Source organism: Neolamprologus brichardi, chromosome 15 (genome assembly GCF_056152115.1).
Source record: "Neolamprologus brichardi isolate AB-2024 chromosome 15, ASM5615211v1, whole genome shotgun sequence".
Classification (NCBI taxonomy): Eukaryota; Metazoa; Chordata; class Actinopteri; order Cichliformes; family Cichlidae; genus Neolamprologus; species Neolamprologus brichardi.
In genome coordinates, this window is record NC_142118.1 from 4,183,286 (window position 1) to 4,300,499 (window position 117,214).

Consider the following 117,214-nt stretch of genomic DNA (forward strand, 5'->3'; position numbering starts at 1 on the left):
ATACAGTCCAGCACACAAGCACAGCCCAAACATAACCATCACAATCCAACTCCCTGAATTCTACTGTTGTGTTTTTTCATTTTTCTTTTTTTTTTTTACAGTGTGTGCGCACTCTGTAGCCTCAAATTAAATCTGCCTTGGCTCTCACTTTTGCTTTTTCACTCACACAGTGCACATTTTGTCGTGTTGTTTGTGCGCTGTGGAATGTCAGCACTGGTATTTTCAGTCGTGTGGAGGAGTCTGCCCATAGCAGAACAAACACAGCCCAAAAGTCGGCGCAGTGTTTTGTTTGCTGAGCCCATCACCTTTCAGCAGGCTTTTGCACGTCACCTTCTTCTCTGGCAACCTAATGTGGGAATTTAATTTGTTACTGGAAGAACCCCTGGCTACTAGGCATGCCATAGTCTAGCAACATCTGACACCTTGACTGAATAACACAAACTGCACTGGAGTAAAAAGTCAACCAGTATCAGCTGAAAGTAGATCAGATAGTCTTGTTTCTGCAATGACTGTTTGACCTTTTGTTATTTCAGCGATGCAGCATGTGTTCATCCTCTTGATTACAGATGTCAACCACTGATGACATGTAGAAACAGTTCATCTATTTTTCTACCCAGTCTTCATTCTGACAAAGCCTCCTGTCACATCATAAACCACAAATACTGAAGTGCCCTTCGTATTTACCCTTGACTATACCACAAACCAGAATCTGCTTAACTCTTTACTGTGCTACACAGGAACAATGATAGTGCGACTTAGACATAACCACCACGATTGCTTAAGCTATTCTTTTATCATTTTTTGGAAAGCGGCCTCTATAAACAGAAAACATTTATATAGGTCTTCTAGGCTGACTGAAACCTTCATTTAGATACGCCTTAAACAACAAATGTGCTTGCAAGCTCAAAGTGTAAAATGCATATATGTCTTCTCATTATTTTCCACAAAGTAATCAGTTTCTCATTAAACTCCACCCCCCCCCCCCCCCCCATGCTAATACTTTACACAATATTAATATCTATGCAAATACCTTTAATTCCCATCAGCCTGCAGTTGCAGATTATCACAAATGCAGATGTTTTGTGTATTGTAAGGACCTGTTGTATGAAAACGGCGATCTGTAGCATATAGTATATATGGTAGGAAAGCAACCAGAACCAGGTGAACACAGTGTTCCAGGTCAGAGCTAAAGCCTCCACAGCGCTGCACACAGAGAGCAGCATGAGTCACCGGAACAGAGAGATTGCTAGCTTGCAGAATTCATTAAGACAAATGTAATGGATTTCCTCTGGAAGGAATAAAAAAACCTTGGCAGCTGCAGAACAGCACCCCAGTGAATCCTCAAGTAGGTTTCCATCCACCTTTGGAATGGCAGCATTTTGCAACCCTGCAGATGATATATGTTTGGTCTGACTGTAAATGAATTAGCTTAAGTCCTTCAGCATGCTGGCCTGTTTTACCTCGGTACTGGTATTCCCTCTGCAGCACTAAACTATTACACTATATACAGTCCATGATATTATACAGGGAAATTATTTGATATCATAGAAGGCTGCCACGTGATACTAGCGACCAGAAAGCGAGCTACATTATAAATTACAGGCACTCCAGAAAACTGTCCAGCCCTAAAAGACTGCAGACTGTACATAATGCATTACCACAAAGTGCTTTTTAACCCAACACAAGCGGCGTATAGCGCGTTGCTGTCCTACTGTGCCTTGCTGCCACCATGTGGGTGCTAGGAGTAATGTTTTCATAAGCATTATCTTCTATCGCGATTAAGAGTTACGGTAACACGGGGACTTGGCTGTCATTGTTCTGTAAGCAGTTTATTTCACTCAAAATAAAGGCAGTTGCAGTAACATGAAAACTGCAGCATCCTATTGATTAAGCAATGGACAGTATTTTGGCGCAAAGGTAAACCGATATAAAGTGCTATCTAGCTAAATTAGCACAACAGTAGTCACGGGTGAACAAACGTTCGAACACCGTCTAGTTTTAGATAAGGTCCTGCGCTTATAGTCAATAACCCGACACAAAACGACCCAGAAACAGCAGCTGTACTCAGCAAATCACGATTTTAAACGCGACTGCAAAATAAAGACTGATCCCAAATCAGTCTAAACGGCACCGGATGTCGGCAAAGTAAAGAGACAAGTGGCGTTTTCGTGAGTGACTTGTTCCAGGAAGTGCTCTCCGCCGAGTAGAGCATTTCTGAAGGGCTGCCATTTTACCGAGTTTACGGTAAGAAAACTTGCTTCGTTTCGCTGTGTATATTGCTGGCTGCTACACTGCGTGCAGCGTGTCGTACTACGATGTTGTGTTACCAAAGAAACACACATTAGTTACATACGAAGTGCTAATTTTTTTCTAGCTAACCTAGCTTGTTTGCCACAGTGCATGTGACGCTGCTGTTAGCATTTGCTGTCAGTGAGTGGCATCGAGACAAAACCACAAACGTGTTACATTTAAACCACTTTAAGTAATTATATGTACGTTTTTCTGACATCGGGGTCATTTTAAGGAACTCGCTGAGCATTTACTGCCCTCTAGTTAATTATTAACTGCCATTTCCCTATTATTGTGTTCATCTCATTTCCTAATAGACTAAATGTCACTTTAACTGCTGTAAAGTTAGCCTCTTCTAACGATGGCTCAAGCTAATGTGGATTTAAGCCGGTATAGTCTTTTCATAGCACATACACAAATGTCAGTGCTGAGTAACAAACACAGCCAATTACAGCTCAAGTTTTTCTCAGGTGCCCGAGTGAATGATGGGGAGCAAAGCGGTCCAGCTTACCTCAGGCTCGCATCATGAGCACATTCTGGCTTCTCTGCATGACCTGAGGCTGCAAGGTCAGCTGAGTGACGTCACCGTGCAGGTGGACTATGAGGGAGATGTGGAGGAGTTTCATGCCCACCAGGTGATGCTTGCTGCATCCAGTGGCTACTTCAAGAAAATTCTGCTGTCTCCGGACGCATCTCGTGATAAACTGTCTCTCTCAAATATGCACTCGGAGGATTTCTCTGCATTTCTGGAATTTGTGTACACCGGTAAAGTTGAAGTTGCCAGAGACAGGATAGGTAATGTTCAAGCAGCGGCAGAGTTTTTGGACTGTGATGATCTGCTGAAGGTTTGCGGTGAAGCCATAAGCACAGAAATAATACAAAAGCCCACAAAGAAAAGCTCAAAAGTTGTGGCTCCAGATGATGTGCATGGTGCTCAAAAAGAAGAAAAGGCAAACAGGAAGAGGCATTGTAGAAGCTTGCTGGTTAAGCAGCAGCTGTCTCCACATAGGCAGAAGACAGTGACAGAAGTCACTTCAAAAAGATTCAAGGCAAAGAAAACAGTGAAGGATGAAAAAAGGCGGGGAAGAAAGACACAGGCGAAACTGTCTGGCAGTAAGGTGCAACAGAGAGGCGTTTGTACTAAAATAGTGCCTTTAAACATCAAAAATCAAACTATTGATAAAGATGGAGAGGAGGATGAGAGCAGGACTGAAGATAAATCTGAGCCAGAGAAAGAAAAAGCCAAAGAAGACGAGTGTTTACTGGGAGACCCTGCCTCTGATGGGGATGACTGGGAATGTGAGGACGATGCGCAGAGTAAGGATTCTGGAGACCCGTTGTTTTTACCACCCGGAGAGGAGCAGGAGGAGGAGGATGAGGAGGAACAATCCAAGCAGACTTTAAAACAATCATCCAAGGCCCAGTTCCAGTGCAACAAGTGCCAGCGGACTTTCCACTATGAGAAGAGCTACTTAAAGCATATCAGGTAACATGATAATAATGCTTTAGCTCTAATATAGCTGGAATTATGTACTGCAACGTACAGTATGTGCATTATATCATAATGTACATGGTATATATTTTTAAATAATGCTGCAACTTGTTGGTGTCTTGGTGAGTACGTACCATGGCGTGAAAGCAGATGTGGTTTATCGCTGTGAGACCTGCTCGCAGACCTTTGCAAACCGCAGCAATCTGAAGATCCATGAAAAGCACGTTCACAGTAACGAGAGGCTCTTTGTCTGCGAATCCTGCAACAAGACCTTTAAGCGAAAGAAGGACGTCGTCCGCCATCAAAGACAGGTGAGGACCGGTAGAATTTCTAACAGACATATTAATGTTATTTTAATAATGTGGAGTTTCTGTCGCGGCTGCTTAGGTCCATGAACGCAATCTGAGACACATCTGTCCCGAATGCGGGAAATCACTCAGCTCCAAAACTGCCCTGTTGTTGCACGAGAGGACGCACACAGGCACAAAACCCTTTGAGTGTACTGACTGCAGGGCCAGATTTACCCAGAACTCTGCCCTCAAGATGCACCGCAGGTACGGAGATGGTTAAATAAAGCCTCGGGGTAGGGGTGGGCCTGCAAAAGCAAGAAATTGACCGAAAGCTTTTAATCGTGGGAGAGTATTAAGGGTGTCATTTGAGTTATTCTCTTTATAGTGAATCCTTTGATATTAGCATCCCGCTACTTAGTCATGAAATGCATCACCAACAGTATGCTAAATTAATAGCTCAGACCAGGCATCTTTATATATAGACTACTTTCACCAGAAACAGCTGGAATATCAGGCTGAAGGTGCTGCCATTAATTGGAGATCAGGCACGAGAGCCTCCTTTGTTTACTTTACCGTCAAAGAACAACTGGACTGTTTTTTTTAATGGCAGTTCTGTGTGTTCATGTTTATGTAGTGTATGTGTAAGTAGATGATGAGGTTTTAACCTTTGTGTTTACACATGTGTAGGACTCACACAGGAGAGAAGCCATTTGCATGTGATGAGTGTGATGCGCGGTTCACTCAGAAGCACATGCTGGCCTACCATAAGAGATCGCACACAGGTAAAACCATAATTGAACATTAATAACTAATCAGATTTGAGCATTGTCATCAAGAGCATGTTTCATCTTGTCATTTCTTTGCGTTTCTGTGCTTTGGTCATTTTTGGCATTACGGACCTGAATGAAGAGAAAAAGAAAGTTTTCACATGACTTTATGCAGTATGTTAAAAACTAAATACACCCCATGATTGAGTCGCTTGTAAACCATCTTTAGCGGCAATAACTTGAAGGAATTGAGCTCTGCGTGACTTTATCTGTCTTTCATTGTGTTGTGGAGGAATTTTGGCCCTCTCTTCTTTGCAGTGTTGTTTCAGTTCACTGAAATTTGCTGGCATTTATTTATGCACAGCTCTCGTACACTCCTACCACAGCATTTGCGTCAGGTTGCGGTCTGGACTTGGGGCCATTGCAGCAACTTGATTCTTTTAATTTAAAGTCATTCTGTTGGAGATTTGCCGCTGTGCCTGGGATCGTTATCCTGTCCTGCATGACCCACTTTCAGCCAGCTGTTATCTGTCAGACAGATGGCCTCACATTTGACTCTAGAATACTTTGGCATACAGAGGAGGTCAACTCAATGACTGCAAGTTGTCAAGGTCCTGTGACTGCAAAACATCACTCCTCCACCATCGTGCTGGAAAGTCAGTATTGTTTGTTTGTTTTTTGCCAAATGTGCCACTGTGCATTATGGCCAAATATATCAATTTGTCACCTGGTCTGTCCAAAGGAAATTGTCCCAAAAGTCTCGTGGTTTGGTAAGATCCAACTTTCCAAACCTAAGTTGTGCTGTCCTGTTCTTTTTTCCCCTCTTAACGCCCAATAAACTTTAAAATTTAACATGCTACCCGAGCACTGTAGAGTCCTGGGTTTTTTGCATTGCATCTGAGCATTGCACGATTTGAGTTTGAGTTCAGTTTGTTTGCACATCCAGACCAGCAAACTACTAGGGGTGGGGGAAAAAATCGATACTGTGTAGTATCGTGATATTTTGTTTGCTAATAATGTATCGATACAGGGACAGCAGAAATCGATATTTTGTTACAAAAAGGTTTTTGTGCTCTGACTTCAGAGCATGTTGATCCTTTTTCTGAGCAAGAATCCTGACATTCCTTCACTGTCCAAATGTGTTTAACTTTTTTTTGGCAGGAATAAACATGACAGTTTACTTATTTTAATTTAAGACATGTTTTATTTTAATTAAGTTTAAAACTTTTTTTATTTGATGTAAAATTATATTTTGTTTTAATTTACTTTCAAATTCTTCAGTTGCTGAATGAGCTGCATAGTTTTCATAAACTGCATAGTTCAGAATAGCTATAATTGTACCAGATGGTTGCGTTCAGTTAAGTTGGACTAGACTGTAATACAAACCGTTCAGTTTGTCAACAATAAAACTGAAATGAGAGAAAGACTGAGTGCGAGACTTTATTAGATAAAATGAATATTGCTAAAGTTTACCTTTATGTACAGAATCTGAATATCGCAAAATATTTTAAAAAATTGCAATAATATCGTATCGTGCGTTAAGTATTGTGATAATATCGTATCGTGGGATGTATGGTGATTCCCACCTCTACAAACTACCAAAACATCTGCTTTTATAGAGGTGCTCACGCTTGCGGATGATCAACGAATTAAGTACATTTGATTAGCAGCACCTGGCATTAGCATTAATGGCTGTTTTCTGATTAATGAAGTGTTAGGAGGTTTTTAAAAAATACCCTCATTAAAATATCTTAAAACAGCTAATCATCTGAGGATGCTTCGTGGGGATGTGTTACAGTTTTTATCCTCTGCGCCTATAGTTTCTCCCTTAAAGCTCATTGGAGATTATTTTTTTGGTCTATCTCCACAAACAGTATTTCTTAAAGGAAAAAGTCCTGAAGTGTGAGCACACTAAAAACAAAACTATCTACACATACAAGACCATAACTTTTTGTTCTCTCGTGTTAGGAGAGAAGCCATTCATGTGCGAAGCCTGTGGGAAAAGCTTTGCATCTAAAGAATACCTGAGACACCACTCAAACATCCACACAGGCTCCAGACCATATAAGTGTGAAACCTGCGGTAGAGGCTTCGCTCAGAGGAATTCTCTCCACCAGCATTTAAAAATACATACAGGTAAAATGTAGATGTCGTTTTTCATTTAATAGTTATATTACATTGAATTTATAGGTGATTTTTCATTAATCTCTTCCTCACTATTTTTTATATTTTCTTGTTTCTTTGGTGGTTGTCAGGCGAGCGTCCGTACAGCTGTAAAGACTGTGACAAGCAGTTCACTCAGCTCAACGCACTGCAGAGGCATCAGCGTATTCACACAGGAGAGAAGCCCTACATGTGCGGCCTCTGCAAACGCACATTTACAGACAAGTCCACCCTACGCAGGCACACTACGGTGAGCAATACTTCTCTTAGAAAAAGTCGTTTCACCTACACGGGTACAGAGTTTGTTTAACTTGTATTGTGGCAGGAGCTGAAGTTCCCGTATTTAGAAAAAAAAGACACATAAGCTGATGATTTTTGGATTTTTTTGTACAGTGATTGTAGATCTTAAAAAACAGAAAAAAGAAAGAAACCTGCACTGACTGCTGCAGAAATAACATCGGATTCTTTGACCTTCAGATTCATGACTCAGATGCTCCGTGGAAGACCTACCTGGTGGTGCTGGAGGGAAACGTGGAGGAAAAGAAGCCCAGATCTCCCACTAAGATAAAGACAGAAGAAGCAGGACCAGGAGAGCATAAGAGCACGCCCAGGAAAAGTGCTACAACTGCTGCTGGCGATGCTCCTGATGCTGCTGTTAAAACCCACACCGACTCCATTGTGATTCCATCTGAGCCAGTCAGCGTTCCTGCTGAGTGGCTGACCAGTCACGGAGCCATCGCTCTGGTCAGCCACAGCACTATCGGCGGGATCACTGTTATCCACACGGATGTCACACCAGGGACTCAGATCCAGCCCATCGTAGCCACTGACAATACAGGGACCAGTGTCATTTCTATAGATGGGTCAGCCATCCCTGTTCCCTTCCCTTTACCAGTGTCAATGGCTCACTCTGTCCCCATGTCCTCTGAAGCGCCCTCTACTTCTCTGTCTGTACCCACTCTCTCAGTTCCTGTTTCTGAGGGGTTTTTAGCATCAGTCTCACAGATCCCAGGAGTTTCGACATCATCTGTGCTGGAAGCTGCAGCTTCGCAAACTATTTTGGCTCCAGTTTCAGACTCTAAAGCCGCTTCAGATACTGAACCTCCGGACCCCAACATTCAGACTGTGGTTATTGGTGAGAATAATTGTGGGAGAAAACAGCCAGTATCCAAAGTGAAGAACAAGAAAGGACTAAACTGAGACCTCAAAATAAGATGTGTGTAGGGGGTGAATGTAAATAGTTTATTTTACTGGCTTCACTGACAGTTTCAGCTGTCTCAAATCAAATCATGCTACCTTATGTGTATTCTTTGGGTTTTTCACGATTATAATTATCTGAGTTCTGGTGTTTTAGGAATAGCGTTAGCACTTTTTGTTTGGCATTTCAACATCACACTGTTACAGAGGTGAAGCTAAAGTTTAATCTGACACGAATCCCAGTGAATACAAATGAACTGAAGATTTTAATCAATTACACATGTTCAAAAACATGTTTTAGAATATTTTACAACACTTTTGTATTAATTACAGAGAAACGCTCTGCATGTAAAATACTGCAGCTGTGAAACAGCAGCAACGAACTTTTGATCATTTAATCTAACTGTGAACAAAATTGCTTAAATCCTTCAAAATCCTGGCACTTGTCTCTGTTTGAAATTGTCCCTCAGCTGCTAGTACGCACAGCTAAGGCATCAATTTCAAAAATATGTCACCTTCTTGTTATCGCATTCACAAAATATTCAGAAAACTTAACCTCTGACCTTGAGGTCACTGAGAATAAAACCAGTCTGAGATTTTTATTAGATACACTTTTGTGTTATTTTGAGAATCCTACGTTGCCTTGATCTCGAGTTATCACATTCACAAAGTTCGGTGTCCACTTGCCTGCCTGACGACAATCAGCCTTTTACAACAGAGGGGTAAAAAACTATTTAACAGAAAACCTTGGATAAGAAAAACTACAGTTTAAGTTTTTTTTAAATAGAAAACAAAATGCTATCATTTACATGTAAAACTTTGGCCTCATCTGTCATGTGTGTGTCATCATGACAGAGTACAAATAGTATTAAAGCTAAGCTAACCTGCTTGAGGTAACACCAAAGGCAACAACAGTATGGGATATAATGCCTTTATTAATTTCCATTTGCACAAGCATACTGATCAAATCCACAGCCCACTGTTATCCCACCTGGGAGCAGCTGGGTACACGGGGCAACTGACCCTTTAGTAAACACTTTGGTCTGGCTAACAATAGTGAAAGTACACAACACTGAACTATACACAATGACATGCTTAGCGACTGGCCATTTGCAAGGTTTACAGTGCAGTAGTAAACCTTCAATGATACGTTTACAGCACATTATGAGTGACTAATGATGCTCATCAGCACAGGATTACAGCCCTGGGTATAAGAAGTAAGGAGATCTGTGTCAGTGCTTTTCATTCAACAGTACAAACTCTAAATCGCAGCTTCAAACATTCAAAGTATCATTAAGTTGACAAATCCTAACGTAATCATAAACAGCAGTAATAAAATTACCTATAAATGTATAACAGTCTACACTTAGTGCATATCATTACCCTCCCTGTGGTGATAAAATGGAAGCTAAATAAGAGTTTGTGGATGTAATAAATTAATTTTGTTTTAAGATCTTTCTGTTTCCATCTCAACAACACAAGCTAAGATAATGGTACATTCTTTAAATTCATACAAAGCATGAGAAACATTACATAATCTGTTTAAATATACAATAAACTAGATTTAAAAAAGGAGAGAAAGAAGCTGCATATGACTAGTAAACAATAACTGTACAAAACATGCAATATTTCTTATCAGTACTAACTTCAAAACAGTATACACTGCTCTGAAATCCCCCAGGACAGATTTCAAGAGAAAAATGTATGCAGCAATCCTCTAGACAGAGGTGAGGGCGAGAGGATTTACATTCTGACCAGATTCAGACACGCTGAAACAAAGACAGTGCTCTGAAAGAACAGCAAGTGAGCAGTGAAATATTGAAAAATCATCAGTGGACACTCCTCTCCGGACGCTATACACAGTGAGGGGAGTGTAAGGGTGTGTGTTTGTTTGTGTGTTTGAAAGCATGCGTGATAAACTTTCCCTCCGTGCTGCGTTTCTACCCCGGGGTGTCTTTCATTTCAGATCCCCTTCATCGCCCTGGATGGTCTTTTTGATGCGCAGCAGGAGGGTTGTGTGCCACTGGTCCAGACGTGAGATTGAGTCAAACTCCTTTACCTGCATCAGGCAGACAAGGGCACACACAATTAGGGCTGCCACAAACCATTATTTTGATATTCGACTAGTCATCGATTATTTTTGCGATTAGTCGACTAATCAGATCATGTATCCACTGGACATAAAGCGTACAGATTATTGCACCAGCAGCATCTGCTCTTATATAACTATCATTAGCTTACAGCTTTAAGTGTTTAAGGTATGTGCTAACTAAAAATAAAGACAAGATGATTGTTTATTAAATTTTAATGAAATTTGCAGATTGTTTCGGTGAAGTTTAATAAACTCTTGCTATCTAAAATATAACGGGACACCGGAGTATATTCTCGACCATTTCACACTTCTGATAATCAGTTGTCTGCTTGATGTTTATTCAGTGTGTAAAAACTATAACTTTAATCTCAGCCAAACCGATTTACTCAGGAACAAATAAAATACTAAAAAAAATCCAAACAATAACATTTTTATCTATTTTATAAGTTATCTAAGTGACTTGTATATGTTTAACCTGAGTAGCGAAAGACGGCGGTGGGTTTGAAAACGATTTGCCGGGAGTCCGGTGTTCTCACGGGCTCTAGTTAGCCTAGCCCCTGGCTAGCTATCGAGCTAGCCAGGGGCTACAGAACAGACGTCTCCGAAAACGTCGGAGCGCTTTTGAAAATATGTGGTGTCTTGATAAACTGAGCAGATATTTGAGGTTTATACAGTAACATTCTCGCCTGAAAATATATTAAACGTTTATTTTGTGACCCAGAAAGAATAATAAGAGTAATATTAAAACTAACTAGCTGCCGCCATTGTTGGAAACTGAGCAGGGCTGCGCTATGAATTCTGGGACAGAGCTACTTCTTCTTCGGGGTTTAACGACAGCTGGCATCCTTGTACATGCAGTGCTGCCATCTTCTGTTTCAGTCCGTTATTACACTCTTAAATCCTACTACTTATTCATGCTTCTTTTGTGATCTTACAAAGCTTCAAACGACGCGTGGACTATTAAATCAGTCGTCGACGATTTTGATAGCTTTGCATCACCAGCATTCTATCAAAAGTGGTGCATTTTCACAAACAAGATCCTTTTTAGATGGTCCTTTATGTAAAAGGCTGTACTCCAAAAATAACCATGGTGCCTACCTATTGGTTTGTGGATGCCTGTTTTGAAGCCTTGACTGACCATATTTGTACAACTACAGGAGCGCCAGGTTATCATTTAACTTTAACAAGCTTAGAGTCAAGTAGTTAATTCAGTTCAATTCAATTCAATTTATTTATATAGCACCAAAAGCACAACAACTGTCGCCTCAAGCCGCTTTATATTCTAAGGTAAAGACTAGGGATGGACCGATCCAATATTACGCGTCTGATACTGACCTAAATTACTGGATCGGCTATCGGAGAGAAATAAAAAATGTAATCCGATCCATTAACTATCACAAAAGCACCTCACAAAACTTGCGACATGGCGTAACCTAGCTCATGACCTTAGCACGTCAGAGCTGTATGCGTCATTTAGAGCATTTGGAGCCTCGCTACCAAACCGGCATTTCATCTCCGAGAAAAGCAAGTGTGTAAGTTCATCTCTAAATGTTTTAAAGCATTCCTGCATTAAGCTTAACAACCGATATATGGAGCGACTGCCTCTTCTTCTCCCCCCCTCCCTCTCCAGCGGATAAACAACAGCAGCACGTTTAAACTTGATAAGCTGTTGTTAGAATGTATTTAATATTACTTTCTACACCAGGATCCTTTTCTACGTAGCTGACAGCTGGTAACTGTGCAGGGGCGAGTCTAGCAAAGTTTAGCCAGGGGGGGCAGGTAGGGCATTAACAGGGAAAATTCTGTTGAAGAAAAATATTGAATCTTTTTAATTATTGTAGAAAAATAATTGATTTCTGTGCATTTGTTTTACACATACATTAAATTAAAGTTGATTACATCGATTAAGCATCATGAGGCGGAGGGTGGGGGGTGGTTCCCCATATTTTTTTGTTGGCAATCCCATTAGTTAGGTTGTTTAATATTTCCGCCAAGTACTCTTTAAAATACCAGAATAGAGATGATGGTGCAGGTTTAAGTTTATTAGACTGATAAGGTATAATAGAATAGCTTTAGTGTTTTGTTTTTTTAAACTTGAGTATGAACTTATACAAAATGCAGCAAAATATATAAAAAAAACAGTTTTATTGATTCTAAAATACACTATATCGGATTCATATTGGTATCGGCAGATATCCAAATTTATCGGTATCGGACATTAAAAAGTGGCATCGTTCCATCTCTAGTAAAGACCCTACAATAAAACAGAGAAACCCCCAACAACCAAATTGATCCCACTTGAGCAAGTACTTGCCGACAGCGGGAAGGAAAAACTCCCTTTAAACAGGAAGAAGTTAGCAAACTATAACCACAGAATGTATGGATATGCTACACAAACACAGCTACATGCTAAGTAGTGCTTAGTAACTAACTACTAGGATATCACTTACATAAACTGCACAACAAACTGTACATTGGTCAGACAGCTGCATGGTTGAAAAGTCAGCTCAGTGAGTTGAAGCCTGAAGACTTATGGCCTAGTTGGAACCGAGGTCACATAAAGCGAAGCAGCCCTTATAATTAAGCCTTAATATTAATTTACAGGGAAGGTTAAAAAAGATTCCTCTGTACAGTTGTAAAAAGCATTAAAATTAACCCAGGGACCAAAACAATTTTTATACCAGGCTGTAATTATGGTTATTCCTCCAGTACAGTCATGCGTTTTAATATAGGAGTCCGTGGGGACCGACTCATTTTTGGAACCAACCTCAAGTGTCTATTTCAGGATTGGCTTAATTTTTCAGCCCCAAAGGTTTACACTTGGTTTATTCAAACTTCTGGCACGAGGACGCTTTTCGCTCTGTGACTCCGAGTTAATTTTAAACTGTCTTTTATGAGTTTAGCTGTTATGATTACCAGGCTGCACTATACACTACACTTTGCAACACATTCACATACAAAGTCCATGGAGAATTGCAGAGTTCCAGCCTTCAGCTTCCTTGAATAAAAATTTAACTAAACTACAAGTTGAAACAGTTGCAAGCTGACGCCTACACTCTCCAAACGCTTTATTAAAAAAGAAGAAGAAGAGAGTTTTCAGTGTATACAAGACTTACTGCCTCTGTGAAAGCATCGCTGTTCTGCTCCTCGTGAGCCTCAAGGAGTTTCTGTTAAAACAAAGAGATGTAGGTCACTCATAGAAACTGAATAGATTAAGGGAAGAAAGTAAGCCGCCATCCAGCTACCTTCAACAACTTGCATTCTCTGGAGTCGGAAAAAGCCGGGAACATCTCCTCATACTTCTCAACAGCGATCTACGGAGAGGCAAAGTTAAAATTCTTCCAGAATTCATCATCCCAGATCCTGAGAGTCACTCACGAAGGCGTAAACTCACCTTAGCGTTGAGCTCGTCAACGATGAAGTGACAAAGAGAAGCTTTGAAGAAATACTCCTTGGCGCTGTATTTCAGCAGCGGGTTGTCCATCGTGTTGGCTCCAACCTGGATATAAATCCATATCATTCAACATTTATCAGAAATGTCAAAACTGAGTTAGGAGCCTCATGCACAAATACAAAGCAGAGCACTGTAGACACACCTGCTCGTAGATCTCGATAGCCTTCTGGTACTGCTCCAACTGAGCGCAGTAAGCTCCCACTTTCAGCAGACACTTGTTGGCGGAACTAAGGACAGTGTGTAAACAGTACACAGTGAATCTAATGCAACCTGTATAACCATGAGGGCTGTTTGCAACCAGTGTTGCACAGTTCTCAAAAAGTGCTATGCTAAGGCTACGTCCACACGTACCCGGGTATTTTTGAAAACGCAGATTTTTCTATGCGTTTGCACCTTTCGTCCACACGTAAACGGCGTTTTTGGTCACTGAAAACGGAGTTATTTAAAAACTACGGCTAGGGTGGATATTTTTGAAAACTCCTTTTTTGCATTTACGTGTGGACTAGAAAAACGGAGAAAACGCAGCGTCAAAGGTGGGCGCATTTATTTGACGTCACACTGTGCGCCACGTTATTGTTTCGGTGAAATGAATTTCTACAATACTGTTACTGTTAATTGTACTCTCTGCAGTGTTTAAATGCTTACATATACACACACAGTTACTGTCCCTCCACACATACGACTCGGTTCTGCTTCAATGCCCCAGCTTTGTTTACTTTTTCCCACCGAGGATTCTAGACTTCTGATTGGCCAACATTTCTGCACGGTTAGGAATATAGCGCCACCTGCTGCTTTGGCATGTTCCTAGCAGCGTTTTCTTTCATTTCTGCCTTTATGTGTGGACGGGATTATTTTTTAAAACGAAAATGGAAAATCTCCGTTTTCAAAAATACCCGTGTACGTGTGGACATAGCCTAAATTAGTTTCGAATGCTGATTTATTAATAACGAGTGCGTCCATGAAGTGAAGCCAATGCCACAGTTTTGTGCAGCTCAGCCCACCTGGATAAGATTTGTTATTGGTTAGAGATTATTTAACACCTGCTGCTATTTTTAAACTAATACTGTTTCTGCTTTAATGACTATCCTCTTTCTACTTGTGTAATGGATTGGACTATTGAACAAAGACTTCAGTAAACAGCTATGTGAGAGTAATCAATGCTTAACGCCAGTCAGCCACAACATTACAATCACAGACCGATGGAGGTGAATAACACTTGATCTTGTTTTGCTTGAATGTTCATGCAAAAAACAAGTATCTTAACAATCTTACTGCACCAGCTGGCAATGTCAGCTAAAGGGGAAGAAAAAACTGCAGTTCCTCTAGTTCTCTATTTTATTAGTATGTTGCTTTGCACTTATCAGAAGATATCTGTCTGTGTGTTGCACCTGCACAATGTTTAGATGTAGCTTGCTAACAAAGCTTGCTAGGAGTAGCTGGTAACTTAGCACACCACCCTTTTTGTCCATAAAACTAACATAGCAGCGGCAAAAATGTAACAAACCCATCACCGATGGTCGAAGTCTCACAGCTATGTCCACTTTCTTATATAGAGTCGATGCTGCAATACCTTCTGCAGCAACCAACATCCCTTTAGTGGCTCATGATAAAACAACCGACCCATCTTCTAAACCAGCGGTGTGACACGTGAAGCCCACGAGCCTGAAATGGTCTTGCAAAGACTCAAAAACTGGATATCTTTGGAAAATGTGAAGGAGGGCATAGATTTTAAACTTATATCTGTACTTTCATGAATTTTACAATGTTTCCTAATAATAAAGACTTCCCCCATACACATTCATACTACAGTAATAAAGTAACAGATAAGCAATTAAAAGACAAAAAGTTTCCTTTTTTATAAGTTGAAAGAAAAGAAAAGAAAATATAGCTTTTTCTATTATTTTATACATTCATTTCTCACAATTGAAGCTCAAAGAGTCATGCTGACACACTTCCTTATTGCGAAGAAAAACTGGGACACATTAGAGAGATTGCACTTCTTTTTCTTGCATTAAGATATTTCAACGATTAAATGTGCAGTTAATGTACATACGATGTAAGATGAGTTTGAAATTCCTGTTCTAAACTCAGCTAGTTCTCAATCTAGCTGGACATCAATCCAAGAAGGATTTAACCCTCAACCTGTCAGCATCCCAGCACCAGACACTAGAGAACATCTCCAGAAGCCTGTGTCCATACCCTGATGGGTTAGTGCTGTGCTGAAGTTGTGAGGTTACTTATTTAATATTGGGCTGGTGGTTTAATGTTGTGGCCGACTATTGTAGACCTTTACAGCTTCGATGAGGGTGCACACATATCTCTGAAACCTGAAATTACTTTTTGCTTTAATTTCTGAACTCAGAGCTGAAAAACAAAAAACAAAAAAAAAACCAATGACTGACAAAATCCAATATTTTACACTAGTAAAGGGAACAGTACCTGTTCGACTCTTCTCCTTTGTAGTAGTCTGCTGCTTGTTCATAATGTGCAATCGCCTTTACAGAAGACAAAGCAACAAAAAGCCCTTATATTTATATTTTCAATGTCCCTTGAAGAAAATTTGCACCATAATTAGTTTTAACAGTAGTTGGTAGTATAATCAGATTACATGACACCATTACCTTTTCAATATCAACTAGTTCAGACTCGTATATCTCTGCAATACTGATGTGATGTTTGGCTGCGATGGTAAATCTTCCCTGAAGGACAAAGAAAGGGGGAAAAAATCATTACACACTGGATCTATCCAGACAGATGCCTCTCAAGTCAATGAAAGGTTCCACTCTGAGTGCTGAGAGGGGAGGTTAAGTAGCAGCCTGTGGGGCTCCATCTACAAGACATTTAAAAATCACCCTCTTTAAAGGAACATGAAGAAAAACAACAAGAAAAAGGCAAATTGGAGAACAACATTCAATAAACACAACATGGGCAGTGGATATGTTGATACTGGCAGAGGCAGTCTGCTACAGCACAGATGTGTATGAGGGCCTTCGGTTATCCAGGTGATGGGACTTCTAGTACAGTCTTGGAAAAAACAAAACTACAAGTCACAATCAGACACTATAAAAATCTTACCATGTCTGTGTATATATCGATGGCAGCATTTAAACACTTGATTGCCTCTTTTAGCAGCATTAAGGGAAGAGGAGGGAACAGTTAGACATCATGTAAGCTTTCTCACACTTTCTCTTGCACAGCATCGTGTTGCACATCGGTATACACGGGATGTTCTTTCAGCGGGGTGAAATGGTGTGAGTCATACAATTATCTAACACGCTTTTCATAAAAGAGATTTCTTACCTCTTACTTATAAAGGTAAAATATAAAAATACTGGTAAACACACCTGTGGTATCAGTTTTAAAATCCTATGTAACCTTGTTCTCGGGTTATCACATTCACAAGACTTTCAGAAAACTTGATCTCTGAACTTGACCTCAAGCTCAAGGTCACCGGGATTCAAACTCGTCCCGGGTTTTTAGGAGATGCAGCTATGGTATGACTTTGAAGCTCAAGGTGACGACAGTACCCCACATCAAGAAAGAGAGTGACATCAGTCACAGGTAAATAGCATGCAGCTCAAAGAAACAATCTTACACAACACGGTGAACAAGCTGCTTAACATGCCAACATCAAAGTCACAGCAGGCTGACAGTGAAACCTATGGAAGCTTTTGTTTCCACTACTGGCAGAAGAAATTGCAGGCTATTTTCTCAAACCTTTGAGTTAGTAAGATTAAATTTCAAGTTAGCTCTGCCAATCAAGAAGCTCAGTGAATGACACCTTTTCCTTGTTACCTGGAAACAGGTGGCAGATGGTACAGACACATGCACACGCAAAATTGGACAGTGATAGCATCATTGAGCTACCAGTGTACATCAAACATGAACATATTGCAGTTGTGCTGAAAACAATGCCAGGCGATTCAGCTAGCAACACAAAAACTTCATTTGTAATTCATTTGGCTTTCATGTAGCACCTTCACAGAGCTTCCTTAATGACAGCGTCAACTTATATATTTAAGTTATTTTCTCAAAAATTTGACTTATAACTCAAACGTTTGTGATACGTAACCTGAAATTATTATTTATTTTTTTGTGGAACGAAGCTTCCATAGAAACCTTGCAGCCTAAAGCTCAGTCTAATGCATGATCAATAATCCAGTCAAGAAAAAGATGATTTTGCTCATGTGAATGCAGCATTCTCAGTGAGAGAAATAGTTCGTCACCCACTGAAAAAGCCATTGGGATGAGTGATTACTGAAAACGCTGCATCCAGATTAACAGAATCTGCTTTCTGGGCTCCACAATCAACACTTCATTCATTTATACAGTTGGAATATAAAGAGTATTAGATGTGATTAGCAGCCTGGTCTTACCATTAGGGTCAGACTTCTTGTAAGCATTTCCAGCATCGATGAAACTGGTGGCACAGTCGTGTTTGTTCTGCAGCTGCATATGGAGACGTGCAGCCTTGCAAAATGCATTTCCAGCACCTGGAGACGAGGGAGATGCCAAACTGTTACACACACACATACTGCACACTTTGGATTTAGCTGACACCCTTAATTATGCGCATAACTTGAACCCAATTTAAGTGTGGCACTTTCAAACTTTGCAGTTACAGCACCCAAAAAAAATTAATAAATAAAAACTTGTTCAAGAGAGCAGCAAAAGTGAGTGGAAAATTTTAAGGTGTGGATGTCATAAGCAATAATCAGTTCATCGCACCGCTCCAGTTCTTGGCCATCTTGAACATGTTGGCTGCTCTGCAGTACATCTCACATGCCTCTTCCACTTTGTGATGTCCCCTAAAAAAATATATTCATATGAGGAGAAAAACAAGAACACAGTTTTGAATTTAGTGCAAATGTTCATTGCATTTAGTTTATGAAGAGGACGATCATGCCGAGCTATATGTAAAGACACATTATTGTTCGATTTTCCACTAAGATGCAATGATTGGCTTGGCTAAATAAATCTTCTACACAGGCACTATAGAGCTCAATTCCTTTTGACAGCCAGCAGACCCCTGGGAGCTCCCTGTAGTCGTAATCATACTCTGGCCATTCAATCATGGCAGACGATTACATCATCGCCTGGGCGGCAACAGAATTAGCAATATGAAGCCTGGCAATGGTTATCCTGGATAAGAACTGCAGAGTAGTAACATCTGGGGCTCATCTGTGCAGAGGTTCAGAGAAAAACACCCCCCGAGTCACATGGGGCTATCGTCGAAGGCTTTTTGCATTAAGAGTCTAAACAAACAATATTTTTTATTAATTATTGGATAGAATATACACACGTTTGCAAGATTTAAATAAGGTAATGCTGATCTCTTCTGGGGTCACTGACAGTGGCAAAAGATTTGAATAGAGCTTCTGTAATGACGACCATTGGGAAAGCAAGACGCATGAATACAGGTACAGATATAAAAGAGGAACGTTTATTTCGTTAGAATTGGTCAGATAAACCAGAGGGTGTGAGTTAGGAGCTTCCTAATCAAAATACACTTCCTCCAAGCGTCCTCCATAGTTTATGTACAGCATGAATCTAATGACAGCATCTGCCATTGCTATAGTTATGGGGATTAACCAGGGTGTTGGTCACAGCTGAAGGCAACCATTAACTGTAGTTAATGCAATAAATTCACTCCTCTGCGGATTACATCAGGATTAGATGATGTGCTGCTGCTGGTGATTTAACTCTGATTACGTTGTTTTCTAATTTTTTTAAGTCCTTTTTATTTTGGGAGGTATTTAATTAAGAAACATGATCCAGGACTTGCCATTAAACTGATTTAATAGAAATAAACAGTTCAGTGACATTAATGAACTTACCAGTACACTGTATGTGTAAGCTGACATAACAGGCAGTATTAAACAAAGGAAAGACTTACAGCTATAGTAAATAAATTAGATATTTTAAGCTTGCTAAAACAGTCTGCTGCGTAGCCTCAAGGCCAGCGCTAAGTCTAGCAGGAGGTCGTGATCTGCTGGCTTGTTTACAAACCTAAAAACAGCTAAGTTAGCTAACTGCCTCGCAGGGACGATTGGACTGCATGTCATCTTCCTCTACGTTAACAATCAGCTAAACTTCTAGAACATTTAGCCTGTTCACATACGGACACCTCAGCTAGCTAACTGAAAGCAAGTGTGAATGGAAACAGGCTCCGTGCCAACTTTGCCGCTGACACTAAACGCTTGCTAGCTGTTGTTCTTTGGTGCAGTGCTGTCTTACCCTCCAAACATCCCTCCCAAAAAAGAACCAGACGACTTGACTTTTTTGTCAGCGTCGGCCATAAGCTGAATAGCTTCCTTCTCTTTCCCAGAGTTGTCCATTTCTTGTCTGTAGTTGGGGGAGGAAAAACAAGCTAACAGTTAAGCAAAAAACACCCGCAGAGGATTCAAGTGTGTACAGTAAGGATTACAGTCGATGGGGTTTATTTAGCGTAGGCGTGCACAGCTAGTGGCTTAGGTGAGTGCCGTGGCATCACGGGAGTTGGAGTGCTTTACGCTCCAAACTCAGCAAGAGTCGAGGCAAAAAAGAACTACAACTCCCAGCCAGATATGAGCAAATTTTCTTATGTCCGTGTTACGTAATAGCTTGTACCAAATTACAAAATAAATGTTGAATATTCGGCTTATTTTTTTCTTATTTCTTTTTTCTGCAGCATTTAATTATTTTTAAAACATATAGTTTAATAATAAATAAAATATTTTTGTCTGAATTTAGAAACACAACAATTAGTGTCCTTTGTGTTTCTGTACAGCAGAGGGCGCCAAAGCAGTGCAACTGACTAATTATACTATAAACATTTTGACTTTCCTAATTATTCATTTTGCTAAATGAAGCTCAAACAACTTTTTGTTGCTGTTGTTATTTCGACAAAAACTTCAAATTGCTTACATTATACTGTGCGTGTGTGCAGTTATGTCCTTTTTTAACTAAATTAAACTGTAGAGGGAAACGTGCATTTGGAAAATCTAATTCATTTTATGGGTTCAGCAAAACAATGCCATTGGGTACAATTAGACTTTGACTCTATTCTCCTGGTGAATGGAAATTCTCAATAAGGGCTTAAAAACAAACTGTCGTAACATGTGACCGTACATAGCCCCCTAGCTCAGCTGCTCTAACATTTATAAACTGTTAAGATTTCTAAAAGGTATGTGAGAAAGACACTATTGTGATCGTCCTATTTCTGTATTCAATCCTTCTAAGTCGTACAACAAGGCTCTCATTCAGAGCTGGTCAAACAGTAGGTTACAAATGATAATGCTTGTCATTTACATGATACAATACGTAATTACTTAAATATTAATTGTAACCAATTATGTAACAACAGTGAGTGTCTACAGCCATCTGCAAATGACGGTGGAGGCTCTGTCATGGTTTGTCATGGTTCATTTCAGCCAGTGGTGTTGGGGATCTTGTAAAAATTGAAGGAATTATGAACAGAAAAAAGTACACCAGCCTTTGATTGGCCGGGGCTTCAGTTTTCAGCATGAAATTCCAAACTCACTACCAATGCAGTAAAATATCTGGATAGAAAAACACATACTGGACCTTAACATTACTGAAGCCGTGTGGGATCATTTCGACAGAGATCATCCAAAGAAGCCTGGGGAAATATTCCTGCAGACTACTTAAAGAAATGACCAGAAAGCTTCCCTAAGAGATCTGATGAAGAATAAAGGTGGTCAAACCAAATACAGACTTTCAACTTTGTTGGAACTCTGCAAATTCCTTTCCCTTATGTACTCTATTTTCAAGGATATTTGTACATTTTCATAAATTGCTGCCCCTATTTCCTGTTTCCGTAGCAACATATAAAGAAACGAGGCTCTATCAAGGCTTAAGCACAGTGCTGTAGGCTATATCTGTGGATCAAAGTCTGCATACAGCAGCAACTTGTATGTCAAGCAAGAGTGGGAAAACAGCTGGTGCCCGCATATTTCAAATGCTTACAAGAGCAGAAGTCAGTGTGGTAAGCACTGTTTGCTGTCCCTATATTATCTGGATATGTCTGACTCTCATTAAGTATAAAATTTGTATATTAGATATATTATTAGTTGTTAATATGTTGTCTTTATATTTTATATTACAGAATAACACTTTAAGCTGTAATCTGATGTAAGGGAATTTCTATTTCTAGAGCCTGAAAAATGCTGACATACCACAGACAAACAGCATATCATCTGCAAAGTGTTTTGTCCCGGGTATGATGAAAAAGAAGTCCCTTTTTTTTCCTGAAAGATTATGGTGTCATTGCAAAGTTTGTCCAGCAGGATGCGCTCCAGCTCTGTTGTTTACAATTCTGCACCGTTTGCAACATAATGATGATATGGAAGGACTTTAAGGACATGGGTGGTGTCCTTAAAGCACAAGAGAATAGAAACAACTTTATTGTTTGTCACAAAGCAGCGGAGAGAAAAGTCATCTGTGACACCGCTCTAAATAGAAACAAGTAACACAAACACTGATAAAGGGCATCAGAGTTAAACATCAGTCTGTAATAATATAAGGATATAACATCATTTAAAAAAAATTATTTAAAATATTTACAGCTGAAGGATAAATGATCCTCTGTTGACCTTTGTCTTAGCCAAGGGGACTCGATTATGCCAGCCTGATGGTAACAGCACTGATGGAGATGATGCAAGGGGGTTCTGTGTGGTCAAAATGGCCTTCCTAGTAAGTGACCCAATGCCACTCACTCAGACAGTGGTGTTTGAACAGAACCTGTTATCTCACCAGCCTGTTTGGTAATCAGAGTGAGGCTGTACCAGGATGAAATCAGAGTCAGTGACAGGCTTTAAACCAGCCTTGCTGACATAAAATCTCCTGAGTATCCTCAGTATTTATGGTCCTCGTTGAGTCTTTTTGTGCAGAGAGGTCTGAAGAGTCCAGGCTACGTTGGTGGAAAACTGACAAACAGTGAACGTATCAGTATGTCTTGAACTTAACTCCATATAAAGAGCAACTCCCTGGAAATGGCATTTGTCATGACCTCACAAGAGTCTGTTTACTTTGACCTTTTAATGTATTGCACTAAGAACAGCTCTCTTATCTGCATTTAATGTTTGTTTTACTAGTCTGGTTGCATCTGTAACAAGCAACCTGGTAATCGAAACTCTAATCTAAAAAGCAGAAGCAATAAAGACATTACTACATGAGTCAACTTAGTTTTTGCGTCAAGAAAAATTTCATGCATTTTGCAATTGTTTACATGGTTTACCAATATTCTGAAAAGGTACTCGTACTATAATCATAATTTTAAACCAGTTTCTAATAACACAATATGGCTTAAATGAGAAAATACATTAAAAGCCATGTGTACAGTCAAGATATAGATAAGATATGGCAACAGTGAAGCTGCTACGGAACACAATTACTGATTAATTTTGATATTGAACAGTTCAGGCCACTCGTTTGTTGACTTTTATGATTCACCTTCTACAGTAGGAACTTTCAAGGGAAAACCAGTGAAGGGTAATTACACACTGGCTGAACACTTCAACTACAGTTTACAGCTTTGTAACAGTGACTCAGTCATATTGCAGTGCAGCTTTGGTACAATGAAAATGCAGATCCATTAAAATCAAAAGATCAAATGGAAATTCTTAGTTAGACTGTGACTATTATGAAAATGTGAAACATTAAGTTTCTTGGAAAAACAAAAGTCAAAGAAACCATCGTATCCATCTGTTGTTGTTGTTTTTTTTATCTATTTATATTGAACTGGTAGTTATATTACATCTTAGACCCTTTTCATTCTTTCAGTTGTACAGATACACAGACGTTACATGCAGCAATCATCAGTCTTTGTGGTTAAAAATTGTGCGATAACACAGATTTACACACTTCTAAAAAGGGTAATATCCACCAGAAATGAGCCTGCCACCCAAAAACCATCATTGGTGTTGTGAATTCCAATAATATATTCACAGTATGGAAGTGTGTGCATCTCAACTCAAGTCTATTGTAATCAATGGTGATTGAGGTATTGGTAATGTTCAAATAAAAAGGCAAACATAAGCATTTTCCCCCTTTAAGGCTGTGGTATAAATGTGCACTGCAAATAAATACAGTTTCCCATTTAACCTCAAATCAAGTACAAAGGAGAAAAAAAGTAATCAAAAAAAACAGTACATCCAGTGTGCTGTATCCAAAATAATAATGGCTACTTATTACCAAGTCAATAAACAGAAGTTTGAAGGCATCATAAAGAGGATCAGAGTGGTATGGTAACCTCTAAACATCATCATAGTATGCAAAATAAACCCAGCAACTGACTAATTTGTGAGAAAAAAATTCAAAATTATTACTTATTGATATTTAGGATCCATAAATCATGGCTACACGCACATAAGAACACCACATGCATTTTGCATTCAATAGAACAGATGTAACATTGGTTTCAGCTTAACCTCGTTTCCAGCATGATGAAAACCTCTGTGCAGACTGCTCTTATACAAACAGGCCGGCGTCTGTCAGAGAAAAACGAAAAGCATTTGTGGCTGCTTTCACCTTTTGGCTAAACATACACGTGTTCAACAGAAAGTAAACAATAAAACTTCACTGAAGCTAAACGACAGTCTGCAAAAACCTGCTAATGACTGGAGTGGAGTGAAGGTGGTCTGAGTGGTTTTAGTGATATAAACCTTCTAGAGTCATCCATTTCTACCATGGTCCTCTTGAGTTTGTCTGTGTAGCAACAGTACAGAGAAAGGTAGAGTTTTAGGGATATTTATGAGGAGCTGAGACCTGAGTCTGACTCGATGTTTCCAGCACGGTCCTTTGAGGCAATGCATGGTGCCAGGGAGCAGGGAATGGAGTAGCAGGAACAAGATGAGCTCTTTAGGGTCTCTGTAATAACCTCCTGCAGGGAGTGTTGTTCCTCTATCTGGAAGATGTTTGGCTGTTCTATTGAGTCCTCACCAATACTAGTTGTGGGGGGAAAAAAGAAAAAGAAAAGACATGCTAGCAGTTAGATCAGTGACAGTATCGAGTACACGATATGCTGGTATTATGGCACAAACACAATCAATGGCACAGAACAATCCACAGACAAAAGTACTAACAAACCTTTAGTTTATCTATTCCTCACATAAGTTTAATAACAATCTCCACCAAGCAACAGAAAATACTGTTCTGCTCTAAACCATCAAGAAGAGTCAGAATTTTACAGAAATTCACATTCATTTTTTCCATGCACCCACATTAATACAATCAGCAGGATTTGTTGCATTCATTTGGGTCAGGGAAATGATTGCACTGGTGACCATTCTGCGAGTGAGAAGCTGCCTTTTTCTGCAAACATTTTAGATCCCATTAATCTTTGAAGACCCCAGTTTTTGTTTTTGAACCTGCTGGGTATGTTACATACCAGTGGCTTATAAGGTATTCCTTCCAATATGAAGTAGATGTTGTTGTGAATGGGCAATACATACATTAAAAACTGGATGGCTCACTTTCTGAACCAAAGCAGATTAGGTCAAGTATGAACAAAAGCATCTATGATCCCTTTTGTAGGACACAATCATTATCGACATGTCTGTGTAAGTATGTGCACTCAAAGGAAGTCAGATATGAGACTCCAATAACAATGAAAACATCACATATTGAGCGATGTAAGTCTAACAACCTTTTATGAAAGATGCTGTTAAATAGGTTCACAAAATAAAGACAGAGGGTTCAGTGCAATCAGCCCTTTTGTACATAGAGAGTTGTAGTAAAGGCAGATCATCCACAAGCCCCATAAGTGCAAAAACAAAACAAAAAAAACAAACAAAAAAAGAACATATTTGTGAAGAATAATGCTATTATACCCGACAAAGTACCTTTGTGAGCTATTTAAAACTACACAGTGAGTATGCATGCTTTAATAGGTGGCTTAGTGTTAAGCAACATTCATATTTTAGCACTACGCGAATAAGATTAAAACTAGGTGTTAAAGTAGTTCATACACAAGCCAACGCCTCTAGAGGTGCCGTCTCATGCACCAAACAAACCATTTGCTCTTGCTGCCACCGTGTACAGTTTAAAATGAAGCACGTAATAAGGAGGCCTTTCAAAGCATACCCAAACAATACAGGCATTATTAAAAAGGAAGTGAAGCCGCTTTCAGCTAACGAAACTAGGAAATGATGAACATGGCAGTTGACCAATCAAAACAACTTTGATTATTACAATTACATTTTAGAAAAATGCAAAGCATTAACTAGACCACTGCTACCTGAACATTAAGTGGAATATGGAAGGAAAAGATGATAAGTCAACCGTCTTGCATCATTGTCGAGAACATCCTTTTGTTCTTTCGGCTTTTAATGAGTGAGATTCATTCAAGCTTTATTTTTAAAGGGGCAAAAACAAGCCAAGGAGTGTTCAGAGGGGAAATAAACAAAAACACAGCCAGAAACCAGAGAGACATTACGGGGATCTGGAGAACTTGAGTCTAAATATGGAATCAAGCTTTCAGAAATTCTGTAAGAAAGAAGCACAGTTATAACAACAACAACTACTTGGAGAGGTCAACTGGTTTGTGATGGGTTGAAACAGGTGTTAAAACACAAACTAGAGTGTGCGCGGCTGTTGTCTTTTCTGCAGGGGTTTGCAGAAATCTGGGGGAAAGTGCTAACAGGAATGTAGAGTCACTGTCATTGTACAGTCAGACATGGAACTGAAACTGATAACAAACAGGCTCTGCTGACCACGCAGCTTTGCGAAAGACCAGAGAAAACCCTGTCACCCTGCCTACAGCTCCAGCCAAGCTTTATGTAACAGCACTGGCACATTGTGTGCATTCATTTTACACTCACAAATTAGTCAATGAATACTCAAAGCTTTTGTGTCAAAAGCTACGCCAGTACCAAATAATTAAAATGTGTCCCGGCACTGAATTATATAACTCTGGAAACCTGAAAAAGAAGCCGGAAAACAGCTCAGTATTGTACTCCGTAATAAGAAAAGGACCTTGAAATGCAATAATCCCTGATAAAGCTGAAAGGCCTCTGAAATACCCTACAGTCTCAGCCAGAGCAGAAACACAACAGAGTGTGGAGTACAAAGTGATATTTAATATTTAGCAAGCAGGTGTTTCAGATACTTTGTGTGTACTTTACTATATTATCAGTGTTGGTTTCTTTACTGTAGAAGTTAGTAGCTCATTTAGTGAGTTACAATTCACAGATAGCATATTTGTAGAGTGGATAAAATAATGATTTTGTTCCTTTCTAGGTGATGATTAAAAGGAGCTTCCTTTTAATCAAGACTTTCAAGTCTTCACATTAACCAACTAGTATCAATTAAACATTATACAAGATGTAACTTGTACTGCCACTGCGACAATGTTAATGATACGATGGCACTCGTAGATATGAGCATATCACCCCAGTTTTATATTCACTTCATTGGCTGCCCGTGCATTTTAGGATCCATTTTAAGCTGCTTTTATTTCTTTTTAAATGTTTGTCCAATGCTGCCCCTCTGTACCTCTCTGAGCTTCTTCATCCATACATACCTTCCCGGTCCCTCAGGTCGGCAGACCAGCTCCTCCTGAGTGTGCCCAGGACTAATCGTAAGCTCAGAGGGGATTGGGCGTTTGATGTGGCAGCACCAAAATTGTGGAATGAGTTGCCTTTACATGTTAGACAGGCACCTTCCTTATCTGTTTTTAAATCACGTCTTAAAACACATTTATTTACCTTGGCTTTTAGCACAGCAGGACTTGTTGATGTCTCTTAATATGTTTTCTTATTAATTAGATTATTTTTAATTTTAAGATATTTTATATGTAATTTAAACTGTTTCCTCTCTGTTTTATATTTGTAGCACTTTGGTCAACATTGCTGGATGTAAAGTGCGTTATAAATAAAGATGCTATGCTATGCTACATTAGTAGGTGGCAGGTGTAGATAACATACACAGCATGTACCAAAACAGCTCTAAATGCAAACTCAGACTCTGCAATACAAGTCACGTGTGTATATCTGTGTGAACATACAGATATATAACATATCTGTTAATCATTTATGTGCAGAGCACTGCCAAATGAGTCAGCCCCGAAACAACACAACAGTAACATAATATTCCTGAAACTTAATAAACCGCAAAGCAAAATGCTCGGAAAGGAATTCACTGGTCTCCTATTAGAGGACAATTGGACCGAGGAAATACTGTGACTCGGCTGACACGTAAAGCAAGCCTAACGATGTGAATCCTATAAGTCTGACAAGTAACATAATCACAAGCTCCAAGAGAACATAATGACAACAAAGTGAGGAGCCCACAGGCACCAAGTGTGATAACCAACAGTTAAAAATAACTAATTTGGTTTTATCGGGTTTCAGAAACTCTGCTTGGAAAACTCACAAAAAAGAAAGAAAAACAAAAACACACCCAAACACAAGATTTTGTTTCTGTCACTTGTACTTTTGTCCAGTAAGATTACACTTGTGTAGTTTCTCGTCTCAAATTACATAACCGAGTAGTGCAAATATAGCAGTGTGCAATAATTAACAGGAGAATACACTAACTTCAACACAGGCCAACTAAAGAGGAGACAAGTCCTTCCTTATTGCTTCTTACCTTGAACCTTGAAATAGTCTATGCAACAATAAATTAACGTGGCAGCCACAGATAAGCAAGGTTAACGCAGCCTACCTGTCATAGATGAGCCCGTCGATTCCCTGCTCTCTCAGCTTCCTTCTGGTTTCGTGATCATTGTTGTCATCCCCCCAGCTGAATACCACTAAGCCTTTAGACTGGGCATCCCCAATGTAGCTAAGGTACTTTAACAGCTCTTCTGTGTGGGCGCTGATTCCCTGGAAAACGACAGTCATATATAGATTAGATTAAATGCAGTCCATCCTAAAAAATAAGTAAATAAATACCATCTTACATAAAATGTTGAGGATGAATCACTAAAGTACTCTCAGCCCTTCGGACTGAAACATTCAAGATGACTAACTATACACAACATATTCAGTAGCACTTATAAAAAGAACATTACACTGAAAACCTGAAGACTAATCATTGTAGTAAAGCACGCGGTTGTATCTCACCAGAATATTTTCACTCTGGGCGAAGCTCATGGCAATTTTAGTGGACTGGCACCGGATGTCCATCATCTCAGGATACTTGTCTGAAATTCCCTGAGTGAGGAAGAGGATGGGGTACTTGTTCTGCTTATGACGCACCCTGAAGGACAAGCACAAACAGATATCACAAACTGCTGGAAAGCACCTATTAATAACTAAATGCTGGAAGGGCAACATCTGTTCATGAGTTTAATCTAGTAAGAGAATAGGAGAATCAAGCAGCTAAACATCCAGAGCCATGCTTTACTATGAGACTGAACTACCTAAAGGTGCCCTAACAAAGAGATTTTTCAGCAACAACTTATTTAAAGCAACTCTTGTAAAAATACTATCTGAGGAATTTCAAGAAAAAAAAATTATTTCTACTGAATATACACTTTATCCATCCCCATATAAGTGTTTGGCATTTGTGAATACCACACCGTTTATCTCAAGAGTGTTAGCATGTGCCCCTTTTAATCCTTTTGCACTCACATGGTGCAGATGTCGGGGTCAAAACAGGAGAACACGATGCGTCTTTTTCCACCTTTCTGCAGAACGTCTGTCAGGATGATGTCCAAAAAGGTGTTCATGTTGAAGTAAGATGATAAGTTTCCATCCCATGACCCGTCCTGTCAATACAAAGCATCACCAACAACGTCAGGTTACTTTGACAATGACAGTCTTGAACTTTTGACTTTACTTCTGAATATTAACCTTCATCTGGAAGATCCACTTGAGCTCAATATTGAAGCCGACGTTTTCAGGAACAGCTTGGAAGATCTGTAGAGAGGTACAGAGCAAAATCCTTTATTACACTGTGACATAAAAATCAGACTAAGAGGAAGAGAAGAAGATGGTTCAGTCAAATTATGTCATTTACCTGTGAGAGCGAGGGGAATGGCTGATGCTCATCAATTTCATCTTCATCATCCAGCAAATCTGAGCAAACGAAAACAGATTACTCTACATTGTACGAGTTATCTTCAACATTCAACATATCTTTACAAGATGATGTACAAAACAAGCTTGGATGTCATCTACAGTGTACAAAACAACAAATCATTGCTTAAATAAAATAACTTATCTTAAACACCTCATGCAACAAAACAAAATCTCTATAAAGATGACAACATCATAACCAAGCCATTTTACTCTTTGAACCAAGGTCTTAGCATGATCATGTGAGTATTGAATGAATAAATAAATAAATAAATGCACACCTTTGTGATCGTTTACTTTCATTGCAGTGACATGAGCCAGCTGTGAAAAACAAAAACAAAAACATATAAACAAACCAAAAATACAAATACAAACTAATTAAAAACAACCCCGCCCCAAAAACTTTTCATTAACATCCTTCACCAAGTTTCACAGTTTTAAAGAAACTGATCAGAGTGTAAAATGTAATCAATTCCACCAAAATTCGAGCTGGTAGATTTTTTTTCCTGCAGTCTTACTAAATGATTGTTAGGTAACAATCTGACCTCTGCATCAGTGCAGGGGACCATGATGTTTCTTGCATGATCAATAAAGCAGTCAATAGGACTTTTTTTTTTTTTTTAAACTCGCTCTTTCCCCCTGTTACCGTTTTAGGCAAACAGGTGGGTAAATGTAGTGTTGGTTCAAATGTGATACTATGAATATCTATACACATCAGAAAAAAAGGAGCTTTTCACTATGATCTACTCCACTGAGCATTTGATTTTATTCTGGTGTTGACAACAGAAGCAGAGGAAAGGCAGGCATCCATCCATCATCTGTAAGAAGTTTTGCAGACTTTCTTTTGTTCTACAGCTGTTATAACTGTTAGGAAAGATATGCTTTGATGACCTTTGACCTTTCTGTGCAGAGGTATAGCTCAGGAATTATAGGTCAAGCTGTCTGATTGATGACATTCCTAAGCTGACACAATCGTGACAGACAGATTTAACTTGAACAGCATTATTACCTTCAAAAGCTGCAGCTGGTCATATGTCAGGTCTTTGACTGGCACCTCAATGAGTTCCAGGTTCTTGTCATTTTTCTGTTGAGTGTGAGACAAAATATTAGCACGACATGGGACTCGTGCTCATTTTAGAAAAACTGATCATGCAGTGCTACTATGAATTTCTCTCATTAGCTCTGAGGAGCCAGTTACAATCATAGTTTACCTTCTTAGTGGATATGCAGCAAGTCAGGTCATGGTATACAATAGGAACAGCATCCTTGGAGAGGTGAACATCGAACTCCACAAAGGCTACGCCCTGTGAATACAGGAAGAAAACAAATTTAGTAGATGCAATAGCAGGGCAGTAGTACTGACTCATGCAATAATCTTCTTGGTGACTTACATGCTTAGCAGCACTTTTAAACGAGGCTATTGTGTTTTCTCTGATTCTGTGGTGCCTGTTAAACACAAAATATCCACAAGATCACATAAAATATTCCATGATGGATGTCAATGGTTATATCATCATGTCAAAATGTGTGATGAACCATATTTGAAAACAATCTGAATATTATCTGAAGACAAACACAAAGCAGCAAATGTTTAATTTTAAGTCGGGTAGTAGGGAAAGATCATCACTCACTTGGCTGCATGGGTGCTGCCTGCTCCCCTGTGACCCACATCCAAAGTACCTCTCTTTTTCCAGTACTTGGTGTATGAAGAGCTCATGTCACACTGCAGTCCCTGGATGGGTCGGATTACCAGGTAATCCACTAAAATGAATTAATAAGTTAACATCTTTGTACATTCACAGTATGCATAAATTCTGGCAAACATGTAAAAGGAAGCTCAAGCTGGTCATAAATGTATGTAGATTTTGTATCTCATTTTGTCATAAATAAATATTTGAGGGGGGGGGGGAAGGAGGAAAACTTACCTCTTACTTTTCCAATGGTCTGCCTGAAATTTCGTCCCATTATGGGAAGAGTGACTACTCCAATATCATTGCCACTCTCCAAAAATGAAGAAGAGAGGAGGCAGGCAGTGCCCACATGTCCTGGATGGATGTCCCCCTGGACTACATGCTCACTCAGATCCTCCTGTTAACAAAGACACTGGATTACTACAACACAACTCAATTTACCTAAATAAACACCAGCTGTGCTGCTTTCCCTTCCTTTCACCATCAATTACCAGATGTACAGAATTATTAGGGACAGTGATCCCAGGAGGATTACCTCAAAGAACTCAAATGTGAGCTCAAGGTTATCTGGGTCCATGGTGTGAATACTGTACTCAGTCCACTGGGAAAGCTCCAGAGCATAGCCACACTCAGGCTGCGAGTGGCGTGACTTATAGCCATTGGCACTAATCATACTGATTTCCAGAGTGGTGGTCATCTTGTGCCAAGATGAAGGACTGAGCTCGTTTTCTTCCTCATCGTCTTCCTCTTCCTCAAAGCCCTCTAATGTCAACTTGATCCTGCATAAACAGGTACAACAGTTCAGATAAAACCACATTCAAACACACTGTAAAGACACTTTGCATCAAATGATAAAGCTTATAATTTCAGCTGTCGTTTATAGATACTTATGCAGGACTTCTTGAACTCAGGTGAAAGATCGATCAGGTAACGCCTGCACATTAACGATCTGTGCCCTGTTACTTTCTCTAGCTGGTTTTAAATTTAGCCTCTGTGAAATCAATACCTGAAGCGAGACTTCTTGAATTTCTTCTTAGTGATGGACACTGGAGCCTTCTTAGAATGGTGCAGACGTAAGCGAATTTCTGTCTGACATGTCAGCCACCCAGAGTCAACACAGTTTATCCCATCTGCAGAAAAAGAAGACACAGACAGGAAGCATGTGATCAGACTTCACATCCACTCTGTGTCTCATGAATGCTGACCACAGAACTGGTGATGGCTATAACATTTGAAGAAAGGAACTATAATGTAATTAAAAATCTATGTGCAGTTATTGCACTTTGTTATTGTGTGCTTTTTGGGCATTTTTAATTCCAACTTACTGTGAAATCCAAACTGTCCATCATTAATATTCTGGTGTGTTGCTGCAGTAAAGGAGAAGAGAATTAAAAATGGGACAAAGGGATCTCATGGAGACAAAGGTTGAAGTCAAATCAAACCAGAGCATTCGAGAATTTTCCAAACTGATCTGTAATAAATATCATTTTAAATCTTATTTTAACTTGTCACTTAGAATAAACAAGTTTTGGCCTACATTGGTTTGCTCTGACTTGTCTCAACATCAGAAGAATTGACTTAGCAATCAAATCAATTTTCCCCAGAACAAAATTTAACTACAACACTTAGTATGAGCAAAGCATTGATATTACTTTAGTGCAATGCTTATGAAGCAGAAATCAAAGAAAGCAGTACTTCTAAAAAAAAATCTGGATTATTGTACATCTTTTTCGCCAAATATCTCCCCAAAGCATACGCACAGCATCAAAAAGGCAAAAAGCTCCAGGCAGACATGGTTTAAAGAGGAAACACTGCAGCCAGGTGGAAATGGCAATTCAGGCGTGAGTGTTATCCAAAACAACAAAACCCTCAGTAGGATAAGCCTGAACAGACTCTACACTGGTGTTTACAGGTAACTGTTAGAATAGAGAATGGGGGGTTTAAAGGGGGTTGAGTATGACACACTTAATCAATCCCAACCAAACCTTGAACAGTTTTCTGTTGGTCTATACCTGTGGGGCTCATCGTGCGGGGGCGATGATGGGTCTCCCACATATTGACTATCACTTGACAGGGACCACCTGCACTCTGCAATTCCAATGTTTGGTACAATGTTAGGGTTTTCAAATCAGACACATTAACCTACTTTTCCGTCTGGTCTCAAAGCTGTCTTTGGACCAGACCGTGAGAAAGGAATTAGAGCCAGCATAGTCTCCGATCCCCAGAAAGGGCAGTCAGCCACCATGGATTGAAATCTGAAAAGTGGATTTGTTAGTGACGTAAAAAAAGGAAACATTTCTTCGTTTATGTTATCTTCTTTCAACTAAGTAACAGTCACAACAGCAACAACATGTATATACCAATACATTTTTAGAGGAAAAACCTCCCTAGAAGACTCAATGGCTGTCAGTTCACCACCTAGTTAAAGACATCTTGTCATTTATTTAAAATCTTTTTTTTTTGCCTGTTAGGACTTTTTAAACACAATAATATTAGTAACTTGAGTTGAAGTGTGATAAAACAAAAACAAAGAACCAAAAAAAACAACAAACATACTTCATAAAATGGGAGCTGTTCTTAAATTAAACCAGTAAAGCATCAAGTGTGAGCTTGCAGAGATTACTCTGTTATCTACATAGCATATTGTCAAAAACACAGTACAAACACATTATAAAATCAGGTTAAATCATCCTCACACAAAGAGCGCTCCACCTGCTTTAGAAAAAGCATAAAAACACACTCTATGTTTAGGCTAAGCAAAGTCAACAAAAACTATAGCAAAGCATACACAGTGGGTGTTTTTTCCTTCCAAGGAATTTTGATCTCTGCTCTCTCAGTTTGTTTTCTATGCCTATTTTCACACACGAGGCTTAGAGGCGCAATGAAGGCCCACTGCTAGATTAGAGGAGGCCACCTGGGCAGTTTTTCTGTGGCTGGCCAACACTGACAGATGTTTCTGAGAATGTAAACACAGACGTACAGGCAGTCACACAGCGTTTGTGTAGATACCATCTTAAACCAGGGTAACTGATATGCTTTCTAATATTTATTCTCACAAATTGGTATAAACTGTTGAGGTTTACAATGACTTTTGCTATATGGAAGAACTTCAGGGATTTTTTTTCCTCTTTTTTCCTGCTGATGAGCTGAAAATGACATCAATAGAAAAAAAATACTAAGTCTCAAAGAATCGCACACACCACAATGACCCACAAAACTTGTTTCAAAACAAACAATAGCTAGTCTAGTCTATTCAGTGGATCTTTTATGACTACGGGGGAATTAATCTTTCACATGGGGGACAATAAAATAATGAAAAGCAGCTCACCTTGGACTCTAGAAAGAAGCCTTTGAAATAGCGGTACTGGGTAACAACACCTTTAGGCACAGTGACTGTTGTAGTCCACATGCATCTACGGAAAGAAAACCCACACAGCTTACTTTTTTATTCTGACAAGGTAATTATAAATGACACTTGGCCACAAACTGTAAGGGGGGGGGGGGGGGGGGGGAGCAACCTGTATATAAGTATTTACAATATACACAAAAAAGTTTAACTTACTCATCACCACCAACAGGATGAAGAGTCACAGCTTTTTGGTGGCTCCAGCTTCCCAAGGCTTCACAGCTACCAACAACAGCAAATACCTCACCTATGGAAAATCCAAACAAGCCATGAACCCGATGAAACCTTATGAGAAAAAAATGAATGGGGCATGGCTACAAACTGAAACAAAGTCATCAGACTTCTGATACAAGTATCGTGGAGAAAATAGGTCACACCAAGTTTATCAGACATACCTGGGGATGTCTCTCCCCTGATTGCCAAAGTCACCTCACAGGTCTCCATTGTTTACACGGGAACAAACAGAAAATAGGTGACGCAAACAAGCTGTAAGATAATAACCATGAATTAGTTTGTGCAATTCTAAACTACAAATACAACTCATACAATTAAAGCTAGAAAACATGCAGAGCACAGGACTGTTCAAAGTGAGGCCACAGTCTGCTAAAAACTTGCGACATTATCAAAATTACATTATCTAAGAAGTAATAGTAATGCAATTTATCTCATTAGCAACAGTTAGCGCGTTAACTCCACGTAAAATGCACATTAATCTAGCTTATGTGTTAACAGAAATTGTGTCACAAAAACATCGTTAAAAATCCGAAAAGTAGGAAAATACAAACAGAAGCGACTACCTTTCTAAGTCTTGGCACCTCTGTATCGGCTCCTGACACCCACGCGTAAGGAGAGCCCGCGGAAAACACACTTCGCCTATCCCGCTGACAGCTGTCGGTCTAAGCGAAAGCTAATCTGAACAGCCGATCCAACAACACCCATCTCTGTGCAGAGAAACAAGCACCAGATAGACAGGAAGCTTTACCTCAAGAGAAAACAAAACACTCACTGAAAATATAACCCTGTTCTGACAGAAACCTTGCAAAACCCCTAAAGACACAACTAAGTGTTGATTTACTAAGAATTAACTGACTGACATGAAAGCTTCACCATTGTTTAACGGATTTAGCAAACATCCGGAACGCGTGCGTTAAATGACCAGAAGTCACATACGACTTCCGGGATATATTTTTAAAAGTAAAACTACAGACCGAACGTCAACGAAATTATATCCAGAAGAACTTTGGTAAAGTCCTCCTGGATATATACATATCCATTTCTTTAGATTACACAAAATTAAGATACAACTTTTTTTAATATATGCTACTAAAACCTGTTGTGTACTTTTTCCATCTCATTGTCCAATATGATGGCTTTACCTGTGTTGAGGTTGTGAGATAGCTAAAAGAACCAGAACGAAATTTATCATGATCATTGTGTTTTAATTTTTTTTATATGTTTGGTGTACCGCTGGATTAACATTTTCACCTTTTTTTTATTATAATGAAAAAATGCATTTTAAGACATGTTGTAAAACAGTGACAAATGTAAAGAAACTTTAAGACTATTGTATTGGAACACAGAATGTAGAGAAAATAACATACAAAACTAATCAGCAATGTTTTCAATATTAGCATTTGCATCGAAAACATTTGGACATTGTATTAAAAATTCACTTTTATTTTGTTATCATTTTCTCTTCTTGTATTTGGCTTCCGGTGACTACTTGGGGAAGCCGGTTCATACCGCCCTGCACCGGATCTGAGGCGCGTCAACTATGCCGCATTCGCGTACTTTTCAGAAACACGGCAATTATATGAGGTATACCGGCAGAAAAACCTCGACCCTCGCCCACGTCGACTGCAGTAAAATATATTTCTGAAAATGTCTCAAATGAAATCGCTTTTCTCACGAGGTCTTTTTTAAAATAGTATTTACAATCAAATGTACTCAGAAATAATATAAACTTATAAAAATACACTGCAGAAAATCTTAAGCGTAGGAGCTTCTGAGAAGTCCACAATGCCACATCAACTGACTTTCTTAAGTTTGCTGCAATGCACCGGCAAACTAAAATATGTACAACAATGACAACGCATAGAAAAAAAGTGTTGAGAAGTATCAACATACCATCAGCTGAAATCGATAAACCTGAGCATTTTCTTTGAAAATATGAGTTGCTTTTTAGACGAGGACGAAGTGCTCCGCTATTAAATAGGAGGAGACGTATGGGACAATTGCGTCATGAATCCGCCTTCTTGACTATTGAGAAAACAGATGTCCCACAAGTTGGCAATGATTTCCAAAACACACAGAGAGAAACAAATAGTCGTGTCTTTGGCAAGTCCTTTTCTACGAAAGCGTGAATTGCATAACTGAAATGCAAATATGTGATAGCATATTTGCATTTCTCGACGTCCTTGGGTCAAGAGCAGATGATCATTTTTCACTGTTTGGGCAGTCTGGGACAGGGAGGGATCAGATGATGTGGCCTTTTAAACTCACCCTCTCAGACGTATGCACTGGAGAGTGTAACCTTACTTTAAACACTGCATGGGCATTATAATTAAAACGCAAACTTTTATATAAACAAATTGTAGAAAGCAGTTAATTATATTTCTGAAACGCCCATCCACTACTGTACTAAATGGACTTAATGGTGTGATGCATTTTAAAGCAGGGTTGTCTTCACTGAGACTGGATGAACATTAGAAGTCTTACTACATGGTCAGACACTAATAGCCTATTACTGAAATAACTATAAATACGATCCGATGCAGATGCTCTATTTTACTGTAGAGTATGTGGAAAAGGGTGTAACTACTGCAGTGTGTCAAGGGTTAAATGATAAATGCGAAGTAGGTTTGTACAACTGTGAAAATGTTTCACTATTATTATTTTCAGCACCCAGATCCGAACAAAGTTTTTATAATATAAGGAAGGAAGATCTGGTTTCCAAATTAGGATGTATGAGACGTATTTGTAAATCATGTCATCGAACAATTAACTACGAGACTTAATAATCAATGCCAAAATTTAGCCTGAAGCACCCTCTCGTGTTCAAATTAAGGTAACACACCATGCAACAGTAAGAAAACGCTGCAGTCTCAATCAGATCAGAAAATATATTGTCAGAACGAAAAGCGTCCTTATAAGTGCGATCCTGACATTCAGTCAGAGATAAAGGTGTATGTAAAGCACTTATGTACTTCAGCCATGTGTGTTTAAAACCAGACACTAAATAAATATGAACCTTCTAGAGGGGCTAACTGGGATTGTATGGATCGACTATATCAAAAAGAGGTTTGAGAGGGAAAGTGAAATGAGCAGCTCACGAAGACCCGATGAAAGAGTAAAGGAAACAGAAATCATAATGAGTATAAAGTGACTGCAGCACAATGAATATTTCAGGGTATTTCTCACCATTCAACAGTCTGCTTGTTATAAATCACCATACAGTGGGGCAAAAAAGTATTTAGTCAGCCACCGATTGTGCAAGTTCCCCCACTTAAAATGATGACAGAGGTCAGTAATTTGCACCAGAGGTACACTTCAACTGTGAGAGACAGAATGTGAAAAAAAAATCCATGAATTCACGTGGTAGGATTTGTAAAGAATTTATTCGTAAATCAGGGTGGAAAATAAGTATTTGGTCACCTCAAACAAGGAAAATCCCTGGCTCTCACAGACCTGTAACGTCTTCTGTAAGAAGCTTTTCTGTCCCCCACTCGTTACCTGTATGAATGGCACCTGTTTGACCTCATCATCTGTATAAAAGACACCTGTCCACAGCCTCAACCAGTCAGACTCCAAACTCCGCCATGGCCAAGACCAAAGAGCTTTCGAAGGACACCAGGAAAAGAATTGTAGACCTGCACCAGACTGGGAAGAGTGAATCTACAATAGGCAAGCAGCTTGGTGTGAAAAAATCAACTGTGGGAGCAATCATCAGAAAATGGAAGACATACAAGACCACTGATAATCTCCCTCGATCTGGGGCTCCACGCAAAATCTCATCCCGTGGGGTCAAAATGATCATGAGAACGGTGAGTAAAGATCCCAGAACCACACGGGGGGACCTGGTGAATGACCTGCAGAGAGCTGGGACCAAAGTAACAAAGGTCACCATCAGTAACACACTACAACGGCAGGGAATCAAATCCCGCAGTGCCAGACGTGTTCCGCTGCTGAAGCCAGTGCATGTCCAGGCCCGTCTGAAGTTTGCCAGAGAGCACATGGATGATACAGCAGAGGATTGGGAGAATGTCATGTGGTCAGATGAAACCAAAGTAGAACTTTTTGGTATAAACTCAACTCGTCGAGTTTGGAGGAAGAAGAATACTGAGTTGCATCCCAAGAACACCATACCTACTGTGAAGCATGGGGGTGGAAACATCATGCTATGGGGCTGTTTTTCTGCCAAGGGGACAGGACGACTGATCCGTGTTAAGGACAGAATGAATGGGGCCAAGTATCGTGAGATTTTGAGCCAAAACCTCCTTCCATCAGTGAGAACTTTGAAGATGAAACGAGGCTGGGTCTTCCAACATGACAATGATCCAAAACACACCGCCCGGGCAACAAAGGAGTGGCTCCGTAAGAAGCATTTGAAAGTCCTGGAGTGGCCTAGCCAGTCTCCAGACCTCAACCCCATAGAAAATCTGTGGCGGGAGTTGAAAGTCCGTGTTGCTCGGCGACAGCCCCAAAACATCACTGCTCTTGAGAAGATCTGCATGGAGGAATGGGCCAAAATACCAGCTACTGTGTGTGCAAACCTGGTAAAGACCTATAGTAAACGTTTGACCTCTGTTATTGCCAACAAAGGTTATGTTACAAAGTATTGAGTTGTATTTTTGTTATTGACCAAATACTTATTTTCCACCCTGATTTACGAATAAATTCTTTACAAATCCTACCATGTGAATTCATGGATTTTTTTTTCACATTCTGTCTCTCACAGTTGAAGTGTACCTCTGGTGCAAATTACTGACCTCTGTCATCATTTTAAGTGGGGGAACTTGCACAATCGGTGGCTGACTAAATACTTTTTTGCCCCACTGTATACTTCCTGGTGCTGTATGCTTATTCATTTACATGTGTTTTGTTTTGTAAGCAGGCATTAACAGAAGTCTTCTGGCCAAAGACTGGAGCTCAGTCACTAGGAATTATTAAGGATGCCAAATCAACAGAAAAATCAGTGTGGATTTTAATTTTATAATCTTGCAATATTTCTGCTTCATTTCTGTGTTTCAAAATAACGTAAAACCCAAATTTAAAAAAACAAACAAACATAGGAAATATGTCACATGTTTAAACTAAGACATTTTACTATGTCATGAAAAATGTTAGCTCATTTTTTAAAAGGTTTGGATGGGTAAGTAAGTGGTACTACAAAGAATCCGCTTCGGGAACATTTTGTAACTCGGTTAACTCGTAACAGGTCAGTAACATGATTGGGAGTAAAAGGTTTCTCAGAAGTAAAAATGGGCAGAGGTTCACCAGTCTGCAGAAAACTGTCTACAAAGTGTAGAAATCATTTCAGAATAATGTTCCTAAATATAAAGTACTGAAAATTTGAATCAAAAACAGAGTCAAGTCATTAATATCAAAGCATGGGCTCAGAAACACTTCCAGAAATCACTGTCTTGGAACGCAGTTCATCGTGGCATGCACAGTCGCAGGTTAAAGCTCTATTGTGTGAAGAAGAAGCCGTACTATATGTGAACATGATTCAGAAATGCTGCTCTCTTCACCGGCTCAAAGATGTTTTAAAATGGACTGAGACAAAGTGGAAGAATCTTCTGTGGTCATAAAAAAATCTGAGGTTTTAATTTATTTTGTAAAATACCTAAAACCTGCCGGATGAAGATCTAGATCTAGGATCTAGATGAAGTCCTTTTCAGGGAAGGCTTTGCATATTTCAGCAAGACAATGCTAAACTGTGTACTGTCTTGTCCTAGGTCATTCTCTTAGGATCTTAAAGCAAGTTAGGGGTCCTTTGTGCCTTCCAGACCTATCCATTTTTGCTCCCATAACTGAAAACCTTTCTTTTTCACCTGGCGTGTTTAAGCTTTGGTCAGAATTAGGTCTTAACACTATTAAGGACCTCTACATCGACAATTGTTTCATTTGCTCAGTTGCAATCAAAATTTATGCTCCCCTCTGCTCATTTATTTAGATACTTACAAATGAGGAATTTTGTTAAAAACCCCTTCGCCCATCTGGATAAGGCCCCTGCTCATAGTGACTTTTATGATTATTTGATTAAAAATCCCACTTCCAAACACCTAATAAGCCAGTTTACTACACTTTTTACACTTGCACCTACAAACCACATCAAGGATGCTTGGATTAAGGACTTGGAAGTAGACATATCGGATGCTTTGTGGGCCCATGGGTTGAAGAAGACTAAAGAACGCTCTGTTAATGCCAGACTACAACTTATACAGTTCAAGGTCCTTCATCGTTTGCATTTTTCTAAAACAAAGCTCGGCAGCATTTTTCCATCTATTTTGTCTTTGTGTGACAGATGCAAAGCAATGGAAGGAACCCTTGGTCACCTTTTCTGGTCTTGCCCTACACTCAGGAGTTTCTGGGCAGAGATATTTAATATATATAACTGTATTTATGACATCAAATTAAAGCCGTCCTGAAGTCCTCTTCAGAAAGCCTTAATGTTTGGCATGATTGGAGCTAAAAGACTTATTCTCAGAGCCCGGAAATCACCATCTCCTCCATTGTTTAGGTTTTGGCTACGTGAGATGATTGCACGTTTGTATATTGAAGAGGTTCGTTATAGTCTGGCTGACACTCATTTTTAGTTTGTCAAAATCTGGGGCCCTTTTCTCAATCATATTAACGGGGATTCAACATAAACTTTAACCTATTTGACTGCATTTTGTGTTTGTGTGAAACTGCACTTCTGCTGGACCCTGATTCCTTCTTGGACTTGTTCCCCGCATCTTCTGGACTCTCTGTTGCCCTGTCTAACCTCACACAGAAGATCATCTTCTTTGGACACTGGTGTTTCTTTTGAACTTTTGATTTGTACTGGCTAACCGGTGTATTTTTTCTTTTCTTTCCTGTTTTTCTTTGTTTGTTTTTCTTTTTCTTCTGTGCTTGAATGTTATTATTTTTGAATCTTATGTCCTTTGTCCTAAAAGGGTTGGCGTAATAAGCAAATGCTTCAGCCAATACCTTTTGATTAGCCTTGTCTTATGCTTTCTTGCTTTGTGGTATTTCTTTGTTCTGTATTCATTGAGATATTTGAATACTAATCAATAAAATCAAATCAAATCAAAAAAAAAAATCAAATCTTTGTCTGGTGTGATTTTATGTAACTTCGAACTTACAATCTTATAAATAAACATTAAAAAAACTGTACTGTAAACCCTATTTATTTGTATTTTTCATTTTTTCCAATATTTGTATATTTGATATTTTTAATTGAGACTGTTCATAATGCCTCAGAACTATGCACCTCACCCCCCTTTTCTTTTTCCACATGTCTGCACTGGATAGGAGATGCTCTGAATCTCATTATACATGTATATAGTGACAATAAAAGGTATTCTATTCTATTCTATTCTATTTGTCACCAGCTGAATGCACATCGACAAACAAAAAATATGACAAATAAGACCCAGGACTGTTGAGCAGCTAGAATCCTCTATCAGACATAAATAGGACAACAGTTGACACAATTGTTACACAACTGAAACATATTACGTTTCCTGTGCTTTCCTCTGAATTAAATGTGTTTGTGTGTGATCTGAAAACAATCACATTCAGTTTGTTTGTTTTTAAATTGACACTTTACACAGCATCGCGACTTGTTTTGTGGCATTGGGGTTGCAATTCTGAGACTTTAGTTTATGAAGATTAATATGATCAATGTGTCTGTGAAAGGAAGGAACATACAATTTTAACTTTGTTGTTTCAAATTTTATTATTTAAAAGCTGTCAGAGTTTATTTGAAGGTAAACCAGTGTCATCATTTCTTCCACCAGTGAGCACGAGGAAACATCAAATTTATAGTCCCATTATTCCAGGCATAATCCTGGCAGTACACAGCAGTATAACCGGCTGCCTTACAAGTAACCCTGTTAGCTTTTGCTACAACAACACATGTAGTTTCTGTATGAAATAAAATACTACATGTCACAAACAGATTTGCTTCACTCGACCTTAGACGAGGTTCCTTCCTCACCGTTCTTCAGTGTGAAGACAATCAGTATTTCTGAGCGCCGATGTACAAGATATGCTCGACACCCAGCTCAGGAAATGAGCGGGCCGTTTCCCAAAGCGCTAACCTGATCTTTACTCTAGGAATAAATCATACTTTGTCAGGTGAGAGTGTTTCCTCTTTGTGAGTAAAAGTGTTCCCAATGTGCGCATAAACATGTAAAAATCTTAAGTTTAAATGAAACAAATGAATACAAAACAGTTATGGAAACACAATATTTTATAAATGTCTTTACTCTTATTTTCTTGACAATTCATAGCATTTAATACTCTCTGATGATGACCTTCAGGGCATAATTATGTTTCATTTACACACATAATTATGTATAATTATGTTGGGCTTGAGTCTTATAAACAGAAAAATAGCAGTTACCATGGAATTACAGCCCATAAATGAGGTCAGCTTACATATACTTCACATACCTTCACTGGATGCTTATTATTTACCACGTTTCAATGAATGAATGAACCAGCATCGTGTTTTGCCCGCAGTGTGGCTCTATCTACCGGCGATAAATGCACAGTCATTTTCTATTTCTCAAGGATTCTCTTTGAGCCTCACGCTGCTCCACTCAAACTCCATTTGCAGTGATAGTTGTGTCAGAAAATATAAACTTGGCATTTGAGATCTGATCTTTCAAGAGCTTACAATAGATCTCATAAAGCAGGGCACGTCACGGGACGCTGATGATTGAAAAAGAAAACAAAGGCGATTCCTCAGGGTTGAAGTCCCGTCAGTGAGTGGGAAGTGCTAAGTTATAATCTTTTATGCCACTGATATGCAGATCCCTGCTACAATTTGACACAAAACTTTGACTTACTGAGGAGGAACGCCACTTTCCAGAACACTGTGCAAAATTTAATATTCTGCAATATGTTCCCACCGAGGTACATCCAATCAAAGAAAATGTGAGATATCTAAAGTGCAAATTACGCTCAGTGCCTCGTTCTAGCACGCCATCCTGAAATAACATTAGGGTGCGCAACCAACCAATGACTTGTGGTCAAAATAGGCCCCGGGGAACACTGATGGCTCCACAGATCGCAGCATTGCACCATATCCCACCTGTCTGTCAAAGTTGCTCAGACAAAGGAAATGAATACAGAGGGAGAAAGATATGACAGCATGGAAGGCAGGGAGATTGAGAAGATGCGTTATCTGTGTTTGTTTTCGCTAAAGGAAACACAATAACAGCTCAGGGGGCTGCTGCTGTGGGTTTTTAAGCAGCTGCCTGAATGAATGGGGAGATGGTGCTGTGTGATAATAAATTTATCCACGGGCTAAATTTAATTTCCTTCGAAAGAGAAGAAAGACAAGCACATTATTCCAGTTTTCTGTTTCTGTTTGTGTGACCAGCACCAAGTTATTGGAAGATCTGGGAGTAATGGTGGCACACAGTAACACTCTGATCGCTCTGAAGTCCTCCTTTAATTGGTGTTGACAGAATCCGAGTCTTAGATATTTTTATTCCTTTTCGGTGCAGACAGGCTCAAACTGTCAAAATCTACTTTGCACATCAAAAATAAAGCGACTGCAGGTTTGACAGAGATAATCCCACTGTCTTGATCTTGTTTTTTTAAAGATGGACAGATCTCTATTTGCAATCAAGATCAAGCAGAGAGAGAGAGTTACCTTAAATGCATATATACCTGATATTTACAGCTAACCAGTACATGGTTCATTTTAAAAGATATCCATCAGTCAGTGATGCACGGTCTAAACACCAGAGTCTTTTCTGTGACACGTCTTGGTAAGAAACAAGCAGTTTGATTCAAACTAAGAAGCAAACTTAAGGTCGTTCAGATCCGTGTGCTGTACTCACTCCCCGGGCTCTGTGACACATGGTTGTCCTCCGACTGAGATCTGTGACGCTTGTGTGGGCAGAAAGGAATGTAACGAGCCCAGGATTGAGATTGGAGGTGAGAAGTTATGCCAAACGGAAGATCATACACCTCATCAGTTTCCAAACTGCTGCTTGAGTCTTGAAGATACACGTTTTCCCAGGCTAAGAGGCCACGTTCTCGTTTAGTCCCTGAATGGTATGAAGAAGGCTGTTAGTTGAATATGCCACACCCTTATATGTACACATATACAGTGTAAAACAAGCTCAGTCACTGCTGATATGTCAGCTAACTGCTCCTAGATGTGTATGACTTTAAGCCGGGGTGACATACTGCATATAGTGTGTTTGAAGAAGATACGTTTGACTCCATTATTTCCCAAAGCCACAACACATTGATCTGCATGTTTGAGTTGGTACAGTTTTTATGCTGGATGCCCTTCTTAATACAACCTCCCCATTTATCCAGGCTTGAGACCAGCACTGGGGGCAGATTATTTGTGACCTCCTCAGGCTGGGAGAACACCAGGGAGCCACAGTCCAATGTATATACTATTAGCTGTCGGTAAATTTGTTAATTTCTGCTGTGAGGTTGGCCATTTAACATGAGTGCCTATGAGGATTGACTCCCTTTTAAAGGGACTGCGGTCTTTTGCATTTCTTGGTTAGCTTTATTTATTAGTAATTCTACCATTTTGAATTAACACCACACAGGAAGTCTGTCATTTTTAATTGATTTTGGTGCCATTTTTATATTATTCAGTCGTTGTACTTTTTCAAACTCCTCCTAGGGTTGTAATTGTATCAATTTCATATTTGGTTTGTCTAAACAACAGAGCTGGGAAATGTTATATTGCAAACTTTTTGAGTCTTTGTATCTGTGGCACTGTGGTGAATTTCGAACACTTGCCATGGAATTTTAATTTGCTGTCATTCACTTATAGATTATTCAATCTGGCCCAGACTTCTTTCTGATATTTCCATTTAAACGAAGATATTTTTATAGAAATATTTAATGGTAGTCATAGTGCCCCTTTGTGGCAACGAGAAATGCCATGAGTTTTGTCCATAACATTTTGAAATTATGGCAATTATGAGATAGAGGTCTCAGAAACTCATGTAGCAAATATGATACAAATGGCATTTGGCTATAAGGTTAAGCAGTTAGTGGTACTACAATTTGAAAACTGAGTTTTCATCAAAGGATGTGACATTGGTGCCATGTTGAACACTGATTTTTGGCAATGAAACAGGTAATTGCTGTATATCTCAAGTATACATTGTCCGGTCAGCCCCAGACTTCACATGTTTGATAAGAGTCAGAGTCTGGAGACTCTGGAGGTCACACTTATAACAACAGGAAATCAACAGTAGGTGATAATCATCATCCCATGTACATGAAACTTTTATTGGTGGTTCCATGCATGATATACAGCAGTGTGTCTTATAATTAGTGGTTATTCTCCATCACCACCTAGTGGGCGTGGTGGGTGGGTGGGGGTGTGGGTTCAGTAGCCAATTTAAGCAACAACCAATCAGCATCCAAGGCTTAAAACATCCACATAACCACAAAACTCCTCATCTAAAACACGGTTGAGCTGTAGCATGGCTCGACAGCAGCACCACTGAGATGCACTGATTGCAGCTTTAACTGTATTTATTAGTCCCATTGAGATACCTCTGTTTTGCAAGTGAGACCTGCCCAAGGTAGCTGCGATAAAATCTACTATTTTTTTCAGTCCCCTGATGCCATCTCTTCACAAGTCACAGTAGAAAAAGTAGAGCTATTACTAATATAATTACCTATACATTCAAGCATACACGCATGCTGAGGAGGCAACATCCCAAAAGCAGGGCCATACGACTAGTATACTTCAATGATATGCTGGTATAAATATGTACTTTAAATACATCTGTGCCATTTGTTATGAAAAGTCTGTATTATTCAAGAGAAGCCATCCATTTCAGCTTACCAGGAATTGTGTTATCTAAGAAGAAGCCAAGGAACCCTCCTACAAACATATGAGTAGTCAACAATATTTGCAACACTTGATCCACCTCGTTGACACCTGAGAGAAAAAAGTATCACAAAAGATTTTGGATGATTTGCTTTTTATTTAACATTAAAAACTATTTATAGTGATGTTTTCAATGGTGATTTTACCTGTGTCCAGAAAAGTGGGATTCTTCATGATCCAATTTGGAATAACAAGTGCAGAAAACATGGAGAAACCAAATATAAAGATATTCCGAGAAGAATTCATATCTGTGGACTGCCATGTAAGATGTGTCAGCAAAACACAGATAATAACATGATTTAAAAAAAGGATTTAGCACGTTGTTTACCTGCAGATTAGAAATTCCAGCAGCTCCTATGACTCCAAACATGATCATGAACATCCCTCCAATCACAGGTGTAGGGATGGTTGTGAAGATTGCTCCAATTTTTCCCAGCATCCCCATCAAAATCATGACAAATCCACTCAGAAGAATCACTGTTCGGCTGCCCACCTGTTGCCAAATGAAACATCATGCGGTTCATATGTTTTGCCCGGGTAATCAGGACCCACAGCCTCACTCATAAATTAGATTTGCAGTCTTGATCCTTGTGTTGAAAGATAATAAAGCTCCGGAGTGGAACATTTTATGCAATTCATATTCACAGTGTCTTACTCTGGTGATGCCGAGGGCTGCCACATTCTCGCTAAACGAAGTAGTGCCATTGCCCGTGCCAAACGCCCCTGCCAACAGAGACCCGACTCCCTCGACACCGATGCCACGATTGATGGCGTGCTTGGGGGGAGGCGGTGCTCCTGACAGCCTGGCACATGCATGGTAGTCACCCACAGACTCTGCCATGGAGCATATTATTCCAGCAATAATGCCAACCACACCTGCCAGGCTAACAGTTGGCAACCCCCATTTACCTGAATAGGTAGGTCAACAGTTAGGCTTCTTACTGCTGAATACATCTTTTGGCATTGTTTTAATTCCCTGTGGACTCACCAGGATAAGTAAATGTGAACCAAGAAGCCTCACTCACGACATTTCCCTTCACATCTGTGCGAGCCAGGTAGCCGTATTCATCTGGATCAGATGGCAGGACATCATAGATGGTGAGGAGGTAGCAGACTAACCATGAGACTGCAATGCCCAGGAGAATCTAATCAACATCTAACGTTAGTATTAGAGCCAGTGTGTTTTTGCTACATCAAATATGAAGTCGAATTTTAAGAGAACATACTGGCATTATCTGAAAGAGAAAGAACTTTGAGACGTGCAGTTTCTTGATCTTGTCGTATGCAGGAACAGGGATTGGTATGCGGCGGAGGTATTGAGAGAAAAGGATGATCAGCACTGTGGTCCTGTGCATAGAAAAGAATAAGCAAAAGGTGATGATGTGCAAACAAAAACTCAAAAAACATCAACACAAACTGCTGACTTTAACTAATTTAATTGCATGTAAAATTCCCAGGTCATTTTGTTACCTAAGTACAAGTTGTTACATTTTATAGAATATAGTCGAATGAAATTATTTGATTGTTTGATACCAAACACATTTTCCTTAAAGATTTTTGTATTTTATTAAATAAATCTTTGATTTTTTAAAAATATTTCAGTGCATTTTACTCAAAATGATGACTTCATATTTATTGTGTCATTGGAAACCCATATGGAAAATATATATATAAATCTTATAAAGTTTGTATCTGTCTTGTGTGAAACTTGTATGAAAAGCATACAAGAGTGAAAACAGATATAAGATCCCTTGAAAAATTATATAAATGAAACTTGTATGTTTTGAAAACTTACTAAAACAATATATGAAAGTGGCCACTTGCATGAGTAAATCATATAAGCCTTATATGATTCACTATATGAAGTAGGCCACATCTGATGCAAGTTTTTTATACGTTTTTTCTATTTCTTTTCCATATGGGAAGATACTGGTGATACCACTGTAGACACCATGTTTAAATCACTAGCTTTTGGCTGCATACTAAACCACGACAAAGCAGAATTTACATCCTGATGTAAGTCTAGACTGTGACCTCATGGGATGAAAATCTTCAACCCCATACTGATGCTTCAGAGTGGTTACATACATAGCAGAAATGCCCCAGTGGCTGCCTGCCTTCACTCCAGCTGAGTCGTACACCGACAGGCCTATGAGTGACACGGTTGGAGCAATGGTTAAAGGGCCAATGAAGCGCATGAGGAAGCCGATGAGGCCAGAGAAACCAACCAAGACCTGGAGGAGAGAGGCCACCATAATAGAGCCCTGCAGCTGTGGACAGGAACATAGTGTTCAAGAACATCAGTATCAATGTCACCGTGCTTTCTTTGGCTGAGTGATAGACTTAAACAATGAGTACAACTTGTTACTTCCTGGAGTGCAAACCACATGTGTTCACTGAATAAATCATGAGCTCTGCAGAAGTGCTGTTATGTTTTTGTTAGCGTGCTTTTAAGCGAAGATTTGGATGCGCGGAATTTGCATTGGCTCACTGTTCTCATGCGGGTCTGCCACACTTCTATGAAGACAGGTGAGGAGGTATTGACCAGGCTGGCATTCTTGGTCCAAGCTGGGCATTCCCAGTCTGGCATGGACAACAAGGCCATGGCTGGGGTCACCAAGGCAAATGTACCTCCCTGTAGGATGGGAAGCCTAGACGTGTGACACAAACAGTAATAACTTTCAGATAAACAGACAATCAGTTAGACCCATAGTTAGCACATGGTATGCTAACAAAAGAAGACAGTAGGTCATTAAGCACAAGCTAGCGGATTCAATTTTCTTTTTAGTAAGCTTGTTTGTTTTTTAGCCTAAATATGTCATAAGTACATTTTTTTTTTTATTAATTCCTGTCATAAAAATGTGATTGGGCTTTAGTAAAAGAAACAAAGTATCTATGCAGTGTTGGGCAAGTTACTTCGAAAAAGTAATTAATTATAGTTAGTAGTTACTTCTTCAAAAAAAGTAACTTAGTAACTGAGTTACAATATTCTAAAAGTAATTAATTACTTGAAAAGTAACTATTGCATTACTTTAAAAAAACATTTAACCCTCTGGGGTCCAGGGTATAATTGGCTATTTTTAACTACTTTTGATGTTTCCTCCACATTTTACCTTTAAAAACTATTTACTTTGCTTTGTTTGGTATCATCCTTTTCAGTACAACCTCACGTGTCTGAATTTACAGTCATGTTTTCATTTTGACAAACTGTATTAACACAACTGATCTAAAATCAGACAAAAAACATAAAATCAGAGTAGAAAAATGTATATTTTTTACTGTAACAACCACAAACATGTTTATTGAATCATATTTCATAACTTTAAATGCAAATATAAATTGTCAATTTTAAAATCCTATGCACAAGTTTTGCAAACAACAAAGTTATTTGTTATTTGTTAAATAAAAATAAAATAACCATTTCAAACTATTTACAGAACAATCAGCCGTTCTTCAATAAGATCCCACACAAATTATTTGTGCCACTCCAAATTTTTCTGTCCACTATAAAGGAGAACATCACAGCCTGATACCTGCAGGTCTGACAGCAGCAGGTGTATCACTGCTGTTTCTACCTGGAGACAGCAGTCACCTCATTGTTCTGACACACAACACAAAACTATCCACAACACTACACACTAACTACACAAGACAACACATTAACTACACACTCCAAACACGCTAAATGTCACAAATCTCTCACATCTCAAAACTCGCTGTCTCTTTTTCTGCTGTCTTTCTTTCTCTCTCTCTCTCTCGCCGTCACTCCTAAAACTTCCCCTGTTTTTTTGTTTGTTAATTTTTTGCTCATAAGCAGAGAGTGCTCGAAACATGACGAAACTATTGAGGAAAAAACCCTGCGTAAACATTGTTTATCATGACTCTGGTTTTACGTGGCCTATCAACACAGTTTAAAAACTGGTATCTATCACCTTGTTGCTTTGTCATCTTGAAGTGGTCATGAAATTGGCTTACCACGACTACTTTATTCTTCCTCAGTCAAACAGCAGCACTCATGCGATTGTTTCGCCCCCTTAGCTCCAGGTGTTGTGCTAGACAGTGACCGTGATTACCGTCCACGGGAGCGCGCGCAGCTGCTTAAAGCTGTAGCGATTACTTATGTAAACAGTTAAGTTAACAGGTAAGCTGAACACAGCTTCAACTGTCTGTTTGTTGAAAAATAGTAACGGACCGCATCATTTCTTGTTAGTAACTGCAACGGCGTTGTAACAATAGGAATAGTAATTAGTTAGATTGCTCGTTACTGAAAAAAGTAACGCCGTTATTCCCATCACTGTATCTATGTAAGTATTAGAATTTTACTGAATTTTTGAACATGGTCTTGCTCATCCACGGCAGCAACATCTTGTGCAGACAGAGTTTGTATTAACTATTAAGTCAATATCAGACCATCCCTAAAGGATACAAAGCAGCAATAACCCAGCAGCAGCACTATTACCTGACACCGAAGATGACCTGCAGAATCGTGCACAGGCCAGAGACGAAGAAGATGTTGTTAATGAGCTGACTCTGGGTCAGGCTGTCATGCTGCAGACATAGGCCCTCTGAGAGGATGAGAGGGATGGAGATTATCGCACCAAATGCTGTCAGGTAATGCTGTAGAAGAGACAAACAGCGATGATGATGACAAAACGATGGCAGTGATTACACTCTTACCAACATTAGTGAAACAGAGAGAGCAGGAGGCCTATAAGGCATCCGTGTCGCTTACGGTATGGGGTCATTTTTTGTATTTGTACACAAACAAAAAGGGGTTGCTTTTAGACTCCTTAACTGCTGTTGTGATGTTTACAGTTGGATCTCTGTCCACCACTACACTGTCAAAAGTAAGTGGACAACCTAATGTAATAAGAAATACAAGGATTGTGTTTAATACTTGAAAATCACTTGCAGTTACTGACTGCCTGAAGTCTAGAACCCATGGACATCATCAAAAGCAAACATGTCCTCCCCTGAGACACTTTGCCACAGAAAAATATCGAATTTCTTTACCTTTTATGTCATTATTTGTTTAGTCTGTGAAATACTCGCCAATCAGTTTGGCAGTATTTGGTTGAATCTGAGCAGAGAGTACAGCCCTGTACACTTTACAATGCATCCTCCTGTTTCTATGAGCAGTCACATCATCAATAAACACCATTAGCAGCCACTCATGCACGTGCCTTAACATCAGTTCCACCATACTTCACAGATGATGTGATATGAGCTGTTCCTTTCGTTCTTCATATGTTTTCCAGAACTGTTCAGTCTCTGTTAGATGTTTAAGTCTAATCTGTCTGCACCTTTTTGCATTTACATCCATGAAGAAGTCTCACAGAGGTAAACCTACCTCCTTGAGAGTGTTCTTAAAGTTCTTTTTCTTAGCCATGGAAAAAAGTCTGGTATCGTGCACTTTAGTTGTCACCTGTGGTCTTTCAGGAATTTTGATGTTGCTGAGTTGACCTGTGCATTGATTCCTTTTAAGATTATTATGACCACTCCTACTGTTTTTGCTTTCTCTGGTTTATTTTGAATTTTCAGCCCAATTATAGATTTTTTTGTTTGCAGAAACATGTCTTTGGATCTCATTTGAGAGGGAAATCCAAATCTAAATTCAGCCCTTAAACTGCTTGCTAAGTGGGTATCCAGTTACTTTTGACCCTCTGAAAATAGGGGGCTTTGTCATTGTTCAAAAACTTTTGGATCTGATTATAAATGACTGATAAATGGATGAAAAAGACAACAATACACTAATCACATCAAAGATTAAACACACCTGAATGGCCAAGAAAATGCACAGGTACCAAGGTGGAACATCAGTCACACAATACGCCGGTTTATTTCTGTCTCCATCTGTTTCAGACGTTTTACACGCCTTTCCTTTGAGGTGATCATTAACTTGCTCATCCATCTGTAATATCATAGAAAAAAAAATCAATTAAAAAATCTATACAAAAAAAATCAGTATGCCAAAAATAAAAGGAGATGAAAAATCATTATCTCAGGACTAGTTCACTTCCAGTTTATATAAAAACAGGGAACAAAGATTTTACTGAGGACACACAGTGCTTTAAGAAATTTATTATTATAATTGTTGTTTCTGTAACGGTTAATCCACCAGCATGTGCAAGCTCTATAACTGAAATAATAGTTTTGATTGTAAAATACAATTATAGTTGTCCATGAATTTTGAAATTTACACTTTTATAAAAAACAAAACAAAACAACAACCAATAAAACAGTACATAATCATTTTTAACTAGGATGCTAAATATACGAAAAAATTTAATTATTTTAGTTTTCAAACAAAGTTTTTTGACAGATGCTAAAATGTGTGAATTCTCGTTTTTATGACAGGTGGTCCAATGAATTTTTTAAAGCACTGTACTAGTATAATGACCTGCCTTCAGCTGCTTTTTATGACTTGCAAATATTCATTATTTAACGCTGAATCATTGAATAATTTGAGGTTTTATGTGCACGTTCAGGCAGAGAGTAGATGCAATGGAATGCACAGACATTATAAAGTATTTTATTCCTTTATTGGACTCGTATGTTTAAAAGAAAATACCATATTGTGTATTGTGTGTGCTCTAAACTGCAGCAAGCACTAGTAGGTTGCAAAACTTTCTCACCCTTTACTCCCACTGGATCACTTAGAACAGAGTTAAGCGCAGCTCTTATTGCAGTTAAAGGCAATCTGAACGTTTCCAGGTGCCCATTGATGCTGACCTTATTTAGAAAGAATGCTCAAAGAAGCAAACAATGCTATCTTTTACAAAAACACGTTATTGTACTCACATCAAACGCAAGATTGTCGAGTCCACTGCTGTCCATCCCAGAAGCCATTGAAATTTCAAAATGAAGTAGATTTTCTAACAAGAGATGAACCGAACTGTATGTACAACAATGTACTAACAAGCAGCTGTTACTTGTTAAGGAGCCAAAGGTGGACAGGACGTTGTAAAGGTGTCTTACTGGCAGTGTCTGCCTTTCAGAGTATCACATTTATAGCTAGTACTGTTATGGTCATCCCAGGACTAAGTTCAACTTCGGGCACCCGTGTTAATTATTTTTTAACCATGTGGACTTCCTAGCGCTAAAAGCAAGTTAGGAAAACAAGGTAAATAAATGACACTGACTATTGCATTTGTTCATATATTATCCAGTTTCTGTGAGTTAAAAATTATGCACTTTTGCTTTCAAGGTCTGGTGTGACCCCTGCTTTTTGCTCCTGGACATCAGCTAATGGGAATTTTTGCCCAATTGTCTAATTTGGATTGAATTTTCCAAAAAACACTGATTTATTGAGCCTCATTCTTCTTATTCTATATGTGGTAGAACAGCCAGTGTGCTTAAGGTCACTGTTTTTCTTTATGCACCAAATTCATCTTCAAAGAATTCAGAATTTCTTGCTCTATCAATGATTACAACCTATCCCAGCTCGATGTAGGAAAACAGACACTATTATGCTCCCTCCACCGTGCTTTACCCTGGGATAGAAGATGCTGCAGTGCCAGTGTTTTTGTTTTCCATCTCCTCACTGCAAAAAGGTCCTCGGGTCAAATCCACTGGGCGATTGTGGAATTTGCATGGTCTCCCCTTGTCTGCATGGTTTTACACCTGGCACTCTGGCTTATATACCAAGCATGTTATGTTAATTGGTTAATTGTCTGTCTCTCTGTGTTGGTCCTGCGACTTGTCCAGGATGTCCCTTAGCTCTTGCCCTATGACAGTGAGGATGTTGTGACACTGAATTGGATAAATGGAAAAAAATAAGTGAATGGATTTTATTTACATAGATAATCTTTAATTGCATTCATGACTCGTGTTCAAATATGATGATTTAATGCAAAAAGCATAAAAATTAAAAAGGTTGACTTCCAGGCACCTAACTTACTCTAAATAATCATAAAGTCCAGTAAAAGCTTTGATAAGTTGACAGAAAGCAATTTATAGTTTGTAGATTATATATCAGCAGTAGTGATAAAATGTTGTATGATTATAGATGGTGCATGATTGGGGATATACTTCCCAGCAAGGAGAAAGAGATGTGAGAGAAATGTGGCCATGCAGAGCTGTACGTCCTGCTGTATTCTTGCTGCATGTCAGCAAGAATGCCGGAAAACTAATAAACTAAAAATCCTGAAACTTGGCGGAGAGGTGGTGTGATGGTTCAGAGATGAAAGCGTCCAAATACATAACACCAGAGGCAGATAAAAAGATTGAAAACACTGAGTCTAGGCCTGGGGTCTCATGCCTTAAGCAAAATACACAAGGGAAAAGGTAAAAGGCAAGGTCCAAAAATCCCAAAGCACACATGAAACTTTTAAGAGACAAAGTATGAATTAAAGTAAAGGATATTCTCAAGTCATACACAAGGAAATCTACAAGAGAACATGAGGAAATAAATGTATAAATATAAATGGGAGGTTCAGTGGTGAGTACGAGCATAAAATAAATCTGGCAAATGTGAATATGAGTGGGTGCATGAACTCACCAATCATTTTGTATTTCCTTCTGATATCTGTAGCTGAGCTGAGGTGACGCAAAAATTTCTCCGTTGTGGGATCAATAAAGTCTTATCTTATCTTATCTTATCTTCTTAACAATAAAACCACTTGTGGGTGGTAGCAATCCTTTGCAGGTTTTAGGGTGGGGCCTAATCATTGCTGTAAGTGGGTGTGTTTGTTTGACAGTAATGTTCAGCTATGCGATATCAAAGTAGCATCGACCCAAATACCAGCACACGATGTAATGTTTCCCAGTGCAATATTAACAAGATGACACTGTTCCCATCACCTCTCTGAGGGTTTAATGCTGAGATCAGAGTACACCGAGGTAAATGATTGTCCGATTAAACTCATGACGAAGAAAACTCACGGAAAACTTTAAAAAAAAAAAATGAAGCAGAATGCAACATTAATATGTCATAGAGAGGATTTTAAAAATTGTTTTCTTTCTTCTTTGATTTGCTGATTTCACGTTGAACTCATAGATAACACTGACAGATTCTACTTGATGGCTTATAGTTTCCATGTGAGACTTCTATTACAGACTATTACAGGTTACAAAATTGTTAGATAAAAAGATTCATGCCTAGTGTCCAGTTAGGTAACAGAAATGATCTTATCAAGCACAGAAAGAGGGTCAATTGCAGTCCTGTGCTTTGTCTCTACAGCAGCAACATTTAGGTGTTTGATATGAGATCATAGCAACCCAGACTCACCTACTTTTCAAAGCTAAAGTCAGTGTAATCCATGGCAAGTTCACACAGTTGTCTCACCTATTCTGACTGAGCTGAAGCAATTACACTAGCAGAAACAGAACTACGGGATAATAAAACCAGATCCACCCCAAAGTCAAGAGAAATCCTTTTACTGGGTGTAGATATTTAGTTAGCAGCGCCACAAGCAAGCTCTTTGCACTTTGAGATAATTCTAATATCTGTGTCTGTGCTCGCAATGTGAGCTCCGCGAGCACACTTAGAAAGTCATTTATATTCTAAATTACTCTTTGCAGAACACCATGCTTTAACGTCACTGGCAAATTATTAGCACCCTGCAACATTTTCATATGCAGTGCCTCTTTATCATTTTGTATCATTACCAGACAGATTAATTTTTTATATTCTGACATTAGAAAAGCATTTCAGTCAATTTGTGTGGATAGAGCAAGTAAAACATGAGCTCTTTGATCATTAAAACACTGAAGTATTTTCTGTAATGTGTTTTGTTGCAAGTATTTACAGTGGAGGAAATTTAATCCCCTGCTGAACTTTTAAGTTTGTTCGCTTGTGAATAAATAAATAGTCTGTAATTTTTATGGTGCTTTCATTTTAATGGATGCAGACAGAATATAAACCAAAAATCCAGAGGAAAAAACATTACAGAAAAAGTTATAAATTGATTTGCAGAATTTGCTAGAACTCTGGCTGCCACACATTGGTTGTATGCCCATTAAAATCAGTCATCCAGTCATTTACAGGTACTCATAATCTCCGTACACAGAATTAGTTTCTTCCATTCCAACCTCTCCACTACAGTGTGCAAGACCAAAGAGCTATCAGTTATTTGGCCAAGGAAGAAATATTAAATGACCATCACTTGCCTTGGTCTGAAGATCTTGCTTCATGGGGGTGAGGATGAACATGAGAAAGATGGAGGATCAGCCCAAAACTTGTTAACGATCTGAAGGCAGTTTGAATCAGAGTCACCAAGAAAACCTGTGTTAACTAACTACATTGTAATGGACTGAAATATTGCTGGTCTTTGTGCTCAAGAAGACACGAATGTACACCTGTTTTATGAATGATTCAGAGAAGGCTTGGGAGCCGGTGCTGCGTTCAGATGAAACCAAAATCGAGCTCTTTAGTATCGACTTGACCCGCTGTGCTTGGAAGAAGAGAAATGCTGAGAATGACCTAAAGACAGTGTTGGGAAGGTTACTTTTAAAATGTATTCCATTACAGATTACATGTCCCAAAATGTATTCTGTAACGTATTCCGTTACGTTACTCAATGAGAGTAACGTATTCTGAATACTTTGGATTACTTAATATATTATCATGCTGTTCACAACTACGTGAATGTACTATTGCTGTGATTTATTACTGTTACTGAAGGTCCGCGGCTCCGAACCGTAGGAAAGGGACCTCTGGCTAATACTGTGGGTTCTGTGTCAGGCTTGTAGCCGAAAACTAGCTTTACTTTGTTGTCTGGGTCAACTTTGCTAGCGAGAGACAGAGAGAGGCGTTGAAAGGCTGCTCCAACGGAACTTATTATTTTTGGAGGAAAACACGAACACGGTGTACAGTCGAGTCTTAATAGCTTACTTACAACTGGGCTCGTCAGCCACTCTTCTTGGCTGCAGTGGTTATTATTATATTTACATGCTTCCAGCTCCCGTTTTTGCTCGATGACAGCTGTACTTTTCCTTTTTCTCCCTCCCTCGCTCGCTCACAGACACATACCGTGTATGGCAGTCCATTCTCCCTGCAGCACGGTGTTACCGCGCCAGATCCGCGGTCCTGAACCGTAGTAAGGAAACCTCTGGCAGTTACTTGAAAGTTGCAGCTTACTATACAGGTCAACTCCGCTAGCAAAAAGATCGAAGGAGGCGTAGGAAACTGCTTCACCGAACTTTATTCCTTCTCCCAGGCACGAACACCGCGTACAGTGGGCTGAAACAGTCTACTCACAGCGAGCATCGCCGACACAACTCTGGCTGTCAAGGGAGTTATGATATTCCTTTTATTTATTTCCTTTCCGTCTCTTCTGTAGCTAACCGTTACTTTTCTTCTTCTCCGCTCTCTCTCTCTCCACACCCACACACGGCAGTCCCGCTACACACATTCCAAAATACATTTCCCATCAGGCTTCACCCTTAAAGGGCCATGCCTGTAACAACGGACTACACTGCCTATGATGCTACATTCTTTAGAGCTATACCGGTAGCATTCTGCCTATTAGCTTAGCACAACAACAACAAAAAGGCCTCTCTCACCCAGGAAACACGCAGAGAGAGCGTCACCCTGTAACCATGGCAACCATAACGCTGCCGCCTGGAACAACAGAACGTAGCTGTCAAACAAAACCCAAACAGTCCTGACCCGCGACAATATGAAACAGGGAAGTACCGCCGTGTAATCCATTTATTTCAACAAAGTAACTGTATTCTAAATACCACCTTTTTAAACGGTAACTGTAACGGAATACAGTTACTCATATTTTGTATTTTAAATACGTAACGGCGGTACATGTATTCCGTTACTCCCCAACACTGCCTAAAGAACATCTCTCCACAGTAAAGCAGGGAGGTGGAAACATTATTCCTACGCCTGTTTTTCTCCTGTGGATACAGGACGCCTTCTCATCTTGGATGAGAACCTCCTCTCATCCAGAACACTGAAGACGGGTTGTGGACTAGTCTTCCAGCATCACAGTGACCCAAAGCATGTAACAAAGGCACCAAAGAAGTGACTAAAGAAGAAGCACATTAGACTCTTGGAGTGGCTTAGCCAGCCTCCAGACCTCCATCCTAGAAAATCTGTGGAGTGAGTTGAAGCTTCAAATACCAAGGATCTAGGGTGTTTCGGTAAAGAGTAAATTATTTCCCCCACTGTAGTTACAACAAAACACTTGCAACAAGATGATGACCAGACACACATCATCCTGTGCTGAATGACGTTTCCCTGTATAAATGTGACAGCTGCAGTGATGCATCTACGTTACGTTCAGTCATCGGTTAGCATTGATGTGACTGAGACTCATGTTCACATTCATGCATGCAAATCTGCTCTCAGACTCATGATGGCATGTTCTGGAAGGAAAAGGCTGGATGCAGAAATGTAAACACGTGGCATAGAAACAAAGGAAATGCAGCTAGTGGACTTCAGGGCACACACAACAAATGCTTCATGTCATATTTATTGATGCAGCAACTACAGACTCTCAATGAGCCCGAGGGAGCACATAAAGAATGTGCGTTCTCTTTGAAACCCTCTGCAGCAGTGTATGTCACCACGGCTGCATTGTATATAATCAGGCTCATTTTCATTGTATCTTTTTTCTTTTTAATCTCATAACTTGCCAAAAATACTTTCAGACAACATTAAACAACTTGGACTATAAAGTAAACATGTGAAACAGGTGAAAATGATTTTTCAATATCCACGTCTATAGTGAGTAGGGAAGACGGCTAAAGCAGATGACAGCTATCATAAAGTTGACTTTATTGTTTTAATCCCCTGCTATCATTTTCATGCATCTTTGTAGCTGTGATAGTGAGCAGTGAGTCATTCATGTCTTCCTCAGACGGGCCGGTAGACACTGACCGAGGACGTGCGAGTTATACGTCAAACATGCTGCGTTTCTACCTGAATAAAATCAGATAATCAGATTAATGGCTGCCTTTCTCATACATCGTCCATCTCGAAATCAAATCGCAGACCCTTTCAAAGTAAACAAGTGACAGGATCACTCTGTTCAAAAGTGAGTTTAGGGAAAGAAAAGTAAAAATAAAGCAAATTACCAAACTACCTGTGTGAGTGCCCTTGCTATGAGGCAGACTTAATGATTAAAAAAAACATTTTAAACACAGACCTTGTAGTGAAAAATAATTGGTGTTTTATATACGCAATCATATTCACAGTTTTTGTTTATTAAATAACAATAAAACGCATACATAACACAGAATTATTGGTGTAAGTACAGTCAAACCAGCTTATTTTCATATTAGCTTCTGAAAGGCTCTTTCTCAGCAAGTGATGCACTTTCATGAGAAATTTTAAAGTTTTCCTTATTCAGAAGATGAAAAAGAAAGCAACCCTCTTTACCTATTCTCCTTGTCAGTGGTTAACTTATCCAATAAACTACATGCATCTGGGCATGTAGACATGGTCAGAGGGACACATTGAAGTTTAAACTGAGCGTCGTAATCGGGAACAAAGGCAATTTATGTGACTTTGTACGTGGCATGGTTGACTTTGATGGGCTGGTTGGAGTATTTTAGAAATTACTGGTCTACTGGGATTTTCAGCACAGAGAATGATCCGTAAAATATAGAAAATACCCAGTAAGTGTTAGTTCTCTGCGTGAAAATGCCTCTTTGATGCCAGAATTACAGGAGAATAACCAGATTGCTTTGAGCTGATAAGAAGGCAACAGTAACTCAAATAACCACTCATTACAACACATCAGCAGAAGACCATGTCAGGTACGACTCCTGTCAGCTAAGAAAGGGACTGAGGCTCCAGTTTGCACAGGCTCGCCAAAACGGGACACCAGAAGGTTGGAAAAACGTTGCCTGTTCTGATGAATCTCAGTATTGCGGCTCCTCCAACCTATGGCCGCGGCAGGCTAAACATGAGGACACAGATGACGCGCAGCAATGAACACATAACATACACTTCTGTACCATTTGCTCCTTTTATTCCACATGCAACTGTCCAATATACAAATCAGCGCCTGGGATTAACTATTAAACAAATGCACAGACTGCACAAACAAATAACTGCTACTCACAAAGAACTGCACTAACTACTATGCCAAACTACAACTTGGCCTATGGCATCAATTAGTGCATAAATACACATAAACCATCATGTTACAGTTAAAATACATCAAAATCATTCAAGCTGCGCTCAAGCTGCGGTCAACAGAAAGTTTTGCCTCATGCTCACCCTACCTTTCTGCTCATCAACATCAGGTGCTGTGAACAGGTGAGTGCAACCACATTTATCATCTACCACACCCATGAGACACGCCACACACCCCTTCAGGGTCTGCAGCCTTAAAGTACGCAGCCTTAACGGTCCACAAGGGCCGCGTACTTAAAGACCGCTAAGGCCGGAAGTGCGAGGCTTGTGAAATGGGACGGTCTAGCCTCCGTCGCGCTGTCCAGGTTGCCTAGCAACCATGATACTAACAGTTGGAAACGTTTCATACAGCTTTGTTTGACAGAAATGAAGGAGAAAATCTTTTGTTCATTTGTTTGTTTGTTTCTACATGAGCTTTGATCATTCTCTGTAAGATTAAGCTCAGCTATTGAACGGCGTATATTTTAAAGTAAAGGCTTTAAAACCAAGTTAGTACAAACGTCACAAATGTCACATAACTTTGCCGACATGTGGCCAACAGTAATGTTTTCATGATCTTCGTTATTAAACATTTGCACGTAAATAAGTGACATAATATTCAGTACTTACTTAAAGTTTACTCTTCAGCACCCCTCACCCACCGTTTTTTTTCGGCAAAATTATCCACACCCACCGCCGCGCTATGCATTCTGGGATATGTTGGGCCACGAAGTCTACACCGCCACATCCTTAAAATTCATGGAAATGAAGGACGCATTTGAGGGCCGCATTTCGAGCAGCCTTCGAATTGGGACAGCCTTCGTGGCGTCGCTGTGACGTAATTGGCCTTAAAATGCGGCCTTCAAGGCTGCAGACCCTGAATTGGGATACAGCCATTGAGTCCATTTAAACCAACCCACTTAATCAAAAAAGGAACAACTCATATGGCTCCTACACTCAGTTTCTGCTGTGACATTTGGATGGCAGGGTCAGAATTTGGTGTAAACACCATGAAAGCATGGATCCATCCTGCCTTGTATCAGTGTATCAGTGGTTCAGACTCCTGCTGTTGAAATGGTGTGGGAAATATTTTCTTGGCACACTTTGGGCTCCTTAGTACCAACTGAACATCGTTTAAAATCCACAGCCTATTTGAGTATTATTGCTGACCATGCCCATCCCTTTATGATTGCAGTGTGCCTATCTCTTGATGGTTGGTTCTAGCAGGATAACACACCATTTTATGAGGGTCAGATCATCTCAAACTGCTTTCTTGAACATGACAATCAAATGACCCACAGTCACCAGATCTCAATCCGATAGAGCACAACTGGGATGCAGCGGAACAGGATGTTTTCATCATCCGACAACAGCCGACAAATCTACATAAACTGTGCGATGCTGTCATGTCAACATGGACCAAAGTCTCTGAGGAATGTTTCCAGCACCTTGTTGAATCTGTGCCACGAATAATTAAAGCAAAGACGATCTCTGATTACTCTCTTTTCCACAGTTGGGCGTTTTTGTAAGAGAACACTACTAGAAATTCATCAGCAACTAAACAGAATAACAAAGAGGCAGTATCACATGTGTGCTTTGAATATTTAGTGATCAGCTTACACAACAAACATTATGTGCTGTTTGCTCCCACATCAAATATGCAGCAGATCTCCAGATGAAGTGTGTTCAGTGTTAATAGGTCACAGATGGCAAATAATAATCGCAAGATGATTTTGTTTTGATTTGCACACATAGATAAAATAGACAGATAGTAAGAATTATTTATTGTTTTATTGTCCCGCAGAGCACAACGGTGTGATGCAATTGGTGTAATGCAATCTCCTATTTGAATCTAGCACAAAGGTTACCTTTCAAACCAAAAGGCCTCACCATGAATGCAATCAAGAAGTTACCCCTAGGCTCTGTCTGAGGCCAGTATAACACACTGAAGCTTTACACTTATTGACAAGCTTTAAACCTTTGAACCTGAGGCAGAATTTAGATAAAATAATCCAATTTCTCATTCACCGCTGTCTCGGTCCTGACTCGGACCATTCAATGTTGTCACTCCTGTGAAGAATGCAAAACATTAGTGTCAATTCAAGTAAAGGGTTGAAGGTCACAGCAGTAAAGATGCTTTAGGGGAGAATCAGACAATTTTAATATCACTTCAGTCGAGATTTTAAAGCAGTGAACCGCCTTTCCCTAACATGTTTTTATACTCAAAAGTTACTGCTTTACTGCACAGAAAAGGATTACTTAGTTATTGACATGTTTTACAACCTCTGCAGTGTGCTTAAGGAGATAAAGCCTTCCCTGTAGGTATTTTGTAAGCAGTTCTCAGGTGCTTAGTCATAATCATGCAAAATGCAATATGATACACTGGACACTGTGTCCAAAACAAAACAAAACCAAACCACTGTGTAACCATTGTGTAAATTGCAGTTCTCCAGTACACTGCGTCTTATCTGCCTTTCCTCAGCTGCAAGTAGTAGGGACAAAAATCAATGACATGGAAAAGCTAGTTTGTATATTGTGTTTTTATTTTAAAAAGTCTCTCAAAGTCAAAAAGACACGAGCATTCCTGTGCAGGGACTGTAGTAAAGCTATAAAATGTGATTTTTTTTCATGTATTGCCAAGCTAACACCATTCCCATTTTCTTTTATTTAAAAAGAGGAGAAAAAAAGAAGTGTTTTCAGCTTTTATTTGCTTCTCCTATGAAGAACAAACGGACTTAGACTGTGAAGCTGTCGTCCCTCTTGTGAGCTCTTTCATGTGCCATATTGACGTGGTATTATGAGACAACAAAGGCAGAAACTACAGCAAGCCAGCAAGAAAAAGCAGCGACGAGAGAAAACGGGGGGGAAATAATGGAAAAACTTGAGTGCTCTTTTAAATGTCTCTTAGGAAGAAAATGTGGTCTGATAAAATACAAACACATGCATCTATGCTACACTGCCTCAGCGTCAGCTTGGACTTACGCTTTAATCACTATTTTGATGGAACATTTGTCTGTGTCTCTTCATCACAGTTATTGATTTGATTTATGTGATAGCCACATTAACATAAAAAAAATCAATACTCATTATTTAAACCCAGGAGAGGAGAACATATGCAGCAGGACCACATTAAATGTTCATTCACTGCAGAGGTTCAGTCCAAAAGGTTGGTAAATCTGTTGAGATGTGTAGCAGTCAACATTTGTTATGTTTTAGGGGTAAAAATATATATATGGCGAGTAATAGTGGACATGAATTGTCTGAGCAGAGTGATGCTAAAGTGTTTTTGACAAATTTCACAGAAGCTAAAACTAGATTATGCAGTTTCTGGGGAAGTGGTAGACGGGTTGTTACTACTGTTGTTTAAAAACATATACTGGGATTGTTTACTTTTCAACACTCTTGCCAAATACATGTCTCTATTAGAGACTGTCGAAAAACAACACTAGATGATTTAAAATAAAATTAATACAAGAATCAAGGACAAATATTCAACATTGTTGCACAGTAATTAAAACTAGAGAGAGATCAAACTCTTTTATGCCATCCTTTTCTTTCAGTTGAACTGGACTTTGCATGAAAAACTATTATAATTGTTTTGTTTTGTTCCATTCTTTGAAGGTCATCATTTTATGTTTTTACTTCCCCCCTTTGTTCTCTCCCTCATCCTTGCCTGTCTTGTTTGAGTTCATAGTATATATAAGGTATACAGCCTTAGTCTCTGTCAAGTTGTCACTAATCTTCCTCCTGGTCTTGGATCTTGGCTTGATTTGGTTAGTTTATTGGCCTTTTTCTTGCTACAACTGCAGCACCATAAGTTCTCAATAGAGTTCTTTTTATTTTACTGCCAGCCTTGAGTGCCATGCTGTCAGCAGCAGGGTCCACATAAAAAACTTTCATTAGCTCTTGCAACCAACTTGACAGTCTGCTCAAGCCTTCCTTGTACAGTTTGAGATATTTTGCTCTCTTAGCTGAGTGTAGCGATGATGCTGTCTCCTCAATAACTATACTTCATTTGCACATTTTGGCAAACAGCTATGTAACCACATTAAAATGAGCCGGTCCTGTGCTACCATAATAAGTACTCTTAATGTTATTCAGCAGGAAACGCACAAGCATTTTGGATGAATAAGTTTTCACTGGAGGTGGGTTATGCAGTCAAAATGATGATATGGATGTATAACAGTGCTATAATGCAAACACACAGTGACCTCACCGTGTAGTGTAAAGGCTCAGTGACCTTTATTCTTGAAAACCCTGAAAATCCCACATTCACTTTATTCATATTTATTCTCGTTTAAGTGGCACTTGGTATTCTTTTCTCCTTGAAGACTTCGTTAGAATCTTCACCTTTACTAAAATAATAAAAATCCTAAAACCATCTGCATTAATAAAAAATGACTCACGGGTGGTGTCAGAAGACCTCAGTTACAGTACCCGGTTCTACAAGTCTGCAGCTCACAGTCAGACAAACACTGAAAGAGTGCCTTCAGGTTCAGTGGGGCATTCAGCCCCATTTATTCTCTGTTGTTGGCCTCAGGTTATCTCTCTGATATTCAATTAAGGAGCTGAATTCTGTTATGAAAATGTTGCTGAAGCTGAACAATATGTGAGGTACATCCAGTAAAGTATTATCATATTATATTATAAAATTAAGCCTTCACCTGCATGGCTGCTAATTAGGATAATCTAGATCCTGAATTAAACAATTAATCAGAGCTAAATCCTCTTTATAGGCCATTTTATCCTTGCAAAAGCCTTTTGGAGCCCATTGAGTGCTGTATTGAGAAAGCACCCTGATGCCACAATGAAGGCGCTAATAGCATTACAGATCTGGATAAAATGAGATATGGCACAGCCTGATGAGTGCATAAACAACCAAGCTGTTCTGTAATGACACCTTCATGGGTCATTTGGAGCTTTATTTTCATTCTTTACAGCTTATTCGTTTCTATCGTCTTTACTCAATGGTCTGCTTGGTCTTGTTTGTTGAATATCTAGCAACAGAAACACCAGGAGCCACAAGTGGTCCAGACTTTTTTTCCCATCACAGTGTGGATCCTGCTCTGAAACCTAAACTGTGATGAGGATAATTAGCACAAACAATGTTATAGCTGAAGAAATGGCATTTGAGCGATGCCACATATAAAGTCAAAAGAGGTGGAGGGGCTCTCCATCTTTCACCAACCCCCATAAAATATAGAAGAATACAGTTTTCCTTCATGATTAATTGATTAAGCTTAGTGTTAGAAACACACTGCTTTTAGTTTTTGCTTCACCAGTTTGGTTGATTAATATTAGCTTAGTAGAAAACACAATGACCCACTTTTCTGGTTGATTCAAGGCCTTTTTTCACTCTTGGTTTAGGTAGTTTGTTTTGTCAGTGTGTTTTGATAAATAAGAATTTGGGAGAGAGGTTTAGTATTGTGAGACTTCAAAAAAAATTAACTTGCATTTAAAATGCTTACAGTTCTTTTAAACAATTGATTTAGGTGCTCTAACATAATTTGGGGGCTTGCCTGGGATTTGGAACCAGAACCTACTACAAATCTACAAATTTTGCATCAGGCATTACCAAAGTTTTTACAGTTCACCTTGAGAGAGGCATGAAAGGTGACATTAAACGCTACATGTATAAAGGCTAATTTACGCCACTGAGCCCTGCTCTCAGAAATGGACATAGACGTAAAACTGTCTGTGAAGCTGGATTTAAGAAATAAGTGCTTAAAGCTTTAAAAACATTTTGAGCGCCATCTTCTGTCAGTACAACAGTCAATCTTAATAATCCCCACCCACACAATGCTGTAATTACTGAATAAACAAAACAAAACACACAATTTCCAGAGTCCTCTAAAATGCTTCGGGGCCTCATACAGCAGCAGACAAGATATATTCCTTTTAAACAAAGAGAAACTATTTATGGTATATTGTGCTGTGATAGATGTTAAAAATGGATGGATGCTAATTAGTGAGAACCTTTAGTCTTTAGTACATCAGACTGTGCCTATATACTAATAAGAAGCTACTCCTTCACAACAAAATATCAGAAAACAATGGTGCATTGACCATAGAATATTAACAAAAGCATGTGTATTTGACCAAAAGTGACTGTACACAGACCCTCTATTGTTCTTGGACTATCATCAAAGTCACACAGGAGGTTTGAGCCAAACACAAAGCTTGTCCCCACCAAAGATCAAAGCGCGGTCGAGGCTTTCATGCAGCCCACTGCATTGTGTTCATCATGAGCCACTTTGCCTTTTGTTCATTCATGTAAATGGAGATGATGAAAGAGGTGGTGTTGCTGCAGACGAGCCAATCTGAGTCGTGCTCTGAGAGACCAGCAGAGCACTCTGGCTTCTCCTCTGAAATCCCCTGTAAGCTCCTACAGTGTATCTTCGTGGCTCACTGAAATATTAATCGTGCCTGGAGCAAAAGCGGCAAAGCCACAAAAATCACATATACAGAACCACGTGTGAATGAGCACACATTTACGGGCACACACACACACATTGTTCAGGCCACATGACTTGTATAATTCAGTGGCTCAGTGCTTTTGATATCTACTGACTGCATGGCTCACTGTGGAATAGTGAGCCTCAGACATAACTTCCTCCCCAGAGACAATAGAGGAAACTGCAGAGCTCTTCTACCCTACTGCTGTTCACTGAACACAAAGCTTGAAAATGGTCCTTCTATATTTCACGCCACAGAATCAGTGTGTATTGCTTGTGTGTGCAATACACCATCTGGCATTACAGTTTTATGTTCTGAACAGTAATTAATTCAGTCGCCCCAAAGGAGGCTCTGTGCAGTAACAAATAGAGATGTCAATAACCAGTCATGTAGGGATGACAAGCACAGACAAGAGGTCAGATTTGTGGTAAGCGATATTCTCATTTTGCTTGCAGCGGTTGCAGTTTCTGGACTTATGCTTTCCAAGACATGATTGAATTTGAATGTATTTTGTGGCATTTAAAGGTCAGTGCTTCGCATCGTACGTAAAAAAATACTTATCTAAAAACATCCGAGATGGAACCACTTTAAGTTTTAAGCATTTTATATTGTCAAAATTCTCAGTTCACTTTTTAATTTGATTTGTTGTTGTTTTTTCCCTTTTTTCCCTGCGTCTGATTGCACTGTAGACAAAGAGAGAACAAACTGCTGTACAGGGAAGTGAAAATGATGCAAAGTGCCAAAAAGAAGATGCCAGCACTTGTCAGTTTTAATGTCCTTAGCCATGCTGAGGCCGGCTTACTACGTCTGAGCTCTGTCGCTGCATGTGTCATCTCATTCCAATCCAGTGTTTGTCATAAAGACAGCAGCACTCACAGATCCTGGCACTGACAGCCTAGTTTCCCACAAAGTTGGGAATGGAAAGAGAATCTCTACACTTACACACACCCACAATTGTACTTTGTACATTGCAGCGGGTAAATGTTCGTGTTTCTCTATGACAGCGGGATTACACACCTGATCAGGCCCACACTGCACCAGAAAGATCACTGCACAATGAAAAAAGGCAGGCAAATCAACAATAACAATATCAGTAACAATAAAAACACCTCTACGCAGTCATTTTTTCTTTTGTTTTCTTCTTATATGCGCACCAGGCAGGATTAACCACAACAACTAATGATGCAGATCTCCATTAGTTTTCCTCTGCTAGTGCTGAAGCCCACTGGCTCCCAAGGGAAAGTGGATGGTGCTCGCTCAAAGGTGGATGAATCACTGGGGAAATTTGGGTACAGTTCTGACTTTTTTAGCGCGCACATCCAAGCCGTTTGGGCAAATATAAGGGAGGCATTATATAACTACAACCGGAAACCCCAGAGACAACTGATATTTTAAGAGAATTAGCCACCAGGCATAACCTGCAATAAACATAACTATTTTTCTAAGGAGGACACAAGCACCAGCAGCAAACAGAAACTTCTCTGGGAACATCGAAAACGACACTTTCAAAGTAGTCTTGTAAGGTATCACGTTGCATGACATCTTCGGGGTCGTGTCGTGTCCACCCGCCGTACCAGCAGGACAAACACGCCGCATGAACTCTTAATGCCAGCGCCTCTTTAACCCAACGTGTCACCTGAACGCACCGCGACAATAACCTGATTATAATTTGGCTTCCCACAAAATGCCGAAATTGCGCGCGTGACATTCCCATCAAGTCGCTCTCTTTGCAGGTCTAATGAGTCATGACATTAACTGAGCCTAAGGTTGTTCCTCCCACGCACCTCCAGCCCACTCCTCTCTTTATTTAAGGCGCTCCTCTGCTGCAACACTCAGAGCAGCAGGCGCACAGTCAGCGCAGCTCTCTCCTGCCGCCGCGGAGGGACGAGAGCTCCAGCTTTGTCACGTTTTCCCGGATTTACCCGTCAGCTCGTCACGATGAGACTTGTTCCAGTCGTGCTGGCGGTTACGGCTCTGTTGACAGGTAGGTGAAAGAGTTATGCCTTTCTTTTCATTCTGTTTTTTTCACCCCCTTTTTTGTTGAGTGCTGTGCAATAAGTTTCTTCAGGACCATGGACAGAGACGCCATCGATTCCTCAGATTCGCTACAAGCAAACTATTCGCTTATCGACCTACATGTTTAACACAGATATATTTTTTTTAATTATTCCAATGCAGGAAATCTTACGCTTCCAGTTGGTAAAGAAGAGCAGAGAGAGGATGTGGTATGTTTTTCGTTTCGTTGCTTTTTAATCAAAGCATTTTCTGTGCAAAGATCTATATTGTTATTTAGCTCATTTGAATTTTCCAGGTAACACGATGTTTGGTTGAAGTTCTGTCCAAAGCTCTCTCCAAACCGGACTCTCAGGTCGATCAGCAATGCAAAGACATCATCCAAGCAGGTCTGTAGCACAAATGATCGGTTGGATAATTCCAGGATTGTTATTATTAGTAATTTTTTTAACCTTCAGACGAGTAAAACAGCACTCAGAGCGCAAGTGAGAAGCTCAAAGCTTTGAGCAGGTATAAAATCAGGCAGCATTACATTAAAAATGATCATAGTTTTCACATGACTTCTCTAAAAAAAAGTAGTGCTGATTTTCTCACATCATCTTTTGATCTAAAGGTTAAAATTCCACCACAAATCCATCATAACTTGCACCTGTGTAGCTCTTTGTGGATTGTTTATAATATTTCTTTTGCTCTGTCACAGGTATTATACATGCCCCGTTGGACAAGAAGAGTGGGGATGCCTCAGTAACTCATGAAGAGATAGTTAAAGTTCACGCAGAGCCAGTGGCAAAGACAGCAGATGTGAAAGACATCGAGGAACTCCTGAAGTCTGTGGAAGAAAAAAGAGAAAACCCAGAAGATGAGCGCAGCCAAGAATCCTGGAGTCTGGGTGATGAGAAGGACAAGAGACATGAGAACGATGTGGAAGAAGAACGGGAGAAGAGGAGCAGCTGGAGGCCTGGAAGATTCCACCAAAGAAAGCACAAACGAGGAGAGGAAGAAGAGGATGGCGAGCGCAGCCAAGAGAGTTGGGGAGTAGATGAAAAGAGGTCAGACGATGAGGAAGAGGAAGATGAAGACAGAGAGAAGAGGAACTGGAGGCCTGGAAGATACCACCAAAGAAAACACAAACGAGATGAGGAACCTTTAGGAGAAAACGAGGTAGATGAGGAACGTAGCCAAGAGCGCTGGGAAGCAGACAAAAGGCACGGGGATGAGAATGAGGAGGAGAGATACAAACGCATTTGGAAACCCACACATCGCTATCATCACAAGAAAACACTCCACAAACGCAGCGACGAACCATCGGAGGGCGAGGAAGATGGAGAACGTAGCCAGGAGTACTGGGATTTTGATGCCGGAAGAGATAAGAGGAACTGGAGACCTGGCAGGTACCACCAGAGGAGACAGAAACGAGATGAAGAGCTGTCAGAAGAAGCCAAAGAGGAGCCAGAAGAAGAACGCAGTCAGGAATACTGGGGTTTTGACACTGGAAGAGAGAGGAGGAGCTGGAGGCCCGGCAGGTACCACCAGAGGAGACAGAAACGGGATGAGGAGCTGTCAGATGAAGCTAAGGATGAACCGCATGATGAACGCAGCCAAGAAGACTGGGATTTTGACACTGGAAGAGAGAGGAGGAGCTGGAGGCCCGGCAGGTACCACCAGAGGAGACAGAAACGGGATGAAGAGCTGTCAGAAGAAGCTAGGGACGAACCGGATGATGAGCGCAGCGAAGAAGACTGGGATTTTGACACTGGAAGAGAGAGGAGGAGCTGGAGGCCCGGCAGGTACCACCAGAGGAGACAGAAACGGGATGAGGAGCTGTCAGAAGAAGCTAGGGATGAACCGCATGATGAACGCAGCCAAGAAGACTGGGATTTTGACACTGGAAGAGAGAGGAGGAGCTGGAGGCCCGGCAGGTACCACCAGAGGAGACAGAAACGGGATGAAGAGCTGTCAGATGAAGCTAGGGATGAACCGCATGATGAACGCAGCCAAGAAGACTGGGATTTTGATACCGGAAGAGAGAGGAGGAGCTGGAGGCCCGGCAGGTACCACCAGAGGAGACAGAAACGGGATGAAGAGCTGTCAGATGAAGCTAGGGATGAACCGCATGATGAACGCAGCCAAGAAGACTGGGATTTTGATACCGGAAGAGATAAGAGAGACTGGAGACCTGGCCGATACCACCAGAGGAGACACAAGCGAGATGAAGAGCTGTCAGAAGAAGCCAGAGAGGAGCCAGATGAAGAACGCAGCCAGGAATACTTTGATTTTGACACTGGAAGAGAGAAGAGAAACTGGAGACCCGGCAGGTACCACCAAAAGAAACACAAACGAGATGAGGAGCTCACGGAAGAAGACGCAGAGGCGGCAAAGGACAGAGACGCAGCTTTGAGGTACTTCAAATATTTTTTTCACATCAAACGACTTCTACTGTTGAGTGTCGCAGGTTCATTGCCTGCAATCTGGAGCACAAAGTACTGCAGATTACTGTAAGAACAGAGAATAAAAGCCAAATCTCACAAATGAAACATGTGCTGCCATAAAAAATGAATAAATAAGAAGAAGTTGGTAAAAATCTAACCATTTTTCAGATATCTTGCTGAGAAGCGCAATCCCTGGATTTACCGAGGCTTCTACCACCCAGCCTGGTTTAAAAGGGATTCAGATGAACACACTGCAACCTCAAACAAGGTAAGCACGAGGTTGTCTTTGACGTTTGACTGAAGATAATCAACTGCATATAACTGCTCTGTGTGCTACATCAAAGAGCGCTTAGTTTTGACATTTTTCAACAGATTGTTACTTCACTGTATATTTTTGTAAACACATAATGTGTTTTTTTCCTTTTTGTCTGTTCAGATGGATGAACTGACCAAGTTGCTGAGCCATAAGATAAACCAGCTGGCTAACCACTCTACTCAAGAGGAGGCAATGAGGAGCTCACAGCAGAGAGCACTTACACCACATGAGGTAAAAAAAACAACAACTAAAGGCTGCATTCACAAGTGCAAAAAAAAAAGTGTTTTATGCCACTGATGAAGACTGAAAATTAGTCTTGAAATCACTTATACTGATGACCAGAAGGGTTCAGACAACAAACAGGTAATTTAATATTACAAAAAGTCAGTTCATACAAAAGAACGCAATCTGATAAAAACCACACTGCACTCTGCAGCTGTTTCTGTAAACTATTTGCATTTAGCTGACCTAGTAAAACCACGGAGCGCATCACACACCTCCACCGCACCGCTTCACGAGGAGAAAAAGCAGCCCGTCTCATTAGGGACATCTCTAGCCTGCACCGTGATCCTGGGATTTATCCTTCAAAAAGCTTAAAGCATCTGTGCAAATGCACATCAAGAACCGCCCCTTGTGAGCATGTCCTCAAAACATAAAGGAGAATCTAACCAGTGCGTTCATGAGCAGCGACTCGTCTGGCTTGCTTTGAATCTGCGTGCTGACTTCCTCGCAGCGCTTCTTTTTTTTTTGCTCTCCCTGCACCAGCTTTTTATGAGTGCTGCAGTAATCACAGTAAGAACCACATGACTGCAGCTTCTCAGAGCAAACAAAGTTATAATATACCCATTTAAAAAAAAAGAACTAGAGCCTACAGAGACCTCCCTGTCTTTGAAGCAGAAAAACAAATTAGGGAGGCGATGGCATAATGATTTATTAGTTCTTCAGCACTGCAACTACAAGCATGACAAGGGACTATTTAACCTAAATAACCAATTACAATATTTTATTTGAAGCAGGCATGAGGTGGCATGGGAAACAGAAGAAAATGTATGATCCTTTAGTCCTGATTTCTATTCCAAATGTGAAGCTGTTGCAGCAGGAAATGTTGGTAATGTGTTAATCTGTGTTTTTCAGGAGAAAGAGCTACAGAACCTGGCAGCGATGGATATGGAGTTGCAGAAAATTGCAGCCAAGTTGCATGAAAACACTGCATAACTGAAAAAAAAATTGCAATTTTACTGTATGTCTGCCAGTTTAGTGTGCTTGCAGTGTTAAAATGAAGAAAAAACAAACAAACCCTGGAGCCTTGCCAAAGCATTTTAGCTGACTTTTCGTTTTTGTGATATTTTGATGTTATCAAATCAAACAGCATGGGAATGGCTTGGATGTTTCTATTCAGAGAAATGTAAAAACAATATATACATATATGAGATCATAATTACTTAAATGTGTTCTGCAGAGTTTGTTCTGACTGCACTCAATAAACAGTTATTCTGGGACCAAACCATCATCTCTCCTTTATTTCTTGAAGAAAAACAAAAGTGGTCACACATTTGGTTCTTTTAGTACTGCTTTTTAATAATGTGCAGGTAGAAATGTAGCCCGCAGTAAAGCTGCATCAGCAACTGTTCCATAAAACAAATGGCACTTTCTGCAAGAATAACAACATAAAATAAAAGTTATAACGTAGAATCTGGAAAGCATAAAAAAACCTTTTACTTGTCTCAGGACAAAAACCAAAGCTGTTACTCTTGACACACAAACTATTAACTGGCTAACAATTTACTTCTCATCTCCACTGATGTGAGCACACCCGGCAGGAAAAAGTGTTCTGATGAATACAAACCAGACACTCGGTCTCCCCTTACTACTGATGGTGTCAAATCAGTTCAACAGCACAGGAGGAAAAAAAAAAATCCCTACAGGCCTCTGGGAATGTGCCCTTAAAACGATTTGATGCTTCTGTATTTGTTTATCCCTCCGTGTCTTCCAGTTTCTGTCTCTTTGGCGCTGGTTCTTCAGCTTGCTTAGAGCCTGCAGGTTTCGAGTGGTCCGTGGCAACGGTCGTCCCTGAGAGGAGGTAGCCCCCGCCCCCGCTCATTAGTAGCAGAGGATGTGTCCTGTCAGGCAACACCTAGGGACCAAACAGAGTCGCAGTCAGGAGACATTAACTCTGCAAGAACGGTTAGAGGGTGAATAACACTTTGGTCCTGAGAGTCTGCAAACATGCATTTATCTAGTTGCTGCTGCTTAGTATCCAATTCTGTAAGAAGCAATAGGAAAGAATAGGAATGCAAAATAAAGAAAAACAAAAGTAGGGAGTCTCTAATTTATCAAGAGCAGAGGCAATTAATGTAATGTAGTGACGCTTCCAAATGTAGAAGGTTTTTATAAGTTAGTCCAAAGTAAAGTGTTTAGAAATGAATTTCATCCTCTTAAATAAAAGAAGCTTCAACAGGGACAATCAGCAACATCGTGTGTTCTAATTCAGCGGTCCCCAACCCCCGGGCCTCGGACCGGTACCGGTCCGTGAGTCGTTTGGTACCGGGCCGCGAGAGTTGAGGCTCAGGTGTGAAATGTATGTTTTTCAGGGTTTTTAATCGGTTTTCAGCGTTATTTTGTTACCGTTTTTATCGTTAACTCGGCTTTCCTGGGTCTTTTCCTGTGTGTTATGAATAAATCTTCTTTTTTTCGGTACCGGTACTAGTTTTATTTTGTTGTATTTATCCGCGACACCTTAAAGGCTGGTCCGTGAAAATACTGTCGGGCATAAACCGGTCCGTGGCGCAAAAAAGGTTGGAGACCGCTGATCTAATTAATTCAATGCTTGCAGTTTCTAAGCGGAGAATTCGATTCTTTTCTGGATTGTGTCCTTACACATCGTGAATACTTATGGTTAAGCAATAGATCCTGGTGGGACGACAACCAATGAATCGAAAGATAATAATCCACAACACTGTGATGAAGAAGAGTGAGAATGAAGCAGTTTACATACATGAACTCATGATCTGAGCTTTTAACATTACCCACAGAAGCTGTGTGTGACAACTCTAATGTCCAACTTACGTCGCTAGCAGGTTCTATGCTACACACATCTTAGACCACAGACCATCATGTAATTAATTTGGGCAAATATATTGAGCCACACCTCTTCATCTTTGAATAACGGTGTCCCATGTCCACATGTGTATAACAACCAAGCACCTAGCCATGCAGTCTGCATTTACAGACATTTGTGAAAGATCGGGTCCATCTACAGTCTTTCAAAAGGTCTCAACGTTTATACATCGCTGCTATCATCAATTTGAGCATGACACTGTAACAGGATGCTATCGCAGCAAAAAGTTTGTGAAATTTATTTCTTCTTCGACTGTAAGTGTGAAAATATTTACAAACCAAAGCAATTCAGCCACAAAGTGGAAGTCCATGTAACATTACAGACTGCTTAGGCAGACAGTGTTAAAAAAGCCTGGAGTTCCAAACCTCCTCTGACATAAATATCAGCACAAAACTGTGTGCTGGGAGCTTCAGGGCATGGATGTCCATAACCGAGCAAATGAGCTTCACATCACCAAGCGGAGAGGTATAAAGGTGCCAACACTGGACTCTGGAGCTGTTCTGTACAGTGACAAATCACACTTTGCTATCTGGAGGTCTGATGGATGAGTTTGGGCTTTCCTGGAATGGCCTGCCCCTCTTTGTTCCAGTAAAGGAAAAGCTGGAACGACCCTTTTCTGTTGCAGCATGATTGTGCCCCAGTGCAGAAAGCAAAGTCCATAAAGGTACGGCTGGATGAGATTAGTGTGGAAAACTTCAATGGCCTGCGTAGAAGCCTGAACTCAAGCTCACGAAACATCTTTAACGTGATCTAGTATATAAACTATGGGTCAGGCCCTCACGTTGAACATCAATATCTGAGTTCACAAATCTTCTGGATGAGAGGGCAGCAGTTCCCACAGACACACTCCTAAATCTTCTTTAAATGTTTCCCACAAGTGCAGAAGTTGTTCTAGCTGCTGCGCACTGTTGGTGTTTTGGAGGCCTGCATGTATGCATGTCTGTATAGAATGCATAGCCACAGTTGCCAAATTGGAAACAAGCGCAGTCAGACTGGACATTCAGCAGGCTTTACGCTAATGCATTTTGATGAAAAGTCCAAATCCTTTAGCCTTTTTGCACTACTACCTACTCGACTCGTTTCAACTCAGTTTTTATTGTTACCATCTACTTTTTAGTACCTGCTCAGTTGGTCCAAGCGGTATGAGTCAATGGGAAAGTGTAATGTCAACTCTGTATGCCACAGATTATCCAGTCAGCGGCATCACTTAATTAGTCATGAGAGCAATTCCTTCACAAAAATCAAAATAATAACAAAAAAAAGTAGCAGTTGAGTCGAGTTGAGCAGAGACGATGCTAATGGAAACGAGGTAATTGTCTAGTTAACCTAAACAGTGATAAAGCAGTTAGCTGTGCTGATTTGAGTAATTATTCCCTGTTGCTTGTTGACTATGACCTTCATTATACTTTGATTATAGAATAGCTTCAAATGCAAAAAAAGTCCAAATATTTACCTGGTAATGTCTCAGCCAGGTGTCTGTGAGTCTGAGGTTGACTGTGCCGCCACATTCCTTGAGTTTCTTGAAGCACTCTATGAGAGGCTGCGGAAATCAACATAGAAAATATGACAGATTGCTCTTTCTAGCAACATGGGCATGAAGGAAGTTAATAAGTTCAAGAAACCTCTTGGCGGTGATAATGTCCATTGCATTCATGTGATATGGCAACCCCCCCCCCCCCCCCCCATTGGATGTCTAACAAATACAAGCCTGACTACAGTGGCAACTAATCAGAGATCTCACTTATTAGCTTTGTTCCGTACGGGACATGGAAGATCTTACCTCTATGTACTGGGAATAAACTACAAAAGGCCTGGAGGGTGAGAGGAACTTGAGCAGGCCCAAAAGGACGGGACAGGGGTGAAACCGGCTCGCTATAACCAGCCTGCAGGTGAAGAAGAGAGAGATGATGAGGCAAACAAGCCTAGTATGAAATACACTGTCAGCTGTACAGGAAATGCGTACGTAGGCAATACTGCAATTCAGTAACTAATGCTGCATGCAAGACATTAACGCAAGACTCAAGGATTTACTACCTTCCTGTAGTAGACATTCATACTATATTTCAGAAAGCTGAACGAGAGAGCGAGTCAAAAAGGGTGATTTAGGACAATGTGATTATCATAAAGCAGCAGTGATTTAGAGGGGAATCAATAGGGAAACAAGCTCAACACTTGTACTCCAGTCTCAGATGTCACCTTGGTAACAATTTATCCATCAGTCACAAAACAACTATAAGGCGTTCTTCTCTTTATATGAGAGGAAGCTGCTGAGCAATCAATTTACTTACCCCGTAAAGGGCAATGTACAACAGTCAATATGTGTGTGTGTGCGTGCTCAGAAGAAACAAATAATTTCTAATGACTTTTATGGAGATAGTTAATGACACTATAATCATTCATAAATTTCTCATCCCTGTGATCTACTGTAATTGCTTTTTTTTTTTTTTTTTAATGACCTGGTTGAATATGGAGTCATTTTTAAAAAGGCAGAGCCGGAGCGGAGAGAGGTGGATGTTAGAACGAGCGGGATGAGAGACAGAAATGTCGATGTAGGAATAAAATCGGACACCAACCCGTCGGCATTCCTTCCTTTCAGCAGGGCGGCGGTAGCTGCCAGCTTCCTCTGCTTCTCCTCTAGTCTCAGCTTTTTCACCTGAGCCTGTAGAAAACAAACAAACCCTGAGGTCAGGAAACCATATGATCGTATGTGTACTGTTGAGAGTCATCAATGAGGTGTCAGCATCAATGATGACTGTGTCCAGTTGTTTAGTGATGATATATTACCCATCCAATAATACTATTTATGCTGCCTTTTAACCCTTTAAGACCTACCATAGAACCAAGTCCGCCAGAGCTTATATTATATTTTTACATGCTGTAGAGCCATTTTTGGGAGCATTTCAAGTTGCTATACATCAATACAACCATTACAGCCTAAACTTTAATAATATGCATGCATTAAGTGCATAGTAATTACATAAATTGCAAAAAAGTGCAATAAACTACAAAAAAATTGAAAATCATTTTTGTTTTTTAACATATATTTCTAGTTAGAGAAATTTAAGAGGCTTATCCCTCAAAACTGTAAATACAAAAAAGTTGCACAAAATAGTTTCCCACCACAGGAAATTTATTTTGAGTGTCTTCATAGTTTTATTTATGAAATACACCAATTTCTATACACTGCAGGAAAAACGAAAATAAATATTATAATGCAAATTTGCAAAAAAGCAGCATATGCATCAAAATAAACTATTTCCAGCAGTGCAATATGAGTCCTAAGAATCCTAGAAACGACACAGAAAGTCATAAAGTCAAACATAACTTTTAAAAACACCAGTATAAGCTCATGAGGCCCTGATGGTAAAAAACTACATTTCCGCAAAAATGACTTCCGGTTTCGGGCAGGTCATGGCGGACATGCGATAGTTCGTGCTGATGGACGTAGGAAGTGTTACAAACAGCTGATCGGATCGGCAAAGCGTGTTTCTGGAATATTATGTTTCTGTTGCTGCAAGCGCTTTTTATGCAGTTTTTGCAAAGCTATATGTGGAAGGAAACTGTGACCGAGGATAAGCTGATGGCATAAGATGTAAGTACAACTCCTCCGGTTTCAAATGCAAAAAAATTTATTGCGCTAGCTTACGTGGTTGTAGTGCTGCCGGGATTTAAAAATAGTTACGCAAAACGGAGCGTGTGCCTGCTCCGACTGGCTTTAAAGGGTTAACTTTGGTCCTTTCAACAAATACTACTGTCATCCTTGTTTGTTTGTTTTTTTAATAGTTTTAAGACTTAATGTGTTTTTACATCTATTGTTTTTTGGTTATGGTCTGAATCAGTAGATGAGTATTTAGATATGTAGTTTTTTTGTGTGTTTTAGTTTCTTTTCACTCAGCTAATCCTCCAAGTGAACCAAAGGTGCCACCACACACCACATGAGAACGAGACAATAACGTGGAAAATTCATCCCTCATATTTTTTATGTATTAATACACATCTATGTTATGTATTATGTATTAATAGTACAGTCGAGAATGCAATCCATACATGGCTACAGAAACGACTCAATCTTGCCGCGTGCACTTGCAAGTTGGGTCGGATCACATCGTCACCATAAAGAAACTGCTCTGGAATTAGTTTGGAACTGAACTGAGACCACCTCCTCCAAAGGGTCTCCGTATGATTGCTTTAGTCTGCACACGAGCACGATTACAGTGTCCACATCTGTACTGATTAACTGCACCAAAGAGGAATACTGTCCAGCCAACAGAATCATCTAGCTTAACTTCACTAACCTTCATAAACCTCACCGGCACTTATTTACTCATGTTCCTTTTATGAGTCCAAAGTGACACGAGGCTGGTATATTTTTGTTTTTTAGGACATAAATCATCTTTAGATGTTGAGTACCTCACTAGCATAATGATAGCTACTGCTAAATCTGCACACCCATACATATCTTCTTTGCCATGAAAACATGGAAGCCACATTTGACTGTCTGTGCAACTTCTATGAAGTCCGAGTAGCAACTTCATAGCAGCATAAAGAATTGGGAGTATTTACTCTAAATGGTGCCTCTGTGTTTTCTTCCTTTTGTGAAGTGAGGCTAGCAGGCTAGCTCCTGTTCCTGCTGACAACAAAACTAAGAGGATTGAGAGAAAAAAGGAAAGTGCACGAACGCTGGACACACCTTGGCTTCTTTGAGTTTATCCTTCTCCGTTTTCTCCACGTCCTGACCAGCATCATCACCAGTGTTGGTCACCATGCTCTCCTCCTCTGGACTGCCTTGCTCTTCTGCCTCAGGCTGGTTTTGCTCTTTCTCTGCAGCCAAGTTCAACTGCTTTTCATGAGTATTCTCTGAAATGATAAATCTTTGTCAGCGTAACATTGAACACTATAAAGTATGATTCAGTCTCTTGAATCATACTTTACGGGTCAAGTAGGATTTAGGTTATTGTTTTACTTTCTGAACTACTGAATTAAACTTTCTGCATGCTCACGTGAACAAATGGAGATCAAACGGAAGAGAGAAGCTTTACTTCTACATCTGAAACTAAAGAGCTGTAACTATCTTGAAAAGACTGTTAAAAAAAAAGGCGAGCCTTACCAGCAGTGGGGTCTTTGGCACTGGTGTCCAGAGTTCCTGCCAAGAGAGCGTTGACGTGGCAGATGGGAAACTCATGCAGCGTGTCGTGAAAATGCGCAGGAAAGCCAAAATTCTCCACTCCCGCCCGCACTGGCCCACCCCCTGGGTACATTTGGATCACTGATCCGTAGCCTGGATGAGGAGGAAGCAAAGAGTATTTATTCAAAAGATCAAGGAAAAGATGTGTGCAAGAAGTACAAAACAAACAAGACAAAAACAACCTTAATAACTGCACGTAGAAGAAGAAACTTGCCTCCCATTCTTTCCATGATGGATCCCAGTACAAGCCCAGCACAAGTCTCAAACACCAACACCTTACTGCCAGCGTGGATGTTCGCCAGAGTTAGCATCTGGGCAAGTGTGTCATACCGCAGGTGGCTGCGGCACAGGGAAACATTTGTTTCATGTAGACATCTTACAGCTATTTAAAGAAAACACAATTACTCATAAATTCACGTGCTGACTCACCAGATCTTCCCTGGTTCGCGGCCGTGGTACATCATAGCCAGGATGCGACAGGACGGTTTTAGAATCATCACTGTATTTTCATACCTGCAAAAGCAAAAGACGGGAACAACCGATAACCCTAATTAAAACACAGCTCGTTAAATAACAGTCCAGAACAAGCTGTGGCTGTACCATCATAAGTGACTCACTTTTTCTTCTTCTTCTTGATGTATTTAACCTGGGAATACTCAGTCTTATCTCCGAAAGTGGCGTGGTTATCTACGAGCTTCTTAATGATGTCCTGTGATGACCAGACACAGATACAGTCGCTCGTCTCACTTTATGTTGGATTACAGCAATTTAATTAAATCCTAAAAACACAATGTTCCCACGAAAAGACAAAAACACAAAGTGTTCTGTCTCTTTATTTTCCTACAACTTTGCTATCATGTATGTGGGACTCAACAACAAGCCTGTTGGTTCCCAATTAAGATGTGCAACCACTAAAATCTATTTTAAATAAATATGTCATATGTTTAACTGCTTGTTTACACAAGTCTCTAAGGCAGTAACTCATTTAGATGTGTACTGTGCTAAAGTCTTATGCCACCCCCTATTTCTTTACATTGTGCTAGGAAAACGGGGGAAAAGGTAAAAAAAAAAAAAAAAAGCACTTTATTGAAAAATCAAGCATACATGAAAATACTATATATAAATCAGAAATCGACAATTCTAATGACCAGCCTCAACTGTCTTAGGCAGCTTTCTTGCAATTTCTTTAAATAGTCTTCAGGAACAGTTCTCCAGGCTTCTTGAAGGACATTCAAAGCTTTTCTTTGGACCTTGACTGTCATGATGATCCCACACCAACAAAGTTGAGGTCCAGGCCATAACTATGGGCTCAAAATGTGGTCATAAATATTTTGTACTTGTAAATCAGTTTTGTACTTGTAAATCAGGATTTGTGTGTGTAAAAAAGATTTGTGTGTGTGTAAAAAAGATTTGTGTGTGTGTAAAAAAGATTTGTGTGTGGACTTAGCCAAAAAAAAACCCTGCAAGTTACAAGTATGAATTTTGACCCTATTTTTCTTCCTTTCATCTGATTGGTCAATGCCATGGCAATCACAAATTTAACTATCCAGTCAGAGAACAGATGGTTTGGCTGTCCGAGGGGCACTTTTTTGAACTGCAGGTCCTTGAAGGGTAATACAGTTTGAAGCTGGAGGATCTCTATATAAATATCCAATAGCAGCTAGGTCCCCTAACTTTCAGCAGCTGTTGAAAGGATAAAGTTGCGGTATATCAGTGGTTAGAAATACCATTATTACTTTAGGATTAGTTTAACACAAAGTCAGGGCTGACCCGGGACCATTGCTGTGAGTCACAGTGCGCAGCATAAAAGTCCTTTCACATCGGACGCAGCATGTGCTGCTAACTGCTAACTAAAAGCAAAGGATCCAGAATTTGTTGCTGGCTGCTGAGCTCTGTGGGTTTTTGCAGCAGCTCTACCTGTATTAGATGCACCTGCTCCTTGTCGTTTCTATCTCTGACTTTATGTCCTCTACAAGAGTTTCTGTTTTTTTTGCTAGTTCTTCAAATGTTCAATAAAAACATGTATGCTAATTCATAACGAAGAAAGCTTTGTAATGAGGACTTTCATTTCCAACACACTTTACACACATACAAATTCTTTTTACAAGTACAAAATATTTATGACCACATTTTGAGCCCATACATAACTGATAGTCTTCCATTCTTTGTATTTCTATCCAGGTTACGTCACTGGCACTATGTTTGTGATCCTTATCAAAATGAAGCTGCTGCAAATCAGATGTTTTCCAGGTGGTAATAGATGGTGGATAAATATCTGATTGTAATTTTCTGTGTTCCTAATTCCATCGGTTTTGCCAAGATCCTCAACACTACTGGCTGAAATACAGTCCCAAACCATGACAGAGCCTCCACTGTGTTTTACAGATGGCCACAAACACTCCATGCTGTACCACTCACCTGATCTATTCTGTTCTTATTTAGGAATCTCAGGATTCATCGTTCCATGAGACTTATCGCCATGGATTCTCAGTGCAGTTCTTCTGTAATTTGGCATTCACAAATTAGAAGTGGACTTGTGAGATTTCGTTAAGGAAGTATTTCCTTCTGTAAAAATGGCTGCTGTTCCACTCAGATCATTTCTGATGAGGCTTCAGTAAACAGTGAAAGGATCAGCTGAATGGCCAGATGAATCTCTCAGGTCCCGTGTCATGACTTTACAGGATTTGTTCCCATTTCTTTATGACATGACTTTCACATAATGTTCATCGGCTGTAGAGTTTTTCAGGTCTGCCTAGCTCTTTAGGAATCCCCTTGTTGGTGCAAAAGTACTGTTATCAGTATTAACTGAGTTACCTTCTGTATTTTTCATATATTCAATTAAAGTCATCAATTAGAGATACTCGTTAACATTGGTTTTCCATCCAATTTGCAATGAAAAAAAAAAGTATTTTTTACCATCACTCTGTAAGATAACAACTATAGGCAGTACTCTGACACATTTAAATGTGAAATTGTAAAGTTTCACATGTACCTGACCCTTCAGACCTTTCTCTTTAAGAGCCTCAATGTCATCCCTGGTCAGCTTCTGTGATTTGCCATCGTCAACAATGTTTCTGTTGTCTGTACCTGCCTCCACTGCATCTGGGAGGTACAAACAAGCACACAAAGACACTACTGTAAGTAAAAGGTTATAGAAAGTCTATGACATATTTATTTGGGTATAGAAGGTGGTTGTCACAAGTCCAAATGCAACTGGTAGCATAAAAGAGTCAGTTGTATATCTGAAAATATGAAAAAGACTTAAGATTTAACAGCAGGTTACACACCAAGGGGGCTTGCAGTGTCCTTGAGCTCATGTGGCTTTAGATTTCCTCCAGACAAAATTTCAAATGTGGTGCTGTACAGCTGTCCCACTGCATTATCGAGGAAGATCCACTGCTTCTCAAAAATCACCTTTCTAAGAGAGACAGAAAGAGCGGTTTGTTAGTATAATCTGCATAATACATCTCACTGCACACATGCTTTGATCTGAAAATAACAAATGAACACAAAAGCATCTTATGTGAGCTAATCCTCAGTCTGTGCTTCTCGTAAAAATATTATGAACAGCACAAATTCAGTGAAGTATTTAAGGTGGTTAAAATGCTTTAAAGCTGTTAACTTACTTCCTCGGCTGAATCTGCACAGCTTTGAAGATTTCCCCTCGTTTCAACACAACGTAGTCACCCTCTTTAATTCTGTACTGATTATCATCGTCTCCGTTGTCCGCCATAACGAAGCTCATAAACGAGCTAACTAGCTCAGCTGAACGATAAATGTTTTTCTCAGCTAATGATTCGGGGTCTTCGCTGTCAAGGCACAGTTCAAAAAGGCACTACACTACCCTGAATAAATACCAAAATATCCCAAATTAATATTTCCACGTGTTAGCTTTCACTTCTCTAGCTTCTCAGGACGGCTAAACGAAAGCAGAGTGCTGCTGGTGCCATGCTTCGACTTACTTGCCTGTGATTGGCTGGTTAGACATCGACGAGCTCGCTAGCCAATAGGAGGGTATAGAGTGAATAGAAGTGCGCTAAGTTTAACTTTAGAGCTCAGAATAATCGATATCATGGGTACAGGGAGGGAAAAGGTGATCTTTCCCGACAAAACGGCTTCATAGCGGGACTTAAAGAAGCATTGGAACTAATAATGCAAAATTATATTCTGTATATATAACGTGTTAATCTTTAGAGAACATTATGTGCAACATAGACGAATTTTATAATACTTATAGCAAATAAGGTCTTCTTCTCGTCATATCTATGCTTTTTATTATCTGTGACAATCACGGTGGTGCTGTTTTTGGAGTAAGCTGCCTGCTAACCGGAGATCAGTTACATCTGTGACTAAAAATAGACTCAACATCTTTTTTAAAAAATGATATATTTTGCTGTCACTGCCTTAATGCGTTGTAAAACTACATAGGTATTTTTGTCTTTTGTGTTAAGCACATTGAGTTTACACAGAATGACATATGCTGCATAAAGCTGTTGCCAATTCCAGTTAAATCTGGCAAAATATCTGTATGTTTTTGTATACTATCAGCTTAGATCATTACAGTATAAAGTCGGGAGAAACCAAATATCACTGAAAACTATTTCAGTTTTTGCTTTAATAATATGCTGACATTTGACATTTACTGAAGTCATGACTCCCCCGTCCAACAAACTTAAAGGCCTATTTCAGTTTCCAGTCCATCGGTCTTTCCCAGATATGTCGAGCAATCATGCAGTTGTTCACATTAGTGGAGGACTTGATTGTTGTTCTAATAATAGCATGTAGAAACAAAGCATTAAAAAATGTCTGTTGATTTTTCCAGATCTGTGCAAATCTATTCCTCTGCAAGGCTTAAGATGCTTCCTTCAGGTGTTTATTTAAAACAAACAGACACTACCTTAACCGTAAAGCAGAGTGGACGCAGCATCAAGTCAGTGATATGCTTTGGCTACAGGATTAAAATAAAAATCAAAAATGGGTTTTCCCAATAAACATAATCCCAAACGTACTTCTAAAACTGTGGCAAAATGTTTTGAGGTTAACATGTTGAAGTGGCTACTGTAAAGGCCTGGCTTGAAGGCAAGAGAAGATTTGGGGCGATTGTTGACCAGCACTGTGCTAGTACTACTGTTGGCTGCAGACGGAGGAGGAGGAGAAGAAGGGGAAGGCATGTTTGGAGGTGGCGAGAAAGAAGGATTGTGGGGCTGAGAGTAGGGATTTTGGATGTAGGGACTTGCTGATATGATGGACGTAGTTAAGGAGGACAAGCAGAGAGTTGGTTTTAGAGCAGGGGTGGGTAACTCCAGGTCTCGAGGGCCGGTGTCCCTGCAGGTTTTAGACGTGTCCTTGAACCAACACAGCTGATTTAAATGGTTAAATTAGCTCCTCAACATGTCCTGAAGTTATCCAGAGGCCTGGTAATGAACTAATCATGTGATTCAGGTGTGTTGACCCAAGGTGAGATCTAAAATCTGCAGGACACCGGCCCTCGAGATCTGGAATTGCCCACCCCTGTTTTAGAGGAAGAATGCAAGAAACAGGGAGGGATAATTTGCTGTGGCGAGCCCTAATTATAAAAACTGTAAGCCAAAAAAAAAAAAAAAAGTGAAACAAGTTGCAAAATAAAAAAAAAATCCTTTAATTACTTTTTACTTTTTGAAATGAATACATTTGTGCAGCTGGAAAAAAAAGTGTACTTCTTGAAAACATCAGTTCATCCAGACTTTTGACATAGTCTTGACATATTTACATCAACAGCGTTATTTTCCTAGTGCGGGGAACATTGGCATAACTGATTAAAACAAGATATACGATGAAAAATGATCATAGCATTCTTCTCTGGGTAAAAATATATCACTTTATCTCACTGTGATTTGGTATCACATTTCTTCTGTCACTGATGTGGTCAGTGTTTATGGACCACTGCAGCTAGCGGATGCTCTATTTTCACACTGTAACATAAATGTAAATAAGCGATCAATGCTTTTTAAAAAAAAAGCATAGACTAATACATCTTTGCTCATTCTTGGCCTCCGGTAAGTTTATGGAACAGTTCTTCATCTAGTGTTTCATTCTGGTCTTTAGATCGCGTGGAGAGGAAGATGTAACCACCGATGAACTCGTGGACTACCTTGCAGTCACAGCTCACACAGGAGAAGGCTATTGACACCTGTTGATCAAAATCTATGGCCACCTGTAATTACATACAAGAGATTCAGGATTTAAAGTAATGCTGTCTGTAGATAATACACCAGAAATGTCCTGAATGAAGGAAGAAAAAAAACAATCCCTCACCTGTCTTATCTCCCAGTTGACATTCCACTGCTTCATGTTGGAGAATCTCCATGTGGTGACAGGCAGCCCAGTAGACATGTCAATACGAATCATGCGGTTATATGAAATCCCAAGAATTTCATCCTTCTTACTCCCTTTGAATCTGAATGATTGAAAAATAAGCAAAAGGAAAACCTCTTGGATTATCATTCATAAATGACATTGAACGTCTATTATATCAGTCCTTTCACCGTACCTGACAATGTAGTATTTGATACCAAACTCTGGGAGTGATTGCCATGCTTGGATGAAGCGCATCTTGGCCTCCACCAGGGACAGCTGTGCTATGTTTTGGTGTGCCTCGAGGATACGTGCGGTAAGCTTGATGCAGAAATCAAAGGCAAATTAAATAATAATACTTAAAAAAAAAAGATAGCTGTCGGCAAAGTAAAATATGACGAAACTAAGACGAACCTGTTTGGTCTTGTGTTTCTTTGCATATCGTGGCGAAACAAAACACTCGGCATTCATATCCATCGCTTCGACGTCAGGAGCTGCTTGACCAGGAGGGGGCGCCAGGTTCTTCATTTGCAGAAAAGATTGAATGTGCTTCACTTCTGTTTTGTAAGAGCTGTACGCCATTGTCTTGCCTTTGGAAGCGAGGACACATGCAGCTTTCCACTTAGCGTACTGGGTTTCCTGGTCCAAAGGGAAGGAACAGAATAACAAGGTGTAAAGTTTGCCTCAAATTTCTCATGTTTATATGCACAAATATACACAAGGCATTTTTTTTTTAAATAAAGAAGACTTACTGGTATTGACAGAAAAGAAGCACATAATCTCAAAAAGTAAAGATTTTGCTTTGAAAACATTCTCTTTACTTATATGAATGATAAGATGGGGCTTACATTGTCACATCGGATGTACACCTCATTCATTCCATCAGCCACGGGCAGCAGAAGCTTGATGCCGAACTTCTTTTCAGTGACATTGACATCAGGGACCACCTCACAGCCTGGGAATCAAGAAGAGGAGATGGTAATATAAGAATGGATAGATACAACAGATCTCTAACAGAATATTGTCACAGAATATAACTGCTGTCTTTGTGGCAGCTTAAAAATGATATTAAAGAATTACATTTTATATCTCAATTTCACATCATATATGAAATGATCAGAATACTTTGGTTCTCTGTTTTTCTAGCCTTTGAGGGGAAATGATCATTCTCATTTGGTTCTCAGTGGGAGACTAACCTTTTTTTTTTCCAGCTATGTATTTTTAGTGCTTGTCTCTATTAATGTAGCTTTGCATATTCATACTTTAACATAATTCTTTCTCATCTTGTACTGGGTCTTTGCAGCTCTTCAGTTCATCCACAACTGGTTTTAGCTCCTCTCATTCCCTCCTTTTCTTCCACTGTCTGACTGGCTGCTCCTTGTAAACAGAGCTATGTGCCTATGTGACCATAATAATCTGCTCTTACTGAAATCATTACCAACAGCAATTTCAATTAAATTTCATCTCAAATGTATTTATATAGCACTAAATTACAAAAAAAAACAGTCCCCCCAAGGTGCTTTATATTGTAAGATAAAGCCCCTACAGTAAAGAAGGTTTTGGGGAATCCTGTTAACTGTTTATTCTGGCATGTGGCATACAAAATTAAGTCCAGAGTGTTATAAAAATGGTGGGTGGGCTTATTTACATTTTGACAGACGCCATTGATTCTAATAACAGATTAAATGCAGTGTTTATGACGTCACGTAGATCGTGTTGTTCTCAGCAGCTACATAAATGTTAAAATCCCCCACCTTGTTATTTTATGAAAGCGGAACACAAAATCAGATAAAAACTCAAAGAATTTAGAAAGAAACTGTATAAGGGCCAGGAGGACTGTAGTTATGACAAATAAAACAGTTTTTTTATGTGTGTTATTTTTTGTTTTCTAATTATGATTTACAAGGCTAAGAGTCGGGCTTTCAAATTAATTAAAACTGACTGGTTCTTTTGTTGATTGACAAACATTGGCAGATTGCTGCCAGTTCTCCTCCTCGGCCTGTGCTTTAAGGACTCTGACAATTAGTATGACTTGGGGGTGTTGTCATTTAAACTACCATATTCATCCTGCTGTAACCAGGTTTCTGTAAGGCCAAAAAAAATCAACATGTTGATTATTATCATTACATTATCTACTAACAAACTCCCAGAAAGCCTCAGATCAGCTGAAACACTCAGTTTATTTAAATCCAGGTTGAAGACTCACCTGTTCTCAGCTGTATTTAAATAAAGCACCAAATCGGCACTTAAGCTTAAATTTCAAAACTTACATTTTAACTACTGATTTTATCTACTGTTCTGATTTTATCTCTTTTGATTTTATATACTGTTTTGTTTGTTTGTTTGTTAATTAGTTAGTTTGTTTGCTTTATTAATCAATTTTAAATCATGCTTTTTATTTGTTTTTGTTTCTAATGTCTCTGTAAAGCACTTTGAATCACCTTGTCGTTGAATTGTGCTATATAAATAAACTTGCCTTGCCTTGCCTAACAGGGACTTAGAAGAGAGATATCTAAAGGTAAATAATCCACATTTAACACTTTTACTTTTTGGTGGAGTTCTTTCTTTGTCTTTTTATGCTTAAATCATTTGTTGCTGATTCTTTTTGGTGGTTTGTGAGTAGACACAGTCTCCATTAGGATGAGGTTTTGGGGGGATGACAGGAGGAGAGAAGCTACAGGGAGGTATGCTGTGTGACTCCTGAACTTTTGGTACACAGGATCGCATATATATATCCTTATATATATGCAGAGCTCTTTATTTGAAACAATCGCCATGTTTGATAATGTGAAATAAAGTTATGAAATAAAGAAAAGCATAATAGGGCCCATTTAAATTCAAACTTATTAATAATTTTTTCACACAATTCTTTTTTACTGACCTCGGAGGTGAAACTGCTCTATTGGTTCTCCACTGGAGGCCTCCTTGTTCTTGTAGTAAGAGATGGTGGTGTCCTTAAATACAAACCAGTACTCTTTGTATTGGCGCAGCGTCAGTCTTTTTGGCCTGATTTAGCATTGAAAAAGTACATTTGTTTAAGCAAAACTGCATTAAATGTTTTAAAATGTGCATAAAGTCTTATTTTTTAATAACGGAGGCTGCTCGTTCAGAGCAGCAATTCTGAGAGCCTTTCATTAATTATCAGATATCCTCGGGGACATTATAAAACAGGAGCATGAATCAGAGACAAAAAACACACAAAATGAATTTTAAAACAGAATATTTTATGTTTATCCAGTACGCCTTTGATCTCTAACAAATGTTGATCTTATAAACCTTAAATTTGGTTATTTAAGGGCAGCATGCACACACATTACTATGATGATGAATGATTAGCATCTTTGTGCAATATAAATGTAATATATTTAAAGTTGGGTTTACCTAAACAGTCGGAGGGAATTTGCCAGCTCTGGGACGTCTGTAATGTCTTCCTGGGGGCAAGACAAACAACTGTCAATTATCCCATGCGTGCAATTAGCTAAGGCTTGTCTATCAACCTCAGCTTCAGAGCAGGTATTCTACTGCAACAGAGGTGAAAACATTTGGTTATTAAAAATATGTTTACCAGAATTTTGTCTGTGTGCCCGGCCTCGAGTGTCACCTCCAGGTTGGATAGGGCTGCCTCTATTTCGTCAATTTCTGGTTCATTAGAGTTGTTCAGAGGTTCAGTGGACACGGTCAGTTTACAAATGCGATACTGTTGGGACAAAGACTTCTGGTTAGGAATCTCAAAAAGCTAAGAATCTGCACTGGGCTTAACAACTACAAGTGGTAATGAAGTTCTCCGACATGACTTAGGAGGTTATGCAAGGCTGGCATGAGTCAGCGGGAGGTTTGAGCACAGCCCAGCGTGCCAGCCTTTGCACCAATGTGTAGGTGAGTGCAGCATTCCCTTTGAATCTGTGATCTCTGAATCACTGTCCCAGTCGTTGCAAAATAATAGCTGAAGTCACCAGAGATGGGATGAAATCAGGACACTCATCATGTTGCAGCTAAAACACCAGGTAATAATCAGCTTCTTCCTATTGTGTCTGTTGGGGCATTCTAATTATTAACGTACTAGCTTTTCTGCTACTCTGTCTTTAACTGTATGACTCGTTTCCCTGCCTCCCCCTCCTTTCCTCCTCTTCCACTGGGATTTTCCTCATGTCCTGACATGTCCTCAGATGGATTTAGGCACCCACCTCACTCTGCTGTACTATGAGCGTTAAGAAAAACACAAACTGTATCAAAGACTAAAAAAGCTGCATTACTGTGGCCCTGAAGAATTGCATGTCGTGATCTTCATTTGAAAACTTTACCAAAGGAAAGTTTACACTTCTCATAAAACAAGGCATACTAGTGTAATGTATAATGACATACAATCTATAGCTTTATAGTCCTCAGGATCCAAATCTGAGCATTTATCCAAAAACAGCCAGTCAAATGAATAAGGAGTAATTTGTTATGTGAAGCATCTTGAAATTTGAAATATAGTTCATTATTACTTCTGCCAAGAAAGTTGTGTTTTTGGGACAGTTGGCATGGCATTCTGTCTGTCAACACAACAAACATTTTGAATGAATCCTGGTAAAACTTAGCGTGTGTGTGGAGTAAGGTCATGCTAACAAGCCATTAAAACTCTTAATTGAAAATTGACAAAAAGCCTTATAACTTATTATCAGAATATAGAAAGTGCCATATAAAAATGAACACAATGTGACATGATTAAAACTATCGTGTCACATTGTCCTCTCCTTCAAAATTAATACACCGATCAGAAAGTCAAAGTGATAATAGTGCTATACTGAGCTATTTAAAACTATGTTTCCTACTGATCCTGTGAGTATGAATGACATATATTCTAAATATCTCATTATTTATTACAACTTTGTTATAGTAACGGGTTATACCCATTTAAATACATAAAAAGTTGAATACATGTAAAAAAAAAAAAAGTTTTTTGGAGGTAAAAAATAATATTTATTACTTAACATTTAAACAGTGAAATTAATATTACACACCTACTAAATCCACATAAATAAAAAATAATTATATGCAAAAACTGTCAAGTATACTAAAATGGATTTCAGCAGAGCAAATAACAAAAGCCTGCACGTGGCTCTTGGTTTGGTCTAAAAGTACATTTAAAAAGAACAAAGAAACAAAATGTAAATATACTAAATATAAAACTATTCCCCTAAAAAGAAATATCGGATAGATAGTGAGCTGAGTTGGAGGAGGTTTGTGCTCTCCAAGTGCTATTTTATTGGGCCACACAACAGTTTTCTCATTAACCCTGACACTCATCAACCAAACCATCCTCATGCGAAGGGTAACAAGGGTTACATTTAATAATCTTCCACGCGTAGTATATGCAAGCAAACAATAATGATTGCATCACATTTAAACAACTTCAACTGTAAAAAAAAATCATTTGCTTGCTTTCTGCAATGGCAAATTTTTCTCACCTGTAAAGATGCAAACATCAGCATTTCCTCTTCAGTGCAGTCTATCTCTTCCAACAGGATAGACCAGCGGGCCTGCTCATATAGCTGGGTTATCCTGACGCCATCATACTAAAACACAGAAAAATGCGGTTTTAGTTCAACATTTTCCTTTTTTTGTCTTCACCTTGGATCTCTTACCTTAGGATTGATGTCAAAGAAGACATTGTACTTGAAGCGCAGTAGTAGCTTGTCATAGTCTTGAATGTCTTGCTCCATAAGTGAACGGGATGAGTCCAACCACCTGTTTATTATAACAACAACAAAATCAAATGTTTATCTAGGGAAAGAAATATCTCTCAATGTATAATAATCAGCTTGAGATAGGAAATCCGGTCGGTTTCTACCCTGCATTGTTGACTGCTTTGTCCACCAGTGACAACGGCTGATACATCTTGGCCAGCTCGGCAGGTGGCAAGTTTGTCTGAGATTCTGCAAGAGGATTTTCTCCAAACCAAACGCTGGTGGCAGACATTGGCATCCCATTCTCTGGGTCATAGGTTGCTTTCATGGTCTTACTATACATGGGGCCTAGTTTGAGGGAAATAAAGGGCTAATGATTAGCTAAGATTCAACATATCTTCATATTTATACTAAATATAAAGGTACTGCATTTAAAATCCAAATTCCAAGAAGCCAAAGTTAGAATATAACTTGGAAATGGTGCAGAGTATGAACTTTGTAGAGTGGGTGTTCCTGGAGAACACGGCAGCATACTGAACAATTCTGTCAGATCTCACTGTTGAGAAATGTGCCCTTTCAGATCACAGATGCACTACATACCGTGCAAAGCTTTAAACTAAGGTGGGGATGCTCTATTCATATATCTTGAAAATATGTATGTTTATATACCTTTTTTTCTTTAGATTAAATGAACTTTATACAAAATGCAGCGCACAGAAAGTAACGAATCAGATGCACATATCGTTGTAAACAGCACCAATTCCCTTAGATAGGCTTAGAGAGTCTTTCAAGGCACATGAAAGACCATCTATTTCTATTGCACATCTTTTTCTTTACCTGTTCCACTTGGTCCCCCACTGAGTAAATCTATGTCCCAAATCTCCTCCTGCTCTGAGTCCTTATCTTTCTTCTTCTTCTTTTTGGAGGCATCATCCGGAGGCTTCAGCAGTGACAGTTCTTCTGGTCTTCTAATGTCTGAAATGGTGCAAAGCAGGAGCAGACAGGAAGAATATGGGAAGGAACTTGAACCTTGAACTTAGAACAGTGAATGAGGCATTCAAAATCAGAGCTATAATAGTGCGGGAGAGAGCAATCGGAAGAAACAGACGCTTACTGAGTATTCTGCAGATGTCTGTCACCGTCTTGAAGACCACATTGGAGAAGCTGACGGTCATTTGGATGGTTTTCATATTGGGAAGCTGCAGTAGCAGTGGTTTATGCTGGGGTGTGTAGCGCAGCTCAGCATCAGCCTGTGTAGCAAAATGAATTGTATTTATATTAGCTTCATGTCACGGTCCCCGTGTCTCTCTGGCTGGCTCACGCTGGCTACAGATGTTGTTGTGTTTTGTTTTTGTTTTCTTTGTCTCTCCTCCTCCTTTCTGTCTGGGTGGAGCTCGTTACGGGCTCTCGCTCTTGGCCCACCACCTGTGTGATTGTCTCCACCTGCTGCTGATCTGGCTGATTTCCCCAGCTGCTATTTAAGGCAGTGGCACAGAACAGCTCACCGCTGGAACGGTGAACCTCCTGAGTTCGTGCTCTCGGCATTATCAAAAGAATCCCCTGTGTGTATTTTGCTGTGGAACTAACGTTGAATTCTGTGTGTGGATATCTCTCTTCTGGACCAAATCACGGGACCTGCCCGGGTGTGACAACGTGTGTGTGGAGGAGCTGTGGCGGTGACTGTGTGGAAGAGGAAGCGTGTGTGGGGTCCAGGGCTCCCCTCCCAACTCACTGTACATATATATAGCACTGAGGTGATCCCTGTTGTAAATAAATAATCCCCTTTTGTTCTCAAAGAAAGAACTGTCTGCGCGCAAGTCCGTCCAGTAGCCATGACACTTCAGGTGTCAAGCCAGTGTATATCCTGTATATTTACTTTGTGTTGGAAACCCAGTATTATCAATATCATGTTGGTGTGCATGTAGTAAAAAATGTCTGCCATTGCAGTAGAACTAATGGAGATTTAAAATAAATATTAATTTATACTTTGGTGTTTTTGTCCACATTTTTTACACCATTACTGGAATCAGGGTTTGTACTTGGGCTTAAACATTACTTGACTGGATAAGATATGAAACATTATTATGTACCTATATGGCTTTGGCTACAGTGAATAGGTCAATAAGAGTGGGAGGATATAATTTTATTTAATAGCTTCCAACATGTTATATAAAACCTCTCTACATCTTTAAGAGCTGCAAGAACACACGCAATTTATTTAGCCAGATTTGACTGAAGAACACCTTCCCATTGGATATTTTAAGGGAAATTCCACATTCCTTTGGGTGTAAGAATTCATCTTACCTGGATCCCATACTTGTCCAAGGTCCAGTGGGTCTTGAGCAGCCAGCATTTCCTCTGTTCCCACCACAAAGCATGGTCCGACCAGTCCTGAGGAGCCTCTGCAAGGCAGACGTATTAAGTAAGACATTTTATCACCCGCATATTATTATCACATGTCAGGTTTAAGGGGTAGTTCACACATCAAGTTATTGCACTAATTTACATGTCGGGTTTAAAGAGCCTTCAGGGGGAGGTTCTGGCTCCGTAGGTAACATACTTCACCAACAACTACATCTGCTAGCGTCACAAATATTTTCCGCTCCCACGGTTGTGTAGGTGGTGTGGTTTAATGAGTCTACCTGACATCATCTTATGGTGCTGGGCTGAAATCCATCTGTTGATGACAAGCCGCTTAGTCATTTATTATGTCCCATGCTCTTTGAATCACCTCCATAAAGTTGCCTTCAAGTTAGCCACATTAGCTCCTCTGTGTTTATAGAGGAGCGTAAATTGATATCAGATCAGAGACTGGCTGAACTTTGGCCCCTGGGGCTACACAAGTTGGCGCACTGTGACAACACAATGGCACCGTAGTGTAGAAGAATGCAGCTCAAACAAGGGTGTGGCTTGGCTAACAGAGCTGTTGTAGCACCACATGTAGGTTGAGGTTCTTTGTTAGCCTTTGTAGTTACACACTTTTAAAATTCCTTCCAACCACTATGCAGAAACACATCCGTGCTAAGCACACTTACTGATTTTCTCCACCAGCTTAAGCATGAGGCCACCGATGTGCAAGTCTCCCATCACCCTCATCTTAAATTTCATGGACTCGTCACCTTCCTTTTGATCCACCTGCACAGATAGCTGCCACGATGTGTCTCCATACTTTGCAGGTGTAACCATGGTCCTGTTCTAAAAAGACAATGAAGAGATTATTAAAAAAAAGGTGGGGGTGCTCACAGGTTTAGTGAACGCGACCACAGGGGCACAGCACAGGGGATCTTAGAAGGAAACTACTATCTCTAATTAAGCACTTAGTGAGGGGAATTACTCTAAAATGTGGATTATTTTGCTGATCCCGTTTGTTCGGATAATAAGGAAATATCTGGGATTGAGTCAGAGGATTGAGTGTTTCTCAACATCCTGATTTACTTGGCAAAGATTTCACCACCACACATCCCTTACTGTTTCTGTCCCTGAGTTGCCGCGTATGGAGTAGATTCGAACTCTGCTTCTGCTGCAGTGTCTCTGCAATGATACTGCAGCCCCCGATCTACTCAATACCATTTATAAATAAGACACCAGCGAACACACCGACGGGCGGAAGGAAAACAGATCAGACTGCAGAGCATGCAGCATGCGCTAACAAACGCGACACAACCTAGTATAACAGCACACATCTGGGAGATTGATTGGTTGATGTTAATAAGGTTGAGTGATAGATAAAAGACATAAGGCAGATAAGAAAGGAAAGGGGGAGGAGGAGCAGCACAGCTGTGGAATGTGTGACGAGCAGGGACACGAATCTGGTGCAGGAGAGATCATACAAAACAACAATCTCCACACACTGCACCAGCCTACATTTATATCACATCTGAGCTCTGAAATGTGGGAAATAAAGACATGAAAACTCTGACACAAACTAATCTGAACTATTCACCGCAACACTGTATATCAGTGACTTTTTGATACTGTGTTGTCGCAATGATGATTTTTTTTATATACACACACTCTGCTTTCTTTGTGCTGCTCCCTTCCTGCACTATGCGCTGCTGTAGGGTGCAGTAAAAAGTTGGAGCTTGCATGCCTGCTGAGGGAAAGCTTGTTGAGATGTGTCGGAGTATGATGAATTCACTGGCATAGTATTACACTAGCTGCAAAAAAACTGATGGAGACAGCAAATTTGTTTTAATGCAAAAGCCTTAATAAGAGAAAAGCAAATATATTCATGCAAAAATATACAATTTAATGAGATCTCATATTGGAACTCCTCATACAGGACGCCCACACCACGTAAAAAAAAAGGCCTCAGCGATTCCTTATTCACTGTAAATAGTCACTAAGCTCAGAAACACTCCTTAAATCATTCAAAATTATGAAAAATGATAGCAAACTTTCTTTAGAAACTTTCATAAACAGAAACTTTCCAAGAATTCAGGATTCCCAGAACAGTTTTGGGAGCCCTATATAGGCCTACGGATAAATCCCAACAGGGTCATCGCGATCATGTGTTGTGATTTTTTTTTTTTCATCTTCAGAGATCAAATTCCGTAGTAAAATAACGGTAACGTCTCCTCCTATCAAGTATATACAAATTTCCCAACCGAGAATAAGAAACCCATTCTTACCTTAAATTAAAGTTTCCTGCCAGTGAGCAATTCCTGGATATTTTCTTGGGAAGTGGACTGACCCCGAGAATGAGGCTCCTTTGGGAGTAAAACACGCCCAGTTCACACAGGTAGAGAACGGAGGTGGGAACGTAGGAGGAAGTGGCCGAGGTGCACGTAGCATAATATCCCACAGAGGTGAGTTTGTTCTAAGGCACAGTATACGGACGGCTGTTTAAGTGTTTTCAGCAAAATATGAGAAATAAAATGAACAAACTACCATACTGTCCGTCTCAGTGGTTAAAAGCTACAGACCAGCTAAAGCTAGCAAGTTTATCAATGCTAACAAAAATATTTCAGTGAACATACTCAGCCACTTAGCTAATACTGTCATTTTGTTATTGTGGAAATAACAAGAAAACGGCAGCTCTTAGTTGGCTCAAATAGAGATGTCAACACGAGGTTATTAAATTTAATTTGGTTTGACATTATACTAAGAGAGGTTTTTTTTTATTGTTGTTTTAAAATGTACCTTCATAATTTACAGACTACTTGAAATGCTAATCATCTTTTTGAGAAACAAAAATGTTCACCATGGTACTGTTAATATATTTTTACTAATAAGGACCAGGAAGACTATCGTACAAAAAGTCAGATTGTTACAGTTGCCCATTTTGGAGGCAATTGTAAGAGTAGATGCGGGAAGTTGTATCACTAAAAAATACATCATGCTAACCCACTGTGTCTCAAACTGAAGAAATCTTCAAAATAATGGCCTATGCACTTTCAGATTTGTTTAGATGTTGGGTATTTTAGGTTGTATATTCAAGGCAAAAATATTCTTTCTATTTTTCCAAGAGACCTGGCCATTGTTCCAGTGATAATTAGATATTATTTTCTGATGTAAATAAAAAGTACATTTTACTCAAATATTATTACTCATGTAATATACGACCAAATGACAGAACAGAGCTTTGCAAAATAACACAAAAAAGGTGAAGAGCATTTTATATGTTTATTTAAAAACGCATTCTGTGTATATTTGTTTGTTTGTTTTTGTTTATTTGTCTATTAGACTACCTCTCATGAAAACAAGAAAAAATGTATTTTAGAAATATGTCAAAAACTTGTTTAAAACTAGAAATCATGGAATTCACTGGACTGAATTCATGTTTTTATACCCAAATTTCAGCCGGCACATTGGGACTTCTTTGAGGAGACCAAAATAAATGAAGTACTAGAAATAAAATTAATTATTTCTGTTCACAAATGCAAGTAAATAACTGTAACTCGGCGTTTTAATCAAAAATCAATAATTTGCCTTTTTCTGCTGTTTTTTTCTAAACAGAAAATTAAAAAAAAATCATGGATAACAAAATAATTGGTTTAACAATAGTACATGCATGTGAATTAACCATTACAGAAACATAGCAAAAATATTTTGGTAATTACCAATACTTTTAATTTAGGGCAGCTGTGGCTTAACTAATATGTAGGGTAATATTGTTTTAACACATATAAAAGTCAGCATTTATACAAAGAAGCATGTATTTTCATTTTAAGAGTGAAATATGTCTGTGTCATCATTCAAGCAAACAAGGTGCCTGTGATTGTAGCCGTTACAGTTGCCCTCGGTATGGCACCCATATTACAGTCTTGTATTTTAGCTAGCAGCAACTGCATTAGCACGGGTTGTTCATTGTCATTTTGTTCAGATAACCATGGGATAAAATTGACATTAGCTTAAATTTACAGATAATATTGTAGATCCAAAAAGAGACTTCCTCCTGCCAGTTTTGTCCTTGATCATTTCTGCACAAGTGAAGTAACTCTGCAGTTGTTCCACAGGTAGAAAGACAGTCTAAATGAGCAAGTACAGGTAAGTGTATCCATAAAGTGTAACCTGTTTCTTCTTTGAAGAAGTGAGCATTGCCCCTAGTCTTCATTTACTGCATTTAAATCGCTAACCACTGATTAATGGAGAGATAGACTGTCCTTTTTTCTATTGTTTTTACTATTACTTTATTGTATTTACATTTAAAGTTGCACTTATAAATGCATCCTTGCATAAGGGTCCATTTGTAAGTTGTAATGTTTTCAACGGATGGTGTAATCCTAACAGGATTATTATTTTTGTTTAAATGGCTTTTAAAGTTACAGACCTCAAACAGCACGAACAGTTATATACCTCAAAGTGATCAGCCCACCTTCAATAATTCCCACATCCTCCTCAATGAGTGAATCAAGATGAATCATTTGAGTTTGCCTTTTCCACATAGTCGTACTGCCAGCTTATGAAACACATCAGTAAGAAAGATGGTTAGCATTTTTTTTACCATTTGTACAGATGGTGTTCTACTGACAACCACCCAGCCACGCTGAATTACAGCCAGCTTTGTAGCTTTTAATATGTAGGTGTGTTTCGTGGTTTTTTGTTAGTCATTTAGGCATGAAGTGAGCCCATGTGTGTAGCCTGCCACCCCCTGGTTTCTATCTATACTTTCACCTCAGAGAGAAATGGATTCTAAAACTGGGCAGGGACATCAACCTCATGTCGCCACCATAGGAAAGATGAATGTGCTAACTTTCCTATACAGCTGCTTTCGTATAAGTCATATTTATGAAATTCAAGCTGTTATATTTTAAGATAAATGTCTTTAAATTGAATGAAAGAGCATCTCCTTCATGGAAAAGGACGTAATAACTCTGTCACATCATCAACACTGTGAACTTTGACCTATTAGATCTTGTCAGCCTTCCACTGGCAAAATCACACCTAACAACAGCTTTTTCTATCACGAAATTTTATACTCCCGAATTGTATCAATTATATCTCTTTTTACACATATGCATTGGTTGAAATACTGTTAATGACTGCACGTATTTGCAGAGAGACAAATCCAATTTGAAATCATTGTCAGTCTTGTTGAAGGAAATGATGATGATAATAATAATAATAATAATAATAATAATAATAATAACTTTATTTATAAAGCACTTTCAAACAAAGTGCTGTACAACTATTTGAAACTAAAAAGATAAAAAAGAAATAAAAGCAATGGCCCTTCAAAACCTGATAACACCTCTGCTACCACATGGTGGCGCCATTTGACCACACCAGTGTTGGAAGAGAGAAGGCTTGGAGGCACTAAATGAAACAGTAAACTAAATAGCGTTTTTAATATTTGAATTCATGTTATATAATGGACAAATATAATTCCGAGTGAGCATTTAAAGTAGTTAAAATTATGTCACTTCATTATTTTTATTTTCTTTTTTAAATTTTTATTAATGTTTTTTTTTTTTTTTTTTGCTCTGGAGACAGAAAGAAAGACCTGACAGTGGCCACTAAAGTTACCACAACATTAGATGGAGTTAAATCAACTGAGATAATGCAAATAAAGTTGTTTGTAATATCTCAAAAGGAGACTAATGTTGCTTTCTAATTGTGCAAGCCATCTCTTGGTTCACAAAAACTTGTTTTGTTTTGCTTTTTTAGAATAAAAATCATATTTTTAGATTAACTGAGAGACTACTGTTACTTGTCCCATCCACGTCTGGTGTCTAGTGCAGAAGAACAGCCTAGGAACTGGAAAATACTCATGGACCACTCATCCTGCTATGCTGAGTGCCAATGCGGGCAAAAACCTTGACATTCAGGTTGAAGGACACTTTCTCTGGCCTCCTGACCATTTTATTAAATTTTTTTTATCACACACACACCAAAGACTAGGTGTAGCAAACATGCATGTGAGTTTGTCAAAGCTCTCTGTTTTTGCTGTGAATGTTTAGTGCTGGCACACGAGGTTGTGTTGAGGCCTTATGTAAGAGAGGAAATGTAAATTCCATGACAAAAACAAACAAATAAACCCTGAGCCTCATAAACCGTGTCATTGGTTTAAGGATAAATGGAAAATAACATAATTTGGACCTGTCAAGGCTGGACACCGTGCCCATGTCATCATGACACCTGTGGTTCTAAGAGCAGCTTGGTACACACAGTCCGAGCTGGAGGAAAGGACAAACATCACCTATGCTACGGTGCCTGGGAGAATGATAAAATGTAGCCTTTAGAGCAATGAAGAGAAAGAGAAGGAAGGCTTTTGGACTGTGGTTTTAGACACAATAAATTACATCTACTCCCTGAAGCTGGTCTGAACCTACTTGGAAGCGGGTGGGAAACAACATCTGTAGAAGCCTTCGCCGGTGCTCTGTATTTATGGAAAGAGAAACCTCCCGGTGACCTGGGAACACGCTTACCCAATTAGCAGCCTCGCCGACGGATCAAATGGAAGTGAAAACATTCACTGCCGTGACGGAGACGCATCACAATGCTCCATTCATGCCGTCGAGCCCTATGCTTTGGGGGTGAGGTGGGCTCGGGGAGGGTGAAGGGGTGTTCTTTGAGGCATGCGATGGGGAGGTGGGATAGGTGAGAGGGAGTAACGAATGCAACAAGGAACTGACTTACCTCACCGTCTTCTTTGACGTGTCAGCGGAGGCCTCATTCGTGGCTTAATACTGATTCAAACACTGTTCAAAGGTGTTGTTTTTATAAGGTTATATCCCCTGCACCTATGCCTCTGCATCCTGCTGAACTCCCCATTTTTTCCAATCCAACAAAACCACATGTTTTGTCCTGTGGGACTAGGTGCTGAGGGGGTCAGAAACCCTGAGAAACAGCACAAGAGAGGCTCTTGACAGTGCAGGACTCTGGGGAACAAAGGCTAAACATCCTTATGGCCTGCAGAGTGTTATAAGTTTTTTTTTAAGCTGTTAAAATCATGTCTGCTTCTTGTGAACTGATTTATTTTTAAGCCATGGATTCCCATAGCTCTCATGAAATTTCATACTGTTATTTATTTAAGTAAAAAAACTCAACAAAGAAGAACATGCGGGGTATTTGTTCTGTAAATGTCAGCATCATTTTGAATTCAGTCAAGAGAGTTGAAGCAGGCGAGGTGTGATCATCAATAGAGAATATATATACTGATGTACAGTGTAACACACAGTGACTAAACAGTCTATGAGTTGATGAAAAGTGCCTGTATTTGTCTAAATAGCTCCAACGCCACCTCTGATAGATTATGTAATCCTTAAACTGCACTGAAAGCCCTGCAGAAAAGCTCTTTTATTTTTAAAATAATTGTTTGTTTAAACGGGTGGAGCTAAAGGTGCTTTAGTAAAAGGATCTTACGGTTATGCTTGAGAACCACTGGACCCTTGTAAAAATTGAAAAATGTTACCAAGCTATAGCCAATCCCATAAAAATTCAAAATACTTAAAAAAAAAAAGGGGGGAATTTGAAAGTAAAGCTAAAACATACAAATTCATGGATTTTCAATTAAACTAGAATTTTCCATGCGCAATAGCCAACACTGATATTCCCTTTTTTCCCCTGTTCACTTCTTCTTGCATGGAAACATCTGATGGAAATAAAACTTCATGGTGTCAGGTCAGATAGCCATAAATACAGGTTGTCAGTGCAGTGTGACCCTCACATTTAGAAGAGAGGCTGCTCTGAACTGTGGTTTGGAACAGGATATCATATGTTTAAATATCGAGCTTCTTTCTGAAAATGGGCTACTGTAAAAGAACTTCCATCGCATAGCATATTGCTTTACCTGTCAGGGCCAGTATTTCATCGCTTTGCTGCCCAGAAGCATAAAAGATATGAATGAGCACAGACATGTGGATAGACAGTGATCGCTCGCCTAGGACAGATACTCCCGCTTGTGCAAAATTAAAACACATGGATGACATTTTCAGATATTAAACTCGATGAGTTCATAGTCCTTAGCTGTTGAAAACGATACTTTGTCGGTTTCAGCAGGTGTGCATGAAAGTTTGAAGTGGCTGACGTTGCTGTTCCTGCAGAAATATCTCAAATACGTTGAATAAAGCCACAAGCAAGGGTGCGATTTTTTTATTAGGTCTGTCAGCTCACACAGACACACGGTGGGAACATTGCCCATGTGCTTTTGAAGATTAAATAACATATTTTCTTGCAGGTCACGCATGTTGAGGACTGCACGGAAGCATTCAGATGCCATTCAGCCACGTCCGGTGCTGCAGACCCAGAGAGAAGAAAACCACTGACCCTGACCTTGAAGTGACCATGACTGATCTCACAGGTACAGCGCAAGAGGAAGCTGGGCGTTGTGTTCCTTTCCTCACCGCATTTGCCAACCGGTTGTGAATGGGTGCCATTTTGAAAGATGCAAATATGGGTCGCCTCTGCCTGTATCAGCTGATGCAGGTCAGTGTTTTCTTTGGCCGAGCCTTAAAGGCACGACAGGAGAAAGACGTACTGGGAGTTAGAAAAGGTCACATAAACTCTAGTGGGATTACTTTACCAACACTTTCCATGGCTGAGATCCCGTGAATGAATCCATTGTGGGGTGGGTCCTCGCTCGCGGAAAGCAAACCCTGTCAGGATCCAGTTCATTAGCACCTAGTTTACTGTTTGAAGTTAGTTATTTATCTGGTGTCTAAAGGGGAACCCCGTTCAGACATATGTAAGCACGCCCGTTTGGTGTGTATGCGTGTGCTTGTACATGTGTGCGAATTCATGCGCAGGCATGTAGTATATACTTTCACCAACGTTCAAGACTTGTAGGATCTACAGGGGATTTCCAGAGCAATTGGCTCCAGAGAAAATAAAAGTTTCCGTGGTGCAATAAAATGTATGGAGAATGAACAGGAGGTGCATTGGTCTGAAGGTGAAAAGTAGCGCTGAGAATTTGTTTGCAGAAAAAGGGGATTTATATGTTTACATTCTGATGTTCATCAACATTGACCTGATTAATTTAAAAAAAAAAATCAAAGGAAGAAACAAGCTATTTTTATATCCCATTGTTATATTTATCAGAAGCCACTCTTAAGAATTTAATTGATTGATTGATTGATATGTTTATTGATTAGCATTCAAATATCTCAGTGAAGACAGAACAAAGATTTACCACAAAGCAAGAAATCATGAGACAAGGCTAATCAAAAGGTATTGGCTGAAGCATTTGCTTATTACGCCAACCCTTTTAACAAAAGATCTTTTAGCATGCAGCTCCTGTACACAGGGCTCGAGGACACAACCTCATCTATTCAGCATAAAAGGGAATTCGCTTTTGCAAACATTGCTTCAAACAGCTCAGCAGCAGTAGTCCATCTTCTTGAGTTCTTCTACTGTATTCCTAACTCTCATGTGAGAGTGCTTTTGTGTGTTTTCGCTTCTCTTTTCTTTTGTGATCTGTTTGTTCTTTGGAAGGCGTCCCATTGCCTCTGGTCAGACAAAAGTGCCGCGTTGAGCAAAACCTCCACTCCACTTTTATGGTCTGTGTGGGCCGTCCTATTTGTACATGCTTAGAGCAAATTAGACCAGCAGCTGTGCATGGCTGTCCTATTCCATGTTGGCTTTTCGTGATAAAAATATGCTATGGTAAACTCGCAGCTTGCGCCCAGAAATACGCATCCCATTTCTTCTGGCACTGACACCTCAGTGAGACTGGGAAATAGAACTGGGGATAAATTGAGGGGAGTGGTAAAAGAAACATAGGGGTCCTATAGAATAGAGGGACCACCTATGCTGATCTGTAGAAGGGAGATGAGTATTAGAAGACCAAAGAGAGGGCTGCACCTGTTGTGGGGTGACATCAGTCCTTAACATGTCAAGGTCCTTTAGTCTTTAACAAACAGCAAACCAGTGAAGCCTTCGTTCAGAATAATATTTGTATTGATTAAATATAAATGAAAAGAATTATGAAAATATTCCTAAGAGGATAAAACATAAAACAAAAACAAAAAACATGCAAAAATAAAAAATAACTGTCATTGTTTATATAAAATATGCAGTTAAAGAACCATTTGAATTATTGTGATTATGCATTAACCAAATTATTCAACTACTCGTTTATCGAGGCAGTTACGTTCTAAAAATAACCCGCGACAGGTGAAATCCACGAAGTAGCCAACTTTATTTTTTACAATTATTATAGATGTTTTAAGGCTGTAAAACGCATCACTACACACTTTATATACTTTTCTCAGACAGGCGTGAACATTTTCACACTTTTCTCTCTTGTTTAAACGCTCTCGAAGTTCAAACCTTTGTAGAAAAATAAGTTCAGTATTATAGAATGAAGCCAAATGCATCCGGGGTTGCCTTTAAGATTTATGTAAATTTGACGAGCTTGCACAAAAATAATCCGCGAAACAGCGAGGCCGCGAAGGGTGAACCGCCTTATAGCGAGGGACCACTGTGCTGTGAAGGAAGCTGTGGCAGTGATTTGGTCCATCATTATTGCCAAAGGGGAACTGTTGTTTCCATCTGCAGTAATTTATATTTGGCAGTATGGCTTTGTTCGGGGATCTCCCTTTTATTCCATGTACATAAATGAAAAGCCAAACCTCATGCAAAACCACACATGCACACACACACACATGCATGCATGCACGTGTGCACACACACATATACTGGCTATTAGTGACAGGAGATATATAGTAGCGATTATAGACAGAAGATTTGATTTTACAAAATGCAGATTGAAACCAAGGTTGTGCAGTGGTTTGCACTCTCACCTGACAGCAAGAAGGCTTGGATCTTCCCGTGGTTGCATGGGTTCTCCCCAAGTACTCCAGCTTCCAAAGACATGCACGACTTAGGTTAATTGGCATAGGTTTGAATTTCAGTGTCACTGGTTGTGTGTCTCTGTGTGTTAGCTCTGCAATAGACTGGCGACCTCTCTAGGGTGTACTTCGCCCTTTGCCCCATGACAGCTGGGATAGGCTCCAGCCACTTATGAACTGAATTAGCAAATGAAGATGGATGAAGAATGGCATCACTTCAGCCACCAGCTGATGTGGTCTGGCAACAAGATGATGTACTGGGAGAACTTGACTTTTTAGCCCTAATATAAACCTAGCCTTTCTATCAAGTATACACAACGCAGTCTAATAAGTTACTTACTACTTTTTCAGGTTTTTGAACTAATTTGCCATATTAATGTCATACTATACATGTTTTTTTTTTTTTAGAAGGAAATGATGCCGCATTGAACAGTTTTTTTTTCAATTGCAACAGATCCATTTCCATTTCCCACTGCAGGATACAGCTGCTGATTGGATGGTATTATTTTCCTCTCGAGACGTCTCTCTTGTGCTTAAAAGACACTAAAATAGGTTTCATTGGCTTTTGTTTGATTGTTGCGAGTTTATTCAACATTTAAAGCATATGTCGCATTAGGTTAGCACATAGCTGTATTGCATTTGGGTTCTTTTAAGTGAAACTGTTAGTTTAATTTGTTTTTAAAAATTGTGATTTGAGGCTCTCTCTTTTCTGGCCTGAATGTGCCATGTGGAACACCACAGCATCCCTGCTGTCTTGCAGTCATACGTGTGAACCTGTACATACACTGTGAAATGAAGTGAAGCCTTTTAATATTTAAAATAAATATAACACCCCTGCCTGATTTCCACTGATCAGTGAAGTTGCCCTTTATGTCTTGAGACAGTTGGGAAAAGTGGTAGGTAAATATAATTTCTGACAGTGTGACAGGAATAAGAAATAGTCCCCGCTCGGAATTGAGTTCTTAGGCTAATCATCTATGATTATAGCTCTGAAAGCCAAAATACACTCCATGTGAAAGAGGTTGTTTTCATCTGTATGCTGCAGCTGAACAACCGGCTGACAGTGTTACCTATTCTCCCGAGGGCTCTCACTCTCCTTCTGAATCTATTTGTCTGGCCTGCAGCAGGTCTGGTAGCCCCCAGGGACTGTCCTGGGAGACCTGGACAACATTGGCAGCAGGTAGCTTAGCGGTGTCATTTCGCTGCGGTAACCTGGACAAAAGCATCTCTTGTTGTTGCAAGCTGTTTGTGGTACTGCTTTCCCAGCCCTGTGGAAAGGAAAGGACAGCCAATGACCAATGCCAAACAAACCTGCTCCAGCTCACCTGTGCAGTGAATGTGGAACCGAATGACCCAGATCTGGATGGAAACCATTGCAAATATTTCCCAGCAAAGTCTGTGGAAGAAACATTTAACAAGGCCTCTCAGCAGGGAATTTAACTAACTGTAAATGACTTTGACTCCCTCTAGTTTGTGTCATCTGTTCCAGCGGAGTAGTAAACAGCTGCATCAAGCCATCCAGCATGAGGTTCAGTGCCGAGCAAGGTGTGGATTGAAGCATAATAACACTTCAGTGCTCTGGACGACTGCGTGTTGATCTAATCGCGCAGATTTTTTTGTAAAACAGAGGACGGAAGGACACTGACAATCAGTGATTAGAAGCAGATTTGTTGTTGATGAGCAGCGAATCTGTTTATTGCCTTGTCTGTGCAGTGCTGGTGGCGAGGCAAAACCACTTTTGCCCACTACAGCTCAGTTTAGAAGCATAAGCCATGCTGCAAATATTTGGCTTGGCCACAGAGATTGAATTATATTGGCACAGAAAGCCTAGAAATAAAAAACAGCAACCTTGGGAACAATTATGCAAAGTTAAATGCGGTTAAACCAAGTGCTACTGGTTTTCCATTCCATCCAAAAGGAGAGGAAAAAAGGAAAAAGCTGCTGTAGCAGAGTTTATCCACCTCAGTAAATATGGTGAAGCATTTATCATTGCCATGGCACTTGTAGTTATTGCTCATTTTTGTAGTGCTGTATAGCTTCTCTGTGTTACACACAGCTTTGAAAATGTAGAAATCTTGTAGGGAGTTCACTCATGTGAACCAAAAGCTGTGGTGACTTGATGGTCCATTTCAACCGCAGATGAAACCCCATAACAGATAGCATTTAATAAATGTTTCTTCTGTTTCCTCAAAACATTTTATGCCGTGACAACACAATCCACATTATTTGAAATAAACATGCATAAATCAACTCTGCTTGGTTGATTTATGCATGTGTAAAATCATTTGTTTTACCCTTAAAGTCACTGTAAAGTTGCAAAACAATCAATTCGAAGTTGAAGTTGACGTCATTCTACAGTGAGAAATATTATTCACAACTGGAAAACATTCAAGACAGTTGACTTACCAAGAGTGGCTGTCAGATTCACCCCAAGGTTAGATTGCGCACTACTCAGAGGCTACGTTCACACTGCAGGCAAAAGCGCATCAAACCCAACTTTTTTGACCCTATGACCCATATCCGATCATGGTATGACAGTGTGAACGGCACAAATCCGATATTTTCAAATCCGACCTGGGTCACTTTCGTTTGTGGTGCTGAATCCGATACATATCCGATGTTTTAGAAAGCGACTGCTGTTTGAACGGTCGTGTCGCATTAAATCTGTCTTTTACGTCAGCGGTCTCCAACCTTTTTTGCGCCACGGACCGGTTTATGCCTGACAATATTTTCACGGACCGGCCTTTAAGGTGTCGCGGATAAATACAACAAAATAAAACTAGTACCGGTACCGAAAAAAAGAAGATTTATTCATAACACACGTGAAAAGACCCAGGAAAACCGAGTTAACGATAAAAACGATAACAAAATAACGCTGAAAACCGATAAAAACCCTGAAAACTATACATTTCACACCTGAGCCTCAACTCTCGCGGCCCGGTACCAAACGACTACCAAACGACGCCAATTATCAGCGCCAGAGAAGCGCCTGAGAAGGCATCGTGAACACTTCCTGGCCATCCAGTGTAGATGTTAGTGAAACTGTTGGGAAGACAACGTGAACATTTTATTTGTACTGTATAATCTGCAGATTCTGACAGAAATCTGCAACTATCCTTTGAAGCACCGCTCCTCTCTAAACAGCAATAAGGATAATTATTAGGCCATATGTAAATAACAAAATAACTTAAAGCAAAAATTGGGAAACGTAAAGTCCGAAACGAGTCTTTATAATAAGGCCATCAGTCAAACAATATTGTTTGCTCTGGGTCTAAACAGAGCGCGTTGTGTGTGACGTCTTCTTTTGCGCATGCGGGCCGCTTTGAGCGTTCACACTAGAGCGCGTTTGCTGTCACATTTTATTTGTAGTGTGAACGAGCTGACAAAAAAAATCGGATTTGATCAAAAAGTTGGAATTGAGCATTAAGACCTGCTGTGTGAACGTAGCCAGAGAAACTGCAAAATACCCAAGAGCTACATCTTAGACTCTACATATTAAATGTTAAAATTCATGACAGTACAATTAGAAAAAGACTGAACAAGTATGGTTTGTTTGGAAGCCTCTTCTCTCAGAAACAAAACATAGCAGCCCAACTTAGGTTTGCACAAACCACAAGATGACTGGAAGAGTGTCTTTTGGCTGAAACTGGGTCTTTCAAAGGGACAATGATCGCAAATAAGCAACAGAATGGCTAAAAAAGAAAAGAATCAAGGTGCTTCATTGGTTGAATTCACACTTTAACCTGACTGAAATGCTGTGGTGGGATAGAGATGTGAAGAAAAAAAAAAATCCACAGAACTAAAAGTGCATCGGGTCAAAAGTCCTCTATAACATGACAGAATGAAATAATAATCATACAGGAAACAAATCAAGTTATTGTTGCTAAATGTAGTTTTACTACCTACACATGGGCTGTACTTAGTTTTACACACACTGCTTCTGCATTTTGTCTCATGTGTTGTTGTTTATCTGAGGCTGTATTTCCCTCCTTTTCAGATCTGGGAATGACTAAATCATTTTTATTATGTCATCATGTGTAAAATCTTAGATTTGAAAGCGTATATTTTGTAACCATGTTACAATGTGAGTAATTGTCATCTCTAATTAGTCAATGAAAGCCCTCCTGCTCACACGGGAAACATAAACCACATTGCTCTCACTCACACAAACACTAATGCTGCTAGCCAGCTACCTAGCTAACCATCACGCAGACCTTTAAGCCAGCTTTGTTTGCTCACAGCTGAGGCTCAAAAGAAAGGCAGGACCGGTGCAGAAAAGGGCCAGCTCTGACAATTTTCACACAAAGAGAGCACTGTTGGCTAACAGTGAGCGGCCTGTTTCTGGGAGGTTTGCACTGTTCCTGGGGCCCATTTCATGGAACAGTTAGCAAGGCCAAAGGCAACCCATGGACTGGGGTGATAGTTAAGGCCTTCGGGGCACAAACCCCTCTAGCTCTCCCCTCTGTCCCCCACCCAGTTCCGAGGCTTTCACAAAGCTGACTGAGGACGCTGGGTGCTGCAGGTGTCCTCTCATAAAGGCCCACATCACATGGGCTGGTGGACTGACTGACTGAGTTGGCACGTTTGGGTTTTTTCACTTCACCACAGGTGTTTGAAAAGCCACAATAATAACGAGGTTTCTCACAGTCAGCATTTAACTAGTTACTACTTATTAGACATAATCTTGATGTTTTTGGATCTCTATTGTGTCATTTTATGTGAAATACCATCTGTTTAAAGCAGTTACTTATCAGTCCATCTAATGTTTTACAGGTTAAAGCAAAACAGGCAAAGAGTGTCTGGCACTATACATCACTCCGAGCTGGGCTGAGGACACAGCGTTAATTTCTTTCTACCTTCCAAACACAGTATCGGTGTTGGAGAGGATGCCTCCTCCAGCTGCGACTGTAATTGCAGCAGCTACCAAAAGAAACACTCCCTGCCTTTATTTGATTAAGCTGTAATGTGATTGAGAGCCCAGATATATAGCTTTCATGGTGAGGAGGGGAAAGAGGAAGGAAACAGGCGAGGAAAGACGTGAGTAAAAGAGATTAATATCCAGGCTTCTCTCCTCCTGACCACAGAGTGGGCATAAAGAGCTCGGCGCCTCATTGATGTCAACCCTAGCTGTTCCTGTCCTGTAGTTTTCAGTTTGGTTTGGACAGAACAGGCGGCCTGGCCTACAGGAGTTGGGAGGACAGGGCACAGGCTTTCCCACATCACTCAAGGGCCTCTGATAGGCGGTCACAGGGGCCGATAATGACAGGGGGAGAGATTTAGTATTAAAGTCTCCTCTGCTGCCTCCTCTGCTTCTTTCTGACGTCAGAATGTTAAATACGGGGATGAGAGCATGGCATGGGGAAGGGAGTTAGACCTGTCTTAAGTATAGAGCTTTGTGCGAGAGAAGCCTGGCTGGGTTGCCTTGGGCTGTTACTAAGGACTCGTGATGTACACAGCTAGGGGGAATTTCGGATCACATTTATGGCATTTGCCATAAATATGAAGTCAGTCAACGTAAATGGTGATAAGTTTCAAGGAAACTTCTTATTTGCATAGTAACTAATTCAAAGTGGTTTGAATATACTGGGTCTGCTCTGGGTTAGAAATACAATCACACAGGCCAAGACTACCAGTAAATTATTCTCCATAGTCTTTAGTTGTTCGGATGTCCTGGCTTGCAGCCTTTTCAGTTTTTCAACCACTATACCACATACGATACTGAGGGTTTTCCCTGTGCTATTTGTAGAGCATTATAATATTTGAGTTTATGACTAATGAACTTGAGCCTGAGAAAGGAAAACTAGATGGCTGGAGGGTTGTTTTCAAAAAATGTCATATACTCACAAGTAAAAGACCTCATTGTGTTTGCCAGGTTGCAACTGAACCGTACAACCGAGACCCAAAGCGGCTCAGCAACATAAAAGCAGCCGAATGCTGCACCTGCATCCACAGATCATCACACTATTGTGGCATTTAAAGAAAAGGCCTCAGTCGAACACGCCCCCCTGACCTTCTCCAGCTAACATAAACTAATTAGGGTGACTCTGAAAGGAATGGCCTACCATTGGATTAATCAGCGTCCGCAGATCTAGACCAGGCAATCCTGCTCTGGCCTGTTCTCTCCTGAGACCCTCATTATCTCACGTTTTCAAAGGAGCACCGTGGCATATGGAAAGGGCTGACGGGGTGGAGAAATGGAGGAGGTGGTGGTGCAGCAAGGGGGCTTCCCCAGGTCCTCTCTTCTCACATTGGACTCAGAAAGGAAATGTCAAGCGTGAAGCTCCAAGAGTGGTCAGTACTGTTCAGTCCAGCGGGCAGCACAGAGGGGGCCTTTGTCCACCATCACTTAGCGCCAATTACAGCCCGTCAAAATAGTTTTTCTACTGTGGGGCGACGTGTTAATGGGCCCGGCGTTGGGTGTGAGGAGCGACCTTGTCCACACACACCAACCAGGGGTCAGGGGTTAATAGGGCCCTCTGATGTGGCGGATGAGATTTTGGCAACCTTTTGCTAGCAAGGGAATGCCAGGACAAAGCATGTAGAATGTGATACAATTAGGCGGACAGCTAGCCATCCTGAATAGAGTTGCTTCGTAGAAGTGGGATGGCTGCGTAAGCTGGGAGCAGATGGGCAGTCGTACGCTAGCCAAACAGGTGTCTTGGAAGGTCAGAACCCCTCTGAAATGCGTAAGAGGAGCCAGGTGAGGACACAAACAGCAGCCAAACTCGGCACTTTTTTTGAAGCGAGCAGCAATTAAAAATCCTGTTGAACAAATGACTGCTCTTCTGGACACAAAGAAAGTCCCTTTGTACTTGTGAAAAGGTCAGAGACCATTCCGCCAGTTCTGAACCAGTAGCTTGGCCCAAACAGCAGCAAAGCTCTGAAAGTGTCTGCTCTACAATATGAGAAAGTGAACTTGGCACGATTGGCGTCTGACCTATACTGTGTTTCCTGAGTTTAAGTAATCAGCGACTATCTGATGCTAGATAAAAAAAAATGTCCCGGCAAAATTAAATGTTCATAACACTGAATTGCTCTACGTGTGTTTGGTCTGGGCCTGTGTGCACAAAGCCAGGCCTCCATTTACACCATAAGTGTGGGAACCACACAAATGCTGAACTACCCATGGGCCCTGAGAAGGCTCGCAACACTCTGCCAGGGAGAGCTGGAGATTTTTTGTTGAAAAAACTACTCTACGCACACTGAGCAAATCCAACCACATGCAAGCCTGTGGGAACTAGCGGATGACATCCATCCACATATAAGCACTCTCAAAATACTTTTTGGACTTATTTGTGTACAGTCCATTCCCCCTTACCCAATCCTCTTGGAAATGGCAGTGGTAATCTGGCCCCCAGCTTCATCTAGTTAATGTTGAAATAAAAGAGGTGATTGAACTTAGCCTCCAAATTGGATTTGTTTAATCTGCATCAAGTTTGAACATCCTGTGTAAACATAAGCGTGTGCAGATGCCGGAAGCGCCACGGCTGGAAACGTAAATGCCTATGGTTGACTTTGGCAGAGAATCAGAAGAGCAGAAGGGGGAAAGGGGCCCGAGAGGCTAGAGAACTTCCATTGTTACGAGAGGGTCATGAGTAGATTGAAATTGTATAGATTGATTATGCGGGTTATGGTGGCAAGGATTAATAGAAGGCTGCAGAATAGCAATAGCCCGCAAAGTACAGACTTGCTTATTTATTACTGTCATTAAATAAGATATTTCCAGTAAGCCCTTCACACTCAGAACCTCTGGGAACAGAATCTGCAACCTCTCATCATAACCTTTACGCCAAATTCTACTTGGCCAAATGATGTGGAAGCAAAATTGAATAAACACAAACATCATTAAGAGTTCATGTGTTCCAGTTAAACAGCCCTTTGGTTAGACTCTCATTTCCTTAATGGCTTTGCAGCTGTATTTCACTCTTGTGTTAAGTCACAAATCATTGGCAACCAACATGGTTTCTTTTGCCTTGTTTTCATCAGAGATAAGTAAGAATATGACTTAGCCTTGATAGGATTTATTTGCCTTACAGCGAAGGCTGCACCCCTTCGAGACCAAGTCATTAAAGCGTGTGTTTTGGGGAAGGGAGGAGAAGTGAAGGTCACAAGAGGTTAATTCCAATCGCAGTGCCTCTGTGAAGCAGCATGACAGCATGTCTCCTCTGCTCAAAGATTGGATGAGTTCTTCGCTATCAGGCTGGCTCATGCACAGATTGTGCAAGATTCAGCGTCTTTTGCTCATAGACGCACTTTTTTCCTCTTCCTATAATAAAGACTATAAAGTAGAAATTGTGCTTATTATTTAACGAGTTTGTGTGTGTAAAGATTTGTCTAATTTGTCTAGTTCAGCATCCCAATTTTTTTTTTGTTTTGAGAGGTTTTTATGTGATCTATCATATCTGATGTCTTGAAAGATTTGATATGTGATTGTGCTGCCCTCGTTCTTGCTCTTGTCTTTTGTTGTTTTCATTAGCATAAGCTGCCTCTTTATGACTTATCGGGGTATACACCTTGATCTCGAGGAAAGGAAAGACAACAAAAGGGACAAATGAAAGAAAGAGATGGAGACAAAAGAGTGTCTACAGAGCGGTAAAGACATAACAGCACAGAAAGAAAGTATTTGAAAAAGCGAGAAAGAATGCTGGACAGACGAAAAAATAAGAATGAAAAGAAGAAAAAAGAAAACAAAGACAAGCGAAAAAAAAGAGCGAGATGTGGGCCATTCATAAGCAGACTTCTCCAAGGGATCTCAGGCCAGCACACCTGCTACTATTCACTTCAGAGGAAATAGACACTCTGTGGAAGAGAGGCTCTTGGCCTCGGGACAAAACCGCTGCAGCGCCAAATTAGAAACAGGAAGGACTGCGGGTAAGGCTCAGATTAAAAACGCACTCCCCACATGGACTCAATATACTGCAGCCCTGATCCCGCTCTGGAAACCCAAAACCCAACAGCACTATTTTATGTCCCAGTCAACAAAACGCCCGCTGTTTGCACAGTGACAGTATGGAGATTTAGTCCAATGTCAACCCTTGAATGTTGGTAAACTCTGGCCTTCTAAATGCTGCCCATTCTAATGAGGAAAAGACGTTTCTAAGTATGCTTACGGTATACTCAGGATGCTAATAGAGTATCGATCCCTCATGTCACGGCTGTGGATAGTGCATCACAACTGCATTGTCACCAAGACTCCTTCCTTCAACACTTTTGATGGTACACTATGTTTTTAACATCATGGGGAAATAACCAGACGCCAAAGAAAAATTGAGGTGACCTCCTTTTCTCTTACACTCGCTTCTTTCTGGTCAGTACCATCTGTCAGCATCAGAGCCAGGCGATGTGATGCATACGAACACACCAAAAGGGAGGACACGGCACTCAGTTTCCCACAGACGACCATTAGAATAGCTAATGTTGTCAACAGGCAGCTAGCAAGAACTAATGATCCAGAACACACTCTATAAAGGAGTGAAACTAGCAAGAGGTCTGGGAATGTACCCGAAAAGGAAATGAATATTGATATATGCCTGCTGCCTTCCTCTTGCAACCCTTGACCTCAAACGGGTTTCTCCACTGCTTACGGGAGCTGTAAGGCATTTCCTGCCCATTCGCATACGTACACATTCAATCTGAGGGAGAAAAGAGCAAAAAAAAAAAAACTTCTTTCAGCCCAGGAAAAAGGAAAAAAGTATTCACTCATTCTCATACAATATTTCCATTTACTCATAGGCCTGTCCAAGTAGTGTGTTCCCCTCAATCTATCATTTTCACTGTGGTCACCGATGGTAGAAAAGCCTACTGTAATTATTCCTACAGATATTGAGGACATCTAGAGGTTGTTTCTCCTCACTGGAAAACAGAACTACTCGAGCTCAGTAAGTATTCACAGAAGGCTGTAGTGAATACACAAGGAGGGTGCAAGGAGGCAACCAAATGACATATTTGTATGAGTCCCTTTTTGAGAGAGCGAGAGAAAGCAAATGGGAAAAATATCACAATAATCCAGCTTTGGGACTGGATCCATGTTCCGACTGTTCTCTTCCTCCCCTGCCTGTTTGATGTGCCGTTCTCTTCCAAAAGCTTTTGCCTCATGGAGGAGGTCATCAGGAAAGCTATGAAGGGCCACATTCACCACAGGTCCTCTGACTGATGTCTGAGCCAGGCATGCTGATGGATGTACACACATAAACACACATGCGTACATACGCACATTGCACCAGATGTGGAGAGCGCGACTCCAAGAGGAAAACCTGCCATGACATCACCCAGAGGAGTGCAGGTGCAGGGCCGGGACAGGAAGTGAGTCACAGGAAGCTTGGTGAGGCAGAGTTTGCCATGCCAGTGACGGGCTGTGGGAGAGCAGGGCAAAGGACTGTGAGTTACACCTCGCTCTTGAACTGTCCAGGGCCCACAGCTTGCTGACATGTTGTTTACATGAACGGGCATCTCTTCCTCTCCCTCTACAATCGCATTAATCAAGATGCTTTCAAAATAAATGGTATAATTTTTTTCCCTATCTACCGCTGTGCTGGTAGTGCATTTGTCAGGTCTGTGTTAAGGCAGAGTGTCATTTTGAATAAGAATGCTGTTTTTATGGTTGATATAATTAATATACCACGCATGCACAGTGGTCACAATCATAAGAGCCTCCCTGAGGATTTTCTAACGTGCATCATTCCAGCAAAGATATGAGTGTCAGATGTAGCGTATGGACAGACAGATGGGTGGATGGAGGAAATGGTGTGTGTGTCCCTGACAATAGCAGCACAGTGGTTTATACAAAGCTTATTACTCTAATGAGAAAAGTGTGGGTGAATTGGTTTGTCCCATACCACCCAGCAAAGGAGAGTCTGTTTCCCCCGGTGCACTGCATCTGGAAGCAGCCTCCTGGTAATCTGCTCCGAGTACAAAAAGTTCAGCACCAGCGTGTTTTCAAAGACCACCAAGTGAGCCCCTGTGGTCCTTAACAGGTCTCCTCTTATTGCAGCGGGTCAACTTGTTGCTCAGTGGACTGGGTTCCAGGCCCAGAAGTCCTCAAGGTGCTGCATCGAAACCCTAAAACCCCAAGGTTTGTGTTGTTAGGATTTTGTGGTCCTGAAATGTGAAGACATGTACTAAAGATGTCGACCTTATATAGCTCTTAAAGAGAAATGGTTGGTGTTTAAAGGCAGACGATGGCCAAACTGTCAGTTATATTCTGTTTAATGCTGTAGATGTTTGTCGTTATTCACTGTGTGTTATGGGCTTTCATCTACTTTTCTGCTTTCGGACAAGACGGTTAAGTTCGGAGTTTTAAATTCATTGCCAGCTCTGAACGTAAACCTCACTGGTTTGAAGTCGTGTGCGTGGTAATGAATGAGATTTACTGTGTCTGAGATTGACATTTATTTTATGGACATGCTGGGAGATGTCATGTATCT

The 117,214-nt window shown here is 40.0% G+C and overlaps 7 protein-coding genes across 14 annotated transcripts; 2 read left to right on the forward strand and 5 right to left on the reverse strand.

Moving 5' to 3' along the window:
• Window positions 1–1,925: 1,925 nt before the first annotated feature.
• Window positions 1,926–8,800, forward strand: gzf1 (GDNF-inducible zinc finger protein 1). Its single transcript, XM_006793010.3, has 8 exons — window positions 1,926–2,244; window positions 2,760–3,775; window positions 3,909–4,092; window positions 4,169–4,335; window positions 4,759–4,853; window positions 6,807–6,974; window positions 7,094–7,251; window positions 7,479–8,800. Exons 2-8 carry the CDS (start codon window positions 2,772–2,774, stop codon window positions 8,199–8,201), a joined length of 2,499 nt encoding a protein of 832 aa, XP_006793073.2. The 5' UTR covers window positions 1,926–2,244; window positions 2,760–2,771; the 3' UTR covers window positions 8,202–8,800.
• A 315-nt stretch (window positions 8,801–9,115) lies between these two features.
• Window positions 9,116–20,197, reverse strand: napbb (N-ethylmaleimide-sensitive factor attachment protein, beta b). Its single transcript, XM_087852320.1, has 11 exons — window positions 19,982–20,197; window positions 18,473–18,552; window positions 18,121–18,237; window positions 16,820–16,866; window positions 16,366–16,443; window positions 16,184–16,239; window positions 13,887–13,971; window positions 13,685–13,789; window positions 13,536–13,604; window positions 13,407–13,457; window positions 9,116–10,257 (listed from the first exon to the last, which is right to left on the reverse strand). The coding sequence occupies exons 1-11, from the start codon at window positions 20,080–20,082 to the stop codon at window positions 10,156–10,158; spliced, it is 891 nt and encodes a 296-aa protein (XP_087708446.1). The 5' UTR covers window positions 20,083–20,197; the 3' UTR covers window positions 9,116–10,155.
• Window positions 20,198–22,122: 1,925 nt separating this feature from the next.
• gpcpd1 (glycerophosphocholine phosphodiesterase 1) lies at window positions 22,123–37,137 on the reverse strand. 3 transcript variants are annotated; one of them, XM_087851819.1, is made up of 21 exons: window positions 36,991–37,137; window positions 35,661–35,804; window positions 35,259–35,349; window positions 35,020–35,110; window positions 34,786–34,870; window positions 33,470–33,545; window positions 32,783–32,824; window positions 32,464–32,587; window positions 31,993–32,236; window positions 31,692–31,854; window positions 31,398–31,527; window positions 31,158–31,212; window positions 30,978–31,070; window positions 30,776–30,850; window positions 30,048–30,087; window positions 29,708–29,766; window positions 29,542–29,607; window positions 29,320–29,456; window positions 28,810–28,945; window positions 28,409–28,569; window positions 22,123–24,690 (listed from the first exon to the last, which is right to left on the reverse strand). In XM_087851819.1, exons 3-21 carry the CDS (start codon window positions 35,305–35,307, stop codon window positions 24,495–24,497), a joined length of 2,022 nt encoding a protein of 673 aa, XP_087707945.1. In that variant the 5' UTR covers window positions 35,308–35,349; window positions 35,661–35,804; window positions 36,991–37,137; the 3' UTR covers window positions 22,123–24,494. The 3 variants fall into 3 exon arrangements, with proteins under 3 accessions (XP_087707945.1, XP_087707946.1, XP_087707944.1); XM_087851820.1 differs by lacking the exon at window positions 35,661–35,804 and having other exon boundaries at window positions 36,991–37,122; XM_087851818.1 differs by lacking the exon at window positions 36,991–37,137 and having other exon boundaries at window positions 35,661–36,028.
• Window positions 37,138–43,028: 5,891 nt separating this feature from the next.
• LOC102796770 (solute carrier family 23 member 2-like) lies at window positions 43,029–58,284 on the reverse strand. Of its 6 annotated transcripts, none has more exons than XM_087852370.1 (13): window positions 57,802–58,284; window positions 57,074–57,352; window positions 52,740–52,874; window positions 51,423–51,580; window positions 49,455–49,614; window positions 49,052–49,233; window positions 48,190–48,310; window positions 47,952–48,108; window positions 47,619–47,872; window positions 47,292–47,456; window positions 47,110–47,218; window positions 46,919–47,014; window positions 43,029–45,137 (listed from the first exon to the last, which is right to left on the reverse strand). In XM_087852370.1, exons 2-13 carry the CDS (start codon window positions 57,113–57,115, stop codon window positions 44,905–44,907), a joined length of 1,812 nt encoding a protein of 603 aa, XP_087708496.1. In that variant the 5' UTR covers window positions 57,116–57,352; window positions 57,802–58,284; the 3' UTR covers window positions 43,029–44,904. The 6 variants fall into 6 exon arrangements, with proteins under 6 accessions (XP_087708496.1, XP_087708495.1, XP_087708493.1 ...); XM_087852369.1 differs by having other exon boundaries at window positions 57,074–57,386; window positions 57,577–58,284; XM_087852367.1 differs by having other exon boundaries at window positions 57,074–57,153; window positions 57,263–58,284.
• A 10,895-nt stretch (window positions 58,285–69,179) lies between these two features.
• Window positions 69,180–73,758, forward strand: chgb (chromogranin B). The gene is made up of 7 exons (XM_087852111.1): window positions 69,180–69,480; window positions 69,675–69,721; window positions 69,808–69,898; window positions 70,210–71,908; window positions 72,107–72,206; window positions 72,375–72,485; window positions 73,389–73,758. Exons 1-7 carry the CDS (start codon window positions 69,435–69,437, stop codon window positions 73,467–73,469), a joined length of 2,175 nt encoding a protein of 724 aa, XP_087708237.1. The 5' UTR covers window positions 69,180–69,434; the 3' UTR covers window positions 73,470–73,758.
• Window positions 73,174–84,477, reverse strand: trmt6 (tRNA methyltransferase 6 non-catalytic subunit). The gene is made up of 12 exons (XM_087852112.1): window positions 84,184–84,477; window positions 83,845–83,975; window positions 83,550–83,659; window positions 81,175–81,266; window positions 80,987–81,070; window positions 80,772–80,896; window positions 80,480–80,650; window positions 80,063–80,229; window positions 77,946–78,031; window positions 77,153–77,255; window positions 76,826–76,912; window positions 73,174–74,388 (listed from the first exon to the last, which is right to left on the reverse strand). Exons 1-12 carry the CDS (start codon window positions 84,300–84,302, stop codon window positions 74,227–74,229), a joined length of 1,437 nt encoding a protein of 478 aa, XP_087708238.1. The 5' UTR covers window positions 84,303–84,477; the 3' UTR covers window positions 73,174–74,226.
• Window positions 84,478–86,195: 1,718 nt separating this feature from the next.
• On the reverse strand, window positions 86,196–97,283 carry fermt1 (FERM domain containing kindlin 1). Its single transcript, XM_087852003.1, has 16 exons — window positions 97,191–97,283; window positions 95,595–95,754; window positions 94,864–94,961; window positions 93,674–93,809; window positions 93,397–93,534; window positions 92,724–92,907; window positions 92,518–92,620; window positions 92,341–92,448; window positions 90,456–90,587; window positions 90,272–90,321; window positions 89,772–89,896; window positions 87,739–87,845; window positions 87,305–87,529; window positions 87,087–87,211; window positions 86,852–86,993; window positions 86,196–86,750 (listed from the first exon to the last, which is right to left on the reverse strand). The coding sequence occupies exons 2-16, from the start codon at window positions 95,743–95,745 to the stop codon at window positions 86,577–86,579; spliced, it is 1,998 nt and encodes a 665-aa protein (XP_087708129.1). The 5' UTR covers window positions 95,746–95,754; window positions 97,191–97,283; the 3' UTR covers window positions 86,196–86,576.
• Between the last annotated feature and the right edge of the window lie 19,931 nt (window positions 97,284–117,214).

Bases quoted from the DNA above. Each gene is read 5' to 3' on its own strand.
- gzf1 (XM_006793010.3), top strand. From the start codon at position 2,772: ATGATGGGGAGCAAAGCGGTCCAGCTTACCTCAGGCTCGCATCATGAG. The intron at 3,776-3,908 runs GTAACATGATAA...TGTCTTGGTGAG, and splicing joins AGCTACTTAAAGCATATCAG to TACGTACCATGGCGTGAAAG. The intron at 6,975-7,093 runs GTAAAATGTAGA...GGTGGTTGTCAG, and splicing joins GCATTTAAAAATACATACAG to GCGAGCGTCCGTACAGCTGT.
- napbb (XM_087852320.1), bottom strand. From the start codon at position 20,082: ATGGACAACTCTGGGAAAGAGAAGGAAGCTATTCAGCTTATGGCCGAC. The intron at 18,553-19,981 runs GTAAGACAGCAC...ATATTTTTTTAG, and splicing joins TTGGGAGGGATGTTTGGAGG to GGGACATCACAAAGTGGAAG. The intron at 16,240-16,365 runs GTAATGGTGTCA...TCTTCTGTAAAG, and splicing joins AACTAGTTGATATTGAAAAG to GCGATTGCACATTATGAACA.
- gpcpd1 (XM_087851819.1), bottom strand. From the start codon at position 35,307: ATGGAGACCTGTGAGGTGACTTTGGCAATCAGGGGAGAGACATCCCCA. The intron at 35,111-35,258 runs GTATGTCTGATA...GATTTTCCATAG, and splicing joins CAGGGGAGAGACATCCCCAG to GTGAGGTATTTGCTGTTGTT. The intron at 31,213-31,397 runs GTGAGTGATGAT...TGTGTTTAACAG, and splicing joins GGCAGCACCCATGCAGCCAA to GCACCACAGAATCAGAGAAA.
- LOC102796770 (XM_087852370.1), bottom strand. From the start codon at position 57,115: ATGTTCATCCTCACCCCCATGAAGCAAGATCTTCAGACCAAG. The intron at 47,457-47,618 runs GTAAGACACTGT...ATTTGGCAACAG, and splicing joins CAGCCCTCGGCATCACCAGA to GTGGGCAGCCGAACAGTGAT. The intron at 45,138-46,918 runs GTAAGCTGAAAT...CATACCATTCAG, and splicing joins CTTAGATAACACAATTCCTG to GGACTAAACGAGAACGTGGC.
- chgb (XM_087852111.1), top strand. From the start codon at position 69,435: ATGAGACTTGTTCCAGTCGTGCTGGCGGTTACGGCTCTGTTGACAG. The intron at 72,207-72,374 runs GTAAGCACGAGG...TTGTCTGTTCAG, and splicing joins ACACTGCAACCTCAAACAAG to ATGGATGAACTGACCAAGTT. The intron at 72,486-73,388 runs GTAAAAAAAACA...TGTGTTTTTCAG, and splicing joins GAGCACTTACACCACATGAG to GAGAAAGAGCTACAGAACCT.
- trmt6 (XM_087852112.1), bottom strand. From the start codon at position 84,302: ATGAGCTTCGTTATGGCGGACAACGGAGACGATGATAATCAGTACAGA. The intron at 83,660-83,844 runs GTGTGTAACCTG...TGTACCTCCCAG, and splicing joins GGACACTGCAAGCCCCCTTG to ATGCAGTGGAGGCAGGTACA. The intron at 76,913-77,152 runs GTAAGATCTTCC...TGATTTCCGCAG, and splicing joins TTTATTCCCAGTACATAGAG to CCTCTCATAGAGTGCTTCAA.
- fermt1 (XM_087852003.1), bottom strand. From the start codon at position 95,745: ATGGTTACACCTGCAAAGTATGGAGACACATCGTGGCAGCTATCTGTG. The intron at 93,535-93,673 runs GTAAGCGTCTGT...GCACCATTTCAG, and splicing joins AGACATCTGCAGAATACTCA to ACATTAGAAGACCAGAAGAA. The intron at 92,908-93,396 runs GTAAAGAAAAAG...CCCTCAAACTAG, and splicing joins TGGGGGACCAAGTGGAACAG to GCCCCATGTATAGTAAGACC.